General features: G+C 42.0%; 3 protein-coding genes across 5 annotated transcripts in view; 2 read left to right on the top strand and 1 right to left on the bottom strand.

Moving 5' to 3' along the window:
* Positions 1–15216: 15216 nt before the first annotated feature.
* Positions 15217–73002, bottom strand: LOC117506952 (RNA-binding protein 5-like). Of its 2 annotated transcripts, XM_034166626.1 has the most exons (25): positions 72912–73002; positions 64018–64070; positions 63169–63361; positions 62903–63064; positions 51635–51704; positions 51211–51284; positions 50331–50414; positions 50180–50240; positions 46799–46867; positions 46530–46690; positions 36680–36777; positions 33943–34030; positions 29940–29993; positions 29783–29840; positions 29594–29697; positions 29242–29362; positions 20082–20173; positions 19807–19983; positions 19546–19695; positions 16724–16798; positions 16445–16621; positions 16185–16274; positions 16002–16102; positions 15749–15878; positions 15217–15602 (listed from the first exon to the last, which is right to left on the bottom strand). In XM_034166626.1, the coding sequence occupies exons 2-25, from the start codon at positions 64035–64037 to the stop codon at positions 15477–15479; spliced, it is 2535 nt and encodes an 844-aa protein (XP_034022517.1). In that variant the 5' UTR covers positions 64038–64070; positions 72912–73002; the 3' UTR covers positions 15217–15476. The 2 variants fall into 2 exon arrangements, with proteins under 2 accessions (XP_034022517.1, XP_034022518.1); XM_034166627.1 differs by lacking the exons at positions 62903–63064; positions 63169–63361 and having other exon boundaries at positions 15461–15602; positions 72912–72984.
* A 1001-nt stretch (positions 73003–74003) lies between these two features.
* Positions 74004–98787, top strand: ruvbl1 (RuvB-like AAA ATPase 1). Its single transcript, XM_034166625.1, has 11 exons — positions 74004–74262; positions 89585–89671; positions 89796–89928; positions 92472–92623; positions 94332–94421; positions 94909–95058; positions 95139–95202; positions 95308–95506; positions 95608–95710; positions 95780–95871; positions 98440–98787. The coding sequence occupies exons 1-11, from the start codon at positions 74122–74124 to the stop codon at positions 98597–98599; spliced, it is 1371 nt and encodes a 456-aa protein (XP_034022516.1). The 5' UTR covers positions 74004–74121; the 3' UTR covers positions 98600–98787.
* A 15108-nt stretch (positions 98788–113895) lies between these two features.
* emc3 (ER membrane protein complex subunit 3) overlaps positions 113896–121896 on the top strand; it is an 11292-nt gene continuing 3291 nt past the window's right edge. The window contains exons 1-7 of one of the 2 annotated variants that reach the window (XM_034166623.1): positions 113896–114083; positions 114227–114399; positions 114503–114560; positions 116368–116461; positions 120833–120937; positions 121078–121159; positions 121307–121386. In XM_034166623.1, the coding sequence (XP_034022514.1) occupies positions 114245–114399; positions 114503–114560; positions 116368–116461; positions 120833–120937; positions 121078–121159; positions 121307–121386 (574 nt within the window). In that variant the 5' untranslated portion in view covers positions 113896–114083; positions 114227–114244. Of the gene's footprint in view, positions 114084–114219; positions 114400–114502; positions 114561–116367; positions 116462–120832; positions 120938–121077; positions 121160–121306; positions 121387–121896 lie in introns of those variants that run through there. The other variant, XM_034166624.1, reaches the window with a different exon arrangement.

Raw genomic sequence — 121896 nt, 5'->3', positions numbered from 1 at the left:
GGACTTGCACAGACCTGGTAAGCCCAAACGGATAGTGTGGGTGAACTGGGAATGTCTGGAGGAGCCCACTGTCCGACAGATCTTCAACTCACACCTCTGGCGGAGCTTTTCTGGGATCCCTGTGGAGGTTGGGGGCATTGAACCAGAATGGGCAATGTTCAAAGCTTCCATTGCTGAAGCTGCAGCGGGGAGCTGGGGTCTGAAGGTCTTTGGTGCCTCAAGGGGCGGTGACCCTCGAACACCGTGGTGGACAACGGTGATCAAGAAAGCCGTCCGACTGAAGTAGCACTCCTTCTTCAGTCACTACTCAGCCTCCCTGCTAAAGTCTTTTCCAGTGTGCTGGAAAGGAGGGTTCTGCCGATAGTCGAACCTCTGATTGAAGAGGAACAATGTGGGTTCCATCCTGGTCGTGGAACAACTGACCTGCTCTTCACTACCACAAGGATCCTGGAGGGGGCCTGGGAGTATGCCCATCCAGTCTACATGTGTTTTGTGGACTTGGAGAGCGCATATGATCAAGTAGCCCAGAACATACTGTAGGAGGTGTTGTGGGAGTATGGAGTGAGGGGGCCCCTTCTCAGGGCCATCAAATCTCTGTACTCACAAAGCGAGAGCTGTGTTCGGGTGCTCAGCAGTAAGTTGGACTCGTTTCCGGTGGGGATGGCCTCCGCCAGGGCTACTCCGGGTAGAGAATGCTGTTTTCCCCAAGTGAAGGAGTTCAAGTACCTCGGGGTCTTGTTCACAAGTGAGGGGACAATGGAGCATGAGATTGGCCGGAGAATTGGTGCAGCAGGGGCGGTATTGCATTTGCTCTACCGTACTGTTGTGACGAAAAGCGAGCTGAGCCAAAAGGTGAAGATCTTGATCTGCTGGTCAGTCTTTGTTCCGACTCTCACCTATGGTCATGAGGGTTGGGTCATGACCGAAAGAACAAGATCGCGGGTACAAGTGGCCGAAATGGGCTTCCTTAGGAGAGTAGCTGGTGTCTCCCTTAGAGATAAGGTGAGAAGCTCGGTCATCCGTGGGGAGCTTGGAGTAGAGCCGCTGCTCCTTGGTGTTGAAAGGAGCCAGCTGAGGTGGTTCGGGCATCTGGTAAGGATGACCCCCGGGTGCCTCCCTAGGGAGGTGTTCCTGGGAGGAGACCCCGGGGAAGACCCAGGACTAGGTGGAGAGATTATAGCTCCACACTGGTCTGGGAACGCCTCAGGATCCGCCATTCCGAGGTGGTCAATGTGGCCCAGGAAAGGTAAATCTGGGGTCCCCTGCTGGAGCTGTTGCTCCTGCGACCCGATCCCGGATAAACGGTTGAAGGTGAGTGATGAGTGAGTAATTTCTTATTATATTTACCATCTTATGTGTTATAGTGACAGGCAGTATGGGGCTCCTCAGTGTGATGAAATAAAAGTACTCATTACCTCAGAGATGGCTCCAAACAAGCCTGTTGCTACCACATGAAGTAATTACAGAGCAGAAATTACGCAGAGCCTGATGGCGTGAATGGTGGCCAAGTGGTCAATTCAAGATCACTCATGCCTATTTACAATGTGATGTTATTTCAGGAAGGGCATCCGGTGTAAAATGTGCCAAATCAGCGTTGCAGAGCCATAGTGGATCTGCTGTGGCGACCCTGAGCAAAAAGTAAAAAGCCAAAAGAGCTTAATCACGTGTTCTACTGACCTTTGATTTTCTGTCGATAGACGATGCCTCTGGATGGGTTACATGTCACACCTTTCGTGAACCCAGTTTAAATGTGGTTCAATACACATGATTTGGACGAGTTTGTAACATAGGGACACGTGGTCATTGTTACATTAATTACACTCAACAAAAATATAAACACAACACTCTTGGTTTTGCTCCCATTTTGTATGATATGAACTCAAAGATGTAAAACTTTTTCCACATACACAATATCACCATTTCCCTCAAATATTGTTCACAAACCAGTCTAAATCTGTGATAGTGAGCACTTCTCCTTTGCTGAGATAATCCATCCCACCTCACAGGTGTGCCATATCAAGATGCTGATTAGACACCATGATTAGTGCACAGGTGTGCCTTAGACTGCCCACAATAAAAGGCCACTCAAAGGTGCAGTTTTATCACACAGCACAATGCCACAGATGTCGCAAGATTTGAGGGAGCATGCAATTGGCATGCTGACAGCAGGAATGTCAACCAGAGCTGTTGCTCGTGTATTGAATGTTCATTTCTCTACCATAAGCCGTCTCCAAAGGCGTTTCAGAGAATTTGGCAGTACATCCAACCAGCCTCACAACCGCAGACCACGTGTAACCACACCAGCTCAGGACCTCCACATCCAGCATGTTCACCTCCAAGATCGTCTGAGACCAGCCACTCGGACAGCTGCTGAAACAATCGGTTTGCATAACCAAAGAATTTCTGCACAAACTGTCAGAAACCATCTCAGGGAAGCTCATCTGCATGCTCGTCGTCCTCATCGGGGACTCAACCTGACTCCAGTTCGTCGTCGTAACCGACTTGAGTGGGCAAATGCTCACATTCGCTGGTGTTTGGCACGTTGGAGAGGTGTTCTCTTCACGGATGAAGCCCAGTTCATACTGTCCAGGGCAGATGACAGACAGCGTGTGTGGCATCGTGTGGGTGAGCGGTTTTCTGATGTCAATGTTGTGGATCGAGTGGCCCATGGTGGCGGTGGGGTTATGGTATGGGCAGGCATCTGTTATGGATGAAGAACACAGGTGCATTTTATTGATGGCATTTTGAATGCACAGAGATACCGTGACGAGATCCTGAGGCCCATTGTTGTGCCATACATCCAAGAACATCACCTCATGTTGCAGCAGGATAATGCACGGCCCCATGTTGCAAGGATCTGTACACAATTCTTGGAAGCTGAAAATGTCCCAGTTCTTGCATGGCCGGCATACTCACCGGACATGTCACCCATTGAGCATGTTTGGGATGCTCTGGACCGGCGTATATGACAGCGTGTACCAGTTCCTGCCAATATCCAGCAACTTCGCACAGCCATTGAAGAGGAGTGGACCAACATTCCACAGGCCACAATTGACAACCTGATCAACTCTATGCGAAGGAGATGTGTTGCACTGCATGAGACAAATGGTGGTCACACCAGATACTGACTGGTATCCCCCCCAATAAAACAAAACTGCACCTTTCAGAGTGGCCTTTTATTGTGGACAGTCTAAGGCACACCTGTGCACTAATCATGGTGTCTAATCAGCATCTTGGTATGGCACACCTGTGAGGTGGGATGGATTATCTCAGCAAAGGAGAAGTGCTCACTATCACAGATTTCGACTGGTTTGTGAACAATATTTGAGGGAAATGGTGATATCGTGTATGTGGAAAAAGTTTTAGATCTTTGAGTTCATCTCATACAAAATGGGAGCAACACCAAAAGTGTTGCGTTTATATTTTTGTTGAGTGTAATTAACCAAAGTAAAAACAATTAGCATATGATTAATTTGAATCTGATCAGAAGATGATACAAGATTTTTTTTTGTGTCAGGATAATGTTCAAGATTTGCTGAGAAGTGCACCACACTAATGTATCACCGAAGAACCTTTTCTATTAAAAATACAAATGTAAGACGTTTAAGCTCAACCCCAAACCAACTGTCTGAGGGCTCAATGGGAGAAATATCCAAAATAACTGGGATATAATAAAGGCCTCATTTATGAATTGTAAGACGCACTAATACATCTAAACTCTTTCTAAATTAATGTATTCTTCAGTTATTGAATTTGCTCTGTGATGTTTGGACAGCTGGCCCAGTGACTTGTTTGTGGGTTCTCACAAAGCATTTCATCTGCGTATATTCTTAGATGTTCCCACTGTTTGATCCCAGTGGAAAAGAAAAAAAACATTTCAAATATACACAAACACGACACTGTACACTTCAGGTCTTGGAACATGCGCTGATACCATGCATTGATGCATTCACCGCAAAACTGAACCACCTTGTATCATGGGCGGCAACCCCCCAGTTAGAAAACCACCCCACCACCACCTGTCAAAAGTAACCATCTGCTGTAGTCAGGTAATCATGGGCCATCGTACCAAAGACATTCTGTTGTCACTTTAGGTCAGTATCCAAGTCCAAACCAGTCTCATTCGCTTTTATTCGTGCACCTGTCACAAAAAGTGCCCCATTTTCGTGATGCGTTTTTTTTTTTTTTTTTACTACGTATATGAGGTCTGTTAGAAAAGTATCCGACCTTTTTATTTTTTTCAAAAACCTGATGGATTTGAATCACGTGTGCTTGCATGAGCCAACCTTGAACCTTCGTCCGCATGCGTGAATTTTTTCACGCCTGTCGATTGCGTCATTTGCTTGTAAGCAGCCTTTGTGTGAGGATGGGTGGAGTCTCTCGTCATTTTTTCTTTGCAAGGAAATGGCAGAATGACTGGAGCAGTGCAACTGCATCAAATTTTGCCAGAAACTGGGCAGCAGCCAGGTGGAAACCATTCGGATGATTCAGACGGCTTTCGGTGACGACCCTATGGGGATCACACAGATTAAGGAGTGGTACAACCGGTTTAAAGACGGCCACACAACGGTGGAGAGTGAGCCACGCTCCGGGCGGCCATCAACATGCTGAAATGACCAGATAATTTCCAAAGTGAATGCTGTGGTGATGTGAGACCGTCGTGTGACTATCCGAGAAATTGTGGAAGAGGTGGACATCAGCACTTTTTCGGCACATTCCACTGTGACAGAAGATTTTGCCATGAAAAGAGTTGCAGCGAAATTCATGCCGATGGCTTCGGCACGAAGCTGATGGCGGAACAAAAGCGCCACCGTGTTGAAGCCTCACAGGACATGTTGTGACATGCTCACCTCTTCCACCATTCGGAAGATTCAGACGGCTTTCGGTGGCTTTTCAGTCGTGTGACTATCCGTATCACATTGGCACGCAAGATTGCATGTCAGTGTGGGGATCAAATTTGTGTCAAGGTGGCTTATCTCTGCTGCTGCCTTCCCTCAGAAGTTGGCACACATTTTGAAAGGGCTGAGGGAAAGCAGTTTGGATCCTCATCTTTGGAAAAGAAAACAAGAATCTTGTCTGGTGATGAGGGGTCATCCACTGCACAGTGGCACCCGGTTCCAAATCTGATACCTTTGCAGAAGAACAAAGGTGTAAAAAGAGTGACCTAAGGCAACAACCGGATGTCTTAAGTACAATGTCTCCCTGGAAAATCCTTGGGTACCGCTGGAAGTACTACATACAAAATTAACTATTACATTGGGAGTCTCCAATGATGTCTACTACTTTCATTGTGGGGGAGCGTCATGTGGTGGACATGTGGTGCTTCTTCAGGCATGACCCAGTGGGCAGGTGCCTTGATGCTGAGGACACCCACACATCGCTTAGCTGCAGATATACCTTCTGGAGGTCTGCCAGGGTGGTTGCCAATCAGGACCCCAGGGCATTTCATAAGTGCTGTGAATGCAGAGACACACAATACCAGCTTATGCTCCTTGACCTCACCTTCACAGAAATATTTCACATTTCGTTCCTTTGTTGGTTCTTTCTGTGTCCTCTAAGTGTACAAGTCCAACATTGACTTGTTTAGATATAGATAATTCATTGTCAAGTGCTTTCATTAGTGTAAATACACACCATAAAACCACAAAACAAGTCTGCTTTAAATGTTATGCTTTTAATAATCTGTCATATTAAGATGTTGATTTGGGTTCTTTGCCAGCAAAGAAGAAAGCAAAAACAAAAGGACTTTTTGTTTGTACCTATTCTAATTGGAGACAGCAAAACATATTTCAAAGCAGAGGTCTGTTCAAGCTGAAAGCTGCACGTTTATCTGCACTGCTTGACTGTCACTCAAGAAGAATTCTGAGAAGATCTGGCATCCTTCCTCTCAGTGCCGCCTTGTGTAAACTGGAAGAGCATTCATTTGAAAGCTGCATCCATAAATGGTCAGTTTGCACAATAACGTCATGTTAAATGAATGAAAGATATCTGCAATTAATCACTCACAAAATGCACCCCTATATGTTTAGGCATGCAGATTTGTCTGTACTCAGCAGCTCATGATGTCCATAGATATCCAAATAGAGGCAAAAACATGACCTTCTTGGTAGAGTTAATGAGTCATACTAAATCCTAGCCTCAGTCATAACTGAATTATGTCGTAACAACATGTATCTGACGTCAACTCCACCCTGTGTCCAGACGCTGGCAGGACATCAGCCGTGTCATTGAGGGACAGGCAGTAACAGCCGAGGACAAATGTCACAAAAGATATCAATGTACTCATGCCAGTAGCATTTAAATGATCTTACAGATTTCTGTTAATACTGACACTAATTTTGTAAGATCAAGTTCTGGTGCGTATTTGGATTGAAAAAGCACTGTATAGAATCAATACAAAATCTAAATGAATTAATTAATATTTTGATAATGTAATTATTGGGGGGTTCAATAATTTTGCAAATTAATTAGCTCTGGCACTAATCAAATCCTGAAGTCATGACACGGTCAAGTTACAGTCACTATTTTTAACCCTCACCATAACACCACAATTAAGTGCAATTAAGTTATAAGAAGTTTACTTATTAAGAAACAATAAGAGCAAGAGTTTCATGTTTTAAAACAACACTAAAACACTAAAATTTCTTGTCATTCTAAATAACTATGTCCAGTGATCTGCCACTACAGATGACAGCAATTCTTCTATAATCACCAGTGTGATGGTTTTTCTACCATCAACATGTGAGTCCAACATAAAGGTATGTTTTTGCAAGCAAATGGGTTCACTCAGTGTGTCTGCTTTTCAAAAGATCTGCTAGTTTTCTGCCAGGAAGCAAAAGAATAATTTTCCTTTGTCCTGGTTGTCCCCATTCCTGTAGCCCACATATGCTCAGAGACATACAGTATTGTTCAGAATAATAGTAGTGCTATGTGACTAAAAAGATTAATCCAGGTTTTGAGTATATTTCTTATTGTTACATGGGAAACAAGGTACCAGTAGATTCAGTAGATTATCACAATTCCAACAAGACCAAGCATTCATGATATGCACACTCTTAAGGCTATGAAATTGGGCTATTAGTAAAAAAAAAAAAAAAAAAAAAAGTAGAAAAGGGGGTGTTCACAATAATAGTAGCATCTGCTGTTGACGCTACAAACTCAAAACTATTATGTTCAAACTGCTTTTTTAGCAATCCTGTGAATCACTATACACAATAATAGTAGTGTGGCATTCTGTCAGTGAGCTCATCAATTTTGTGGAACAAACAGGTGTGAATCAGGTGTCCCCTATTTAAGGATGAAGCCAGCACCTGTTGAACATGCTTTTTGAAAGCCTGAGGAAAATGGGACGTTCAAGACATTGTTCAGAAGAACAGCGTAGTTTGATTAAAAAGTTGATTGGAGAGGGGAAAACTTATATACGCAGGTGCAAAAAATTATAGGCTGTTCATCTACAATGATCTCCAATGCTTTAAAATGGACAAAAAAACCAGAGACGCGTGGACGAAAACAGAAAACAACCATCAAAATAGATAGAAGAATAACCAGAATGGCAAAGGCTCACCCACTGATCAGCTCCAGGATGATCAAAGACAGTCTGGAGTTACCTGTAAGTGCTGTGACAGAAGACGCCTGTGTGAAACTAATTTATTTGCAAGAATCCCCCGCAGAGTCCCGCTGTTACATAAAAGACATGTGCAGAAGAGGTTACAATTTGCCAAAGAACACATAAGCTGGCCTAAAGAGAAATGGAGGAATATTTTGTGGACTGATGAGAGTAAAATTGTTCTTTTTGGGTCCAAGAGCCGCAGCCAGTTTGTGAGACGACCCCCAAACTCTGAATTCAAGGCACAGTTCACAGTGAAGACAGTGAAGCATGGTGGTGCAAGCATCATAATATGGGCATGTTTCTCCTACTATGGTGTTGGGCCTATATATCGCATACCAGGTATCATGGATCAGTTTGGATATGTCAAAATACTTGAAGAGGTCATGTTGCCTTATGCTGAAGAGGACATGCCCTTGAAATGGTTGTTTCAACAAGACAATGACCCCAAGCACACTAGTAAATGAGCAAAATCTTGGTTCCAAACCAACAAAAGTAATGCCTCGCCGGTGTGAAGAAATCATGAAAAACTGTGGTTATACAACTAAATACTAGTTTAGTGATTCAGAGGATTGCTAAAAAAGCAATTTGAACATAATTTGAGTTTGTAGCGTCAACAGCAGATGCTACTATTATTGTAAACACCCCCTTTTCTACTTTTTTTTTTTTTACTAATAGCCCAATTTCATAGCCTTAAGAGTGTACATATCATGAATGCTTGGTCTTGTTGGATTTGTGAGAATCAAGTGAATCTACTGGTACCTTGTTTCCCATGTAACAATAAGGAATATACTCAAAACCTGGATTAATCTTTTTAGTCACACAGCACTACTATTATTCTGAACACTACTGTACATATTCAACCACATGGAAGTACAGAAAAATTAAATAAAGAATCATAGCTTTCGATATGGGCAGCACGGTGGCTTAGTGGTTAGCAATGTTGCCTCACAGCAATTTGGTCATCAATTCTCACTTGTGACCTTTCTGTGTGGAGTTTACATGTTTGCATGGGTTAATTCCTTCCGTGTGATGCGGCTTCCTCCCACAGCCAAAGACATGCAGGTTAGGTGGAATGGAAACTTTAAAAATTGTCCATAGGTGTGCGTTCCTGTTACAGACTGGCATCCTATCTAGGGTGTACCCTGCCTCATGTCCTATGACTGCTAGGATAGATGCCAGGCCTCCATGACCTTTAACCACTAGACCATCACCTCCCCTACTCTACTAATCACAATGCTGCCCCCTGGTGACAACAGTGACATCCAATATTTTCATTCAAGTAAGCATCTACATTATATAGCTGTATGATCAACTTTTATCACTGAAACCTGATGTAATTGGACATTTTCAATCAATCAATAAATCAATCAATTTTTTTATATAGCGCCAAATCACAACAAACAGTTGCCCCAAGGCGCTTTATATTGTAAGGCAAGGCCATACAATAATTATGTAAAACCCCAACGGTCAAAACGACCCCCTGTGAGCAAGCACTTGGCTACAGTGGGAAGGAAAAACTCCCTTTTAACAGGAAGAAACCTCCAGCAGAACCAGGCTCAGGGAGGGGCAGTCTTCTGCTGGGACTGGTTGGGGCTGAGGGAGAGAACCAGGAAAAAGACATGCTGTGGAGGGGAGCAGAGATCGATCACTAATGATTAAATGCAGAGTGGTGCATACAGAGCAAAAAGAGAAAGAAACAGTGCATCATGGGAACCCCCCAGCAGTCTACGTCTATAGCAGCATAACTAAGGGATGGTTCAGGGTCACCTGATCCAGCCCTAACTATAAGCTTTAGCAAAAAGGAAAGTTTTAAGCCTAATCTTAAAAGTAGAGAGGGTGTCTGTCTCCCTGATCTGAATTGGGAGCTGGTTCCACAGGAGAGGAGCCTGAAAGCTGAAGGCTCTGCCTCCCATTCTACTCTTACAAACCCTAGGAACTACAAGTAAGCCTGCAGTCTGAGAGCGAAGCGCTCTATTGGGGTGATATGGTACTACGTGGTCCCTAAGATAAGATGGGACCTGATTATTCAAAACCTTATACGATACGATACACTTTATTGTCCCCTCAGGGAAATTTGTCTTGGACTCATGCTAGGTGCCTTACAAGAAAAGCGAAAACAAACAATACAGATAAAAACACAACCACATCCATAACAAATTAACATGACAGGAGTCAGGAGAAACACCATAAATATTGCATAATTCCAATTTTAAACATTATTGTTTAAATTCTATTCTAGAATTAACAGGAAGCCAATGAAGAGAGGCCAATATGGGTGAGATATGCTCTCTCCTTCTAGTCCCCGTCAGTACTCTAGCTGCAGCATTTTGAATTAACTGAAGGCTTTTTAGGGAACTTTTAGGACAACCTGATAATAATGAATTACAATAGTCCAGCCTAGAGGAAATAAATGCATGAATTAGTTTTTCAGCATCACTCTGAGACAAGACCTTTCTGATTTTAGAGATATTGCGTAAATGCAAAAAAGCAGTCCTACATATTTGTTTAATATGCGCTTTGAATGACATATCCTGATCAAAAATGACTCCAAGATTTCTCACAGTATTACTAGAGGTCAGGGTAATGCCATCCAGAGTAAGGATCTGGTTAGACACCATGTTTCTAAGATTTGTGAGGCCAAGTACAATAACTTCAGTTTTATCTGAGTTTAAAAGCAGGAAATTAGAGGTCATCCATGTCTTTATGTCTGTAAGACAATCCTGCAGTTTAGCTAATTGGTGTGTGTCCTCTGGCTTCATGGATAGATAAAGCTGGGTATCATCTGCGTAACAATGAAAATTTAAGCAATACCGTCTAATAATACTGCCTAAGGGAAGCATGTATAAAGTGAATAAAATTGGTCCTAGCACAGAACCTTGTGGAACTCCATAATTAACTTTAGTCTGTGAAGAAGATTCCCCATTTACATGAACAAATTGTAATCTATTAGACAAATATGATTCAAACCACCGCAGCGCAGTGCCTTTAATACCTATGGCATGCTCTAATCTCTGTAATAAAATTTTATTGTCAACAGTATCAAAAGCAGCACTGAGGTCTAACAGAACAAGCACAGAGATGAGTCCACTGTCCGAGGCCATAAGAAGATCATTTGTAACCTTCACTAATGCTGTTTCTGTACTATGATGAATTCTAAAACCTGACTGAAACTCTTCAAATAGACCATTCCTCTGCAGATGATCAGTTAGCTGTTTTACAACTACCCTTTCAAGAATTTTTGAGAGAAAAGGAAGGTTGGAGATTGGCCTATAATTAGCTAAGATAGCTGGGTCAAGTAATGGCTTTTTAAGTAATGGTTTAATTACTGCCACCTTAAAAGCCTGTGGTACATAGCCAACTAACAAAGATAGATTGATCATATTTAAGATCGAAGCATTAAATAATGGTAGGGCTTCCTTGAGCAGCCTGGTAGGAATGGGGTCTAATAAACATGTTGATGGTTTGGATGAAGTAACTAATGAAAATAACTCAGACAGAACAATCGGAGAGAAAGAGTCTAACCAAATACCGGCATCACTGAAAGCAGCCAAAGATAACGATACGTCTTTGGGATGGTTATGAGTAATTTTTTCTCTAATAGTTAAAATTTTGTTAGCAAAGAAAGTCATGAAGTCATTACTAGTTAAAGTTAATGGAATACTCAGCTCAATAGAACTCTGACTCTTTGTCAGCCTGGCTACAGTGCTGAAAAGAAACCTGGGGTTGTTCTTATTTTCTTCAATTAGTGATGAGTAGAAAGATGTCCTAGCTTTACGGAGGGCTTTTTTATAGAGCAACAGACTCTTTTTCCAGGCTAAGTGAAGATCTTCTAAATTAGTGAGACGCCATTTCCTCTCCAACTTACGGGTTATCTGCTTTAAGCTACGAGTTTGTGAGTTATACCACGGAGTCAGACACTTCTGATTTAAAGCTCTCTTTTTCAGAGGAGCTACAGCATCCAAAGTTGTCTTCAATGAGGATGTAAAACTATTGACGAGATACTCTATCTCCCTTACAGAGTTTAGGTAGCTACTCTGCACTGTGTTGGTATATGGCATTAGAGAACATAAAGAAGGAATCATATCCTTAAACCTAGTTACAGCGCTTTCTGAAAGACTTCTAGTGTAATGAAACTTATTCCCCACTGCTGGGTAGTCCATCAGAGTAAATGTAAATGTTATTAAGAAATGATCAGACAGAAGTGAGTTTTCAGGGAATACTGTTAAGTCTTCTATTTCCATACCATAAGTCAGAACAAGATCTAAGATATGATTAAAGTGGTGGGTGGACTCATTTACTTTTTGAGCAAAGCCAATAGAGTCTAATAATAGATTAAATGCAGTGTTGAGGCTGTCATTCTCAGCATCTGTGTGGATGTTATCTGAGCTAAGCACTAAGTCAGACAAAAGGTCTGAAAATTCACAGAGAAACTCACAGTAACGACCAGGTGGACGATAGATAATAACAAATAAAACTGGTTTTTGGGACTTCCAATTTGGATGGACAAGACTAAGAGACAAGCTTTCAAATGAATTAAAGCTCTGTCTGGGTTTTGGATTAATTAATAAGATGGAATGGAAGATTGCTGCTAATCCTCCGCCCCGGCCCGTGCTACGAGCATTCTGACAGTTAGTGTGACTCGGGGGTGTTGACTCATTTAAACTAACGTGCAAATGTAATGTGTTTCAGCCAAAATGTGAAAGTGAATAAGTAAGGTAGTTTCCCTTGGTGTACAGACCAGCAAATAAGATATGACACATCTACTCTACACTTTTCATTAAAGTGCAAGACACAGACATAATCATGGAATGACCCATCCTACAGTCTTCTCTTGGATTGTCTAAGTAATCAATAATTCAAAGAACTGAGCAGTTTCTTTGGGGTGTTTATTTTGGCACTGGAGCAAACGTAGGCATCCAAACGTTGGTAACTCTCAGCACTCTTGTTTTATTGTTCAGGCAGTGGGTAAACATCGTGTCTTAACAGGTTTAACAGGCTCCCAGTGTGCAAAGAACAAGAGTAGTAGATTGCACCGCAGAGTACAAGCACTGTGCACTGGGATTATATTACACGAGCAAAGCAACGGTGGCAAAGGCGTCGACGCATGCTTGCTCTATGATACAGCAATGCTTAAACCGGAAATGCTGAATTGTAAGTCTACATTGAAACCGGAAATGTCAAATGTTGAACACTTCCTGGATCAACAGTAGAGGAAACCTCACGGGAATTCAGTGTAAAGTCAACACCGAAACCATAAATGACAAAGGTTGAGTCGACACTGAAACCAGAAATGCCAAATACTAAACACTTCCTGGAGCAACACGTCCTGGATCGACAATAGAGATCTTATAGGAATTCAGTGGGAGATGGAGGACGGGAAGGAGAGGAACAGTAGTATCCAGTAAACCAGTATGTCTGATATTTACGAGGTCTGTTAGAAAAGTATCGTACCTTTTTTATTTTTTGCAATAACCTTATGGATTTGAATCACGTGTGACTGCATCAGCCAAGCTTGAACCTTCGTGCGCATGCGTGAGATTTTTCACGCCTGTCAGTTGCGTCATTCGCCTGTGAGCACGCTTTGAGTGAGCACTGGTCCTCCCCCCTCGTCGGATTTTTATTGCGAGGAAAATGACCGAACACTTGGAGCAACGCTATTGCATCAAATTCTGCCAGAAACGTGGCGACAGCCAGGTGGAAACGATTCGGAAAATTCAGACGGCTTTCGGAGATGAAGCTATGAACATCACACGGATTAAGGAGTGGTACAACCGGTTTAAAGATGGCCGCGTAACGGTGGAGAGTGCGCGCCGCACTCCGGTCGGCCTTCAACATGCCGAAATGACGAGATCATTTCCAAAGTGAACACTGTGGTTATGCGGGACCGTCGTGTGACTGTCCGAGAAATTGCGGAAGAGGTGGACATTAGTACTTTTTCGGCACATTCCGTCGTGACAGAAGATTTGGGCATGAAATGAGTGGCGGCAAAATTTCTGCCAAAGTTGCTGACGGCGGAGCAAAAGCAACGTCGTGTTGAAGTCTCACAGGGCATGCTGGACTCCACACAAACTGATCCCAGCTTTATGGACACCATAATCACCGGTGATGAGTCCTGGGTGTACGGGTACGACCCGGAAACCAAATTCCAGTCGTCACAATGGAAGCATTCCACGTCGCCACGGCCGAAGAAGGCGCGCCAAGTGCGCAGCAACATCAAGGTAATGCTGACTGTTTTCTTTGACTCCCGTGGTGTATGCACCACAGGGTCAAACAATAACGAAGGAGTATTACAGGGATGTCCTCCATCGTCTACGTGATGGTGTGCGGCGCAAGAGACCGGAGTTGTGGGCCACAGGAAATTGGCGCATCCATCACGACAATGCTCCAGCTCATTCCTCTCACTTAATTCACTTATTTGACGAAAAACCAGACTCCGGTGGTTCAACAGGTGCCTTACACTCCTGACATGGCCCCTTGCGACTTCTGGCTGTTCCCAAAACTTAAAAGACCATTAAAATGAACGCGATTTCAGACAAGAGAGGACATTATGGCTGCAACGACAGCGGAGCTGCACTCCATTCCAAAAGAGGCTTTCTTGGAATGCTTCCAACAGTGGCAACACCGCTGGGAGAAGTGTGTGGAGTCCCAAGGAGACTACTTTGAGGGTGATTAGGTTTCCAACGCTCCAGGTAAGCCAGTTTTTTTTCCCAGCCAAAGGTCCGTTACTTTTATAACAGACCTCGTACATTTGTTTATTTATATTTACAAACTTTTTTTTTATATAGTGTGTGTGCTTCTTATCCTGTGTGCTGCTACACAATGCTGCCGGAACCTCTATTTCCCTGAGGAAGTCTTCCCAAGGAATCAAAGTTCTATCTAATCTATTTTTGTCTTTCCTGTACGACTGTAAATGCTATCCTGTAAACTATGAGTCAATCCAGATTCATTTTTCCCATCACACCCACCAAAAACTATAACTGACTGAGGTGTCTGGGTTTCTTGGTACATTCCTCAATAAGTTATTTTGCATGGTCATTTTGTGAGAAACATACTTTATATTTCTTAATTGATGGAAATGAAGTCCAAGACATATCCAGTCATTTGGAACTGGGTATCCATCTCTTCATTTGTCAAAGGACAACTGGCTGTAAAAGCGACTTGTTAAAAAAATGGAGATACTCTGTATACAAATGACTAATTCCTAAAGTTAAAGTGAATTTTTTTATTTTATTCTTTTATTTTTTGATCTTTTGTGCTTTTTAAATTTGTTTTTAATTTATTTTAAATTGTTCTTGAACTGTTTTGTGTGAAGTACCTTGAGGTTGACACGACAAGCACATCTTGATTCATTTTAGCTCCACTGTAATTGTGTAGTAGCAAAATCAGAAAAAAAGTGTACCCCCCCCCCACCCACCCACAATTTTCTTTTTGGGGTATATTAAAAATACAATGGTAAGTTGTCAAGACTTGTCTGACAATTTATTAGCTGTCTTAAAGATCACAGTGAGTAAGTGCACGTGTGAGTATTGCGGAGAAGTTGTAGAAAGATGCTGGTCATTAATATATTTAAACTGTATTAAATACTCACAGAACAGAAACACCCAGCAGATCCACTTCATTTTATACACTGTACAAAGTATACAAAATGTACTGTACAAGTTCATTCGACTAGTAATATCTACTTAAGGATATTTTGCAATATTAAACAAAAAGCAATTATATACATTTACAAACAAATTGAACAGAAGCTATTTACACATGTACAAACAAAAGCAAAAATCCCAATGCTGTCAGCTGTTCTTCCGACTGCACAATCAACATGCCATAAAATGAAGATTTCACAGTTTAATAGTTTCCTCAATGCTTTTCACTCGATCTCTGTGAAACGTGCAAACATTGCTTTCCGGACAGCGTCTTTGTAGGTGTCAGATGCTGACAGCTCATAGGAGCTTCCCTTAATCCCTAAACCTGTGCCTTTGGCCCTCAGTGAAGCCTATGGGAAGAAGCACAGACACACATACATATGTATCCTTCAGGCAACAGTGGGGGAAAAAAGAGGTTATGGTCACATGAATTTGCTATTTGCTGGGATTTTCCATCTGCATAAAGTCAAAAGAACTGAAAGTGTTGGCTGCTCACAGAGATTGGTGTTGTGATGCCCTGCTGGTGGCACCCTAGACCTTTGCCCTCCTGCCAGCCCATCCCTTGCAGCATTTTGTTCCCAATGTTATCACTTGTTAGACCATCTTTAGTGGGCTGTTCGTAGTTTCTGTTTGACGTGAATGAGAAGAGGCAAATATATATAAAAAAAAAAACATTAAGAGGAAAAAAAAAATCATTTACATGTTACAGATTTGGAATAAGCACTGTTTGCAATGTGGTCTGTACTTACACGGCTAGGGCTGGGGGTTGGTAGAATTTCTTCTTAGGCACAGGATGTTCAGGGATACCGTACTTCTCCCTTCTCTCTGCAGCTCTGTCTCTGTACATCAGCTGTCAGAGTGAAATATCAAATGTGCTCACTTCAAACGATTACCAAAACAGAGAAGCAGGTATGACATATTCAGGGAAATACCTCTCTTTCCACTCGTTCTGTCTCAGCCCTCTCCAGCTCCTCCAGCTCAAATTCTGACAGCTTGGATCTCCTCTGTATTTCCAAGTTTTGCTGAAACAAACACCAATGTGAGTTGAGTAATCGCAAGCATACATTAAAATCCAGTATATGCACAAGTCATTATGGGGTATTTGAAGGTCTTATTTTCTATGTGAAGCAGTGAACAGATGGCAGTGTTCAGAATATTCAGTGTTCAGAATATTCAGTGCTACTGTCCTAACCTTGTGCAGGTCAGAGAGCTGCTGGTGACGCAGTAAACCCTCTTTGTTGGCAAACTGCCTTCGACACAGGAGGCAAACCATCTTCTTCCAGTCAGTGATTCCTTCCTCATCTGCCATTCTGTCTGAGCTTCCCTCCTCTGGGTCACTGTCCTCGTTGTAAACTGGTACCAGTCCACTCTGCAATATAAAAATGGATAAAGGTGGAATTTTATGGGATTTGCTTCCATGAAATGAGTAAGAAAGAGTTGTGTGTCTTCCATGAAGTGTGTACACACAAACCTTTGCAGCAGCTTCTTGTTCTAGGATTCTAAAATGTTCAACCATAAGGGCATGCATGTCGAAGCCTCCGAGTTGCTGAAAGGAAATGAAAAATCTTGTTCAACATAATTAGACTGCTGCTGTACATATCGTTACTCTCACTACACAAACGCAGTCTCAGTCTTTTGGAGTTGTGATGCTACAGCTGTTTTTTTCTGTTAAATACACATGTATCTGTTGAGGCTCGTAACTGATAGCGACTCAGACATAAGCTTACTAAATGTGTACTATTTTACTAAAACAAAATACAAGTAAGGAGTTTCTCACACACACACACACACACAGAGTCAGGGGTTTCACTACATAAGGACGTAGACCAGAGGTCTCAAACTCGTTCCACAAAGGGCCGAGACGGTGCAGATTTTCTTTGCAACCACCCACTTATTCCACCACCTGATTTTGCTGACGAACTGATTCCACCACCTGATTTTGCCACCTGATTTCACTGATGAACTGATTCCATCACTTGATTTCACTGATTCCACCACCTGATTTCGCTGATGAACTGATTCCACCACTTGATTTTACTGATTCCACCAGCTGATTTTGCTGATGAACTGATTCCATCTGCTCAAAGTGATGTTAATCATTGAAATCACCTGGTGCAGTGGGTGGTTGCAAAAAAAACGTGCACCCTCTTGGCCCTTTCTGGAATGAGTTTGAGACCTCTGACGTACACGGAATGAAAAAGTAACAGCTGCACACATTTGAATTGCTGTAGTATGTGGTGTAGCTTTCAACATGATTGGAGCATTTTTAAATTTTGACCCCTGTGTAATTCTTCAATTGACCCCTACCTGGCTGCCTATTGAAAATTTAGGTGGCTAATGTGCTTTAAAAAAAAAAAGAGTAATGTCTAAGGTGTATGTGTTCCAATTTTGGTGCTTGTTTCCAGAAATGAACAATTGTTACAGTTATCTGCTTCACTAAAAATGAATGTTGCTGCATTTCATTTACAAATTACAATAATACTGTATTGTTTTTATTATTACCAAGAATCAAGGGTTTTACTTGCCTCCTCCACTTCAATCAAACTTTTCTAGTCCCTTTCCTGGACACCTGCATTCAGATTATAACTATTTCTGAAGGTGAACTAAATGGTTTTAAAAAATATTTATGGACAGCTTGAATGTAAAACATTTAATTATGACCACTCTCCATGCAATGTGGAGTTGCGTCAGGAAGGGCATCCGGTGTAAAACTTGTGCCAAATAAACATTTAAATCCATATCGGACCTGCTGTCACGACCCCGAGTCAAACAAAGAGAAGCCAAAAGAACTTACTGTTAAGTAACAATCAGAATCATGATATAATCAGTATTTTTACAATGTTTTTGAATCATGAGACTGACTGTCAAAGAATTATGGCACAACAGCTTTACTCCCCTGTGGCCCAATGTCCTTATTCTATGTTTGCCATGTACAGACAAGATAAAACAATAATATAAATCTTTCTTTTGTTACTGTATCCCCAAAATATCCATTTTTCCACATGCAAAACATCTGTCAGGGGGGGGCAAGAATTGAATGGAATTTTCTTATGATTCGAGCACATAAAAAATTTTCAGGTTATTGGGAAAAAGTATTAATTATGGATAACACTCTATTTGATAATTAAATTACACTGTTTTAAATCTGCATTTTTGCCCAGAATCTCCTTCTGATGTCCCTTTTATAGTTTCCTCTATATGTGATTTCTTGCAGAGGTGCTGTGGGAAGCAGGGTTCTAGCTAGGACCACTTTAGTGCCGGGTAAATTATGTGATTGCGGGTCAGAGTTTCAGGGGGCCGCAGGCCCCTGGATCCGTGGCCCCCCGAAGCTATATGGTTTTATACCACTAAAACATTCTTGGCAAGCCTTATTTTAACTCATTTTCGGTCATTTTAGACACACTGAATGTAAGAATAATAAACAAAAAATTATACTTATGTTGTAATATTTGTAAGATCAAAGTTATTTTTTGCATGTTTCAAAGTGTAAGTTAATAAATTAAACAACATTGAAAATGTTAAAAATACATTAATATTTAATGGACATAGCATTTAGTCTCTTCTTCAAAAATGGACACACAGTTTTTAATCCAGTGAAGCAGGCAGTTTTTCTGTCATCCTGACAGTTTTCAACAATTTGAGTGGGATTACATTACTTTTTCTTTTTAAACAATATAACACCTAACTGCCTTGTTTGAACAAGAGCTGAAACTGGACTGATTTGTCAAACCTGTAAATAAGTTTCGCTTTTTTTTTTGGCGCTGTGCCCCCAGATCTCCTCGTCCGCCCACTCTCTCTCTGTTGCGCACGTCTGCTGGTTTTCAAACTCAGAGCTTTTTGGAACCATGAAGCCTTTCAGCTGTAAAATAAACCAAATTTCTGAATATATCTTCAAATACGGATACAGAGGACCCCTGGATTAATGTCGGTTTTTCATGGTGGCTTTTTTTTTTCTTCCGCTCAGCACGCAGCAGAGACGCTGTTTCCAGTGGCTCCCATTCACAGCTCTGTTGTCACAGAAAGCACTGACTCTCTGCTGTTTGCGATTTGATATGAAGAAAATGAGAAATATATTTCTTATTACTTTAATTATTGGTTTAAAATGGCAAAACTATGACTCTATAAGCTTGAAATACGATCGAATTGGTACATTTTCAGCAAGGACCCTGGTGAGAAGGCTGCATTTTTGTAAATCAAACCTGATAATGAAGACGGCCGACGGTAGCTACTGAAACCACTAAAGGTGTGGAAAATGTACATTATTCTGTGACATTAATGGAGGAGAATGAGTACCTTTTTCTCAAAAAGGAAGAAACCTGCATCGGCAGCTGCAGACTCCTTCTTGTCCTCCTCCTTGGATGGTCCCAAACCCTGGAAGCTGTTCTTTAAACTTTCCTTTTGTTTATTTAAGCTTTTTGCCCAACGCTCCATGTCCTTTGCAATCTGCAAATAAATATTGGAATAATAATATAACAATATAACAATACAGATACCATTTAAAAACAACCCCCATGCATGCTAAAATAAAGTGTGTTTTTTAAAGATAATATGTACCTGCTGTGCAGACTTGCTCTTCGGTTTTTCTTTTTTCTCTTTTGTAGTTGTTGTGGCTGGGGGAGTAGCTGCAGAGGCATGACCTGTGCTCGTTTCTGATGCTGCTGGTGCGGGTATATATGCCTGCTTCTCACTGTCCCAGTACAAGTACTGTTGCGTGGTGGCATTATAGAAGTACTATTAATGACAAGCATAAAGTTTGTGATAAAATGAGTGTCATGTACAATATATGTACAGGGTTTGGAAATGTATGAAGTGAGGCATGAAGTACATACCTGGCTGTTAGCATCATAGTACAGGCCAGTCTGTGGATCATAATAGTAACCTGAAGACTTATCATATTGGTATCTGGAGGTGTCAGGGACAGCTACAAATGAAAGAACATTTAAAAACAGTGAGGAAAGTGAAGTTAAAGAAAAAAGATACTGGATGGGGACCACTTCCCGAACCTCTGCAAGGACAATGTGACTCATGCAGCTGCAAGATGTGGGCCTAACTCAAGAGATTCAGCTCGAGCCAGTGAACGCATCCATATAAAGCAATTAAATGTACCATATACGGTTTGGGAGTTATAGGCCAAAAAGCAAATGGCTGCTATAATGCCCCCTATAGGTGCATTTGTTTCAATTTTTGTGTCTGAGTTATGTGCTGTATTTTTTTTTTTTTTCTTTTTCTTAAACCAGACCTGAAAATATCACCACCACAGCTGTGGGGGAGACAACTACACCTTACAGCAGGTATACACAGGGTCCAAACAACCTACGCGAACCGCCTCCCAAGCACACAAGGATCATGTGACAAGTAATGATGCAGCCGCAAGACGTGGGCCTGACTCGTAGAGCCACATGGGTGATGGCACCGTCATGCCAACTTTTCCTTCAAGAGGATTAAATTTAACTAAGGCGTCCATACTTTTCCAGTATGTGCAATTTGCTCCCACCAAGTGTGTGAAGTGTTGTGCATCCAGGTAACTACACTGTAACAGTCTGTCTATATTTATCAATATTCAAAATCTACCGTAACATCTGTTCAACCAAAGAGCAACAACACTGATAGAAATATTCTCTTTGTGGTACACATGAAGGTCAGAGGTGATTGAGCAATGGATTGAGTTGAATATTTTTTAAATATAACAATCCAAAATAACATTCACTTAAAGGTGCTTCTTCTGAATAAGGTTTAATCTGACCCATACCCTGAGCAAACACATAATGTTCAGAAAAAGACTCCCGCAGGAATTCTGATTATAGCAAGGAACCTCAAGCACACCAGACTCAGTGTGGTGACTGTCCTTACACATATCCTGCACCTCCGTCATATGTCTCTGCCACACAAGGCTTCCTCATATATGTGAGGAAGCTGTAAACTCCCACCTTTTCTCTTGGCACTCTCTCATATGCTTTATTTAAGTCCACAAACAAACAACGCAACTCCTTCTGGCCTTCTCTACACTTCTCCATGAGCACTCTCGGAGCAAATATTGCATCTGCAGCGCTCAATCTGTGTAATTTAAAGCTATTCATACTGAAAATTATGAAAAATTCTTCTTTGAACATTGTTGGTCTTTGATGGATATGTTGCTGCGATTTGAATTTCATGCTTTTCTATGCGTCTAATTTCAGATTATTACTTCCCCACTTGGCACCAACTATTACAAAATTTGGCAGGCATCTTTTTGTTCATTTTTCTTTATCATTGGACCATGTTTCATGTTTAATGGACTTAATCATCTTAATAACAAACACATATGTCTACTGAATGTATGTGCAGGTTGTGGTAGCTATGTGGACCATCTCCCAAGGTCCGGCATAGCCCATGCCACTCCCTACATTTCAAATGTTGGGATGTGGGCCTGACCCACAGAACCATATGGGCGATGGCATTGTCATGAACCAACTTTAACTGTTTCTGAATGGGTTATATAGTCCCTTAGTAAAGCTAAATTGAGAAAAATTTAAAAAACAACAAAAAAACAAAAACAGATATAATTCTGAGAACATTTATTGTGCAGATCTCAAAAATTAAAACTCAGCACGCTATGGTGCAAAATAGTGCAAACAAACAATTTTTATAATTTAGAATGCAAATTGCAAATTTCAAAAACATGAACAAATGGGCAGAAATCGAGAGACTGATCTTGAACAAGTGAACGAATCCATATAAGGGACTTGAATGGGCAATGTACGGTTTGGGAGCTAAAGGCCAAAATGCAAACACGGTGCTATAGCGGCCCCTATAAGTGGATTTGTTTAATTTTTTTGTGTTACAGTTACTTACAGGGTTTTTGCTTTGCAACCACTGTACCCAGCCCCGCTGGGGCTTGGACCCCTAAGCCTATTTTGTGGTGAGTAAGCAATGACTACAAAAGCGCAAAGCCAGAGCCCCCTTTCATCACTCTAGCAGTCAAATCCAGTCTGGTTTCTGATCAATAGAATGAAAAGTGATAAATATGAAACATTAGCTTGAGATTGTTAGATTCAATGGAATGGGATCTGCATTGCAGTGTCACTGAACACACTGACATGACAAAACTTGCATCATCATATGAAGACAAAGTGCAATAATTGGGAAATATAATCTATCAATTTCAATTTATTTTCATTTATATAGCACCAAATCACAACAGAGTTGCCTCAAGGCGCTTCACACAAGTAAGGTCTAACCTTACTAACCCCCAGAGCAACAGTGGTAAGGAAAAACTCCCTCTGAGGAAGAAACCTCAAGCAGACCAGACTCAAAGGGGTGACCCTCTGCTTGGGCCATGCTACAGACATAAATTACAGAACAATTCACAGAAACAATTCACAAAACGAATATAAAGGAAATGCTGTTGGTGCACAGGACAGGAGGGTCTCCAGCACAAATACAACTCCCATCTCTGGATGGAGCTGCACCTTAAACAAAGAGAAAAACAAAAAACAGAATTGGGCATCAGAAAGAGAAGAAATACAATATAATTTGTCAGCATTAAACAACGGGAAAAACAGAAAATACTAAGGTGATCGCCGGCCACAAGCCCTAAGCTTTACAAAAAAAGACCCAGAATTTAGGTAAAGTTGAGGCCACAGCACGCTCTGTTTCCTAATAAAATTAATTAAAAGAGTAAAAAGCATAAAACAAAACTATACCAGTACGCTAGCCATACGAAAGGGAAAATAAGTGCATCTTAAGTCTGGACTTGAAAGTCTCCACAGAATCTGATTTACTGATGCTTGCATGGATTGCTTGCAGTGACACTCTTTGGTCCACCACGTGAGGTTGTATGAGACCTTCTTATGCTGATCACTTCATTCATATGTGCAACGCTGCGCTTTTACACATGGAGCCAGCAGCCAGAGGGCTGTTCAAACAGCATTCACATCCCAAAGAGTAACATATTGCTGCTCCTAACAATCTTTGGGATACCATGCGAGACTGCTCTGCCCTACGATTGGATATTGGAAAACCATGTGACCAATTCCGATTGGACACTCACATTGCGCATCTCACAGCTTCTGTGAGGAGACGGCTGGTGGACGGCTGGCTCGAAAGTCCGCGAAGTTCACTTTTCAGCAAAAAAAAAAAGTATGTTTCTACAGTATACAGTGTTCAGAATAATAGTAGTGCTATGTGACTAAAAAGATTAATCCAGGTTTTGAGTATATTTCTTATTGTTACATGGGAAACAAGGTACCAGTAGATTCAGTAGATTTTCCCAAATCCAACAAGACCATTCATGATATGTATACTCTTAAGGCTATGAAATTGGGCTATTAGTAAAAAAGTAGAAAAGGGGGTGTCGTATATGACGGCGTCGGCCCCAGAGGGTTAATGCTGACAAATTATACTGTATTTGTTGTCTTTCTGATGCCCAATTCTGTTTCTTTTTCCTCTCTGTTTGAGGCGCGGCTCCATCCAGAGATGGGTGTGATGTGTTTCTGAAACCCTCCTGTCCTGTGCACCAGCAATATTTCCTGCATTTTCGTTTTGTGAATTGTTTTGTAAACTGTCGGTAGCATGGCCCGAGCAGAGGGTCACCCCTTGAGTCTGGTCTGCTTGAGTTTTCTTACTCAAATCATCAGAGGGAGTTTTTCCTTACCACTGTCACCTGTGTGCTTGCTCTGGGGGTTGGTAAGGTTAGACCTTACTTGGGTGAAGCGCCTTGAGGCAACTTTGTTGTGATTTGGCGCTATATAAATGAAAATAAATTGAAATTGAAGGATTATGTCAAAACTCCTTCACAGATTCTCACCAAATTTGCAACTCAGATGGATATTAGGGCATTGAAGACTCCACTGAATTTTGGAGGTGATCCGGACGCAGACTCTGGATCAAGATTCACTTTATATAGGCTTTGAAAGATTACGTCAAAACTATTTCATGGATTCTCACCAAATTTTCACCACTGATACGTATTATGCCATGAAAGACTCCATTACATTTTGGAGGTGACCTGAATCCGGATTCTGGATTAAGATTTCACTTTATATAGGCTTTGAAGGATTTCTTCAAAACTACTTCACGGATTCTCATTAACTTTGCACCACACGCACATATTAGGGCATGGAAGACTCCACTGATTTTTGTAGGTGATCTGGATCCGGATTGGCGGACGTCATAAATCTCTGATTACTCTTGTTGATTTCTGCTCTCGCTCTCTTTTTCAAGGTGCTGTTGAGCTTCAATGACGGCTGAATTACCAGGCTGTACCCTGCCTGATCACAATGCTTCTGGACCTAATTTGCTAGACACAATTAGTTGTGATGAACTGTGGGTCACGCATCTGGGCCCAGTTTCATAAAGCAGTCTAATCTTCTTTCGTCGAATAAACTCAGTTGACTAATTTTTTTATGTCAGTCTTTGCACAAAGCGCTTAGTCGGCTAAAGTTTCACATTACCCGACTAAAATTTTTAGCCTGGTACAGAGGAGGCTAATCTTATTTTAGTCGACAAAACGTAAGTGTCTTATCTCCAAAAATGGCAGCTATCATGTACCACCACTTCATGGAACACTCAAGCACCCCTACAATGCTTATACTCTTCCAAATGGAGATCTTCCTTTGCTTTTGGCCATGGTTGTAGCAGACGACTGTCATGATGTGTTTGTGACAACTCTCACATTAGCCACCGGGCATCGCTGTTACGCTGAGCAGTGCATCAACATCATCATCATCATCAACATCATCTTCAACCACTTTTCAAGGTTCGGGTCGCGAGGGCAACAGCTCCAGCAGGGGACCCGAGACTTCACTTTCCCATGCCACATTGACCACCTCTGACTGGGGGATCCCAAAGCGTTCCCAGGCCAGTGTGGAGATATAATCTCTCCACCTAGTCCTGGATATTCCCCGAGGTCTCCTCCCAGATGGATGTGCCTGGAACACCTCCCTTGGGAGGCGCCCAGGAGGCATCCTTACCAGATGCCCAAACCACCTCAGCTGGCTCCTTTCAACGCAAAGGAGCAGCGACTCTACTCCGAACTCCCAGCAGATGACCGAACGTCTCACTCTATCTCTAAGGGAGACACCAGCCACCCTCCTGAGGAAGCCTATTTGTACCCGCGATCTAGTTCTTTTGGTCATGACCCAACTCTCAGGACCATAGGTGAGAGCAGGAACAGAGACTGACCAGTAGATTGAGAGCTTCGCCTTTTGGGTCAGCTCCCTTTTCGTCACAACAGTACAGTAGAGCACTGTGTGCACAAAAAGACTTGACGGAAGTGCTGTAAGTATGTAGAAGAAGAACTGCTAGACTAAGAGCTAAGCACATTGTTCTGCAGTTCATATGTGTCCGCAAATGTCAATAAAGCCAGTTAACAAAACAAAAGCTGGACAGTTCATGACAACGACCAACCTGGAAGTCAACAAAACTCTTGCGCATTGGAGCCCGTTATGCCCCTGAAACTCATCGACTAACATAAGACGGCTAATCTACAAGTTAGCTGGTGATGTGAAATGGTGATTAGATGGATAATACTGGGTGCCTAACTAAAGTCGACTAAGTATGTTTAACAGACTAAAAGATTAGACTGCTTTATGAAACTGGGCCCTTATCTTTGTTGGAATGCCCTAAGCAGTGGGTCAGCCCTATGAGTCTGGATTGCTTGAGGTTTCTTCCTCAAAAGTGCCAGAGGGAGTTTTTTTCATAAAACTGTTGCCTATGTACTTGCTCAGCGGGGTAGGTAAGGTTAGACCTTACCCTTCTGAAGCGCCTGGGGGGGTGGCTTGTGTTGTGATTTGGTGCTATATGAATGAATTGAATTGTTACTTCAAATTATATTCTCACAATGCCCTGATGTGGAATGTAGCAGCTAAAGGATTATCTTAGCCAGCACAAGACAATGAGTCAGGGACTTATACATGCCCAAAACTCCATGATTGAATACAAGTGACCTGATATACAGTCAGGAAGACTTATTCCACAGACACATACTGAACAGTACAGTCCCTGTTGAATTTGATAAATTTCATGTTGAGTTGTCCGTCGCTCACTAAAACGAGCCAAGAGAAACTACAAAAATGGACGCATATACAGTGAGGAAAATAAGTATTTGAACACCCTGTGGTTTTGTAAGTTCTCCCACTTAGAAATCATGGCGGGGTCTGAAATTTTCATCTTAGGTGCATGTCCACTGTGAGAGACATAATCTAAAAAAAAATCCAGAAATCACAATGTATGATTTTTTAATAATTTATTTGTATGTTATGCTGCAAATAAGTATTTAAACACCTGTGAAAATCAATGTTAATATTTGGTACAGTAGCCTTTGTTTGCAATTAGAGGTCAGACGTTTCCTGTAGTTCTTGACCAGGTTTTCACATACTGCAGCAGGGATTTTGGTCCACTCCTCCATACAGATCTTCTCTAGATCTTTCAGGTTTGGAGTTTCAGCTCCCTCCAAAGATTTTCTATTGAGTTCAGGTCTGGAGACTGGCCAGGCCACTCCAGGACCTTGAAATGCTTCTTACAGAGCCCCTCCTTAGTTGCCCTGGCTGTGTGTTTGGGGTCACTGTCATGTTGGAAGACCCAGCCATGACCCATCTTCAATGCTCTTACTGAGAGAAGGAGGTTGTTTGCCAAAATCTCGCAATACATGACCCCATCCATCCTCCCTTCAATACGGTGCAGTCGTCCTGTCCCCTTTGCAGAGGAGCACCCCCAGAGTATGATGTTTCCACCCCCACGAATCACGGTTGGGATGGTTTTCTTGGGGTTGTTCTCATCCTCTAAACATGGTAAGTGGAGTTGATTCCAAAAAGTTCTATTCTGGTCTCATCTGACCACATGACCTTCTCCCATGCCTCCTCTGGATCATCCAGATGGTCACTGGTGAACTTCAAACAAGCCTGGACATGTGCTGGCTTGAGCCGGGGGACCTTGCTGCCCTGCAGGATTTTAAACCATGACAGCATCATGTGTTACTAATGTAATCTTTGTGACTGTGGTCCCAGCTCTCTTCAGGTCATTGACCAGGTCCTCCTGTGTAGTTCTGAGCCTTCTCAGAATCATCCTTACCCCACAAAGTGAGATCTTGCATTGAATCCCACACCGAGGGAGATTGACAGTCATCTTGTGTTTCTTCAACTTTCTAATAAATAATCATAACAGTTGTCTTCTACCAAGCTGCTTGCCTGTTGTCCTGTAGTCCATCCCAGCCTTGTGCAGGTCTACAGTTTTGTCCCTGGTGTCTTTAGACCAGTGATTCTCAACCGGGGTGCCGCGGCACCCTAGGGTGCCGTGATAGATCGTCAGGGGTGCCGTGGGTATTTTTCATATTCGCGATTATTTTTCATATTCGCGATTACCGTGAATTATTTATTTTATCCACAAAGCATAAAACGACTCAGAATCTGATGTCAAACGTGCTGTAGCCTCGCTCTCGTCTTAAGGCGGGACAATAACAAGGAGGCTGACGGCCAATTAAAACAGTGCCGTCTTCTTCAAAAGCCTTCTAAAATGCGGAGCTGTCGGTGTGTGTGTCTGTGCCTGTGTGTGTGCGCGCGCGTGGAGTTAACAGGCTGCAGACTGCGAGGGAGGGGGTGGGTGAGGGAGATTCCTGAATGCAGGCGCGACACATTCAGTGCGCAGCGAGCGCGGAGCAGAGAGAGGATTTTAACCCGAGTGAACATTAACAAAACAGAAACGTGAAGCTGCCTTTACTTCTCTCTGAACTTTCTCTAAAGGTGTGATTCTGCCGTTACCATCCTGTTCACACCATGTGCGCGTCGTATGCTGAATTTATGAGATCATGAGATGAAATAAACGGTCAAATATCTTTAAAAACATATTTAAAAAATGAGAATATATGAATGAACTGAGCCACAAAAAAAAAAACAATGTTCAGACGCAGAGATCACAAAAAGCAGGTGAGAACTCTAACAGCTGTTATTTTCCAAAGGTATTTATTTGTTCAAGCTTGAGCTTAATGCAGTGTTTAAGCACAAAACGTGACTGATGAGGAGAAACAATTTCAGAAATGCAACAGAAACAACCACAAATCAGAAAAAGTTGGGACTATATGTAAAATGAAGATAAAAATAAAAATGGTGCACGTTCCCAGTTTCTCCACTCACAGAAGCCAAACGTTCTTCCAGAGTTGTGTAATTATACTACAATAGTAGAATATAAAGAAGGGGAAAAAAAGAAAAAAAATAGACAATATATTCGTCAATCGCAATTATTTGTCTGACAATTAATCGTCTCCAGAAATTCCTAATCGTGACAGCCCTACTTGAGATCAGAGCGCAAAATGCTTGAGGATTTTCGAAATGCGGTGTTTTCTGTATCGATTTTCTATTGTGATAATTGGGTTTTGTGCAAAACCAGAGGTAATAGCATTATAATATTATTTTGGTTGGTGGTGTGCTGCAGGATTTTGTAAATAGAAAAAGGGTGCCGCGGCTCAAAAAAGGTTGAAAATCACTGCCTTAGACAGCTCTTTGGTCTTGGCTATGGTGAACAGGTTGGAGTGTGATTGATTGAGTGTGTGAACAGATGTCTTTTATACAGGTAACAAGTTCAAACAGGTGCAATTCATTCAGGAAAAGAGTGCAGAATAAGAGGGCTTCTTAAAGAAAAATTAACAGGTCTGTGTGAACCAGAATTCTTGCTGGTTGGTAGGTGTTCAAATACTTATTTGCAGCAGTAACATACAAATCATACATTGTGATTTCCGGATTTTTTTTTTTTTTTTTTTTTTTTTAGATTATGTCTCTCACAGTGGACATGCACCTAAGATGAAAATTTCAGACCCCTCCATTATTTCTAAGTGGGAGAACTTGCAAAACCGCAGGGTGTTCAAATATTTATTTTCCTCACTGTACATTTACCGGAATACTATCATTTTGAACAAAAAACTGGATAAGCAGAAATAACGGAAACTTTCTGAAAAACAGGTGTAAGGTTCTCCTGTTTATGCACATGTTGAGGCAGTTCTGTGCTGCTGACTTTACTTACCTGATGGAGTGGAAGTGGGTGCAGCACAGACAGTCGTCACAGCAGTGGAAGCTGCTGGCATCACGAGGGAAGTGGTACAAACATTAGCGGCCTGTTGTTCTGCATCAACTGGTTTCACTAACTGATTTAACAGATGGAAGTGAAAAATTTCACTACAAATGTTTGAATACATTATACAAGGTTACAACAGTACTTATACATACACACACACACACACACATATATATACATATATATATATATATATATATATATATATATATATATATATATATATATACACATACACACACACACACACACACACACACACATTTTGTTATAGTGCAGATTTCTGCATTAGGTATGTTACCTGTATGGCGGGTTGGCTGATAATGACAGGCTGGTAAATTTGAGGGGCCTGGGTTATAACAACACCCGCGGCTGTAGGGATCAATGTCTTCATACCTGGAGCAGCTGCAGACATTCAAGATCTTTATTTCATGCCAATTAGTAATGTTAGCTGCTAAAGTGTAAAATGGAGACAAACACTTCTTCCTACCTCCAAGTAATCCATCTCCAACAGCATGTGCCAATCCTTCTGGCTGCTGCTGCCATAACTGGGAATTCATTCCACACACAGAAAGAAAAAGCATGATGTCACTCATTTGTTTTTCTGTTTAAAGTTGTTGTCAAGGTAACATATGTAAATAACTGACCTGTGATGGCTCCTGTAGAGTAATGTCCGTGGCAGCAATTTGTCTTTGCTGTAACTAATATATTTCATATTAGAAAATGACTGAAATGTGAAGTACTTGGTGCAAAAATGGTCATACACGATATTCTGCAATTCATTTCTACTCAATTATTCAAATGCCCATATGTGAGCCCCTCGAGGACTCACTTGCCTTCAATATCTCACCATGTTCAGTGTGGGTTTTTAATTGCTTCTATGTTGGTGATTCTATTGTAGAGTTTTATTTATGGTTATTTCAGTGTGTAACTGTTGATGTAAAAGCACTCTGGAATGTAAAACTTCCACCACAAAATCTTGTACAAATAATTATTACTTGTCCAGTGTAAAATGAGTGGGATCTAAAGTATTAAAATGAGGAAGTTACAAGAAACCAAATACGAGGTCTGTTAGAAGAGTATCGGACCTTTTTATTTTTTTCAAAAACTTGATGGATTTGAATCACGTGTGCTTACATCAGCCAACCTTGAACCTTCGTGCGCATGCGTGAATTTTTTCACGCCTGTCGATTGCGTCATTTGCTGGTAAGCAGCTCGTCCGATTTTCATTGCAAGGATAAAGACGGAACGACTGGAGCAACGCCGCATCAAATTTTGCCAGAAACTGGGCGACAGCCAGGTGGAAACCATTTGGATGATTTAGACGGCTTTCGGTGACGATGCTATGGGCATCACACAGATTAAGGAGTGATACAACCGGTTTAAAGACATCCACAAAATGGTGGAGAGTGAGCCACGCTCCGGTCGGCCATCAACATGCTGAAATGACCAAATCATTTCCAAAGTGAACGCTGTGGTGATGCGGGACCGTCGTGTGACTATCCGAGAAATTGCGGAAGAGGTAGACATCAGCATTTTTTTGGTACATTCCACTGTGAAAGAAGATTTGGCCATGAAAAGAGTGGTGGTGAAATACATGCTGCTGCTGACGGCGGCACAAAAGCACCTCCGTGTTGAAGTCTCACAGGACATGCTGTGACATGCCCACCTCTTCCACAATTTCTCGGATAGTCACACAACTGAAAAGTAACCGAAAGCCGTCTGAATCATCTGAATGGTTTCCACCTGGCTGTCGCCCAGTTTCTGGCAAAATTTGATGCAGCGCTGCTCCAGTCGTTCCGTCTTTTTCCTTGCAATGAAAATCTGCCGAGCACACTACACGTCCTCACACAAAGGCTGCTTACCAGCACATGACGCAATCGACAGGCGTGAAAAAATTCACGCATGCGCACCAAGGTTCAAGGTTGGCTGATGCAAGCACATGTGATTCAAATCCATCAGGTTTTTGCAAAAAATAAAAAGGTCTGATACTTTTCTAACAGACCTCGTACAACAGAATTTCGTGCAAATAAATCACAGTGAATACAGAAGTACTGGTCATGTTCCTCTGTATCGTTCACATCAGTGTATACAACCCCTGGCAAAAATTATGGAATCACCGGCCTCGGAGGATGTTCATTCAGTTGTTTAATTTTGTAGAAAAAAAAGCAGATCACAGACATGACACAAAACTAAAGTCATTTCAAATGGCAACTTTCAACTTTCAAATGGCAAGAAACACTATAAGGCAGTCAGTAATGGTTACTTTTTTAGACCAAGCAGAGGGAAAAAAAAATATGGAATCACTCAATTCTAAGGAAAAAATTATGGAATCATGAAAAACAAAAGAACGCTCTAACACATCACTAGTATTTTGTTGCACCACCTCTGGCTTTTATAACAGCTTGCAGTCTCTGAGGCATGGACTTAATGAGTGACAAACAGTACTCTTCATCAATCTGGCTCCGACTTTCTCTGATTGCTGTTGCCAGATCAGCTTTGCAGGTTGGAGCCTTGTCATGGACCATTTTCTTCAACTTCCACCAAAGATTTTCAATTGGATTAAGATCCGGACTATTTGCAGGCCATGACATTGACCCTATGTGTCTTTTTGCAAGGAATGTTTTCACAGTTTTTGCTCTATGGCAAGATGCATTATCATCTTGAAAAATGATTTCATCATCCCCAAACATCCTTTCAATTGATGGGATAAGAAAAGTGTCCAAAATATCAACGTAAACTTGTGCATTTATTGATGATGTAATGACAGCCATCTCCCCAGTGCCTTTACGTGACATGCAGCTCCATATCATCAATGACTGTGGAAATTTACAGGTGAGTCTTAGACTACGGGCGCTTATGTCCTTTGATCATATTGTATGTAAAAAGGGGAAATTTCACACTTTTACAGTTATCTTTACAATGAAAGTGTGTTAAGAAATTTGTTCTAGTAGTCTATGATGACTTTGTCACCTTTTTTCAGCATCATTATATGCAAATATTGCCGTTTTGTGCTTGTCCCACACCCTGACTTTTGATCTTCAATGATAAAAATGAATAGTAAAGAAACGTTTTTTCTAATGTTTTAAAATATCTCTGAGTAAAATATCAGTAAAATAATCAAAACATAATTGGGGTATTCAATGTCATACAACTGTTGTGATTTTTTTTAAACAAAATGTAGTTGTCCCACACTATTGCCGTAATTTCCACCACAACATTGTAATGTCCCTTTAAACAGTTTGTATGAAAGATTATTTGGGTAGTTTCTATGGAGATAAACAGTGACATCAGAGCACATGTATATAGTGCCAAATCACAACAAACAGTTGCCCCAAGGCGCTTTATATTGTAAGGCAATGGTGTGGTGGAAATTACATTTACAAGGCCAATAGTGCCCGTAGTTAAAGAATCACCCTTACATGTTCTCTTCAGGCAGTCATCTTTATGAATCTCATTGGAACGGCACCAAACAAAAGTTCCAGCATCATCACCTTGCCCAATGCAGATTCGAGATTCATCACTGAATATGACTTTCATCCAGTCATCCACAGTCCATGATTGCTTTTCCTTAGTCCATTGTAACCTTGTTTTTTTTCTGTTTAGGTGTTAATGATAGCTTTCATTTAGCTTTTCGGTATGTAAATCCCATTTCCTTTAGGCGGTTTCTTACAGTTTGGTCACAGACGTTGACTCCAGTTTCCTCCCATTCGTTCCTCATTTGTTTTGTTGTGCATTTTCGATTTTTGAGACATACTGCTTTAAGTTTTCTGTCTTGACGCTTTGATGTCTTCCTTGGTCTACCAGTATGTTTGCCTTTAACAACCTTCCCATGTTGTTTGTATTTGGTCCAGAGTTTAGATACAGCTGACTGAACAACCAACATCTTTTGCAACATTGCATGATGATTTACCCTCTTTAAGAGTTTGATAATCCTCTCCTTTGTTTCAATTGACATCTCTCGTGTTGGAGCCATGATTCATGTCAGTCCACTTGGTGCAACAGCTCTCCAAGGTGTGATCACTCCTTTTTTGATGCAGACTAACGAGCAGATCTGATTTGATGCAGGTGTTAGTTTTGGGGATGAAAATTTACAGGGTGATTCCATAATTTATTCCTCAGAATTGAGTGAGTCCATATTTTTTTCCCTCTGCTTGGTCTAAAAAAGTAACCGTTACTGACTGCCACAAATTTTTTTTTTCTTGATTTCTTATAGTGTTTCTTAAAGCCAGAAAGTTGCCATTTGAAATGACTTTAGTTTTGTGTCATGTCTGTGATCTGCTTTTTTTCTACAAAATTAAACAACTGAATGAACATCCTCCGAGGCCGGCGATTCCATAATTATTGCCAGGGGTTGTATATTATTTGTACATCTGTGGAGCACATGAAGACTCATCTCAGTTTATTCTCTGCATGTCATAATAAATATTTTATTTTGCAGGGAGCCATTGCCCTTTCTCACAAATCATCAAAAATGTTTTTTATCCATGGGAATAGCTATGCACCCATTTCCCCCCCCCCCCCCCCCCTTTATTCAACCTTTGAGCAAAACATGGCACAAACGTTCTTTGACAGAATGTAATGTCAAACCACTTACTTGAGGGCACAGTTTGTAAAACTACAAAATGGCATAAGTAAAATGGTTAATACCTGGCTGGATGACCACTGAGCAGCAGCTATGGCTGTGCTGGCAACAGAGAGCGCATTGGCTCTGACTCCATCGGGGGGTGCCAAGTCTCTGAAAAATACACGGTGTCATTAACTCTGCAGCACATGAATCATCCAAGGCAGTCTTTCTACCTTTAGCTGTGCTAATTATTGGACACAGAGTTAATCATGCTGTAAAATGTTTTGATTTAATTGCAGTTGTCAAAATAACACTTTAAAGCCTCGCAAGTTCATCCAATTTTGCAAAGTTTTTTCAAAGTGTGACTATGAAGGCTTAGAGAAGAAGCGACTTTGGGTAAGCAATCCCAATGGAACAGCTGTGGTGTGAACACCCGACTTTTAAGCAGCTGGTGCTGCTAGCAATGTCTATGCTTACCAGCTTACTGACTGTGGCTGGACAAATAAGAATCAAAAACAGAAATGTGACAATGGATGTCGGATGTTTAATGACCGTCACATCGAGCAGTGTTGGACAGCAGCACGATATTCTGCATGGATGCTGTGGGCCACTTAAGGGGAATTAAAATGAGAGGGATGCTGTTATATGGGTTACATATATTGGATGTACAGCAAAACTCACCTAAACAGTCATCGTATAAACCGGATACTCACACTCACCGGTCAAAAGCAAAAGTCTCAATGCTTTTGTATGGTTTTCCTTGTAATAAACACCGTATACACTGGATTTTGTATAACAGATTTTCGCTCACATCAGACAAAATGTCCTGTCCCATCACAATGTATTCCCATTAAAAACCCCTCGTATGTACCGGACAGGGCAGTCTGAACGTGCCCAGCCACAACAGAAGTATGAAATTAAGTTCAGCACTGACACTCACCAATTCGAGGAAAGTGGGTACCGTATTTCCTTTGTGCATATGGCCCAGGGCCTGTATGCACGAAGCAATCCAAGGCTAAAAATAGCTCCTAGTTACATTATTCTAAGAAAAATCTTGGAATTTCTCGAATTCTTAGACATTTCTTTGAATTTTCCCTTGGTAAGATGAAAGTTGCCGCAAAGCACCTTAGGCTTTAAGAGAGCCCCTACGGTGCCAAACTGGTAAGAGTAGTGAGGACTTTAAAGAAGCCTAAGAGTGTCTTAAACAGACAAGCTGGTGGAAAAGAGATGTTCTCCCTATGTAGGATGACAGTGAGTCATTAACACGCTACCAGCTTGATCTACGTAATTATTTTATGTTAATTTACTGTCTTAATGTTTTTATAAATCGTTTCGGTGGTTATCATATTCACACATTATCATTATTTTTATTATTATTAGTATTATTGATACTTTAATTTATTATTACTTCTATTTTATCATTTGATTTTTAAATGGACAACAATGGAAATAAGTGTTTTCACTTTCTTATGTCATGCATGTATTTTTAACATATTTACAATTATATTATGTACTTACACTGAACTTATTAATAAACTCACGCACCCACGCACACTTTTAATATGTAAATAACTGGCATGTGAATATGTTCAAACATCTTCAAGCTATGTAACAGCTCATTTTGTGGAGAGCTGCGTGATATAATGAAAGACGTGAGAGCTTTTGTCTGTTGTGTGGGCCGCCAGAAGAGGAGGTACTGCGGGCCCACCACCAGAGGGTGCCCTGTCTGGAGTGCGGGCTCCAGGCACCAGAGGGCGCAGCCGCCTCACAGGAGCAGCCAGGGTGACAGCTGTCACACATCACCTGCAACAGCTGTTACCAATCACCTGATCAGCAGGGGTACATCAGCAGGACAACGTCTCCACCTCTTTGCCGAGATATCGTTCTACCTGGAAGGTAACGTACCTCAGCTGACTGTTTTGACAGTATCCTTTGTGATTTTGTGCATTATATTGTGGACTGCTTTTCCAACGAGAGGTGGAGGTAGCTTTCCTGCCGTACTGATTCCTGGGTGCAAACGCATCCTCAGTTAATCGCTTTTTTGTTCCTCGCCAGCAGTACCAGGTCCGACACGCGGAGGCAGTGGCCACCTGGGAATTCGGGACTTGGCGGCTCCAGTATTCCCGGGGTCTGGTGACGGAGGAAATCGTGTGGTTCCGGTTCTGCTTTGGACAGGCGTCTCCTATCTTCGAGCCTGCCCACACGACACCTTTGTGAATTGACTCTTGTCTATTGTTGCAATCTGTTGTATTTGTTGTGCACATTCACAACAGTAAAGTGTTGTTATTTGACCTACTCCATTGTCCGTTCATTTGCGCCCCCTGTTGTGGGTCCGTGTACCTACACTTTCCCAACATTGTCGTCTTTTTGGCACTCTGCCACAAGGAGGTGCTCTTATTTTCAGACCAAACAACACAGGGACGGCATCAAACACGATATACTTTTTACTTGTGGTGACAACATGGTGACACTTAACTTAAACCGTACACCATTTATCCGTGTGAAGTTAGGCTGTATATATATTAAATGCAGGTCCCTGTAAGTGGTCAAATCCCACGATATCACAGAGGGTTCAAACAAGACTATGGTCTCCTATAAATCACAAATCTTGTAATTAATTAGAGTCTTTTAGATGCCCATCAGAACGAGAATAAATGTTTAATGAAAATCAAGCATAAATCAGTACACAGCAAAAAAAAAAAAACACTGAATAAAATTTAAATTGTGAATTTTACAGCCTATACAACACACAGTTTAAATATGTTTTATTCAGAAGAATCACAGCATAATGTAAATAGCGTGCATGTGATGTTGACTCACTTCCTGGAACTCTTGGCATAATCAACACCTATTGTCTTTCCATCCAGTTTCAGAGGGGGCTGAAGGCACTGGAGAAACGTGAGCAGCTGCGAAGCCTCCTATACAACAGGGATTGAAGACAAATGATCATCTTGCTATCCCCAAAAAACAAAATAAAAAGTGACATTAGCACAAGTCTATAAATGATTTGCACAGAATATTTTTTAAGATGTGTTGGCGATACAGTGGAGGTCAAACCAAATAATAATTACTCGAGGAAGTGATTCTTCTGTCTTCCTTTAATTTGGCAACACAGTATGTTTTTACAGTGCCTAATGTACTGGCACTGGCAGTGAAAGCTCTTTGCACTTCTTGCTGAAATTTAACAACAACAGATTCCAAATGCAAAAGAAAGTGTGAAATCAACTTTAGATTTACCTGCTCTAATCACTTTGGATGCAAGTTATACATTTTCAATCAACTTGTTTTGGTACCCAAAATATTTACATGTATTTTATTTGCAAACAACTTATTTGGTTTTCATGTAGATCAAGGTTTTAAAATAATAATGAGGAAGGATGAAAAATAATCATAAGTGGTTTGCATAGCTTCAAACCAGTGATGCAGACCGAATGGGCCCCCTAAAAATCGGTCTGCCCTGCCTTCACTGCGCATAGTTTCTGCTTCAAACTGCACTCCAGTTATCTATCTCAGCAACAGATATCTGAAGCTTTTGTACAACAATCTTTTCCACATAAATTCAGCAATATTTCATAATAAAAGACAAGAGAGCAATCAGAGCACCGCAGCTACATGAGTTGCTAGTTGATATGGTCACAGTGCGTCTGTCATTTCAAAGCATCATGAGTTTCGCAGAGTTTCTGCTTAAAACAGCCTCGTTTCTGCTTAAAACTGACTTTAGAATGATTTAAGAGGTTTTACCTTTATCATCTAATGGTTAATAGTCACATTATTCCCTTTGATTGCTTGGGTGAAGAAACTCTGTCTCAGACGTGCTGCTGTAGCCCGAAATGACGCATGCGCAGTGAAGGCAGGTGGACCGATTTTTAGGGGGGACCGTTCGGCGCAGACTGAATGGTCTGCGCAGACCATATGCAGACTGAACGGTCTGCGCAGACCCAAAGCAATCAAAGGGAATAACGTGACTATTAACCAACAGATCACAAGGTAAAACTTCTTAAATCATTCTTTAAGCAGAAATGAGGCAATAATCGCCTCATTTCACTACTGATGCACCAAAATAACGTAGGCGCAGCTGCATGTCAGATGTCTGTTGTGCTGCTGCTGCGCTCTAATCGGTCCATCGTCTTTTATTATGAAATAATGCTGAATTTATGTGGAAATGATTGTTGTACAAAAGCTTCAGATATCTGTTGCTGAGACAGTTGATGACTGGAGTGCAGTTTTAAGCAGAAACGAGGTGATAATCGGTGGATCGCAGCTGACGCTGAGAAACGATGATGCCGACACCCTGCCTTCCCTGATGTGCTGTGAAGGCAGGGTGGACCAATTTTTAGGGGGGACCGTTTGATCGGTGACACCAGTTTGTGGAACACAGACGAAAACCTGAAACCATTGGTATTTTGGTAGGAATGAAAATGAAACCAGAAACTTTATATTTTTTTTTACGTTCCAGAACATAAATTTAAAATAATACAGTTACGGTTAATATGGTTATTTTTTCAATTCTTGAAAAGATTTCCATTTACAATGACCCAGTGAGGACTCCATTAATGCTCCACACCCAAACAGTTGGTGGCGGTAATGCACCATGTCAGGTTGCAAACCGCCAATAAACTTGACAGAAGTTGAGGACAACTCTTGAGGTTCACTTCCACCTGTCACTTACTTTGGATACTGCTGGCAGGACACACAACTGTTTCAGGCTAAGAAATGCACCCAGAGCAAACAAACATCGACGGACTTCTTTAAAAACTTCTTTATTCGGGTCATTATGATGCTTTTTTGTTGTTGTTGTCTTGGTGGATCAAATGGAATTTATTTTCATCACGAGCAGAACGCCAAAGATACGCCAGACAGCTGAACACTAGGATTGGGTATTGAGAACTGGTTCTTTTCGAGAATCGTTAAGAAATGATTTGATCCACCGACATCAATAGTGTTTTTGCTTGACAATTCCCTTATTGGTCCTTCAGAGCAGCCTTTGTTTTTGAGGGTGTTTGTCGGAAAAATGATCATTTCTCTACGTTGATTACAGACCCTGCAGCGGGTCTATAATCAACCGCTTCTGCAGCACGGCTCTGCTTTGAAGATTGAAGCAATGAAGCAGTGCTCCAACCCGCTGCTTCCTTGGTTCTTTGCTTCGCTGCTTTTCAGAAGCGGCAAATCCACTTCTTAACCCCTCTAAAAGCCATTAAAATATGTCAATCGTGAGTCACTTTTGTGCGGATTAAAGTCACTAACAGGGACTCTTGTCTTGTTGCAGGCAAGAAACGGGAATCGTCCTCTGTTCCATTGGCACAGCTCCAAATGCTGCGTGGCTCTCTGCCAAGTCAAGTTAGAAAGATAGAATCTGGTTGGAATTAATAACTTCAAAGCAAATCGCCATTTAAATCAAATGACACCTCTTTCCAAACGATGTAATACAATCAAACTGCAATCGATCAAAACATTTTTTCCTCCCAAAATTAGACGTCCTGCGCTGATGTGCAGCAGCCGGCTGGGTTCAGCTCAGAGGTATGGAAAGACATTAATGCCAAAATGTCTGAAAGGAAATGCTTTTGTTTATTTCTATTTATATGTCCAGAGATCAAGGATCCAGTGACAATTTCATATTTATTCACTTTAAGACTCAATAAAATGTTGTTGACATAGAAAACCTGTAAAGCCTACATTTACAACCCCTGGCATAAATTATGGAATCACCGGCCTCGGAGGATGTTCATTCAGTTGTTTAATTTTGTAGAAAAAAAGCAGATCACAGACATGACACAAAACTAAAGTCATTTCAAATGGCAACTTTCTGGCTTTAAGAAACACTATAAGAAATCAGGAAAAAAATTGTGGCAGTCAGTAACAGTTACTTTTTTAGACCAAGCAGAGGGAAAAAAAAATATGGAATCATCCAATTCTGAGGAAAAAATTATGGAATCATGAAAAACAAAAGAACGCTCCAACACATCACTACTAATTTGTTGTACCACCTCTGGTTTTTACAACAGCTTGCAATCTCTGAGGCATGGACTTAATGAGTGACAAACAGTACTCTTCATCAATCTGGCTCCAACTTTCTCTGATTGCTGTTGCCAGATCAGCTTTGCAGGTTGGAGCCTTGTCATGGACCATTTTCTTCAACTTCCACCAAAGATTTTCAATTGGATTAAGATCCGGACTATTTGCAGGCCATGACATTGACCCTATGTGTCTTTTTGCAAGGAATGTTTTCACAGTTTTTGCTCTATGGCAAGATGCATTATCATCTTGAAAAATGATGTCATCATCCCCAAACATCCTTTCAATTGATGGGATAAGAAAAGTATCCAAAATATCAACGTAGACTTGTGCATTTATTGATGATGTAATGACAGCCATCTCCCCAGTGCCTTTACCTGACATGCAGCCCCATATCATCAATGACTGTGGAAATTTACATGTTCTCTTCAGGCAGTCATCTTTATAAATCTCACTGGAACGGCACCAAACAAAAGTTCCAGCATCATCACCTTGCCCAATGCAGATTTGAGATTCATCACTGAATATGACTTTCATCCAGTCATCCACAGTCCATGATTGCTTTTCCTTAGCCCATTGTAACCTTGTTTTTTTCTGTTTCTGTTAATGATGGGTTTCGTTTAGCTTTTCTGTATGTAAATCCCATTTCCTTTAGGCGGTTTCTTACAGTTCGGTCACAGACGTTGACTCCAGTTTCCTCACATTCGTTCCTCATTTTTGTTGTGCATTTTCAATTTTTGAGACATATTGCTTTAACTTTTCTGTCTTGATGCTTTGATGTCTTCCTTGGTCTACCAGTATGTTTGCCTTTAACAACCTTCTCATGTTGTTTGTATTTGGTCCAGAGTTTAGACACAGCTGACTGTGAACAACCAACATCTTTTGCAACATTGCGTGATGACTTACCCTCTTTTAAGAGTTTGATAATCCTCTCCTTTGTTTCAATTAACATCTCTCATGTTGGAGCCATGATTCATGTCAGTCCACTTGGTGCAACAGCTCTCCAAGGTGTGATCACTCCTTTTTAGATGCAGACTAATGAGCAGATCTGATTTGATGCAGGTGTTAGTTTTGGGGATGAAAATTTACAGGGTGATTCCATAATTTATTCCTCAGAATTGAGTGAGTCCATATTTTTATCCCTCTGCTTGGTCTACAATAGTAACTGTTACTGACTGCCACAATTTTTTTTCTTGATTTCTTATAGTGTTTCTTACAGCCAGAAAGTTGCCATTTGAAATGACTTTAGTTTTGTGCCATGTCTGTGATCTGCATTTTTCTACAAAATTAAACAACTGAATGAACATCCTCCGAGGCCGGTGATTCCATCATTTTTGCCAGGGGTTGTAGTACACAGACAATTTGCAAGAGGTATCGATAAGGGGAATTGATAAGGAATCGGATCGATAAGAGGAATTGATATCAATAAAATCTTATCAATACACATCCCTGCTAAACAATGGCAGGAATACATTTCAAATTTTAAAATAACTTATTTTTGTTGTTGTTAACAGGACAAAGCAATGGAGTTCTCTGGTTCAGAGAAACACACTCAGAGCAGACAAAAACTGAGGGCCTTCTTTAAAAACAGTGCATTTCTTCAGTAATTTCCACGATAAGGAATTAAAGTATTTCCCAGACGTCGTCTTCCAAAACAAGAATGTCTCATCATCAGGCTTTGATGATGAATCAGACTGAAACGATGTAACGGGTCAGATGAAGACTTTATATTTATTCCGTGTGTGAATGGTTTTAGGAAGTGGCTGTTTGTACATATCGTACTGATAACATTCATATGTAGTGCAGCCTTGTTATGGTTAGTGGTTATTGTTATGGTTGTGTGAGGACTGCAGTTTTTGCTGATGAGCCAATCCATGAGTTTGCACAGGATTCTCTGCGAAACGGGGAGCAACACAGCGCCATGTCTTTTAAAAGCACATAAAACGCACTGCTTCACTTTAAATACACAATAAGTCTATTTCTTGTGATCAGTGCAGGCCCTCTTTCTCTTTAAAGTCTATTTTATTCAGTGTCCCATTTTGAAAAGTTCTAGATTCTGTTGCCTGATACAGTGTGCTCTATTATCTTCTCCATTATTCGTGGGAGCGTTATAGTGCCACATGCTGTACACGTCAGGCATATACAGTGTATCTGGAAATACTCAACGTGCTTCACTTTTTCCACATTATGTTATGTTACAGCCTTATTCCAAAATGGATGAAATTAGTTGTTTTTCAAAATTAAACACAATGCCTGATAATGACAATGTGAAAAAAAGATTTTTTGTTTGTTTGTTTAGATATTTACAAATTTATTAAAGTTTACCTGTATAAAAGACACCTGTTCACACACACAATCAATCACACTCCAACCTGTCCACCATAGCCAAGCCCAAAGAGCTGTCTAAGGACACCAGGGACAAAACTGTAGACCTACACAAGGCTTGGATGGACTACAGGACTACAGGCAAGCAGCTTGGTAGAAGACAACAACTGTTATGATTATTTATTAGAAAGTGGAAGAAACACAAGATGACTGTCAATCTTCCTTGGTCTGGGATTCCATGCAAAATCTCATTTTGTGGGGTAAGGATGATTCTGAGACAGCTCAGAACTACACAGGAGGACCTGGTCAATGACCTGAAGAGAGCTGGGACCACAGTCACAAAGATTACATTAGTAACACATGATGCTGTCATGGTTTAAATTCCTGCAGGGCAGCAAGGTCCCCCGGCTCAAGCCAGCACATGTCCAGGCTCGTTTGAAGTTCACCAGTGACTATCTGGATGATCCAGAGGAGGCATGGGAGAAGGTCATGTGGTCAGATGAGACCAGAATAGAGCTTTTTGGAATCAACTCCACTTACCATGTTTAGAGGATAAGAACAACCCCAAGAAAACCATCCCAACTGTGAAGCATGGGGGTGGAAACATCATACTCTGGGGGTGCTCTTCTGCAAAGGGGACAGGACGACTGCACCATATTGAAGGGAGGATGGATGGGGTCATGTATTGCGAGATTTTGGCAAACAACCTCCTTCCCTCAGTAAGAGCATTGAAGATGGGTCATGGCTGGGTCTTCCAGCATGACAATGACCCCAAACACACAGCCAGGGCAACTAAGGAGGAGCTCCGTAAGAAGCATTTCAAGGTCTTGGAGTGGCCTGGCCAGTCTCCAGACCTGAACTCAATAGAAAATCTTTGGAGGGAGCTGAAACTCCAACCCTGAAAGATTTAGAGAAGATCTGTATGGAGGAGTGGACCAAAATCCCTGCTGCAGTGTGTGCAAACCTGGTGAAAAACTACAGGAAATGTTTGACCTCTGTAATTGCAAGCAAAGACTGCTGTACCAAATATTAACATTGATTTTCACAGGTGTTCAAATACTTATTTGCAGCAGTAACATACAAATAAATTATATAAAAAAAAATACATTGTGATTTCCGGATTTTTTTTTTTTTTAGATTATGTCTCTCACAGTGGACATGCACCTAAGATGAAAATTTCAGACCCCTCCATGATTTCTAAGTGGGAGAACGTGCAAAATCGCAGGGTGTTCAAATACTTATTTTCCTCACTGTATCTTAAGCCTGCTGCAACTGTGGATCACTTCAAAAAATATATATTTCTTTATTTCTTCCATGGCTTACAGTCACCGTGATTCAACTTTTAACTTTGTGTTATGCCTGCAAAATTGCTCTTTTGCACACTAGCGTTGTGCCTAAATGCTCATTTTGCTACCTCAAGTCATTACGTCAGTGTGCACAGACAGCGGAGCTCATCTGATCATTAACAAGATATTAAATCTATCATACACATACTTTTACAGTTAGGAATGAACATGCAACTGTTTTACCAAGCTAGAAAAACATTAAAATTAGTTACCTTTAGCTGTTCCAAAATGCGTTCCTCATTGAGCAGGAGAGAGTAGGAAAAAAAGCGTCCAGATGAAACAGTCTTGTGACTCCAGAAGCGATGAGAGGTGTTTTCAACATCCAAGGTTTGACAGAAAATGATTAATCCGCTACAAGATAATTATTTTATATACAGCATCCGGCGCACAAAGCAGGCGGAATTGTGTGCACAAGAGGGCTGAGCCTGTCCAGAAAAACCTCCCCGGTCCCGCGTAGCTGCCAGGCACTCAGATAATGGGCTTTTAGCAGCCTCGTCCACACCACACACATGCCTCTATAATCCTCGTTAGTCCTTGTAGTAACTCATACACAAACTGCTCCATGCTGTTGATGCTAAATTTTGAACATCTTGAAATTAGCGCCACACTCAGAGATGAACCTTGTTAACCAAAGATACTGCTTCTAAGAGCCTCTCAGTCAACATTCTCCCACGATAGTTGAATAAGTCCTCTCGTAGCCAAAAAAAAAAATGCTGCATGGCTCATTATTCATCTTCATTATTTGGTGGGACCAGGGCTTTAGCTGTGTGCTTAGTGTCATTGTCTTTCTGAAAGATGAACCACTGCCCCAGTCTGAGGTCAATAGCGCTCTGGAGCAGGTTTTTATCCAGGATGTCTCTGTACATTGCTGCATTCATCTTTCCTTCAACCCTGACTAGTCTCTCAGTTCCTGACGCTGAAAAAAAATCCCCACAGCATGATGCTGCCACCACCATGCTTCACTGTAGTGATGGTGCCTGACTTCCTCCAAACATGACACCTGGCATCCACACCAAAGAGAGCTATCTTTGACCCATCAGACCAGAGAATTCTGTTTCTCACGGTCAGACTCTTTCAGGTTCCTTTTGGCAAACTCCAGGGGGGTTGCCATATGCCTTTTATTAAGGAGTGGCTTCCGTCTGGCCACTCTACCATACAAGCCTGATTGGTGGATTCCTGCAGAGATGGTTGTCGTTCTGGAAGGTTCTCCTCTCTCCACAGAGGAATGCTTGAGCTCTGACAGAGTTACCATCAGGTTCTTGGTCACCTCCCTGACTAAGGCCCTCCTCCCCCGATCACTCAGTTTAGATGGGTGGCCAGCTCTAGGAAGAGTCCTGGTGGATCTCACTTCTCCCATTTATGGATGATCGAGGCCACTCTGCTCATTGGGACCTTCAAAGCAGTAGAAAAGTTTCTGTACCCTTCCCCAGATTTGTGCCTCAAGACAATCCTGTCTCAGAGGTCTACAGACAATTCCTTTGACTTCATGCTTGGTTTGTGCTCTGACATACACTGTCAACTGTGGGACCTTGTAGACAGGTGTGTGTCTTTCCAAATCATGTCCAATCAACTGGTGGATTCCGATTAAGTTGCAGAAACACCTCAAAGATGATCAGTGTAAACAGGATGCACCTGAGCTCAATTTAGAGTTTCATGGAAAAGGCTGTGAATACTTATGTATTGTGATTTCTTAGTTTTTTTATTTTTGATATTGTGTGTAGAATTTTGAGGAAAAATGAATTTCATCCATTTTGGAATAATGCTGTAACATAAAATGTGAAAAAAGTGAAGCGCTGTGAATAGTTTCTGGATGCACTGTACAGTGTTTTCAGTACCCCACACCTGACACAGAACATTATTAACCGGTTTGGCAACAATTTTTTTTTTTTTTTTTGTTCTAACCACTTCGGGAACATCAATTTCAGTGTGGAACCCAAAACCGGAAACGTTAAATACTGTTTCTGGTCTGAACAAACCAGTTGGGAAACTGGTTCAAAGCCATGGTGGTTTGGTATAAATTTGAAAATAAATTCATTATGTTAGCCACCCCCCCAATTCCACAGGGCACCATTCTATTATGATCCAGATCCATGATCCAGAAAAAGTGCAAAAACGGGATGAAACGACTTTCCTTCCGTCAGGCTGGCTTATAAAGTGCAAACCTGGCAACTTGCTCAAAAACAAAAGTAAAGCTGCACCCGGCTGCATCCTCGGCCAGAACCGCAACAAACGCTGCTTCGGCTTCAAATTTTTACCCCGATGGAGCACAATCAAATAGGTTTCAAGCTTTACTTACTAGGACTACCCTGTTTAAAGATGTTTGAACATGACTGAAGCTGCTAAGACTTCAAAAACCCGGAAGTGATCGTCTAATGATGCTGATATGGTTAATCGGAATGAAATTTTTGAACAGCTTGAAAATTTCAACCCAATTTCAAGACTGATGATGACCATAACTACTGTGGATACCAAATTTGTTCAAGATTGACAAAAGATGGATCAAGAAGTTACTATGATGCTTCAAAACGCACACCAATTTGCCATCTGGAATGAAACAGGAAGGAATGGCACTCTGTGGACTAGCCCTATTAGTAAATGTATATAGAGGTATTTGCACAACAGCACACAATAATGAAATTTAAATAATGGATGAAAAAAAACACATTTTGGGATTATTGAAAATAAATTGAGATGGAAGTCAACATGCAGCTTCAGCCTGCACCTTTATGGTTGTGTGTAAATAATTTGCTTTAAGCGCTTATGTTGTTTTGTGCTATATTGTTTGAGTTGGAATACTTTTGGTGAATTTATCCCATTCAGTGACCAAAATAAAGTTGACAGTCTGACGCTTAATCTAATATTCTTTACTTATTTTAGCCACAATAACGTTTGATAAACAGCGACAATAACAACGTTAATAACAATATTCAAATATTTACAGATATGACTGTATTTTCAGGTAGTTTTTGAGCATAGAAACAGCTTACCAAGTTAGATGAGAGCTGAACAAAGGCAAAACCTCTATTCTGCCCTGTTTGCTTGTCTTTGATGAGGCGAATGTTGGCTGCAGACAAGTTGGCATATGGTGCTAATATATTCAAAATTCCTTCAATACTTGAAGTTGGGGCAATGTTCCTCAAAATTAATGCTGTAAATAAAATGAACATGTAGACATTAATCAACACAGTGTCAGAATACTGTGTGAGGGTAATGACTGGAAATAAATTCAATACATAATGTAGTAGAAAACACTCACTGTCTACACGATATTCTCCCGGTTGATGAGGCTCCCCACTTGATGAGTTTCCTGCAGGAGAATCCCCTTCTATATTCAGCAATGGCAAAATAAAGCAACACACACAGGTTAGAAATCAGTATACAAATTGAAAACTATTCATGAAAAAATTATATTATGAATTTATATTTATTAAAAAAAAAACTTTTTTTCTTTAACTTATGATGGACTATATTGTCAGTACACGTCTGTTCTAAAGTGCTGGACATCCATGGGTTTAGTGACACTCGCCCCCCCCCCAAAAAAACAGAAAAACTACATAATAAATAAATAACTGTGATATTGACAAAATAAGCATGTCTCAACAACTACTTGATCACATCACTGACTTGAGAAGTGTTGGGGTAGAAAAGCCTCGGTACTCAGGAATAGGGAATACAAGGCAATGGTCATCAACAATGATAATATCATGGCAACATTTAAACCTACAGTATACCTAAATCTTCAACCACAGGACTGGGTTGCAGGAGTAACAGCTCCAGTAGGGGACACTAAACTTCACTTTCCCGCGTCACATTAACTACCTCTGACTGGTGGATCCCGAGGCGTTCCTAGGTCAGTGTAGAGATGTAATCTCTCCACCTAGTCCTGGGTCTTCCTTAGGGTCTCCTCCCAGCTCGATGTGCCTGGAACACCTCCCTAGGCAGGTACCCAGGAGGCATTACCCGAACCACCTCAGCTGACTCCTTTCAATGCAAAGGAGCAGCGGCTCTACTCCGAGCTCCTTACAAATGACTGAGCTTATCACCCTATCTCTAAGGGAAACACCAGCTTCCCTTCTGAGGAAACCCATTTCAGCCACTTGTACTCTTTCCTTTTTGCTAAAGCTTATACTTAGGGCTGGATCAGGTGACCCTGAACTATCCCTTAGTTATGCTGCTATAGACTTAAGACTGCTGAGGGGTTCCTATGATGCACTGAGTGTTTCTTTCTCTTTTTGCTCTGTATGCACCACTCTGCATTTAATCATTAGTGATTGATCTCTGCTCTCTTCCACAGCATGTCTTTTTTCCTGATTCTCTCCCTCAGCCCCAACCAGTCCCAGCAGAAGACTGCCCCTCCCTGAGCCTGGTTCTGCTGGAGGTTTCTTCCTGTTAAATGGGAGTTTTTCCTTCCCACTGTCGCCAAGTGCTTGCTCACAGGGGGGTCGTTTTGACTGTTAGGGTTTTTCTGTAATTATTGTATGGCTTTTGCCTTACAATATAAAGCGCCTTGGGGCAACTGTTTGTTGTGATTTGGCGCTATATAAATAAAATTGATTTGATCCTCATCCCAGCCACTCCACACTCAGCTGCAAACTGGCCCAGTGAGTACTGGAGGTCACAGGTTGATGAAGTCAACAGCACCACGCATCTGCAAAATGCAGTGATGAGACCCTCAGCCCACCAAACTGAAGACCCTCCTCCCCAACTACGCCTCAATATCCTGTCCACGAATATCACAAACAGGATTGGTGAAAAAGTGCAGCCCTGGCGGAGGTAATCTTCCACTGTAAACAAGTCAGACTTAATGCCGAGGACCCGATCACAGCTCTCTTTGTGAATACAGAGATTGGAAGGGACCCCCTCACTCCATACTACTCCCACAGCACCTTTCACAGTATTTCCCAGAATACCCGATCATACACCTTCCCCAAGTCTGCAAAACACACGTAGACTGGATGGGCATACTCCCAGGCACCCTCCAAGATCCTTGTGAGAGTGGAGATCTGGTTGGTTGTTCCATGACCAGGACGGAATCCCCATAGTTCCTCTTTAATCTGAGATTTGACTATCGGCCGAACCATCCTTTCCAGCACCCTGGAGTAGACTTTACCAGGGAGGCTGAGTAGTGTGATGCCCCTGTAGTTGGCACACACTCTCTGCTCTTCTTTTTAAAATATGGAGACCACCACCTCAGCTTGCTACTCCTTTGGCACCATCCCAGACCTCCACGCAATGTTGAAGAAGCATCTCATCCAAAATGCCACAACAAAGCGCCTTGAGGTAGCTTTGTTTTGGTAGCTTTGAATTGAAGACAGCCCCACCATATCCAGTCATACAAATCCAAGAGCACGAAAATGGAGTGCTAATGCCGCGTTCACACCGGACGCCACATGACGCCACAAATTCGCGTCCCTCACCTGGTGATGGATGCGCCACCATCGCCTGGTGTGTTGCTCTGCTTGGGCGTAAACCTTCGCTGCGAAAATTCACCCCAATGCGTCATCAAATAGGAGGAGCTTCCATTCCGCTCCCCAACAAGTCAACATGGCGGACCTTGATCACACGGAGCAAGTTGCTGTGCTCTATTTGTTGTGGAAAGCTGGCAAATGTCACCAGCAGCGCCGTCCCTGGGTTCACAACATCCTCATGAGACGTTCCCAATTCGGGGAGTTTCATCATTTGCTGCAGGAGCTGCGTCTGGATGACGTCCGCTTTCAGCGGTACTTCCGCCTTTCCGGGACCCAGTTTGAGGACCTCATGTCCCGCATTGGAGCCACCATCCGCCTCCAGGACACAAATTACAGACGGTCTATCCCTGCCGCAGAGCGCCTTTCCATCTGTCTTCGGTTAGTAAAAACAACCTGTCTACTATACAAATATACACCAATATATCCAAAATGTCTTATCTAAATATTCTGTGCTTAAATCACTAATCAAAGTCCAACAAAATAGTTCAGATTTTTCAACTTGGGGAAGAGGGCGATGCAACATGATATTGCACCACAAACGCGCCAATCGTTCAAAATCGCTTTATTCGCATCCATCGCGTCGCATCGCGTGGCTTGGACTTTTGTGGCGCCACAACATGTCCTTCCATAGGGATTACATGGCAACCTCTTGCCGCCGTCGCTCGCGTGGTGTCCTGTGTGAACGCGGGATTCAGCATCTCTGGACGGCTCTTATCAACCCACAGGGTTTTGCCACTGCGTAGTTGACTACCTCAGTGACTTCCACCAGGGAAAAAGACAATGATCCCCCATCCGCAGTGGTGGGCACAGCTAACCAAAACGTTAGCTCCGCTTGTACTACAGAGGGTGCTCCAATCTGATGCAGGAGGTCCTCAAAGTGTTCCTTCCAGCACTCGATTACCTCCTCAGTTGAGGTCAACAGGGTCCCATCCTTACTGTATGCAGCATGGATGGCTCCTCATTTTCTTCTCCTAAGGTGCCTCACGGTTCTCCAGAAGCACCGTGGTGCCAAAAGAAAGTCCTTCTCCATGGTTGCTCCCCTCCCACACCTACTACTTTGCCCCACTACAGGGGAAGCTGCCACCCTTCAGGCCTGTAAATATATGCTCAAAAAAAAAAAAAAAAAACAGCACATGAGGTCTTATATTAAAGTCAGAGGGTCAACTCACCAACTCTGGTAGCACCACATCTCAAACACTTCAGTCTCTTTCGAAAATTGTACAGGCAGCACTGTAACAAAACCATTGATATTTTGTTTTTGTCAGAAAATGTAAAAGATGAATTTCCATGAACCCAATTTTTTTCCAGACTTGTACTCACTGCACTGCAAAGCCAATTTGCAATCTTCTGCTTCTTGTTGCTGTAGACCACGACAATGGATTTCCCGTGGATTACCAACTTGTTCTGTGAAGCCAAAAGCCTTTGATTATTTCTAACTTCAAAATGTTTAATCCAAAAGGGCAGGTGAGGTGCTGCCACTACCCCACCACATGAGTGAGGAGAGGTGGAACAGGAAAGAGTGGCTAAGCTTACACTCGCTTAGGTAGCGTGTCTCAAAGGGACCAGAGCTAGAAAAAGAGCTTCAGAAAAAGAGAGAGCTGTTGTTTCATGACAGAGGGAATGAGTTCTCAAAAAAAAAAAGTGTCTAAGGTGTTTCGGACCGGACTGCTGCCAGCTCATCTCTGTCTCACTCCAATCTTCGGATATATAATGGAGATGAGAGAATATTCCTGTGACTGAGCTGGAGCAGAATGTGCTTTGTAACCACAGGGCAGTCATGTATGCACAATATCACTCAGGCTACTGTGATAACAGAAGACACAGATGGCTTCTTGTTTTTTTGGGGCGTTTTTTACTGAAAGTTGCAATCTTTTCTGTATAATCCCAACTCAGAATAAAGCAAGCAAACTTAAGCATTTCCAAAAGCGAAACAAAGAAATCAGGACACTCCTACACTAAAAACAGTTATTAGACAGTATGTTTTAGCTGTGACTTTAATTGTAGATTTGGAACGTTAAACTATGTGACATCAAAACTATCTACCCGATATCACAGTTTGGCATGGTACAACTCTCCAGATAAACACAATCAGATTTCAGCTCCATAAACTGAAAAACTCTATGATCAATCACTTATGTATCAATTACTGGGGGCTCCAATTTTAAAGAATAATTCTAGACTTGGTGATTGTTGAGGCAACCTGATTGGTCTCCATCCATCGGGTAGAATCTTGCAAGTGATAAAACTCCACGAAGGCGAAACCTCGGCTTATACCTAGAGACAGCATTCAAATATAGACGGGAGGTGTGTTAGTGAGAATGCTATGGTGCAACATTCAAACTCACAATCGGCGTGTACAGTCCAATTCAGAATATATTGGACAGGAGTGTTTATAATGTATAAAGAGGATGTTGGTGGGTTTTGCATACCATAGCATGACATGTCTGCACAAAATTGGTGAGCATACATTTACCTCCTTACCTGGCCAACTCAAACTATTATGTGACAGAAAGGTGTTGTTTGACAAGATATATGGGAGGATTCTCAGAGATGGTGATAAAGGAAGCGAAGTGTCAGACACATATTTGAGTTGGAAGGGAGACACTCATCTGAACAACACTCACCTGTTCTTTTCTTCATCAAGCGGACATCCACAGGCTGGGGCCCTTCCAGCTCCTCAAGCGCTGAGCGGATCTGGAAAACAGAATAGACAGATGAAACCTTGACAACATGTTAATATCCTGCATATGGCATGTATAGTGATAGGACATTTAAACCAATGTCCATGTGCCTCTTTTCTCCACACCCTATAAACTTGTTCATCTAGAGCATGACAGAACAGAAGAGAGAAGCAACATATTAATGTTAAACAACACACACCGGCTAGACTAAATTCGACTGTGTCTGTGGAGATTCTTAAATGTATTTTTTTTTAAAAAGAAGAAAAAAGAACTGTGATAACTGACCAAACTGCATTTGTTATGGCGTATTTCTGCTGATACGTGACTGAAAGTGGTGTATTTGTCACACTGTTTGCTTGTCATTTGGTCCTGCGGCGTGCCACTCACAGTACACGCGTGTCCTGTCAGACAGACAGTAATGAGTCTTTTCTGGAGTTGAATATGTCAAAAACTAAAGATATTATTATCAATTTTAGGAAGTCTACCTCTTTTCCATCACCAACTGTTATCAAAGGTGCTGATGTTGAGATGGTGGAGAGCTACAAATATCTGGGTGTGGTCCTTGAAAATAAAATTTGCTTTGAACCACATGTTGATGTTACCTCCAAGAAGGTTCAACAAAGATTGTTCTTTTTGAGGAAGATGAGAACCTTCCATGTTTCTTCCGCGATGATGACTCTCTTTTATAGAAGTTTTACTGAATCTGTTTGATATGAAATTAGTCTGTTATTTTTGTCAGTCTTTGAGGAATCATTGGATCAGGGTTCTCTACCCGCAATGCTTAGACAGGCCTCCATTTCATTATTGCTCAAGGAAGGAAAAGATTCGACTTCCTGTGTTTCTTATAGACCTATTAGCCTCCTTAATGTAGATGTAAAAATTTTGGCATATAGACGGAATCCTCCCTTCTATTATATCAATCAATCAATCAATTTTTTTATATAGCGCCAAATCACAACAAACAGTTGCCCCAAGGCGCTTTATATTGTAAGGCAAGGCCATACAATAATTATGTAAAACCCCAACGGTCAAAACGACCCCCTGTGAGCAAGCACTTGGCTACAGTGGGAAGGAAAAACTCCCTTTTAACAGGAAGAAACCTCCAGCAGAACCAGGCTTAGGGAGGGGCAGTCTTCTGTTGGGACTGGTTGGGGCTGAGGGAGAGAACCAGGAAAAAGACATGCTGTGGAGGGGAGCAGAGATCGATCACTAATGATTAAATGCAGAGTGGTGCATACAGAGCAAAAAGAGAAAGAAACAGTGCATCATGGGAACCCCCCCAGCAGTCTACGTCTATAGCAGCATAACTAAGGGATGGTTCAGGGTCACCTGATCCAGCCCTAACTATAAGCTTTAGCAAAAAGGAAAGTTTTAAGCCTAATCTTAAAAGTAGAGAGGGTGTCTGTCTCCCTGATCTGAATTGGGAGCTGGTTCCACAGGAGAGGAGCCTGAAAGCTGAAGGCTCTGCCTCCCATTCTACTCTTACAAACCCTAGGAACTACAAGTAAGCCTGCAGTCTGAGAGCGAAGCGCTCTATTGGGGTGATATGGTACTACGAGGTCCCTAAGATAAGATGGGACCTGATTATTCAAAACCTTATAAGTAAGAAGAAGAATTTTAAATTCTATTCTAGAATTAACAGGAAGCCAATGAAGAGAGGCCAATATGGGTGAGATATGCTCTCTCCTTCTAGTCCCCGTCAGTACTCTAGCTGCAGCATTTGAATTAACTGAAGGCTTTTTAGGGAACTTTTAGGACAACCTGATAATAATGAATTACAATAGTCCAGCCTAGAGGAAATAAATGCAATGAATTAGTTTTTCAGCATCACTCTGAGACAAGACCTTTCTGATTTTAGAGATATTGCGTAAATGCAAAAAAGCAGTCCTACATATTTGTTTAATATGCGCTTTGAATGACATATCCTGATCAAAATGACTCCAAGATTTCTCACAGTATTACTAGAGGTCAGGGTAATGCCATCCAGAGTAAGGATCTGGTTAGACACCATGTTTCTAAGATTTGTGGGGCCAAGTACAATAACTTCAGTTTTATCTGAGTTTAAAAGTAGGAAATTAGAGGTCATCCATGTCTTTATGTCTGTAAGACAATCCTGCAGTTTAGCTAATTGGTGTGTGTCCTCTGGCTTCATGGATAGATAAAGCTGGGTATCATCTGCGTAACAATGAAAATTTAAGCAATACCGTCTAATAATACTGCCTAAGGGAAGCATGTATAAAGTGAATAAAATTGGTCCTAGCACAGAACCTTGTGGAACTCCATAATTAACTTTGTATAAAGTGAATAAAATTGGTCCTAGCACAGAACCTTGTGGAACTCCATAATTAACTTTAGTCTGTGAAGAAGATTCCCCATTTACATGAACAAATTGTAATCTATTAGACAAATATGATTCAAACCACCGCAGCGCAGTGCCTTTAATACCTATGGCATGCTCTAATCTCTGTAATTAAAATTTTATGGTCAACAGTATCAAAAGCAGCACTGAGGTCTAACAGAACAAGCACAGAGATGAGTCCACTGTCCGAGGCCATAAGAAGATCATTTGTAACCTTCACTAATGCTGTTTCTGTACTATGATGAATTCTAAAACCTGACTGAAACTCTTCAAATAGACCATTCCTCTGCAGATGATCAGTTAGCTGTTTTACAACTACCCTTTCAAGAATTTTTGAGAGAAAAGGAAGGTTGGAGATTGACCTATAATTAGCTAAGATAGCTGGGTCAAGTGATGGCTTTTTAAGTAATGGTTTAATTACTGCCACCTTAAAAGCCTGTGGTACATAGCCAACTAACAAAGATAGATTGATCATATTTAAGATCGAAGCATTAAATAATGGTAGGGCTTCCTTGAGCAGCCTGGTAGGAATGGGGTCTAATAAACATGTTGATGGTTTGGATGAAGTAACTAATGAAAATAACTCAGACAGAACAATCGGAGAGAAAGAGTCTAACCAAATACCAGCATCACTGAAAGCAGCCAAAGATAACGATACGTCTTTTGGATGGTTATGAGTAATTTTTTCTCTAATAGTTAAAATTTTGTTAGCAAAGAAAGTCATGACGTTTACTAGTTAAAGTTAATGGAATACTCAGCTCAATAGAGCTCTGACTCTTTGTCAGCCTGGCTACAGTGCTGAAAAGAAACCTGGGGTTCTTATTTTCTTCAATTAGTGATGAGTAGAAAGATGTCCTAGCTTTACGGAGGGCTTTTTTATAGAGCAACAGACTCTTTTTCCAGGCTAAGTGAAGATCTTCTAAATTAGTGAGACGCCATTTCCTCTCCAACTTACGGGTTATCTGCTTTAAGCTAGAGTTTGTGAGTTATACCACGGAGTCAGACACTTCTGATTTAAAGCTCTCTTTTTCAGAGGAGCTACAGCATCCAAAGTTGTCTTCAATGAGGATGTAAAACTATTGACAAGATACTCTATCTCCCTTACAGAGTTTAGGTAGCTACTCTGCACTGTGTTGGTATATGGCATTAGAGAACATAAAGAAGGAATCATATCCTTAAACCTAGTTACAGCGCTTTCTGAAAGACTTCTAGTGTAATGAAACTTATTCCCCACTGCTGGGTAGTCCATCAGAGTAAATGTAAATGTTATTAAGAAATGATCAGACAGAAGGGAGTTTTCAGGGAATACTGTTAAGTCTTCTATTTCCATACCATAAGTCAGAACAAGATCTAAGATATGATTAAAGTGGTGGGTGGACTCATTTACTTTTTGAGCAAAGCCAATAGAGTCTAATAATAGATTAAATGCAGTGTTGAGGCTGTCATTCTCAGCATTTGTGTGGATGTTAAAATCGCCCACTATAATTATCTTATCTGAGCTAAGCACTAAGTCAGACAAAAGGTCTGAAAATTCACAGAGAAACTCACAGTAACGACCAGGTGGACGATAGATAATAACAAATAAAACTGGTTTTTGGGACTTCCAATTTGGATGGACAAGACTAAGAGACAAGCTTTCAAATGAATTAAAGCTCTGTCTGGGTTTTTGATTAATTAATAAGCTGGAATGGAAGATTGCTGCTAATCCTCCGCCCCGGCCCGTGCTACGAGCATTCTGACAGTTAGTGTGACTCAGGGGTGTTGACTCATTTAAACTAACATACTCACCCTGCTGTAACCAGGTTTCTGTTAGGCAGAATAAATCAATATGTTGATCAATTATTATATCATTTACCAACAGGGACTTAGAAGAGAGAGACCTAATGTTTAATGTTTAATATCAAATAAAAGTCTGGTTTTATCAAAGGAAGGCATTCCATTTTTAATACATACTCACCCTTTTCAATATACTGTACTTCAAACACCATAGTTATCTCTCTGAGGTGGTAATTTCATTGGATGTTGAAAAAGCATTTGATAGAGTGAAATGGGAGTACCTTTTCACATTTCTGAAGAAATTTGTTTTTGGTGATAGATGTATTTATAGGATTTGTATCTTGTATACTTCCCCCTAGCTTCGGTCTATACTAATAATGTAAAATTTGACTATCTGCCATTGTTGGATGCATCAGGGATGACAGAGAGGAGGAGTACATAAGCCTAGCAAAGGGCTTTGCTGCCTGGTGCCACACAAACCATCTACAGCTCAACACCTCAAAGACAAAGGAGCTGGTCATTGACTTTGGGAAGTACAGACCACGTCCGCGACCAGTTCTGATTCAGGGAGCTGAGGTTGAGGCTGTGGATTCTTACAAGTACCTAGGGCTCTGGCTGGGCAGAAAACTGGACAACCCACACCAACCACGTGTACAGGAAGGGACAGAGCAGGCTGTACTTTGTGAGGAGGGTGTGGTCATTTAACATCTGCAGGAAACTCCTGTGGATGTTCTACCAGTCCGTAGTAGCCAGCGTCCTCTTTTACACCATGGTGTGCTGGGGGTGGGGTGGGGGGGTGCACATCCAGGCTGGACAAACTGGCAGAGAACACTGGACAAACTGCCGGACATTATGGACGAAGCCAGTCACCCGCTGCACACCGTCATCAGCACCCAGAGGAGCCTCTTCAGCCACAGACTGCTCCTTCCCAAGTGCAGGACCAACAGACTGAAAACACCTTTATCCCTCAGGTCATCACACTGTACAACTCATCACTCGGGGGGAGGAGGAGTAACAGGAAGACAGAGGTCGGGAATAAAAATGAGAGGGACAGTAGTAGCCAGTAAACCAGTATTGATCAGTATGTCTGGTATTCATATTGTGCATTTGTATTTATATTTGCAAACTGTTTTTCACTTCTGATAGTTTGTGTGCTTCTAACCCTGTGTGCTGCTATACAATGCTGCCGGAACCCCAATTTCCATGAGGGAGTCTTCCCAAGGGATCAATAAAGTTCTATCTAATCTATTTTACACTGTCATGTGGTACACATCAATGTTGCCCCCTCTCCACTTTACTTTTTGCTTTAGCAATAGAGCCACTATCAATAAGCCTCAGAATCTTTGTTGCAGGGTGTGACTCATGGGAGTACAGAACATAGGGTTGCTCTGTATGCATATGATTTACTTTCATATATCACAAATCCAACTAGTCATTTAACATCTATTATAGCAGTACAACAAAGTTTTGGCTCTTTTACTGGATATAAACTTAACATACAAAAAAGTGAATGCTTGCCTATGAATTTAGCTGCACAGCGACTCAGACAAACTTATCTTCCTTTCCATCTGACTCATTCTGGTTTTAAGTATTTGGGAGTGAATGTATCTGGTTCACTTCAGACTCTGCAGGCTGCAAATTTTACTCCTTTATTGTCAAACATAAGGTCAGCTTTTCACTCATCGTCATTCATCTTCAACCACTTTTCCGGGTTCAGGTCGCGGGGACAACAGCTCCAGCAGGGGACCCCAGACTTCCCTTTCCCGGGCTACATTGACCACCTCTGACTGGGGGATCCTGAGGCGTTCCCAGGCCAGTGTGGAGATATAATCTCTCCACCTAGTCCTGGATATTCCCCGAGGTCTCCTCCAAGCTCGATGTGTGTGGATGTGCCTGGAACACCTCCCTTGGGAGGCGCTCAGGAGGCATCCTTACCAGATGCCCGAACCACCTCAACTGGCTCCTTCCAACGCGAAGGAGCAGCGACTCTACTCCGAGCTCCCCACGGATGACCAAACTTCTCACCCTGTCTCTAAGGGAGACACCAGCCACCCTCCAAAGGAAGCCCATTTCGGCCACTTGTACCCGCAATCTAGTTCTTTCGGCATAACCCAACACTCATGACCATAGGTGAGAGTAGGAACGAATACTGACCAGTAGATCGAGAGCGTCGCCTTTTGGGTCAGCTCCCTTTTCATCACAACAGTATGGTAGAGCAAACGCAATACCGCCCCTACTGTGCCGATTCTCCAGCCAATCTCACGCTCCATCGTCCCCTTACTCGTCAACAAGACCCTGAGGTACTTGAACTCCTTCACTTGGAGCAAGGCTGTATTCCCTACCCGCAGTAGACAATCCTTCGGTTTCCTGCTGAGAACCATGGCCTCAGATTTAGAAGTGCTGATCCTCATCCCAGCCGCTTCACACTTGGCTGTGAACTGATCCAATGAGTGTTGGAGGTCACCGGCTGATGAAGCCAACAGGATCACATCATCTGCAAAAAGCAGTGATGAGACCCTGAGCACACCAAACTGGAAACCCTCCTTCCCCCGACTACACCTCGATATCATTTTTCATTTATTTTTAATTTTTTTATTTAAAAGGGACAACACATATTAATGAACATAAAGTGTAAATATGTCAGATTATAGCAATGGGCTAACTTCCATCTGTAGTCCCTGAAAGACTATAAGAATTAAACAATTTACAGTAAAAACACACAAACATCACAGGAGCTTATAATACAACAGACTACATTACATAGGGGTCACCAACTACTACAACAAGACACTGACTAGACAAAAAACAGGAAACATATTGTGATATTCATGGACAAATGCTGTCCATGAATATCACAAACAGGACTGGTGACAGGGCGCAGCCCTGGCGGAGGCCAACCTCCACCTGAAACAAGTCCGATTTATTGCTGAGCACCCGAACACAGCTCTCACTTTGCGATACAGAGATTGGATGGCCCTGAGAAGGGACCCCCCTCACTCTATACTCCCACAGCACCTCCCACAGTATCTCCCGGAGCACCCGAGCATAAGCCTTCTCCAAGTCCACAAAACACATGTAGACTGGGTGGGCATACTCCCAGGCACCATCCAGGATCCTTGTGAGAGTAAAGAGCTGGTCGGTTGTTCCACGACCAGGATGGAACCCGCATCATTCCTCTTCAATTAGAGGTTCGACTATCGGCCGAACCCTCCTTTCCAGCACCCTGGAGTAGACTTTACCAGGGAGGCTGAGTAGTGTGATGCCCCTGTAGTTGGCACACACTCTCTGGTCCCCTTTTTAAATATGGGGACCACCACCCCAGTTTGCCACTCCTTAGGCACTGTCCCAGACCTTAACGCAATGTTGAAGAGACATCTCATCCAAGACAATCCCTCCACAGCCAGAACCTTCAGCATTTCTGAAGGATCTCATCAACCCGGCGCCTTGCCATTGCGGAGTTGTCTGACTACCTCAGTGGCTTCACCAGGGAAATTGATGAAATCCTCCATCAGCTTCCAGCTCTGCCCCTACTATAGAGAGCACTCTGGTCTGATGCTTGAGTTCCCCAAGTGTTCCTTCCAGCGCCAGATTACATCCTCAGTTGAGGTCAGCAGAGTCCATCCTTACGTAGATAGCTTGGATGGTTCCCCATTTTCCCCTCCTGAGGTGCCTCACAGTCCGCCAGAAGCACCTTGGTGCCGACCGAAAGTCCTTCTCCATGATTCTCTTAAAATATGGTATCAATTACAACTTCACTTCAAATGTGTTTCTGCTTCTGCTCTTGGCCCATTATGTAATGATCACCTCTTCCCTCCTTCCTTCTCAGGCACTGCATTTCATCTATGGGGTAAGAAGGGCATTAAATGCTTCTGTGATCTTTTTAAGGCTAATACCTTTTTTAATTTTACTGATATGTTTTCCTTATATGGCCTGCTTCACCTTTTATTTTATTTTTTAAATTAGACATCCATATTTTTAGAGTTCCCCCTCAGCCCACCAAACATCTTTGGGAGGACTCCTTTGAACTTATGCCCCATAACAATTATACTTATATTGCAGTATATAAATTTGTTCTCTCAATAAACAATCATCCAGTCAATAAAACTATATTAAATAGGAAACAAGAGTTGAGTTTGGAATTTGGGGAAGATTTTCTTGGATTAAAGCAATTGACAGAATTCACACATCATGATCATATGCAAAACTAACACACAAGCTGCATTTGTTAAAGTCCAAATTATTCAAAATTTCCAATGTTTCTGATCTGTGTGATAGCTGTAACTCCTCTCCGTAATTTAAGTCATATGTTTTTTATTTTCCCCAATCTTCAGCCATATTAAATTTCGTACTTTGATGTCATCTCTCATGTTATCTCTCTTGGCATCAGGCTGGAGCCTTGTCCGTTTGATCTCGTTTTTGGAGCTTCCTAGCATCCCCCCTGTGTCCCTTACTAACTCGCAGGTGGATACAGTTGCCTTACCTCATTGCTAGCACGCTGCAGAATATTATCTGGAAAGTTTCACGTCCTCACCTATTTCTTCTGGTGAAAGATCTGGTTTTTCTTAAAACTTGGGGGAAAAAAAAAAAATCAAGTTTAGTCTTAGAGGAAGGGCTGATGGGTTTTTGAAGGTGTGGCAACCATATACGAGGTCTGTTAGAAAAGTATCGGACCTTTTTTTTTTAAAAAGAAAAAAAACCTGATGGATTTGTATCATGTGTGCTTGAATGTGCCAACCTTGAACCTTCGTGCGCATGCGTGAATTTTTTCACGCCTGTCGTTTGCGTCATTTGCTGGCAAGCAGCCTTTGTGTGAGGACGTGTGTTGTGCTCTCGTCAGATTTTCACTGCAAGGAAAAAGACGGAACGACTGGAGCAGCGCTACGGCATCAAATTTTGCCAGAAACTGGGCGACAGCCAGGTGGAAACCATTCGGAAGATTCAGATGGCTTTCGGTGACTTTTCAGTCGTGTGACTATCCAAGAAATTGTGGAAGAGGTGGGCATGTCACAGCATGTCCTGTGCGACATCAACACAAAGGTGTTTTTGCTCCGCCGTCAGCAGCTTCGGCACGAATTTCACCACCACTCTTTTCATGGCCAAATCTTCTGTCACAGTGGAATGTGCCGAAAAAGTGCTGATGTCCACCTCTTCCGCAATTTCTCGGATAGTCACACGACAGTCCCGCATCACCACAGCGTTCACTTTTGAATGACCTGGTCATTTCAGCATGTTGATGGCTGACCGGAGCGTGGCTCACTCTCCACCACTGTGCGGACATCTTTAAACCGGTTGTACCACTCCATCTGTGTGATGCCCATAGGATCGTCACCGAAAGCCATCTGAATCATCCGAATAGTTTCCACCTGGCTGTCGCCCAGTTTCTGGCAAAATTTGATGCAATAGCACTGCTCCAGTCATTCTACCATTTCCTTGCAAAGAAAAAATGACGAGAGACTACACCCATGCTCACACAAAGGCTGCTTACAAGCAAATGACGCAATCGACAGGCGTGAAAAAATTCACGCATGCGCACGAAGGTTCAAGGTTGGCTCATGCAAGTACACGTGATTCAAATCCATCAGGTTTTTGCAAAAAAAAAAAAAAAAAAAAGGTCCAATACTTTTCTAACAGACCTCGTATTTCTTATTTTAGATCCTTGAAAAATACTGGACCTGACTGAAATGATTGTCATGGGAGTGTGTCTTTTATTATTATTTATTTGTTTAATTGTTGTGGAGGGCCTATGATTGGTATATTGGCATTGGGCATTTGTGAAGGTTCGGGCTGTGGCACATTTATGTATTTTGATTGCAATTTCATTATGTTTGCACTTTTCTAACTGATGTGGAGGTGTTTTGTCTTTTGATGAAAAATGCTAAATAAATTAATTAAAAAAGAAAAAAGAGGAAATACAAACAGTATGGTACACAGACAATTCTCCAAAAAACTGAGAGACCATGCTGGAGTGAGATTTGTGAGGGAAGCCATCAAGACACAACAACAACTCTAAATTAGTTACAGGCTTCTGTGGCTCTGACTGAAGAAACAACCCACAGCGCAACTTGTGTCTGTTGGACCAGTCACAGCTTCATGATAGAGTGCCACAGAGAAGGGTTTTAATACATGAAAACCAATCAAACTGAAGCACAAGTGTCCTATGTACATTGAAGTAAACTGCAGCTGAGATAGCACATGTTTTTAAGAAAATATGTGCCACTCCACCATAAAGGTGTATAGCAGGTAATGCAGCACCTACACTACTGGAAGTGAGATAATCTCCTCTACTTAACTGAATGTTGAAGTTTAGGTTCCCCAATTAAATGGATTTGAGTTGAAGCACCTGTTCTACTTAACAGTAAACTGCAAAAGCTAGGATACAATGAACACTGTTTTAAATACAAAGAATCTCAGGTAACATTGCTCAGTATACAGTGGGGTAAAAAAGTAGTCAGTCCCTGATTGTGCAAGTTCTCCTACTTAGAAAGATGAGAGAGGTCTTGTAATTTTCATCATAGGTACACTTCAACTATGAGAGACAAAATGAGGGAAAAAAAAAAATCCAGGAAATCACATTGTAGGATTTTTAAAGAATTTATTTGTAAATTATGGTGAAAAATAAGTATTTGGTCACCCACAAAAAAGCAAGATTTCTGGCTCTCACAGACCTCTAACTTCTTCTTTGAGAAGCTCTTCTGTCCTCTACCTGTTACCTGTATTAACGGCATCTGTTGGAACTCATCTGTATAAAAGACACCTGTCCACAGCCTCAAACAGTCAGACTCCAAACTCAACTATGGCCAAGAGTCAAGACCAAAGAGCTGTCAAAGGACTTGCACAATGAAGGACTGACTAAATACTTTTTTTTACCCCACTGTAACCCCTGCCAGGTCTCTGATTAGACCATTGCCCTTTGTTCTTGCTGTTTGCCGCTCTCAGACTGCATTATCTCTTTACACACCAATTACAATCACTGGTTATTGACTGAAAACAAACAGAAAGCTAACATTTCAAGCTCACAATATTTGGTGTGGCTTTATTATTAAAAAACACACAAAAGAGCAAAATTGAAAACCTACATCCTCCTCTGTCACATGAGGAGCGAGACCCCTGAGCATAATGGTCTTGCTCTCCTCCTCATCCTCCTCCTCATCTTCTTTCTCCATTTTGTAGTCCTGGTCTGGATAATCCCCATTGTATTCATCATCAGATCTGCCAGTGTTGCGCCGTTTTCGACCCCTCTGCAAAAAAGGTCCAGTTATCAAATTCAAAAGTAAGATTGCTTCAACCAGATCTGTGAATGTAACATGCAGTAAGTTTGCAAAGGGATTCCCCATTTACATACATCTGGACTGCCTCTGTCTCTGTGATTATGAAAGCGTTCTCTGCGTCTCCCATCACCACGACACCGACGCTCATCATCCGCCCATCGCCGATCATATTCTCTATCTTCATCTCTACTTCGTCTTTTATGCCCGTCACGATCATCTCTTCTTCCATCCAACCCATATCTTCCACTGCGTTCCCCTCGACTGAGTCTGGAACAGAGGTCCATGCATCATAATAGCAACAGGATTCTCACCAGGATTTTTTTTCTTAGCAGAGTAATGGGATGAAAAAAATCACTTTAAAAAGCCAGGGGTTTGGGGGCCACTTGGGTGACACCCCAGCGGGGCACCCAGGGGGGTGAATCCCCTTGAAGATTTTGCATTTTGGGCTTATAAAAGGGGCTTTTTTGTCAGTCTAAATGTACCAAATAGCTCTGGAATTAACTTAATTAGACCATATTTTTACCTTTTACATACCATGCTTCTAAAATATTGGACAGTCGGGTACTTAATCTCACAATAACACCCAAATCATGACTTCACAACAACATTTACTGAAACTAAAACAGTTACGTCTACATTTCTATCATAGATTTGATTAAAGAATGCTCAGGCAGTGACATCATCTCTTCTTTTATTCATTCTGGCCCAGTTGTTGCAAGCTAAATCAAAGCTGAATGTTTCACACGTGTGTTCACGTGGTTAGGGAGTTAGCAAATTTCAACAGAAATTGCCCTGATGGTATAAAATAAAGATGCTCTATGAATATGGCTCCTGAAGCCTATTCCATGCATGCTGAAAAATAAGGCAGGACAGAAAATATTTGTTAATAACTGAACATATGTCAGTATTAGAATACAGCTTACCTTTTATCAGCTCCCATCATTCAATATAGAAGACACGTGTTTGTTTAAGGAAACCTATGGGAATATTCAGAAGGAGGGGGAAAAAACCTCTTAGCTATTGAAGTATTATAATGAAAAAAAGGTGGCTGTTTGATGTCAGCAAGTACAAACAGGATCGCAAAACATATTTGAATATTATATCTATGAAATAGGAAATACAGAAGTCATCTCTACATTATTATTATTATGCATTTTCCTTTTTGTTACTGCTGAATAGTGATATTTGAGTGGATTGTGATAAATTGCGCAATGTAGGGTGCACAAGTATGGATGTGTATGTGTGTGTGTGAAATGTACTGTTCTTCTTGTGTATTGACATGTTCATATTGTCAATTATTCATATTGTTATATCTTTGCAAGAAAATTTAATAAAAATACTGGAAAAAAAAAAAAAAAAAAAAAAAGGTAAACTTTTCCACAAACTTCAAAGCAATATTAAATCATTACCAACTATGATGCCAACCCCAACTGGCAACACATGGTTACAGCATAGGCGACATCATGGTTTACTAATACTTTTATTATGCAACAATACTAAATGCAATTCTTGCGCACTATTTTTTAGATATGTTTTACTGTGCCTTTTTTTGTTTTGTTTTTACATGTATCGCCACAGGCAGAGCAAGTCTAGGAACTGCATGAGTCCATGTGTGTAGTCAATATCTTGAAAAAGAAGAAGTAGAAGAAGTCTGAAAAGTTGCATGCAAGATATTTTCAGAAAATCTTTGTGTATCAATGTGAAAGTTGATATAGAAGGTCACCTCACGAAGACAAGTTCAACGTTGGGCATACGAGGGCTGTCAAAGTATAGGTCCTTTTTATTTTTTTCAAAAACTATATGGATTTCATTCATATGTTTTTACGTCAGACATGCTTGAACCCTCGTGCGCATGCGTGAGTTTTTCCAAGCCTGTCGGTGACGTCATTCGCCTGTGAGCACTCCTTGTGGGAGGAGTCGTCCAGCCCCTCGTCGGAATTCCTTTGTCTGAGAAGTTGCTGAGAGACTGGCGCTTTGTTTGATCAAAATTTTTTCTAAACCTGTGAGGTACATCGAAGTGGACACGGTTCGAAAAATTAAGCTGGTTTTCGGTGAAAATTTGAACGGCTGATGAGAGATTTTGAGGTGATACTGTCGCTTTAAGGACTTCCCACGGTGCAGGACGTCGCGCAGCGGTCCCAGGCGCCGTCGTCAGCCTGTTTCAAGCTGAAAACCTCCACATTTCAGGCTCTATTGATCCAGGACGTCGTGAGAGAACAGAGAAGTTTCAGAAGAAGTTGGTTTCAGCATTTTATCCGGATATTCCACTGTTAAAAGGAGATTTTTTTAATGAAAGACGTGCGGGTGGATTGCAGCGTCAGCTCGCAGCCGCCGCAACGCCCCACAGGAAAAACACCTCTGTTGGAAGCCTTAAGGACAAGTTGGAACATGTCCAGCTGTTAAACAATTTCTCATATACTTACTCCACTGAAAGCCATCAAAAGCCGCCTGGATTTTACAAATGGTTATCAACACGGAGGTGTTTTTCCTGTGCCGCCGCACCGCGCCGGCTGCGTCCCGACGCGCGGACCTGTCCGCACGTCTTTCATTAAAAAAATCTCCTTTAACAGTGGAATATCCAGTTAAAATGCTGAAACGGACTTCTTCTGAAACTTCTGTTCTCTCACGACGTCCTGGATCAATAGAGCCTGAAATGTGGAGGTTTTCAGCTTGAAACAGGCTGACGACGGCGCCTGGGACCGCTGCACGACGTCTCACTCCGTGGGAAGTCCTTAAAGCGACAGTATCACCTCAAAATCTCTCATCAGCCGTTAAAATTTTCACCGAAAACCAGCTTAATTTTTCGAACCGTGTCCACTTCGATGTGCCTCACAGGTTTAGAAAAAATTTTGATCAAAAAAAGCGCCAGTCTCTCAGCAACTTCTCAGAGAAAGGAATTCCGACGAGGGGCTGGACGATTCCTCCCACAAGGAGTGCTCACAGGCGAATGACGTCACCGACAGGCGTGGAAAAACTCACGCATGCGCACGAGGGTTCAAGCATGTCTGACGTAAAAACATATGAATGAAATCCATATAGTTTTTGAAAAAAATAAAAAAGACCTATACTTTATTGACAGACCTCGTATTTCAGTTCTGTGATCGCAAAGTGGCACTCTCTGAAACAGCACATAGCACACAGCAGCACCACATCTTCATTGGGTGTTGATAAAACTTGCTGCCATAGATTTTATATATATATATATATATATATATATATATATATATACACACACACCCTGCTACAGCGTTCCACAAGTTGGAGTTTAGAGTCAGTATCATCCTTGCTTTACATACATATACACATTATATATATATATATATATATATACCATGGGTTAAAGCAATAAACTTTCATCTGACTGAAATTTTTTCTTGGCAAAAATCAGTGCCAGCAATTCCCTAAAATGTGGCGTAGTGGGGGCACACACTGTTTTTTTCCTCAATAAATACAATAAACACATTATACAGCATACAAATCAATTCTAAATAGCCTCTAAGGAGAGACTGAGAAAGCATAAAAAGAATGCAAAACCTGAACATAAAAGGTACCTAAAAGGGTGGTGTGGGTGGGGTGTAGTCTTGATTCTGGGGGGTCTGGGGTGCTCCCCCAGAACATTTTTTTAAAAACCAAGTCAAATTTTGTGTATTCTGGTGAATTTTAATGGGTATGAAGCCCTGTAAATCAAATAAAACTCACTTCAATCTGTGAAGTAAAAACACAGTATTGATTATGGGGGGTCTGGGGGATCTCCCCCAGCATTTTTTTTAAAAAAGCAAGTCAAATTTCGTATATTCTGGTGAATTTTAATGAGTATGAAGCCCACTGAAACAAAGAAAAGTCACTTCAATCTGTGAAGTAAAAACACACTATTGATTATGGGGGGTCTGGGGGTCCCCAGAAATTTTTTAAAAGAGCAAGTCAAATTTTGTATATTCTGGTGAATTTTAATGGGTATGAATTCTTATGAAACAAAGAAAACGCACTTCAAACTGTTAAGTAAAAATTCTTTGTCTTCTGTAGTATTTCGATTTGTTCTAATCCGGTGAATGCACCAAATGGGTGCTGTGTCGCTGTACAGTCAATAAAATACAAAATTAGGGCCTAAAGCAACTGACAACATTGTTCTGCTGTGCACAAACTAACACCGTCACCAGTTTTGAAAACGCATGCGCACTGAGAAACTTAAAACTGGCTTATTCACACTTAATCTGTAAAATGCTCTCATTCCTAAAACAAACTGGGGCTGCAACTAACGATTATTTTAGTAATCGATAATCATTTTTTTTTTGGTTGGTTTTTTTTTTTTACTTACATGTGAGTTTTGCCATTATTTCTTGAAGTGAGTTTGTTGTGTGGGCCGCTGAAGAGGAGGTACTGCTGGCCCACCACCACCAGTCGGCGCCCTGCTTGGAGTGCGGGCTTCAAGCATGGGAGGGCGCCGAGACAGAGTGACAGCTGTCACTCATTTACACCAGCTGTCAACAATCACCGTCATCTCTATAAAAGCCGGATCATTACTCCACCTCCTCGCCGAGAAATCTACTACCGTCAAAGGTAATCTTCTCTGCTGTATCCAACGATATTATTATCATTATTATTCTGCTTTGCAGCCGTGTTCCTGCGTCTCAGTCCCTGCTGGAGTGGTATACAGTGAGAGTCAGCGACGTCCTCGCCTCTCACTCCTCCTAAGGAAGCGACTGACAGGAGCTGCACGTTTGTTCTTTATTGGAGGTGGAGGTTCTCCCTCCCGAAGGAACTAGTTCCAAGGATACTGGGTGTGTGGATACACACTCACCTTAACTGTTTTGTCATCTTCTGCCAGTAGTACCGGGTCTGCAACAGAAGACGGTGACCACCTGGGGACTCAGGACTTGGCGGGCTCCGGTGTCTTCAGGCGTTGGTGGTGGAAGCTGTGTGGGTCCGGCTCTCAGATCGCCAGAGGTCTCCTATCTTCGAGCCTGCCGCACGTCACCTTGTGTACAATTGGCACTATCTGTATCTGTATTTAGTTGTGCGATTCACAACATTAAATTGTTACTCTTTGTCTTCATCCATTGTCCGTCTTTTGCGCCCCCTGTTGCGGGTTCGTGTTACGACCCTTTCCCAACATGAGTTATTATTAAAAGGCCTTATCACGTAACATCAACGTTGACCTTGTAATAAATTTATGATGTTATATTCTCATCAAAACATACCTCGAATAATGTTTTTGTTTTTTATTGTTTTTTTTTGAGAGATTTCCATCAGGTTTCATCGATTATGAGCATTTTTAGACGCCTACAGAAACTCTCTCAACCATGGACACATATTACAGCAAGAGTTCACAAAAGTATTTTAAAGGCCTGACTAAAGTGTAATATGTGATCTTTAATAAGTTATTTTCATGAAAAAGACACAAATGTGCAATTTACTGCATTTTATTTTTTTGTGTAAAAATACAGCTTAGATGTGGTTTGACCGAAACAAATTGTCATTAAACTTAACCAGTTGTATATAATTCTCGTTTTACATTACTTAGTCCACATTTCATTTTATTTTATTTTACCTTATATTTATATTGGTTGTGCATATACTCTGAATAATTTACCGTTAAATTTCACGATCTTTCATTTGGCTAAAAATTACTCGCACCACAGAAAGCACCTTTATGGAATTGCACTCAAATCTTGTTGTAATGGAAATTACAATGACAATAAAGGAGATTCTGATTCTTCTGATTATTATTATTAATATGTAAATAAAAAATAAATAAATTATAAATCGTATCATACATTTGACTCTTTTACGACAACAAACACTAAGCCATTATTTATTATACAGAAAACATGCACCCAAACTGTGCTGAGATGCGAACTGCTTAATGCTAACTTTATCATTGAAAACGCCATAGACATGCTAACGCGTTAGCATCGGTCCCATTTTTAAGTTATAAAATACATCTATCAACTGTTTTAGAAGACCATGACAGGTCGGTTTAATATAAAAAAGATAAATATTACTCACAGACATATGTTCTTTAAAGTTTTAGAGGGGGAAAATTAAGATAAAGCGACAAACCATCGAAGCAGAGTCGGATCATTGCTTCATTGGTTCAAAGCAAAGCCACGCCTCGCTCTACTTGGGGAGTGTCTGCCAATGTTCCCACAAAGACAAAAAGGAGAAGGACTGTGGCTCATAGCAAGCAGTAAACAGAGCGGGGAGGAGTGAAAATTCACACAGTCCCTTCCTCCGCAGTCCACGCTGCTGTTTTGATTAGCGCAGAATGGGATGTTGCTTTGACAGTGCAGTATCACTATTTCGGCCCCCAAAACACGCATGACACCACGTGCGCACGCGCATGTGTGGTTAAATTTTCCAAAGGACGGAAATCCGTCATGGTGACGGAGAACTTTAACCCATGATATATATACACACACACACACACACACACACACACATATATATATACACTCAACAGAAATATAAACGCAACACTTTTGGTTTGCTCCCATTTTGTATGAGATGAGCTCAAAGATCTAAAACTTTTTTCCACATACACAATGTCACCATTTCCCTCAAATATTGTTCACAAACCAGTCTAATCTGTGATAGTGAGCACTTCTCCTTTGCTGAGATAATCCATCCCACCTCACAGGTGTGCCATATCAAGATGCTGATTAGACACCATGATTAGTGCACAGGTGTGCCTAGGTGTGCCTTAGACTGTCCACAATAAAAGGCCACTCTGAAAGGTGCAGTTTTATCACACAGCACAATGCCACAGATGTCGCAAGATTTGAGGGAGCGTGCAATTGGCATGCTGACAGCAGGAATGTCAACCAGAGCTGTTGCTCGTGTATTGAAGTTCATTTCTCTACCATAAGCCGTCTCCAAAGGCGTTTCAGAGAATTTGGCGGTACATCCAACCAGCATCACTACCGCAGACCACGTGTAATCACACCAGCCCAGGACCTCCACATCCAGCATGTTCACCTCCAAGATCGTCTGAGACCAGCCACTCGGACAGCTGCTGAAACAATCGGTTTGCATAACCAAAGAATTTCTGCACAAAATGTCAGAAACCGTCTCAGGGAAGCTCATCTGCATGCTCGTCGTCCTCATCGGGGTCTCGACCTGACTCCAGTTCGTCGTCGTAACCGACTTGAGTGGGCAAATGCTCACATTCGCTGGCGTTTGGCACGTTGGAGAGGTGTTCATGGATGAATCCCGGTTCACACTGTTTAGGGCAGATGACAGACAGCGTGTGTGGCGTCGTGTGGGTGAGCGGCTTTCTGACGTCAGTGTTGTGGATCGAGTGGCCCATGGTGGAGGTGGGGTTATGGTATGGGCAGGCGTCTGTTATGGACGAAGAACACAGGTGCATTTTATTGATGGCATTTTGAATGCACAGAGATACCGTGACGGGATCCTGAGGCCCATGTGCCAACATCCAAGAACATCACCTCATGTTGCAGTAGGATAATGCACGGCCCCATGTTGCAACGATCTGTACACAATTCTTGGAAGCTGAAAATGTCCCAGTTCTTGCATAGCCGGCATACTCACCGGACATGTCACCCGTTGAGCATGTTTGGGATGCTCTGGAACGGCGTATACGACAGCGTGTACCAGTTCCTGCCAATATCCAGCAACTTCGGACAGCCATTGAAGAGGAGTGGACCAACATTCCACAGGCCACAATTGACAACCTGATCAACTCTATGCGAAGGAGATGTGTTGCACTGCATGAGGCAAATGGTGGTCACACCAGATACTGACTGGTATCCCTCCCCCCAATAAAACAAAACTGCACCTTTCAGAGTGGCCTTTTATTGTGGGCAGTCTAAGGCACACCTGTGCACTAATCATGGTGTCTAATCAGCATCTTGGTATGGCACACCTGTGAGGTGGGATGGATTATCTCAGCAAGGAGAAGTGCTCACTATTACAGATTTAGACTGGTTTGTGAACAATATTTGAGGGAAATGGTGATATTGTGTATGTGGAAAATGTTTTAGATCTTTGAGTTCATCTCATACAAAATGGGAGCAAAACCAAAAGTGTTGCGTTTATATTTTTGTTGAGTGTATATATAGAAAATGATTAAGAAGCCTCCCCCCCACCCCTATTTCTTAAATCTGAACCTGAACTGTCCCCTCCTCTAATGTAGTAAAGGTCCATGTCAATATAGTAAAGTAAATGTCCTTTACAATTTGCTTCCCTATGTGACCGTAGGAGCTTTGTGGCCCGGGACGGCGGTGGGATCAATCCCTGGACTGCTCGCACTAAAGACCAGAACTCTACCAGGTCAGCCAAAGGGAAATTCCCCGTTAGCCAAGCCAGCGGGAACATCTTTTCAATCCAGACTTCACCTTGCTACATATCTCCCCACCATTTTTGACTTTGTCCCGAAGTCACAGGTGCATTTAAGCATATTCTGTGACTACCCACAACCTGCCGACAATGCCAGTTGTGACCGTAGGGCCTTTGTGGCCGGGACGGCGGTGGGATCAAACCCCGGCTCGCACTAGCCGGTCTTTAGTGCGAGCAGTCCGGGGTTCGATCCAACCGCCGTTGGAAAGGTCCCACGGTCGCACCTATCTCATTAATTTAGACAAGAGTCCAGAAGGACGGGGAACAAAAGCCAAAGAAAAAGAAAAATCAAATAATGTACAGTGGTATTAGCCCAACTGAGCCTTCATGATTCACAAATTTATGTCTTGATAACCAGACATGGGGTCAAATACTTTGCATTGTATTTAAATACAAATACTTTAGATTTTCGAATTCCAAATACAAATACTTTGTACTATTTCAAATACAAATACCTTATATTTTGAGTATTTCAAATACAAATACTTTATACTATTTCAAATACAAATACCTTATATTTTGAGTATTTCAAATACAAATACTTTATATGAACTATAAACAACAAATCAAAACAAAAACTGATAAACCGGTGACAATTTATTGTGAAAATAGCATGGCCAAATACTATTGATAAGTAAAGGATTGAATGTTTTATCACAAATTCACTATTATAATATCACAGGCAATAATCAAACTATCACAATATATATTCTGTTTCCATCAATACTGCATCCTTTTGTATCCACCATATCACAAAACAATGATAAAATGTCGTATCTTCTCGTCTCAGCATATTGTATTGTTGTATCTCAATCACAATAACACGGAGCTTATAGTTTTCTGGTGTGTCTCAACATGGTGTCACAGAGATTCCCAAGTTTGAAAAGTATTTGTAATACTATTTGGAAATACATGGGATCGGTGATGTATTTGAAATACAAAAACAAATACTTTGAATTCAAAATCAGAAAATACAAATACTGCGAAAAATCTATTTAAGTATTTTCAAATACAAATACTTTTGTATTTGGCCCCATGTCTGTTGATAACCATTTCATTGCAAACTTGACAAGAAAATAAGGTGGAACTTAACATTGCTCCCGGTGTGTAGTGAGCGCCTTGTATGGCAGCACCCTGACATCGGGGTGAATGTGAGGCATTATTTGTAAAGCGCGTTGAACGTCTGATGCAGATGGAAAAGCGTTATATAAATGCAGTCCAATTACCATTTAACAAAACTACACGACAAAACTATGCTCGTCAGTCAACACTGTTTTTTTTTTTTAGCAGTTCTACCAGAGGACATTAGCCTTTATTAGCTAGCTGAAGCGGGCCTCTTCTGTTATGACGCTAGCTTTAATGTTACGAAAACTGCGCCCACACACGTTAACTAATCATAATTTTCAAAACTTCATGTATATTACTTCCATAAATTGTAGTGCTGGTGTACTCAGGGTTACATACCGTTTGTTAGATCTCATAAAATAGATTTTCAGGCCCTAAAATCCCAGTCGTACATTGAGAAGTCATGATACCAAGGTGTCGAAGCAGCGCTTCGAACCATTTATTAAAGGCGGTGAGAATGAATCATGGAGTTGAATAGAGAAGGCAGAGTTATAGTATAACTTTATGGTTTTATTATTGTCTGTTGGTCATAAATTGAAAACAAATTATATACAGATATTGGTTTACTCTTACTTTTTATATAAGAAGAAAACCAACAATCAATCATACAATCAACCAACAATCAATCCTACCAGAGCAGTTTCCACCTTCTAGACTTCGATACTCTAAAAATATGTAGCAAAACTTTAAGCTTAAGTGGGAAACGGGAAATAGAGGAGATATTTGCATGTAGTCAATAAAGTCATTATACACACACACACGTGTGTGTGTGTGTATAATGACTGTAAATCGTCTTTGCGTTTGATTTTATTTTATTATTTTATTTTATTTATTTTTTTAATTCGAAAATAATTTTAATATTAAACTTTCTCCCACCCGTTCACATGTACCCATTAGAACAGTTTATTCTGTGCACAAGTTTGAATCAGATAAACATTTTTCATTTAGCACAGAATATTTAAGAAAACCAAAGTGTTGTCAAACAATGCATATAACACATAACATTATGACTAATTATTTGAGAACATGACAGACTTGCTGAATGAAAACAATTTGTGAAGTTTTGCACTAACAGTTTTTTTTTTTTCCTTGTTAAAGCTGCATACATTTGACCACTAGATGTCACCGTTCTGGGGTGTTTCAAACGGTACAAAACAGTGAATCGTTTTCTGGAACAATTGATTCAGTTCATTCAAAGCACTTGTCAACCAGTGACCCCGGATAGACACGTCGCATACTTTGGCGGTTCACGATCCTATAGGTCATTGTGTATGACTGGCATATGTTTTAACCAATGAATGAATAATATTAGCAAACAAGAGCCAATCGCTTTACTAGTAGCCAAGATAGGAGGCATTTGGAAACATCACTACCGGTATCTCTCCCTGGTAACCCACATGGAAACATAGCGACAACGGTCTTCTATGTTTTGTCTTTCAGTGAAGATTGTGGCAGGAGACCCTAAAAAGAGTTATACGAAACATTTTTTTTTTGCATTCCTGCCTTGCAGGCTTTCAACTACGTTGATTAATCTACGAAACACGACAATGAAGATTGAGGAGGTAAAAAGTACCACGAAAACCCAGCGGATCGCTTGCCACAGTCACGTCAAAGGACTGGGGTTGGACGAAGCCGGGAACGCTAAGCAAACATCGTGTGGTTTAGTCGGACAGGAGGCAGCGAGAGAGGTAATGTTAACATTACATTTCGTCTTTTCTTGTATTACTTGCGTCTAGGACTTTGAGTCAGTTTGTGCAGTCTGCACTTGGAGCAGCTAGCTATTTCCGTTAGCCCTGTGGTGCTGCTGTCTCGGGTCTATGTTTTACATTCTTGTTTATGTACACGTTGGTCGGCAGAGGTAAGTGGCATAGATATCAAGCATACAACTTTAAAATTAATTTATATGAATCTAAAATAAGGTCAAACTCAAAACAACATAAATAAGGCAAAAAGCAGGATAAAATCCATCCATCCATTTTTTTAATCTGTTTATTTCAGTCAAGGGTCACTAGGGTGGGCTGGAGCCCAAACCTACGATCATTGTGTCAGAGGTTTGGTACACCCGTACACCTTGGGGAGGCCGCAGTCAATAAGCCATCTTAAGCCTGGTTCACACGACAGGATTTTAAAATTATCTTTAGGTTTCCAAAACCTGAGAGACCACACACGTGAAGATAAAAAAAAAAATCATAGATCTGAGAGGTTTGGTCATACAGTGTGTGGTCATACAGAACAGCTGTTTTTATTTTATTTTCTGCTCCGTACGTCCGTCACATCGCTTTCTGATTGGCTGCACATTACATTCAGCAGGCTGTGAGCTTGTTTTGGTCAGAGGATACAACATGCTGCGATATTGGGCCAAAGAAATCCAACATGTTGAATATCCCCGATTTGCGATCGGAGCACTCCTGACGCCCTTCCGAGCAGATCAGAGCGCTCTTAACATACCACACACGGCAGGAATATCTGATAAGATTATCTTTAGCGTCATCACGATTGTCGGGGCGTCCTTAAGATTGTCGGAAGGGGAAGATCGGGTCCGATATCGGCCTAATTATCCTGCCGTGTGAACCCGGCCTCATGACCCCGTCACACGGCACACGACGATTCCTGAATGAAGGGAAAAAGTAAAAAAAAAAAAAAGTCACAATTCGTTGAGAAAAGGTGGACGAAAAAGCTTTATCACCAAACCGCCTGCGACGCAAGAGCGCAAAAGGGATGAAAGAGGAACTTAACAAAACCGAAGCTCACGATCTCGACGTTTTAACCAGGGCTGTGAAAACTCTGCGGATCCGCCGGATTCCGCAGATTTCATCATGGGGGGGGGGGGGGGTAGTGATGTACTCTTTAATCGCGAACATCACAGAGTTTTTAAAGCGTTCTCTTTTTTTACGACGTCGTGTAAGTTTTATAAGTCCGTGGACACTGTGTTACAGATACAAATCAGTTTCCTCGGATCCGCGGAGTTTCACGGAGGAAAAATGCCACTCAAAGTGTAGCTGTTACGACAGTTGTCATAAAGCAGGACTGGTTGGTTGCTGCGGTGACGCTGTGTGGCTCCTGTGTGGCGCTTAAGCTAAATGTAGCATGTGGACATCGCAAACTTTTAGAGCTTTCAAGTTTTTAAAAGAAGAATTGTGCAGCATGTGTGTGTCACGGAGCGACGTCGCACAGAGAGAAGATGGCACGAAAGACTGTTTGTTTGAAAAAGTCTTATAAGGACAAGAATCCATGGAATTGTCGCTGGCTTCATCAACACACCTGAAAGATAAAAGAAACGGGAAAAGTGAACTGTGATATCAGGAACCACGGTAAGAATTTTTCTCTCCCTGGAAAATAAACATTCTGCTGTTCAAACAGGATTTTAGACAAGATTATGTGACTTTTTCCACTAATCTAGACTTTCTTTCATTGTAAAAAAGACTGTGGCTTTGAATGGATTTAGGCTGCATGAATTTACACAAGAATATGCGACTTTTTACTATAAGGTATGTTATTGATATTTTACCATGATTTTCCAAATATTCTATAAATTTTCCTCGGATTTCACAATTTTCGTTTCACAGCCCTGTTTAACGAAATGTGCCTGGAGCGACAGTTGGAGCAGTGTGTGTCTGCATCTCTGAGTTCCAGGACTCGGCGCTGGGACGGAGCTCATTACGCCTGAGTCCTGGAGAAACTACAAACAGAAGCTGTGGAGATCTGTGTGCACGTCAGTGGACCACCTGTTCTGGTTCCTCGTCCAGAACAAAAGAGGGATCATCTCCATCATCATCAGAATCCACACTGTCTGACGACACGCTGCGCGCTCCATCTTGCTCCAATTTAAAAAAAAAAAGAAAAAAAGTGCGCCGTGGTCACTGCTGTATCACTGTATTATGTTTTACGCCATATATATTGATTTATAACAGAAAACTGTCAAAAGGGAGAATAAATATAAGTGTAAAGATGATTGAATATATCAGTGCAGTAAATTAATCAGTGCGTGTGAACGCGCGCATTAACTCGCGTGCGGTTATTCCACCAGCTGATCACTGATCCACAACATGAATTCTGTCTTCCAGAACAGCTCTTTATGTAATCATTTTGATTCATCTACCCGTTGCCACATGTACAGAAGGGCTGGATTGTCATTTCTACACTCATATTGTTATATTTAATAAAAAATAATAAGCGCACGCAGCAGCAGCTCCTGCTGCTAATGCTGCATTCAAGTACCGTCGGAAATTACAACTTTTGTATTGTTTCAAATTCAACAGTTACTTGTGGCAAAATAATTAATTATATCCACACAAAAGATTAATTCTGGCCTATGTAAGGTGCCTGAGCCCACTGAAGCTGCCCCCCACAGAGATTAAAAAAAAAAATCCAAGCAAGCAGGCTGAGTTTGCCCTGTAATTTCCAATGGTACATGAAGCAGCAGCCTCAGAGCTCACAAACCGGCTTCTGCACTGTGTGAAAACACTCAGCTGCTCCAACGAAGTCAAATTAAACAATAACGTTACAATAACTAAACAAACGATTAACAAAACGTCAAGAACGACAGCAAAAACAAAACACAGACAAATTGAGGTTTTCGTTGCCCTTTGTTCAAAATTTTCATCCATCCATCCATCCATCCATTTTCTTCCGCTTTAAACGGACTTGGGTCGCGGGGGCAGCAGCTCAAGCAAAGCCGCCCAGACCTCCCGATCCACACACACCTCCCCCAGCTCCTCCAGAGGAACCCCAAGGCGTTCCCAAGCCAGCCGAGAGATGTAGTCCCTCCAGCGTGTCCTGGGTCTTCCCCGGCACCTCCTCCCAGTGGGACGTGCCCGGAACACCTCTCCAGTGAGGCGTCCAGGGGGCATTCGGAAAAGATGCCCGAGCCACCTCAACTGACTCCTTTCGACGTGGAGGAGCAGCGGCTCGACTCCGAGCTCCTCACCCTATCTCTAAGAGAGCGCCCAGCCACCCTGCGGAGGAAACTCATCTCGGCCGCTTGTACTCGCGATCTTGTTCTTTCGGTCATGAGCCAAATCTCATGACCATAGGTGAGGATTGGAACGTAGATCGATCGGTAAATCGAGAGCTCTGCCCCCCTACTCAGCTCTCTCTTCACCACGACGGTCCGATACAGCGACCGCATCACTGCAGATGCTGCACCGATCTGTCTATCGATCTCACGCTCCATCCGTCCCTCACTCGTGAACAAGACCCCGAGATACTTAAACTCCTCCACTTGAGGCAAAGACACTCCACCGACCTGAAGAGGGCAAAGCACCTTTTTCCGGTCGAGAACCCTGGCCTCGGATTTGGAGGTGCTGATTATCATCCCGGACGCTTCACACTCGGCTGCAAACTGCCCCAGTGCATGCTGAAGGTCCTGATTTGACGAAGCCAACAGAACCACATCGTCCGCAAACAGCAGAGACGAGATTCTGTGGTTCCCAAACCAGACCCCCTCTACACCCTGGCTGCGCCTAGAAATTCTGTCCATAAAAATAATGAACAGAACCGGTGACAAAGGGCAGCCCTGGCAGAGGCCAACGTGCACTGGAAACAGGTTTGACTTACTACCGGCAATGTGAACCAAGCTCCTGCTGCGGTCGTACAGGGACCGGATAGCCCTTAGCGAAGGACCCCGTACTCCCGGAGCACTCCCCACAGGGTGCCCCGAGGGACACGGTCGAACGCCTTCTCCAGAGCCACAAAACACATGTGGACTGGTTGGGCAAACTCCCATGAACCCTCGAGCACAACAGAGGGACCACCACCCCGGTCTGCCAATCCAGAGGCACTGTCCCCGATCGCCACGCGATGTTGCAGAGGCGTGTCAGCCAAGACAGCCCCACAACATCCAGAGCCTTAAGGTACTCAGGACGGATTTCATCCACACCAGGAGCCTTGCCACCGAGGAGCTTTCTAACCACCTTGGTGACTTCAGCCTGGGTAATGGATGAGTCCGCCTCTAAGTCCCCAGTCCCTGCTTCCTCTTCAGAAGACGTGCCGATGGGATTGAGGAGATCCTCGAAGTACTCCTTCCACCGCCCGACAACATCCCCAGTCAGGGTCAACAGCTCCCCACCCGCACCGTAAACAGTGCTGGTGGAGAGCTGCTTCCGCCTCCTGAGGCGTTGGATGGTTTGCCAGAATCTCTTCGAGGCCGACCGATAGTCCTCCTCCATAGCCTCCCCGAACTCCTCCCAGAACCGAGTTTTTGCCTCTGCGACTGCACGGGCTGCAGCACGCTTGGCCTGCCGGTACCTGTCAGCTGCCTCTGGGGTCCCACCTACCAACAAAGATAAGTAGGACTCCTTCTTCAGCTTGACGGCATCCCTTACTTCCAGTGTCCACCACCGGGTTCGGGGATTGCCGCTGCGACAGGCACCAGAGACCTTGCGACCACAGCTATGAGCAGCCGCATCAACAATGGAGGTGGAGAACGTGGTCCATTCGGACTCCATGTCTCCAACCTCCCCCGGGATCTGGGAGAAGCTCTCCCGGAGGTGGGAGTTGAAGACCCTGCTGACAGATGGTTCCGCCAGTCATTCCCAGCAGACCCTCACGATACGTTTGGGCCTGCCAGGTCTGACCGGCTTCCTACCCTCCCAGCGGATCCAACTCACCACCAGGTGGTGATCAGTCGACAGCTCTGCCCCTCTCTTCACTCGAGTGTCCGAGACATGTGGCTGAAGGTCAGATGATATGACTACAAAGTCGATCATCGACCTCCGGCTCAGGGTGTCCTGGTGCCACGTGCACTTATGGACACCCCTGTGCTCGAACATGGTGTTCATGATGGACAAACTGTGACTAGCACAGAAGTCCAACAACTGAACACCACTCGGGTTCAGATCAGGGAGGCCGTGCTTCCCGATCACCCCCCTCCAGGTCTCACTGTCGCCGCCCACGTGGGCATTGAAATCCCCCAGGAGAACAATGGAGTCCCCAGTCAGAGCGCTATCTAGTACCCCTCCCAGGGACTCCAGGAAGGTCGGGTACTCTGCACTGCTGCTCGGCCCGTAGGCCGAGACAACGGTGAGAGACCTGTCCCCGACCGACGAAGGCGTAGGGACGCGACCCTCTCATTCACCATGGGCTAAGGCCCGACCACCAAGCGCTCGCGCGTGAGCCCCAACCCCAGGCCTGGCTCCAGGGTGGGACCCCGGCTCCGCCATACCGGGCGATGGCTCGGTCCTTGATCTCTTACTGGTCATGGAGGTTCTGAACTGCCCTTAGTCTGACCCGTCACCTAGGACCTGTTTGCCTTGGGAGACCCTACAGAGAGCACAAAGCCCCTGACAACATAGCTCCTAGGATCATCCGGGTACGCAAACTCCCCCACCACAATAAGGTGGCAGCTAGAGGGGGAGTAATCAATGTAGTCAAAATTTTCAACAGTTTAAAAATCCTGATGAAGGGCCAGCTGCAGGAACGAAGCTGCGCAAAGGTTAAACGATGCCAACGAAAGTCCAGATTTCTTGTTTCGTCAGGGCTTCGTTGCCCTTAGTTAAGTGCCGTGTGACTGGGCCATTACAGTTACAAGTGTGCATGCATAGGAGAGCCTATAGCACTTTTGGGTCAACAGTCACTGGACCCAAGCATCAGTTTGTTGCTGGAGTTTGCATGTCTGCTTTCTTCACTACTGTCACAATTACCCATGTTTTTGCTCAATTTCGTGTGGCTGAGCTCCACTTGTCCCTCTAAGAAGCCAAAGCCAACCACACAGGAGTGCGTAACTATAGCATGCCAGAGTCTCTTTTCGTTATTGGAATTAACCAGACAAATCGTTCCACCAACTAAGAACAGTGAGAATAAATGCCCACCTGAGCCGGTGGGAGCAAAAGAGCGATCAGTCTGTTCATCCTTTCCGGGCCGGGTGAGATTTCCCGTGTTGAGTCAAATTAATCCGCATGCTCCTGGCGGTGCCCTTCTGTCTCCACCCGTCTTCCCGGTACACCGGACGCTGCCCTGCAGGTCATGGGAATAACGCTGCAGGATTGCTTGTTGTCATCACTTCTGGTCGGAACTAAGACGGTATGTGATCGTCTTCAAACCTCCGACTTTCGTTCCTGATTAATGAAAACATTCTTGGTCCAATAATTTCACCTCTAGCCTCCAGCCGTCCCTTTTAATCACCGCCCCAGTTAAGAGAAGAAAACCCACAAAATAGAACCACAGTCCTATTCCATTTATAATTAACTTAATTAGACCATGATATTTTAGCTTTTACATTTGCTGTTAGTTGTGAATCTGAAATCATGTCGCGGTCCGTGACTCAAGCGAGAGGTCAGTTTCAGCAGACTTCCGGTTCAGGGCACAATATAAACATACCTTGTTAAGTATGGACATCAAGACAACATCGGGGCACGGCAGAAGTCCATCACAGGTGCTACACCTCCTCTACGTAACCCTCTTAACTTGAGAGAATGTGTCATCATCATGATTGCCCGTGAACTCACTGGATCATCGCCATCTACATCCCCACTAGCCATTGTTTAGGGCACCTTCACACATTGTACAAATAAGTACAAATCAGAGAGAATCACGGCGGAACAGCTCGTATGAGCAAACCACAAAAACATCGAGCCGATGGGCAGGCGTAAACGATCCCACTGCAACGGTTTTGTGTAAATGACTGTTGTGCACGAAACCGTCACAGCGGAAACACCATGCGAGCAGCTGCTGTGGGGAAAAAAAAAAGAAACAAAAAAATGCATGCCACCCACAGGATTAAAACCTGCAATTTACAAAAGTTCTGATTGCCAGCCAGAAACGTAACCACTGCGCTTCCATCGCTGGCCTGTAAAAGGTGTGCGAAGATACCTGAAATCAACAAGGAGATGGACGTATTTTTAAAAAACAAATTAAATAAAACCACACACACCATAAAAAACACAGCATTTTATTGGATTCCTCTTATCAAGCAAACAATACAAGTATGATCCGTCTGTTCCTCTGTAGATGACCCATAGTCACAGACTGTACCTGAAATGACATAAATGAGAAGCAGGGCGCTCTTCATGTTCACATCTGCTGAACCCGGCGTGTCCAGCCGGCCTGCGCATATCGGGCCAGATGCGTGTCTTGCGAACGGCACACCGCAGGACAGACACCGCGTCATGTGAAACAGAGTTAACTTGGATGACGTGACATTCAGATTGCCCACTGCGTGTTATGATCTGACTGTCCGTATCACCTGGGGCAGTCTGTCAATATGCACGCTTTCCAGCCCGTTGCAAAAGCGATTTATGTTTTTCCACATGATGACAGCAAGCACACACACGCGTGTCCATCAAAACATGGTACATGTTCTCCAACTGTGATGTCCAGGACCACAGATGTCAACAGCCACGCCCCCTGTCCATTCAGCGCACAGACCAAGGTGTCACTCTGTGATAAGATGAGAGGCTCCTCGTGAGCCACATGCACGCCATGTGTTGGGAGCGCGTGTGAAACACATGCACATGTTGTGGAGAGAGCCGACACTCTGGCATGCCACATGTGTACTTGGCAATTTCACAGTCTTGGGGGTACTTAGACAAATTTCACATCCAGCTGGAAAGTGATCATCTGCTGACTGTTTTTGTGATAACGGCGTGAATGGCCACACATTTTCTAAGTCAATCAATCAACTTCAACTTTTTTCTTATATAGCGCCAAATCACAACAAACAGTTGTCCCAAGGCGCTCCATATTGTAAGGCAAGGCCATACAATAATTATGAAAAACCCCAACGGTCAAAACGACCCCCTATGAGCAAGCACTTGGCCACAGTGGGAAGGAAAAACTCCCTTTTAACAGAAAGAAACCTCCAGCAGAACCAGGCTCAGGGAGGGGCAGTCTTCTGCTGAGACTGGTTGGGGCTGAGGGAAAGAACCAGGAAAAAGACATGCCGAGAAGGGGGGCAGAGATCGATCACTAATGATTAAATGCAGAGTGATGCATACGGAGCAAAAAGAGAAAGAAACAGTGCATCATGGGAACCCCCCCACAGTCTATGTCTAAAGCAACATAACCAAGGGATGGTCCAGGGTCACCCGATCCAGCCCTAACTATAAGCCTTAGCGAAAAGGAAAGTTTTAAGCTTAATCTTAAAAGTAGAGAGGGTATCTGTCTCCCTGATTTGAATTGGGACCTGGTTCCACAGGAGAGGAGCCTGAAAGCTGAAGGCTCTGCCTCCCATTCTACTCTTACAAACCCTAGGAACCACAAGTAAGCCCGCAGTCTGAGAGCGAAGCGCTCTAATGGGGTAATATGGTACTACGAGGTCCCTAAGATAAGATGGGACCTGATTATTCAAAACCTTATAAGTAAGAAGAAGAATTTTAAATTCTATTCTAGAATTAACAGGAAGCCAATGAAGAGAGGCCAACACGGGTGAGATATGCTCTCTCCTGCTAGTCCCCGTCAGTACTCTAGCTGCAGCATTCTGAACCAACTGAAGGCTTTTTAGGGAACTTTTAGGACAACCTGATAATAATGAATTACAATAGTCCAGCCTAGAGTAAATAAATGCATGAATTAGTTTTCAGCATCACTCTGAGACAAGACCTTTCTGATTTTAGAGATATTGCGTAAATGCAAAAAGGCAGTCCTACATATTTGTTTAATATGTGCTTTGAATGACATATCCTGATCAAAAATGACTCCAAGATTTCTCACAGTATTACTAGAGATCAGGGAAATGCCATCCAGAGTAACGGTCTGGTTAGACACCATGCTTCTAAGATTTGTGGGGCCAAGTACAATAACTTCAGTTTTATCTGAGTTTAAAAGCAGGAAATTAGAGGTCATCCATGTCTTTATGTCTGTAAGACAATCCTGCAGTTTAGCTAATTGGTGTGTATCCTCTGGCTTCATGGATAGATAAAGCTGGGTATCATCTGCGTAACAATGAAAATTTAAGCAATACCGTCTAATAATACTGCCTAAGGGAAGCATGTATAAAGTGAATAAAATTGGTCCTAGCACAGAACCTTGTGGAACTCCATAATTAACTTTAGTCTGTGAAGAAGATTCCCCATTTACATGAACAAACTGTAATCTATTAGACAAATATGATTCAAACCACCACAGCGCAGTGCCCTTAATACCTATGACATGCTCTAATCTCTGTAATAAAATTTTATGGTCAACAGTATCAAAAGCAGCACTGAGGTCCAACAGAACAAGCACAGAGATAAGTCCACTGTCCGAAGCCATAAGAAGATCATTTGTAACCTTCACTAATGCTGTTTCTGTACTATGATGAATTCTAAAACCTGACTGAAACTCTTCAAATAGACCATTCCTCTGCAGGTGATCAGTTAGCTGTTTTACAACTACCCTCTCAAGAATCTTTGAGAGAAAAGGAAGGTTGGAGATTGGCCTATAATTAGCTAAGATAGCTGGGTCAAGTGATGGCTTTTTAAGTAATGGTTTAATTACTGCCACCTTAAAGGCCTGTGGTACATAACCAACTAACAAAGATAGATTGATCATATTTAAAATTGAAGCATTAAATAATGGTAGGACTTCCTTGAGCAGCCTGGCAGGAATGGGGTCTAATAAACATGTTGATGGTTTGGATGAAGTAACTAATGAAAATAACTCAGACAGAACAATCGGAGAGAAAGAGTCTAACCAAATACCGGCATCACTGAAAGCAGCCAAAGGTAACGATACATCTTTGGGATGGTTATGAGTAATTTTTTCTCTAATAGTCAAAATTTTGTTAGCAAAGAAAGTCATGAAGTCATTACTAGTTAAAGTTAATGGAATACTCAGCTCAATAGAGCTCTGACTCTTTGTCAGCCTGGCTACAGTGCTGAAAAGAAACCTGGGTTGTTCTTATTTTCTTCAATTAGTGATGAGTAGAAAGATGTCCTAGCTTTACGGAGGGCTTTTTTATAGAGCAACAAACTCTTTTTCCAGGCTAAGTGAAGATCTTCTAAATTAGTGAGACGCCATTTCCTCTCCAACTTACGGGTTATCTGCTTTAAGCTACGAGTTTGTGAGTTATACCACGGAGTCAGACACTTCTGATTTAAAGCTCTCTTTTTCAGAGGAGCTACAGCATCCAAAGTTGTCTTCAATGAGGATGTAAAACTATTGACGAGATACTCTAACTCCCTTACAGAGTTTAGGTAGCTACTCTGCTCTGTGTTGGTATATGACATTAGAGAACATAAAGAAGGAATCATATCCTTAAACCTAGTTACAGCGCTTTCTGAAAGACTTCTAGTGTAATGAAACTTATTCCCCACTGCAGGGTAGTCCAACAGGGTAAATGTAAATGTTATTAAAAAATGATCAGACAGAAGGGAGTTTTCAGGGAATACTGTTAAGTCTTCTATTTCCATACCATAAGTCAGAACAAGATCTAAAATATGATTACAGTGGTGGGTGGACTCATTTACTTTTTGAGCAAAGCCGATAGAGTCTAATAATAGATTAAATGCAGTGTTGAGGCTGTCATTCTCAGCATCTGTGTGGATGTTAAAATCGCCCACTATAATTATCTTATCTGAGCTAAGCACTAAGTCAGACAAAAGGTCTGAAAATTCACAGAGAAACTCACAGTAACGACCAGGTGGACGATAGATAATAACAAATAAAACTGGTTTTTGGGACTTCCAATTTGGATGGACAAGACTAAGAGACAAGCTTTCAAATGAATTAAAGCTCTGTCTAGGTTTTTGATTAATTAATAGGCTGGAATGGAAGATTGCTGCTAATCCTCCACCCCGGCCCGTGCTACGAGCATTCTGACAGTTAGTGTGACTCGGGGGTGTTGACTCATTTAAACTAACATATTCATCCTGCTGTAACCAGGTTTCTGTTAGGCAGAATAAATCAATACGTTGATCAATTATTATATCATTTACCAACAGGGACTTAGAAGAGAGAGACCTAATGTTTAATAGACCACATTTAACTGTTTTAGTCTGTGGTGCAATTGAAGGTGCTATATTATTTTTTCTTTTTGAATTTTTATGCTTAAATAGATTTTTGCTGGTTATTGGTGGTCTGGGAGCAGGCACCGTCTCTACGGGGATGGGGTAATGAGGGGATGGCAGGGGGAGAGAAGCTGCAGAGAGGTGTATAAGACCACAGCTCTGCCTCCTGGTCCCAACGCTAGACAGTCACAGTTTGGAGGATCCAAAAAAAATTGGCCAGATTTCTAGAAATGAGAGCTGCTCCCTCTAAAGTGGGATGGATGCCGTCTCTCCTAACAAGACCAGGTTTTCCCCAGAAGCTTTGCCAATTATCAATGAAGCCCACCTCATTTTTTGGACACCACTCACAGCCAGCAATTCAAGGAGAACATGCGGCTAAACATGTCACTCCCGGTCTGATTGGGGAGGGGCCCAGAGAAAACAACAGAGTCCGACATTGTTTTTGCAAAGTTACATACCGATTTAATGTTAATTTTAGTGACCTCCGATTGGCGTAACCGAGTGTCATTACTGCCGACGTGAATTACAATCTTACCAAATTTACGCTTAGCCTTAGCCAGCAATTTCAAATGTCCTTCGATGTCGCCTGCTCTGGCCCCCGGAAGACAATTGACAATGGTTGCTGGTGTCGCTAACTTCACATTTCTCAAAACAAAGTCGCCAATAACCAGAGTTTGATCCTCGGCGAGTGTATCGTCGAGTGGGGAAAAACGGTTAGAGATGTGAACGGGTTGACGGTGTACACAGGGCTTCTGTTTAGGGCTACGCTTCCTCCTCACAGTCACCCAGTCAGCCTGCTTTCCCGACTGCACGGGATCTGCCAGGGGGGAACTAACGGCGGCTAAGCTACCTTGGTCCGCACCGACTACAGGGGCCTGGCTAGCTGTAGAATTTTCCACGGTGCGGAGCCGAGCCTCCAATTCACCCAGCCTGGCCTCCAAAGCTACGAATAAGCTGCACTTATTACAAGTACCGTTGCTGCTAAAGGAGGCCGAGGAATAACAACATTTCACACCCAGAGCAGAAAAGTACGGGAGAGACAGGAGAAGCCGCCATGCTAAATCGGCTAAGAGCTAGTAGCTGCACTAAGCTAGCGGATTCCCAAAAACACACAAAGTGAATAATGTGCAAATAATCCAGAGGTGATTCAGCAAAAGGAGTGCCCCAATCAAGGCACCAAACAGGCCATGAAGCAGCACAGGCAACGCACGACAACAGCGAACGCACGACAACGGTGCTAAAATAAAATAAAAATAAAAAAATTAAAACGAAAGCGTTAGCAAGCTAGTTAGCTTGCCAACGCTAATGAAAGTTAGCTGATAAAAGTGCTCCGTCGCGATGTTTCGACCGTTAGAGGTCTTCCTTAGGCGTTGGAGCACAGTAAAAAAGTAAAAAAAAAAGTAAAAAGGTAAAGTAAAAAAGTCTTGAAAAAGACTTAGTTCAAGTCCAAAGCAGCAGGTAGCAGTCTCTGTGTAAACAGTCCCAACAGAGAGCCAAAATTCTGATGCAATGGGTGCTCTCAAGGGGAGGCGAGTGGTGCCAAGTGAGTGGTGTTAGATGTTTGTGTGTGTCACCTGGAATTTGGCCAACACCTGCCACGAGAGGGATAGAATGGGCTCTCACAGGGCACACTCTGTATTTCAGCCGCTGGTGTGCGCAAATAGTTGTAGCAACAGGTGTACGAGGCGTTGGAGGCAGCAGCGACTAAGGATGCACCGATCCACAATTTTTCACTTCTGATCCAATCTGATACCTGAATTAGGATATCTGCAGATACAGATACTTTTCCAATCCGATACTAGAGCTCTGTTGATTTTATATGAGGATTTTCTTCAAAAAGGAGGCCTGAAAGTTGAGATACAATTTGCCAGCAGGTGTATCTAAGATGAAAGCCGAGATTTGATGTTTTGGTGAAAGAATTAAGTACTTTTATTTTTATAGACTTTTATAGCCTTATTTTTATAGACTTAAAGAGAAAAGACAGCACTCTCTCTCCCTGGCTGTCTCTGTTTCTCTCCCTTTCTTTCTCTCTGCCTGTCTCTCTCCCTTTCTCTCTCTGTCTCTCCCTCTCTGTCTGTCTCTCGCTCGCTCTCTCTTTCTCTCTCCCTCTGTTTCTCACTTTTTCTTCCTCTCTCACTGTTTAAGTGCTGCGCAAACTTTGAACTTTTGGGAAACATGAAAGCCTTTCAACTATAAAATAAATATCATCAGCAACGCTCATGCGCAGGATTTTAATGGAGACTTTTTCCCTTTCAGGGACAGAATCTCTGTTCGGCTTCTCCTTGGCTGCACGCTGAGACAGTGAAGCAACTAACTTTTTAGCACACATTTTCAGCAACAATTCAGTTAATTTTTCAGAAAATCTGTGCTCGACGAACAGACAATTTGAAGCTGAGAGCTGATCAGAAATTTGCCACCAACCACAGCAAGAACACTGTGGAAGAGAGCTCTCTCAAACTGCCCAGCTTCAAAAAAGGCCTCCGTGTTTTTCGCATGGACCTCGCTGACGCTTGGGCTGTACTGACAACACGTCGGTCTGATATTTCCCTGTACAGACCTCACAGTCTGTTAATAAACCTTAATATTTGAAACAGTCTGAACTGTTCGCATGAGGACTGCAGCTTTCAGTTGTTGAGCCAGTCAGTGGACGTATTTTGACTTATGAGTAACTTCTAAGTAATGTGTGTCAACAATCGCATAACTTATCTATGGCTTACTTACAACTTATGGTCCACATATGTGGAAGGTATGAGCCATACACTAGCATGTATCGAAAATATTCTGCATGCACAAAATGTTTCGATGAACTCGCCATACTACGACATATACCAGCATGCCTCAACGTGCTGTTAACTTATACAAGACTTACCCATAACTTATTAGACATACACCAGTGTATTTGGCGTATTTTTATACGTCGGCATACGCAGAATAAATCATCAAGGTGTGACAGGGTCTTGAGTGGTTAAGTTTTATTAAATTTGTACTTTTAAGATTTTCATCTAATTTCAGTAAATACTGTCATGAAAATATGATAATGAAATAATAGTACCAAACCTAATTTGAACTTTGAATTTTGCGAAATTTAAAGCTGATTTTTTGTTAATTTATTATGTTTACATCCCCAGGATAGATGGTGCTCCTAAAGCACAATACAAAGAATGAATGTTTGAGTGCAATGTTTCATTCACCAAATTAAATATTCTTTTCATTGAATGAATGAAAAACATTATTTGTTTTATATAATACATAAACTATATCCTTGTCATTTGATATTTTATTAATTAATAAACAAGAGAAAGGGGACGTACATTTTGGCGTGTGTCACTGGCCAAGAGGTTCCAAACAGTCCAACATGAATATCAATCCAATCCAAAATTGTTCTCAGGCAACTTGCAAAAACAGATAGTTCAAAAACAATCAAATCCAAAATTGTTTGTTTACAGACTGCCGTGTGCTTTCAGTCCAGCGAAAAATCACAACAGAAATTTGTCGAGCTCTTCATCCGACAGTGATACTTAAGCTAGAGGTGTCTCAGCGAAAACTACAAATGCCTCCAGACAGCTTATGGTGTACTGGATTTGTTGTGTGTGTGTGTGTGTGTGTCTGTGTGTGTTACAAGAATGAGCACCGTCAATAAGCTTTTTCAAATCATCTGTCACCAAAACAAACCCAGACATGTTTGTGTTTAACAGCGCTGTCGCCAGTAGTGTGAGTGCACACACGTTGGTGCAATGGTACAAAATGTATAGAACCAAAATTGCATGGCAAATGGGATGAATGATCAAAATCACATGACATACAAATCATCAATCAAATGACAAGGATCTATTTAGACATATAAAACAAAATAGACACCACCACCATAGTGTCTCTGACTGTGCCGGGTGCTCGTGTTTGTTTGCTAATATTCCAGCAGATGTTTTAAATTGAAAACTATTATTATTATGCAAGTTTCAAAGTTGTTCAACGATAAGTAGTCCTATATTGCACCCAGTTTCTTATCATCTATTAGCTTTACATTGGAGCCGTACTGGTGTTACTGTATTTGATGTTGGCTTGATACATATTATTTTTCACTATGTAGGCATGTGGCATCATAATTGAGCTGATTCGCTCAAAGAAGATGGCAGGGAGAGCAGTTTTACTGGCTGGGCCCCCTGGTACAGGAAAGGTAATGCACATTGTTTATGACCCAGCAGTCATATGTTATCTTAACTGTGGAATCAGCTGGTGTTTTATCAGTGTTGTTGCTGTAGATGTGACTTCAATTTATTTTTCTCCTCGTCTTCTGTCAGACTGCCTTAGCTTTAGCTATGGCACAGGAACTGGGCAACAAGGTTCCGTTCTGCCCCATGGTGGGCAGTGAGGTCTATTCATCCGAGATCAAAAAAACAGAAGTACTGATGGAGAATTTCAGGAGGGCTATTGGTGAGCATTACAACACACACATGCGTAATAACAATTGGTAAATATTCTTCTGTTCGCTTCTGTCTGGAAAAGAAATGCAAATATGTGATTCAAATTATAATTTGTCATTTTCTGCCAAAGAACCCAGTGAAATTCCTTCAAGGGCTCAACAGCTTTCCACTACTTTCCAAGAATCTTACTTTGATGTTGGGTTTGGACTACAATTCCCATCCTGCAAAAAGCTCCAGTGACATGGGGTTGGAGTTGGGAGGTGTGTCTCCTGTTAGAGTAGTGCGGGTAGCTCAGTGGTTAAGGAGCCTGCCAGTATGTGGGAATTTTACTTACACAAGTAAATCTTAGAAATAACTGTAAGCAGATGGTTTGAAAACAACACTGAGAGAAAGAAAATGTTGATTTGAGGGAAAACAGTTTGTGTTTCATTCAAACAGATTTTATGTCATTTGTATACTTTATACTAAAGAAAAAAGTATCAAAGGAAGTACATGTCAGGGATGCGTGTCAGCTGTTCTATGTTTTACGCCCTGTGACTGACTGTAAAAGCATCAAACACCAAACGTGTCTGCATGGCTGGATGCATATGCAGGTGTGTTAAAATGCACACAGTAAACTCAAATATAATGGATTCAGGTGGACCAACGAATTTTGTCTGTTAAAATTGAAATCCGCTATATGTATAAAACAGACAAAATCCATTACATATATGTAACTGATTATGAAGTTACATACATGAGGTGCAGAATGATCTACGGGGAATCCCCAGCACCATTTAGGCTTGTGTATTTCCTTGATTAAATGCCTGACCTTGAAATGGCCAGGTCAAAATTTTGTTTGAAAAAAATTAACGCCTGCCTTAAATAAGCACCAGGCATTAAGTGCATTAAAAGGATTGCATTTTGTCAAGTTACTCTTTTTTCTAAGTCTGCTGCGGAGTGGTACCTCAAAATCTTAAAGCCCGATTTATGCTTCTACAACTCCGTAACTCTGTGACCATGCAATGACGTTGACGTGTGCTTGACCCTGTTAAAGTTCTCTGCTGTGTTGGTGGGTGTCTTAATGTACAACAAGCTCCACTTCTTTATACAATCATCAACCTCCAAACCAATGTTACTGGTACATGCAATTTCCTTCCATGAATTGCAGGTCATTTGAGTGCTTTTGTAGTTTTTAGACTCCGTGTTGTAAAGTTGGTCATATGTGTGGACTTTTCTGCCAAAATCATGGACGTTTCCATGATCGAAATGTAATCGGCTTGCACACTGCAAAAACTTTAAAATATGATGGGACAGGAAGGAGTGAAAATGTAAAAGTGACCAATCACAGCCCTTGCGGTCTCTCTCGTTTAGCAGGTGCACGTCAGGCTACTGGGAGGATCCACAGCCACGTAGAGGGCTCTGATCTATAGCGGTTGTTTTTGGTTCACCACACCCAGGGATATTTGTGTGAAACTTAACACCATATTACAGTGCAGGCAGAAAGCAGCATTTTGTTAATAATTGCTGGCCTTGAATTATGGCCTGCCTCATTTAGATGCTGTGTCTGAGCATGGTTTGAAAAAATAAATGACTGGGTTTTTAATCAAGTTAATACAGTGCCCACTTTCCTCAAATGTCAGTGCTGAACTTCATTTTGTACCTCTGATGTGACTGGGCACGTCCACACTGCTCTGTCCGGTGCATGTGAGGGGTTTTTAATGGAAATACATTGGGATGGGATGGGACGTTATGTCCGATGTGAGCGAAAAGCCGTTATACAAAATCCGGTTTCTACCATGTTTACTAGATGGAGAACCATACAAAAATATCGGGACTTTTGCTTTAGCCCAGTGAGTGTGAGTGTCCAGTTTATACGATGTCGGTTTAGGCGAGTTTTACTGTGTTCGTTTGCGGTGACAGAGTGTGGATCTTGTAGTGGAAAAAGGAGATTGCACATTGGAGTTCTTCAGCAGGAAGATGGTGCCCTGCTTTCACTGCTGAAAGACAAATTTCTAGAGTATTTATGAGAGTGATGCTAAGAATAAATAAAGATTCTACAGGGGAAGTTTTTGTCTGACTACCAGCTGTCACAGAAATGAGTTCAGGTAGAGAGGTAGTCTTCAGCACCATCACTCTTTCCTCAAATCTGCAGGAGAACAGGGCTTGCTTTCTGATGTTCTCATCGCCCCTTTGATAGACAGTCCTGTTTAAAGCAACACTCTCTGAACCTCATCACAACCACCTGTGTGCTGCTCATCACTGGGCCATAGGCTGAATGAGAGCTGCACAACATGGTCATCGTGTAATGTAGAATGATGCTCAGACCTTATCCAGCATATGTGTTCCATCTCTGAGAACAGTCATTGTTCAGGACACTGGTGATCAGAATTATACAGAGCAGATTCTCACTGTGTGTGTGTGTGTGTGTGTGTGTGTGTGTGTGTGTGTGTGTGTGTGTGTGTGTGTGTGTGTGTGTGTGTGTGTGTGTGTGTGTGTGTGTGTGTGTGTGTGTGTGTGTGTGTGTGTGTGTGTGTGTGTGTGTGTGTGTGTGTGTGTGTGTGTGTGTCTCAGGGCTGCGTATCAAAGAGACAAAGGAGGTGTATGAAGGGGAGGTGACAGAGCTTACCCCCTGTGAGACTGAGAATCCAATGGGTGGCTACGGAAAAACCATCAGCCACGTCATCATCGGGTTGAAGACAGGCAAAGGCACCAAACAACTCAAGGTCAGCTGCTAAAAATTAGGGCTGGGACAATACATTTATCTCCCAATACAGTACGTATCATGACACTTGGGTACAGATTAACTATGTATCACAAAACCTGAGACATGCAATACTAGAAGTATTGTGGTTTGCCATTACAATATATTGTGATTTTTGTTTGGTTTTTGTAAAACTAGACCATGAAGAAATGAGAAATAATACACTTCATATCATAAATCAATAAGTAATAATAAAAAAGCACAACACGTGTGTGTGCGCACGCTTAAAAAGTGTCTACTTCATTGGTATATCTTATAGTGCACCACAGCACATCCATCTAGGGAACCTTTTCTACCTTGGATTAATATTGCCTGTGTCTAAATGAAAATTGGATGGAGATTTGCGTGTCTGCTACAATGAGCTGTTCTGACAAAAGCAGCCGTGTCAGGTAGCTCTACGACGCTTGCTGGCCTGGCCTCTGCCCACCACACTTTTGGCTTGCGAATGGTCGATGCATCTCAACCTTAACATCCAAGTATAGGCTCGTCCCCATCCTTAATTTTTGCTAGCAAAAAAGTTGCGACGGGAAAGTTGATGAATGCTCAAAGAACACCTAATTACTAATAAGCTAAACCTAGATTTATAAATAAGAGCATCACCCCCGCCTTGTTTTACATCACAAGGGACGTGACGAAATATATATGTTGGTGGGCAGGCCTCATTTAAGGCCAGGACAGCTGTAGGTTTAAGCCAGGTTTCACATAACCCAATCATATCTCAGTGATTATCAATAATTAGATCATTAATCAACAATGATTTTGAGGATAGTGATTTCATGTTTGAGACCCAGACTAAGGACCCCCTTGGGGTTGACAGTTGAACTGTTTGGGTTTAGGGGTGGTTCCAGAGTAGCATATATAAGATGCCTCGAAGTAGGTTTAGGATTGAGACATTCCATGCGCGTTGTAGGTTGCAGACACGAAACCTTTGATATTGCTGGAACAACCACTGGGCCATCCTCAATTTCAACATCATCCAATGTAGTAATGGATATTAAGTTTGCAAAGCATATCCCGCTATGATTTTTATGGACATGTCTACGGAAGCAGGCCACAGTCTCAACTTGTTGAATTTCCCTCCCTGGCAGATAAACTGCACTATCACCATAGTGGATTTTCTGCACTAATTTCCCCACTAAGATAATGAATTCCACACCCACATTTGTCATAAGCCTTGCAGGGTCTCTAATCATAATATATGTCATTTAGGGGAGGTGAACATCTCATGGTTAAGCTTTGGACTTTAGACCAGAGGATCCACGGTTCAAATCCCAGCCTGACTGGAAAATCACTAAGGGCCCTTAGGCAAGGTCCTTAATCCCCTCGTTGCTGACATTGGGGTGAATGTAAGGCACTGAAAAGCACTTTGAGCATCTGATGCAGATGAAAAAGCGCTATATAAATGCAGTCCATTTACCATTTGGTGTGACTGATGCAGTTTTTGACCACTTTGTGAAGAAGGCTGGTGTTAGTCAGAGGATAAGCCAACTCAACCCCTGGTGCGTGTGTGATTCTAGAACCAGCCACACAACCATTGCTTCAAAGAAGTGGGGAAATGAAATCTTTGCTTTTTTTCTGCTTTGACTTTAGTAATCATACTGAGTTTTCTTGGAATATTTCTGCCAAAATTAAAATATTTTCTATCTGAAAACTTTTTTTTTTCTCTTCAGCTCGATCCTAGTATTTATGAGAGTCTTCAGAAGGAGCGGGTAGAAGTTGGAGACGTCATCTACATTGAAGCGAACAGCGGTGCGGTCAAGGTATGACCATGAAATATGTTAAAGCCCAAGGTTGCATTGCTTCGTCTCTGCTCTCTTGCTTCTCTCGTGTAGTCTGGAATAAAGCTCTCTTATTCCTATAGCTCTTTTATTTTATGGATTCTTCTCATTCATTGCCTCATTTGTGTTGACAGGCCACGTTGAAGTTTCCTTTAATCAATGCAGGTGGGTGGAGAGCTGAGAGAGGAAAGCTGTGTTTTACATTTGTTGCTGTTGACAGCCTCCTCGTGGCTCGCTGTCTTGAGCTTTCGTCCTTCAGCCCTACACCTTCCTCTCTGACACGGTGGTTCAGTCATACACCTGCTGTTCTCCCACCTCACATATGCTCTTTTCTTTCACTGTCACCCACAATAATGTAAGATGTGCTTGTTCAGCTACAGGTTGTTATTGTTCATTCGGTTGCTCCCGTTTTGTGACAGGTGAGCTCTTAAAATTAATATCAGTCCCTTTTCTTCCTTTGTGTTTGCAGCGACAGGGACGATGTGACACTTTTGCAACGGAGTTTGACTTAGAGGCAGAGGAATATGTGCCACTTCCCAAAGGTGACGTTCACAAGAAAAAGGAGATTGTCCAAGACGTCACGTTGCATGACCTGGATGTTGCAAATGCCAGACCTCAGGTACAAACCACAGTCGTTCTGTAACAACAAACACAGCTTAATGTAGTTGTTGACAACTTGCAGAAGTTATTTCTTCTTAGGGAGGACAGGACATTTTGTCCATGATGGGACAACTGATGAAGCCAAAAAAGACAGAGATCACAGGTAAAGAAAAAAAATTCAAACTGTCATGACCCAAATCTCACCAGCCTGTTCCGTCATTTGTTTTTGCTGTTTACACGTGGTCTTTTGCTCTCTTTTTGATGCTAGACAAACTGCGTGTTGAGATCAACAAGGTGGTCAATCGCTACATCGACCAAGGTGTTGCTGAGCTTGTCCCTGGTGTGCTGTTTGTGGATGAGGTGCACATGTTGGACATCGAATGCTTCACCTACCTCCACCGAGCATTGGAGAGCACCATCGCCCCCATTGTCGTATTTGCCTCTAATAGGGGAAACTGTTTAATCAGGTGGCGTTTTAAAGTTAATTTCTGTGTGAAGATATGAGAGGCTTTTAAACTTCAACACTACAGAGATTTGTCATTGTAACAACTGTTTTGTTGCTCACCAGAGGAACAGAGGACATTAGCTCTCCACACGGGGTTCCATTAGACCTGCTGGACAGAGTCATGATAATTCGTACAATGTTGTACACACCTCAGGAGATGAAGCAGGTGGGTCTCAGTGTCGCAACTTGTGCACAACTGATCTGTTTGTATCACTGACAGCTGTGTCATTTGTAGATCATCAAGATTCGGGCTCAGACTGAGGGGATTAATATTAGTGAAGAAGCTCTGACGCACCTGGCAGAAATTGGTGCAAAGACCACCCTCAGGTAAAGACACATGAACAGAGTGGAGACTTTTTATTCTCTTTATTTTTATTGCAATAAAAGTGCAGTACATGTACATAAAATACAAGTTCAAGTGAGTTCAAGAAGACTCTTGACTACCAACACTTCTTTACTCAAAAGTCTCCCACCGAAGTGAGGCAAGGATGTTCTAAAGAACTTGCTGCTGAAGTGACAAATTAACCCCAGTGAGTGGAACCACCTACTTTAACTCACTCGATGCCATTGACTCTAAAATGCGTCTTTTCCGATAGTAATGCCCCGCGCCAAAGACGCGTCATCGAGCCAATTTCTTCTCTTTCTTTTCTTGTGGTATGTTTCTTGTTGACATGGACATAGAACTCAATTTTCTATGGGTCTTGAAAAAACACTCAAATGCTGAAGAAATCCTGGCACTGGGATGTTCTGAACTTTGAAAATGGCTGGCACTCAATGAGTTAAACAAGAGAAAAGACACTTACATTTTGGTGTGCGTCACTGGTGCTCTGAGGTCAAGAGGCTCCAAACAATACAACACGAACTTTAAAATAGCAATCCAGTCCAAAATTGTTCTCGGTCAACTTGCAAAAACAGTCAGTTCAAAAACCATCCTAACAATGTAGTCCATAGCTGATGCCGTGCATTGACTTCTTCGTGTACAGACTGCCGTCCGCTTTCCTCAGTCCAGCAAAAGAAATTTGTCACGCACTTCATCCAACAGCCCTTGTATTTCAGCTGGAGATGTCCCAGTGAATACTGCAAATGCCTCCAGACGGCTTACGAGGTACTGGACTGTCAATAAGTTCATTTAAATCATCGTCTGTCACCAAAACAAACCCCGTCATGTTTGTTTTTAAGCTAAGCGCTGTTGCCACTAATGTGAGTGTGCCGTGGTCATGGGATGCAGTGGTACAAAAAGTATAGCACCAAAATTGCACAGTAAATGGAACACAATGGCACATGGCACAAATAATCCGTATCACATGACAAGATCTATTTAGGCGTTATATAACAGTAGATAATTAGTTGTGACGAGGCATGATTTAGACAGGTGTTCGACAGTTTGAAACCACTCAACTTGTGGAAGCTGTGCGCAATGTATGAAGGAAGACCGCTGCTGCTTAAAGCTTAAAAGCTCTGCAGCTCGGGCTGCATCCCTGTTCTGATACATTCATCTATTGTACACGCTTATATGTAGCCACAATGCATAAAATGCACAAAACTTCCATTGCCAAGGATAATACAACAGAGAAGTTGAGCCCAAGTGATACAGCTTTAATGATACGAGTATTAATTGTGAAACGCGCATATAAAAATGTCAATGATAATGATAAACACTTATGATAAACAAATGCAAATGAGGCTTTACATTTTAAACATGAACTTTATTATAAATAACAGTAAATATATACGGATCTTTAGTTGTCCTCAATTAGAGGATGATGGAAATTCCACTACCTCTGACTGTTTGTGTGACGGCTACACACAGCGACGGCACTTGCCAAAAAAGTTTTAAATTTTCAACTTTTTCCACTTGCCCCAATGACAGACACAAACATGTAGAGCTGCTTTTCAAAAAAGTTAAAAAAATAAAAAATTTGAAATAGCCCAAGTAGAGGCTTAGAACTGTTCACAGCAACAACTCAGGATGCTTCAAAGTATGAGATCAATATTATTTGGGAAAATAAATTAGATTGTTTGTCCAAAATGATATCCACAGTGCAACATGGCTGCTGATGCTGGTGTCGTTTTTTCACAGTGAGAGAGGAAATGCAGGATGTCTAGTTTTAGTTTTCTGATGTGCTTTAACGCTCTTGCAGGTCCAAATTTCTGTACCCAGAGCTGAACAAAACACAACACCTGTGAACTGGACATGCAGACATTAAAGTTAGAATTATGAGCCATGATGCATCACTAATTAAAAAGAAATGAGGAATAAAAAACAGCAAGAGGCCCAACATCACTGATTATAGCACATTCCTTATTTAACTCAACTGTATCAAATGTTGTTGACAAAGAACAAGTGATCATATATGAAGAAGCCATTGATAAAGCTAAATGTTGCCAGAATACCACACACTTATTTTCTTTCAGTTCTTTCTGTGAACTCGCTCATATCAGATTCTAGCTGGAGATGGTGCAGGCAAGAGGCAGAGAAAAAAACCTAGATAAATGAATTAAATCCATTGTTTTCTTTGTGATATGTTTTCAACATTTGACAAAACTGATGATCTGTGTGAGAGGCTTTAATCAATAAACTTGTTTCCTTCAACAGTTTTTCCTACACAAATGCCTCACAGTAGTGTTTGTTTAATGGAACCCCTGGAAGAAATATATAAAAATACACATGAATCTCCTTAGGAGTAAGTGCACAGTGAATAGATCATTTTATGCAAGCAGTGATCTTGATTTCTCTGCAGTGCTATATTTTTTTTTTTTTTTTTTTTTTTTTTTTTTTTTTTTTTTTTTGTCTTCATGTTCTGGTACCTTGTGGATTTGGTCTCCAGAACAGAGAGGACCTGTGAAGATTTCTCCTATCTATGCAGACTCAGTGTAAATTCCATTTCCGTGCAGGTACGCTGTACAGTTGCTGACGCCGGGCCGCCTGCTAGGCCATGTTCAGGGCAAAGAATGTGTGGAGAGGGAGCAGATAGAAGAAATAAACGAGCTGTTTTACGACGCCAAGTCATCCGCCAAAATCCTCCAAGATCAGCATGAAAAGTTTATGAAATGAACCAGAATTCTTCACTTAAGATTCACAGGGCTGTATGTTATCTACCAGTTGTTACATGGTTCACTTTATTTCTCCATCCCTATTTCCCATACTTCCCCACCATGACTCATCCTAGTGTTGCTGGCTGTGTCTGATTTACTGTTTTGTTGTAATAAATTTTAAGGGTTTTGTTTTCCCCTACATTCTGTTTGCTGATGAAAATGACTTTTGAATAAAACAAAGGGAAAAATAGTTTCTCTGATTTTTAGTGGTTTGTATCATCAAGATGGTTGTGGGATGGTTAAAGCAGGCTCATGTTGAGCTTTTGGAATGGCCCTCCCAAAGTCTTGACCTTCACCCTATCCAAAATATTTAGTGTGTTTAAAAGTCAGGTCCATGACACAGGTGGTAGTACAAGTAGTGATGTAGTTTGTCCTATTAGTGCTTTCTGTAGTAACAGACCAAGTCAAGGATCATATCTGAAAAATGCACACAAAGTTCATCTTTGAATTTATGACTAGTAGTGGTGTGATAACCTTGTCAAAGATGTAATTTTATGTAGTCGTAACAGTTTTATTTAAAAAAAAAAAAACTGAACAGACAGAAAAGAGTATTGCCGTACACCATGAATTCTGATATGAGACAAACTGCAGTACACTTAAATTAGAAAAGAAATAAATATAAGCTTGTCAGTTTATAGAAGATCAATTATTCCTGTAAGAAAAGGTTATACTGCAGAAACATGCATGTGAACTTTGCAAAAATATGAACCCACCAAAAATGACTTCAGACAAAAATTTACTGTTTGAAATGGGCTGGAATTCAGTCAAACTCTAAGCATGCTAAACCTAAAAGGATTATATTATCCACCGTTTCAATAAACTAAAGGTGTCTTTAAAAAAAATACTACTTAGACCCTGAGGTGATGCATCATGAAATAATAATAACAACCTGTTTCTGTGCTGCTGATTTAAATTGAAAAAAGCTGTTCCACACACCCTATATCCAACTATGGACTTTTGTTACATATGTCCACAGATGCCTTAAAATGAGCTGTTTCAACCCTAATTCTGCTTATAACAGGAGAATTTCTACAGAGTCAGAATGGTGGGTTTCTGGGTATGAATGATTAATGTAAAACCCAAAACATGCAACAGTAAAAAGTAGAAAAGGAAAAATTTTGTACAATATGACCTATTTATCCTGAAGCAGCTGTAGAAACGCAGTGGTGGTTGTCTCCTACTATTTCCTGATTGGCATGTGTGTAGTCTGTTGTGATCATTTTTCCTGTAAGATACGAGGTCTATTACAAAAGTATCCGACCTTATTTTTTTTCCAAAAACCATATGGATTTGAATCACGTGTGATTGCGTCAGACAAGCTTGAACCCTCGTGCGCATGCGTGAGTTTTTCCACGCCTGTCGGTTGCGTCATTCACCTGTGAGCAGTTTTGAGTGGAGTGGTCCACCCCCTCGGCGGATTTCATTGTCAGGAAATGGCGGAATGATTTGGGCTTTTTTCCATCAGAATTTTTTCAGAAAGAGACTGGCAGCTGGAAACCATTCGAAAAATTTATCTGGCTTTCGGTGAAAATTTTACGGGCTTCACAGAGAATAAGGACTGTTACTTTCACTTTAAGGACGCTCGGCGCGCCGCGCTCCATGCCGCCATCGAGAGCCACAAACCACCGGATCATTTCTAAACAGATGGCTCTGTGGAGCCGGGACCGTTGTGTGCACTTTCTCTGGTTATCACAAGAGCTGGACATCAACCATTTTCCGGCAGATTTCACTTTTAACAAGAGATTTTGTCATGGAAAGCCGAGCGGAGGCTTCACGCGTCACGATGGATTCGCTACTGGAGCGAGACAAAACCACCTCCGTTTTGGTCTCACAGGACGGCTTTGAGATGGCGTGCAGACAGCTGTCGGTGGTTTTTCCATCGAGTGATTATCAGAGAAATTGTGGATGTGCCTGGACATGCCAGAACATGTCCCGTGAGGCTTCATCACGGCGTTGGTTTGCGCCATGTGGCACCGCCGTGACGCGCGGAATTCCTCCGCACGTCTGTCTCAATGTGCCGAAAAAGTGCTGATGTCCACGTCTTTTCACAATTCCTGTGCTAGTCAGACGACGTCCCGGATAAAACACAGCATCCAGTTTGGAAATGAACGGCACATTCCACTGTTACAGGAGTTTTTGTCATGGGAAGAGGAGCGGAGGCTTCGCGTGTCGCGGCAGTGCCGCATGGCGCAAAGCAACGCCGTGATGAAGCCTCACGGGACATGTTCTGGCATGTCCAGGCACATCCACAATTTCTCGGATAATCACTCGATGGAAAAACCACCGACAGCTGTCTGCACGCCATCTCAAAGCTGTCCTGTGAGACCAAAACGGAGGTGGTTTTGTCTCGCTCGGCTTTCCATGACAAAATCTCTTGTTAAAAGTGAAATCTGACGGAAAATGGTTGATGTCCAGCTCTTGTGATAAACAGAGAAATGGCACATGATGGTCACGGATCCACAGAGCCATCCGTTTAGAAATGAAATGGTCGTTCAGCCTGTCGATGGCGGCTTCAGAGCGCGGCGCGCCCCACAGCCGCTGGCCGTTGGAAAAACTCATGCATGCGCACGAGGGTTCAAGCTTGTCTGACGCAATCACACGTGATTCAAATCCATATGGTTTTTGAAAAAAATAATAAGGTCGGATACTTTTCTAATAGACCTCGTAGAGGAATTCATAATATGAATACTCTGTTAATGAGACAGTAAACGTGTAAAATTTGTTTACATTTTACTTGTATTTACATACTGGGCAGTTTTTCATGTAGTCATGCTTCACTGTGATTGCGTGAGTGATCACACCTTTCTGATGGACTGGTTACATTATTACACAATACAGTACATTTAACATGCCTAAATCTTTATCAATAATAAAAGCTAGCAAATATATTTATGAATAAATATCAATTTGTAAAATCTATGATAGCATCATCTTTAAAAATACATTATTTTGTTTTTATGACAAAAACTGCTTATTTATTTTAAGTAAGAAAATTTAATTAGATTTAATCATATTTTGGCAATCATTTTATGATTAAACAATCATTAATAACTGCCTTTTTAGTCATGTAGTTCTGTAAATGGCTGTGTGATGCGACTAGTGTGTAGGCGTAGTGTTAGTGTGCCAGTACATAGCCTCTCCACAGCAAGTCCTATCCAGTGCCTCCTCGTGGCTACAGATGATAACTGGGCACTGTAAGGCCCCAGGCTAAACTGCAGGGAGCTCGGAGGAGGTCTGGCCCCCAGACATGCTGCATGCATGGCTCACCGGCGTTTGGACACACCCTGATGCCCATGAACCAGACCCACAGCTATGGGTAAATAGCACGGGCAGACAGCTCGTCAGCCTCAGATGGCAGTCCATCTAGGGGAAGGACAACCCTGACTTCAAACCCGGGTAGATGGAGCTCGTTAGCTCTGAAAGGCTGTCCATCTTGGAGAAGTTAAACCCTGATTTCAAACTCCCAACTATGGGTGAACTAGTCTCACTGCCTTGTGGGTGCTAGGGCTAGTGCAAAGGCTAAGTGAAACAACCTTGACAGAAAACTCGGAGTGGAGCCCCGTAGGCGGTTAGGCATAGCTGTTAGCTAGTCTCTCCCCGGCAACTCCTGCAACCAAGCCAGTGCCAGATGTACTGCCTAGCTTTCCTCTGGACCACACCGGTGCAGTCGAGAGGGGGGTCCTGTCGCTTGGGCAACCCAGGACCTCCTTCAACTCACCCAGGCTCTCGCACCACCATGGAGAGGTCACTCCATCTTTGAGAAGTACAGTACCAAAGTCACAACACGGGAGTCAGCAGACACGGGTTATAAGTCTAATCTCAATTGGAGTAGAAACGGACACCACGGTCTGGGAGGAGTCTTTGTACGCCACTGATCACCTACCGCCAGCCTTAAGCTGGGCAGCCCCCAGCCAATTACGTGTCAATCTGCCACGGCCTGCTACTTCTTAGGGTGTAAGGAGCTTAAAGTGCACCACCCGCACTTGAAAAGCGGACTGTTAAAAGGCACACCGGACAACACACCCGACAACACAAGCAAAAAAACAAAGAAGTATCCAGCACTTAGCACTGCAAGCTGGAATGTTAGGACCCTGTTGACTGGTTTAGTCGATGACCGACAACAGATTGATGACAAATGTAAAACAGCTGTCATTGATGCTGAACTTGCAAGACTTAATGTTGATATTGCTGCTCTCCAAGAGACCAGACTTGCAGAAAGACTTATAGTAAGCTAGAGGAGCTTATCAGTCAAATACCTCAAACAAAAGGTGTATACCTTCATGGAGTAGGCAAAATAAATGAAAACAGCCAGAGACTCCTAGAACTTTGTTGTGCAAGGAACCTATGCCTATGTATTACCAATACCTTCTCAAATAAGGAAAAGCATAGAGTTTCTTGGATGCACCCCAGGTCACACAAATGGCATCAACTCCACCTAGTCTTAACCAAAAGAAAATGCCTCCAAACTGTGCACAACACACATAGCTACCATAGTGCTGACTGTGACTCTGATCACTCACTTGTCATCAACAAGATAGTGCTCCAAGGAAGGAAGATATTCCATCATGCGAGGCCAAGGGGTCTCCCAAGGATAAACACTGCCCGTACGACAGACCCAGCTTGCACAAGCAAGTTTATTTCCCTTACTGGAAACCTTCTGCCTGGAGGAGATGGTGTCTCTGTAGAATCACACTGGCCACAACTTAGCACTGCCATCCATATGGCAGCAATCACCGCTTATGGGAGAAAGGAAAGGTGAAATGTAGACTGGTTTGAAGCCAACTTCCAGCTCATGGAGCCTGTAACCCAGTCTAAAAGAGAAGCACTCATCAGGTGGAAGGACGATCCGACCCAGCAAAACCTGCTCTCTCTTAGGACGAGCAGGGCTAAATGCCAGGAGGTATAGCCAGGAAATGTGCAAACAACTTCTGGTTACAACTGAGTTCTTCAATTGAATATGCATCTCTGACCGGAAATGTCAGAGCAATTTATGAAGGCATCAAGCAGGACACTGGCCCAAACATAAAGAAACAGCCCCACTGAAATCAAAAAGTGGTACAACCATTACTGACCCCCCAAAACAAATGGACAGATGGGTTGAGCACTATCCAGAACTGTATTCTACAGAGAACACAGTGTCCAACAAGGCCATAAACAGCATCCCAACACTGTCAGTCCTGGAGGAGTTAGACAGAGCGCCTACTGTAGCAGAGCTAGAGAAGGTTATTGATGCCCTCACCTGTGGAAAAGCTCCAGGAAACGATGCCATTCCACCAGAGGGAATCAAACAAGGGAAACCAGCACTCCTCCCACATCTCCAAGACCTCCTCTGCCTGTGTTGGAAAGAGGGCTTGGTACCTCAGGACATGAGAGACGCCAAGATCGTAACACTCTTCAAAAACAAGGGCGATAGGAGCGTATGCGACAACTATCGCAGCATCTCCCTCCTCAGCATTGTTGGCAAGGTTTTTGCCCACGTGGTTCTGTCCAGACTGCAGGTGTTAGCCAATTGTGTATATCCAGAGACTCAATGTGGTTTCAGAGCTGGGTGTTCTACCATCGATATGGTTTTCTCAGTGAGGCAATTGCAGGAAAAGTGCAGGGAGCAGAATCAACCCCTCTTACTGGCTTTTGTTGATCTCACTAAAGCCTTTGATCTGGTCAGTCGCAGTGGTCTGTTTCAGCTTCTCAAAAGGATTAGGTGCCTGCCAAAGCTTATGGGTATAATCAGGTCATTTCATGACAACATGAGAAGTACGGTCAGCTTTGAGGGAAACATGTCAGTGCTGTTCCCAATCCTCAGCGGAGTCAAACAGGGCTGTGTGCTCGCTCCAACGCTCTTTGGTATCTTCTTTTCTCTACTTTTGAGCTATGCCTTTCGGTCCTCTACTGATGGTGTCTACATCCATACTCGTCACGATGGCAAGCTATTCAACCTGGCTCGCCTATGTGCAAAAACCAAGACACTCTGTGTCCTCCTCAGGGAGCTTCTCTTCCCTGATGAAGCAGCTCTGGCTAGCCACTCAGAGCAAGGCCCTCAGCGTCTCCTGAACTGCTTTTCAAGTGCATGCCATGAGTTCTCACTAACCATTAGTATAAAGAAAACTGTGGTTATGGCCCAGAATGCTCCATGTCCCCCTCTCATAACAGTCAACGGCTCCAGGCTTGTTGTAGTCAACAGGTTTACCTACCTTGGATCGATAGTCACCCACAACCTGTCTCTTGACATAAAAATCAACACCAGAATTGGCAGGGCGGCCTCTGTAACGTCCAAACTCAAATTTAGAGTATGGGAAAACAAAACTCTGTTCATACAAACAAAGCTAAGGGTGTACGAGGCTGGCGTCCTTGGCACTCTTCTTTACGGAAGCGAGAGTTGGACAACTTACAAGTAGCCAATCTCAACGCTTTCCACATGAGATGCCTATAAAGGATCCTGGGCATTACCTGGATGGACAGGATCACAAACTCGGAGGTCCTCAGGAGGTCAGGATCTTGGACTATGTACGCAATTCTCATTTAGCGCCATCTGTGATGGCTAGACCATGTCTGCCGCATGGACCGAGACCACATACCAAAGAACTTACTGTATGGCCAACCTGAGCACGGAACCCGGCAAAAAGGCCGCCCACATCTATGATACAAGGATGTCTGTAAGAGGAACCTCAGGGCAGCACATATTGACATTGAGTCTTGGGAGAACATCACCCTAAACCACACCTTGTGGAGGTCCACCATCAAAACCCGGGTGAGAAGGGTGGAGGACGATCGCGACAGACTGCGAAAGGAAAAGAGAAAAACAAAAAACACAAACCGCTCAGCATACTCAGACGTGTATCTGAGAGGGCTGCAGCAAGGATTGCCACTCGAGAATTGGACTGTACAATCGTCGGAGAACCTGCCGCAGGAGGGGGCGCATGCCATCCTCTGTTCAGATGGAGGGAGGCCGATGATGATGAGTCATATAGCAAGCAGTACACAGACACAGAGATCAAGTTTTGTGTGTTTGTTTGCAATTGAGAAATGTAACCTTAAAACTTTCGTTTAAATTAAATTTTTTTAATCAGTTTTATTTAAATAAAATGTCTGAACCTTTCAAATCCAATTTTCTGCTTTCATTTGAAAACTCTAAAATATTTGTTTTATGGCAATAACTGATCTATTTTCATAGGATATCTCAAAAACATGGATTTTGGTGAAATTATATATACTGACATGTATAGTCAAGGGGGAAAAGTGATTACATTTCGTTTGCTGTTGTTAAACAATGATGAATGGGGATATTTTCCATGACACCTCCTTTCCTTATGACGTGACAAAGCTATACAGCTGTTGCGCTGAAAATGGTTGTTGGGCCTAGCTTCCATTCCAAGATTTGTGAATCGTTCTCTGCCTTATTTTTGTACCTCAGTGCAGCCCCAGCGTCTGCTGAAGGTCTTCTGTGAGGAGGTTCTGTTTCTTCAGTTCCAAAAGCACTGACTTCAATATACTCTTAGACCGCCTTTCCCGATCCTTAGCATTGCGTAACTGCCGTTCCAGTTCTTCCACTCTTGCTTCCACTGTGGCTAGTTTTTCCTTCAGGCTGTTAGGTGATGGTGACAGAGCATAGAGATGGTCCTGCTGACAGGCCGGGGTATGTGGAGTATCACACTCCATTGTCTCAGGTGTGGTCGCAGCTTGCCTTGAAGCTACCTTTGTTTGTGCTGTCTCAAGCTGCTGCAAGAAAAAAAAATGCAAAGCTTTGAATGATGTAGGTTTATTTCAACATTTTACTCTTCATATTGAATCAGCATGTGCTCATGCATGTACAGACCCTGTCCTGACGGTGTTAAAATATGAAGTTTGTACATATTGGTGAAGCACCTACCAGTTGCCAGTATTCATCATGTCTTCCTTTTGATACAGACTCCAGACCAAAGTTACAAAACAGGTTTTGTAACATTTGGGTTTGTGTCACTAATTTGTAGTACTGACACAAACTAGTAGTATTGTCCCCAGCCACACATTCTATCCGTTCTTTGATAAGCAAAATACACATATCTGCCCGCACTAATCATTATGGGACTAAAAAATTTTGGCTACTAACCCAAACCAGGTGGCAAACAAACATGTAAAATCAATCAAGTTGCTTTCTCCGTTGATTTGGTGCATCAAAGTTCAACACTTTATCACTTCATTCTCTTTATGTGCACTTTAATATGGTGAGTCACAAGATCATAGGACTTACTGTTTTTGAGTTATTGTCTACATTTACACCACCCACCCATCTGTTCATTCATTCACTTTCTATACCTGCTTACTGTAATCGAGGGTCATTGAGGAGGGTGGAACCCATCCATGCAGCCATAGGGCACAATGCAAGGTGCACCTTGGACAGTTCCAGTTCTTCTATCGCAGGGCTACCATTAGACAAGCAAACACATTCACGCCCACACATACGGACAATTTAAAGTTCCCAATCCACCTATAGCCTGTGCATCTTTGGTGGTGGGAGGAAGGTAGAGCATCCGGAGGAAACCCATGCGAACATGAGGAGGGCATGCAATCTCCCCACAGAGGGGCCCAGGTGGGAAGCAATCCCACGACCTTCTTGCTGTGAGGCATCAGTGCAAACCACTGTGCCGCCCCTCACCCATCGACATGGAGGGAATATACAAATCATATTACAGCTGCTTGATTTTTTTTTTTTTATATATTTTTTTTTTTTTATAAATACTCACCCTTAGCAAGTGAGCTGGGAAGTTGAACACAGAAGGCACCACATCATCTCTGAGACGCACCGTCTGTCCTGTTCTGTCAAAGTCTTCTGGTGTGAAGTGATGGCTACACAGGACACTGTACTTGGTGGCTTGGAAGTTTTCCCTCATCAAGGCCTCTTCCCATGCTTTCTTGGCTGCTGGGCTTGTGGGAAATCTATAAAAATGAGTCGCATTTCATAGTCAGTTGACAGCGGTTGAATTGGTTAACAGATTTCAGAGGTCTCCAACAATGTACTAGGGAGGTACCTGCCCTGAAATCAGGTAAATACTCAATGAAAAACTGGTTCAAACAAGATTAGCTCATCGTGTGTGAATGAGTGGGAAGACGCGGGACTTGAATTTTCCTGAAGTAGTGTTGGAGACTGGATTAACTGCTCAGAGTTTTGAGATGGGTTTATTTTGGGGTAAACTCTGCACAGAGATTAATGGAACTCTGTCACCAATGTTGCCAGGTTTCATCATATAAAAACGAACTGGCATGGAGGGTGGGAAAAAAACAACTCCACTCTTTGAAAGATATTAGGAAAAATATCAATCCCTAAAATAAACCAAATCAGAAATGATATACGAGGTCTGTTAGAAAAGTATCCGACCTTTTTATTTTTTGCAAAAACCTGATGGATTTGAATCACGTGTGCTTGCATGAGCCAACCTTGAACCTTCGTGCTCATGCGTGAATTTTTTCACGCCTATCGATTGCGTAATTTGCTGGTAAGCAGCCTTTGTGTGAGGATGGGTGTAGTCTCTCGTTGGATTTTCTTTGCAAGGAAAATGGCAGAACGACTGGAGCAGCGTGACTGCATCAAATTTTGCCAGAAACTGGGTGACAGCCAGGTGGAAACCATTCAGATTATTAAGACGGCTTTCGGTGACTATCCTATGGGCATCACACAGATTAAGGAGCGGTACAACCGGTTTAAAGACGTCCGCACAATGGTGGAGAGCGAGCCACGCTCCGGTCGGACATCAACATGCTGAAATGACCAGGTCATTTCCAAAGTGAACGCTGTGGTGATGCGGGACCGTCGTGTGACTATCCGAGAAATTGCGGAAGAGGTGGACATCAGCACTTTTTCGGCACATTCCACTGTGACAGAAGATTTGGCCATGAAAAGAGTGGCGGCTGACGGCGGAGCAAAAGCAAGTTGAAGTCTTACAGGACATGCTGGACTCCGAAAAATGATGCCCACCTCTTCCACCATTCGGAAGATTCAGACAGCTTTCGGTGGCTTTTCAGTTGTGTGACTATCCGAGAAATTGTGGAAGAGGTGAGCATGTCACAGCATGTCCTGTGAGACTTCAACACGAAGGCGCTTTTGCTCCGCCATCAGCTTCATGCCAAAGCCATCGGCATGAATTTCGCTGCAGCTCTTTTCTTTAGCTCTTTTCTGCAGCTCTACGTTGTCAAAGGCAGCAGTCAAGTCAAGCAAGACAAGAACAACATAGTTGCCACTATCATTTGCCATTAAAATGTCATTAAAATTTTTTAAAGGGCAATTTCAATGTTGCAACGTTTTAAAACCAGACTAAAAAACCTGTTGTGTTGTCTCTGTTGTGTTCATCAAGGAAAGTTTTTTTAGTTGTGTATAAGACAATTTTCTCCAGAATTTTAGAGACAAATGGCATACTGGAGATTGGCCTGAAATGCGCTAAAACTGTGCTATCAAGGCCAGACTTCTTCAGCAGAGGTTGTATTACAGCATGTTTGAAGCTTACAGGGACACCACCACAGGCTGCTACTTATAATACTCAGAGCCGACTGCCCTAAGAGAAAACTTCTTTAAAGACGTGAGGATGGTCCATATCACGAGGGGAACCTGATGGTTTTATGTGGGCCACCACATCCTTCAACAGTGACAGAGTCACAGGTTCAAATCCATTTAAGACCCCTGGGCAAGAAACAGGGACAGAGGGGTCAAAGGTGGGTGGAGAAATGACAGCTCTTGCAGAAGCAACTTTCTCAATGAAAAAGTCCAGAAAACTATTACACACATCAATGGATGTTTCCAAACACACAGGCTGTGAGACGTTCAGGACAGAGTCAATTGTTCTGAACAGTACAGGAGGGTTCTTGTAGTTTTCTGTAATAATGCTTCAAAGATACTCTCTTTTGCATTTCTTAACAATGTTTTGATACACACACCCAACAAAAAATAAGTAAAAATTGTCACACCATGAACTCAACTTAATACACTGCAGCTGCAACAGCCTCTCGAAAGAGAACTTCTGCTGTTTTGTTTCTGGAAACAAAAAAGCGCCAAATTCGCTTACAAGAAGCGGACCTGGCAACGCTACGTTTGCGCGCTTACTTGTGGAAAGTGATTCCCTGTGACCTCGTCTCCAGCGTTCTTTTATTTGAGCAGCCATATGCTGCACAAAACTGAGGCATATTGGGCAAAAGATAAACGACCGTCAGAGATTTGTTCTATTGACCAGAACCTTCTCAAGATGGCCGCGCTCCACACGCATCCGGGACACGACGCTTCAAATGACACTAATCACGTGATCATATACGCAAGCACACTAGACAAAAATAATTTTACAGTATCAAAAAAAAAAAAAATGCTAGTCTGAATAGATGTTGAGGATATTCGTAATTCAACGCTTCCTCATGAAAAATAATATTTCAGATACCCAAAATGTCATTTATCCTATCTGCAACTATGACATCCACAACTATATTTTCGATATCCAAACATTCTGAATATCAATAATAGAATTCTAACCTTGAAAAACTCTCATTTTAAGTAACTAACTGTCACAAGTCATAATTTTTATTTCCGATATCAAAAAAGTAAACCCATTCCACATATCCATAATGCAATTTTAAATATTCAAAAATACATTGTGATTTGTAGAAATATCATTACGGATATCCACAAACTGTACTTTGCCAAGCAAAAAAAAAAAAAAAAAAAAAATCACATATCTACAACTGGAATTATGATTAGAAACAATGTTAAATCATATTACTGCTGCTACAACCACCACTACTACTAATAATAATAATAGCAATATTCTTCATCGGTAGTCCATTGAGTCGATGATGACTGTCATGTTTGAAGTTTTCACTGTAGGCAGGCCCTTCTGTAAGCTAAAAGGCCTGCTCTACACCTGTAACATTGATGGCATTTTCTGCAGAACAAGTTGTTTCAGGAGGTGGAAAAGTGGCATCTTTCATGTGCTTGCTTGTACTCTTTCTGGTGTTTCTCTTCGATTGCTGCAGTGGCTTGTTTGAATTTACACTTCCATGTATTATGCTGCCTTGCTTTTTCGTCCCGTTTGTCAGGTGAGATGCCAGCATTCTTGATGAGGGCCTCAATACTGACAGAGTCAGCACAACGTAGAATCTCCACATATACGGTCTTGCCACCTGATATACAGGATGTAACATAGATGATGAAGTTGTACTCTGGTCAGGGCTTTGATGTGACTGCAGTACAGGTGTAGCGGCTGCACTCTGCGTTGTGTTGTGACTCCACCCATTCACTCCCCTCACGATCCTTGGCATGGAAGTTGGACTCTCTAACCAGAAGGATAAAACCCAAGGCAGAGTTAGTACTGGTTGCTGTACTACCAAGATAGGTAGAGACCTCAGTTGTTTTCAGGCGCTCTCCGTGTGCTGTCACTAATTGCGACTCACCTGTCCTTGTTGAAGAACTGTAGGTGGTTGATAGAGCAGTTCTGTCTTTGATATGTTAAATTTTCGGCCAAAGATGTCTGTTGCATAGGTGAACCAATCCACAGTGTGTTGTATATTCTCAACATTGTTTGCAACACGTGCCGAATCATCAGCATAAAGGAGCTACCAAGAAGATGCTTTATTGTCATTGTACATATATACATAATATACATACAAAAAAAATTTGTCCTCTGCATTTAACCCATCCTATTGTGACCGGAGGACCTATCTTTGTGGCTGGGACGGCGGTGGGATTCGAACACCAGACTGCTCGAACTGAAGACAAAAACTCTACCAGGTTAACGAAAGGGGAATTCCCTGCTAGCCAAGCTAGCAGGAACATCATTTCAATCTGGACTTCACCTTGCTACATATTTCCCCACCATTTTTGACTTTGTCCTGAAATCACAGGTGCATTTAAGCATGTTCTATGGCTACCCACATCCTGCCAACAACGCCAGTTTGTGACCAGAGGACCTATCTTTGTGGCCGGGACGGCGGTGGGATTTGAACTCGAACTGAAGACCAAAACTCTGCCAGGTCAGCCAAAGTGGAATCCCCCACTACCTAAGCTAGCAGGAACATCTTTTCAATCCGGACTACACCTTGCTACACTAACTACAGTTAGACACAATCCAACCACTATAGGTGCAGTGGGCTACTACAGTCTTGCACCTGGGGACCAACTCCAGATGTAGAGTCGCTGTCTTGGTCAAGGGGAGAGAAAGGAGCAGATGCTAAATAATACACAAATCCTTGATTTTGGTGGAAGCACAAAGACGGGCAAGGTTGAAGAGTTTACTACGTTCTTTTATGGATATAGACCCCTTTGCATAAATTGATGTTCATGGTGTCCAAGACAGCCGCAAGAAAAAGCGAGAACAGTGTAGGAGCAAGCATGCACCCATGCTTGACACCATGAATGACTTTTAAGGGTTCACTCGGATCTCCATCAACTAGAACTTGTGCCTTCCTTCCTATGTGGAACTGCTGAATAACATTCACAAGCTTCTCAGGATAGAACTCACAGAACTCCAGTACTTTCCAGAGAGTTTCCCTGTATACACTATCAAATGCCTTTGAAAAGTCTATGACTACTACAGTGCATCTGAAAAGTATTCACAGTCCATCTCTTTTTCCACATTTTATGTTACAGCCTTATTCCAAAATTCATTTTCCCTTAAAAATTCTACTCACAGCACCCCAACAATACTTTGCTGATGCACCATTAGCAGCAATTACAGCCTCAAGTCTTCTTGAATATGATGCCACAAACTTGGCTACCACCCCCATGCTTCACTGTAGAGATGGTGCCTACTTTCCTCCAAACATAATGCCTGGGAGTCATGCCAAATAGTTCAATGTTTGTCTTATCAGACCAGAGAATTTTGTTTCTCATGGTCTGAGAGTCCTTCAGGTGCCTTTTGGCAAACTCCAGGCGGGCTTCCATGTGCCTTTTACTAAGGAGTGTCTTCTGTCTGGCCACTCTACCATACAGGCCTGATTGATGGATTGCTGCAGAGATGGTTGTCCTTCTGGAAGATTCTCCTCTCTCCACAGAGGAATGCTTGAGCTCTGACAGTGACCATCGGCTTCTTAGTCACCACCCTGATTAAGGCCCTTCTCCCCCGATTGGTCAGTTTAGACGGGCGGCCAGCTCTAGGAAGAGTCCTGGTGGATCTGAAATTCTTCCATTTATGGATAAAGGAGGCCACTGTGCTCATTGGGACCTTCAAAGCAGCAGAAATGTTTCTGTACCCTTCCCCAGATTTGTGTCTCGAGACAATCCTGTCTCGGAGGTATTCAGACAATTCCTTTGACTTCATGCTTGGTTTGTACTCTGACATGCACTGTCAACTGTGGGACCTTATATGTAGACAGGTGTGTATCTTTCCAAATCATGGCCTATCAACTGAATTTACCCCAGGTGGACTCCAATTAAGCTGTAGAAACATCTCAAGGATGATCAGTTGAAAGAAGATACACCTGAGCTTAATTTTGAGCTTCATGGCAAAGGTTGTGAATACTTATGTACATGTGATTTCTTAGTTTATTATTATTATTATTATTATTATGAACAATAATAATAATAATAATAATAATAATAATAATAATAATAATAAATTTGCAAAAATAAAAAAACAACAACAAAAAAAACCCAACCTTTTTTTTCCACAATGTCATTATGGTGTGTAGAACTTTGAGGAAAAAATAATTTAATCCATTTTGGAATAAGGCTGTAACATAACAACATGTAGAAAAAGTGAAGTGCTGTGTATACTTTCCTGGTGCACTGTATAAACAGTTGGTATCTGTGGTGGAGGTCCAGAGAGGTAGTCTGGTGGGGGCAAGACACCAACGACCTTAATCACCATGCAAAACGAAATAATAATAATAATAACACACTTTCAACACAAGAGTTACAAAGTGCTGTGCAATTTAAGTAAACTTAAAAAGAATTAACAAATATTTGAACAAATTAAAAACCGAAACCAAACCAAACCATACATACATCATACACAACAACTAATTATTTATTTCGTATAAATTAAAAGAAAACAATACTTACAAGTGTTTGCATTGGTGTATGGGTGTTTCACCTCAACTTGCAAATAGATTAATGTTGTAGCAGTGTTGTTTTTCTTACTTAAAACATATGTAATTGTTTATATTCTGTAGTGAATCTCTGTAATCCAGTTTTAATTAATCTGCTGTCCTGGCTCGAAGTAAAGCAGTGCAGCGCGATTCACTGTCCATACCAGGTGGTGGCGGTAATGAACTATAATGCAAATGAAACTGTTTGGCGAGAAGAAGGATGATTTCGCTCTTGCTAATTGTGTTGCTAAGATAACGGCGCTAAATAATTTTGTTTGTTTTTTATAATTATTTCGTGAAGAAAATGATTTCTGAGTCTTCCACCTGATTAAAGCTACAAGCCGTGGTCCGTGTGCTAACAAATCTATCAGCTCACCGCCACTGTGATCCAGTCGTTTTTTGGAAAGGTAACTAGCTAGCTAATGATAACGTTAGCATATCGTACAACTAGCGGATATGATTTCTGTGACAAAATCATCCAACGATTTTTTTGCTGAATGAGTTAATAATAGGTGTTTTCTCTCATGTTCCTTTTGATATGGTTTTTTAGTGGAAAAAATCGGGCTCTATGGCCGAACCGGAGCTTCTTTTGGACTCAAATATTCGCCTGTGGGTGGTTCTACCCATCGTCTTCATCACCTTCCTCGTCGGCGTGATTAGACATTATGTTTCTATTCTTCTTCAGAGTGACAAGAAGTTGACATTAGAACAGGTTTCTGACAGGTGCGTACATAATTACGGAGCTACATCTCGATCTCGATAATGTGGTTCATGATGTGTTTGACATTTCTATTTGATAAGGATGTTTTCTTATCTTCATATCCAGCCAGGTTCTCATTCGGAGCAGAATTCTAAGAGAGAATGGAAAATACATTCCCAAACAGGTTGGAAATTCTACATGTGTTCCATCATCTGAATATATTACTAAAAGTCCTACTTGCCATTTCTTCTAGATGTTTGTGTGTGCGTGTTCCGAACAGTATGTGAATCGGTATATGCTGGGAATTCTTTCTACTTCTGGAAGGACAGTGTGTGCTTCCAGTGTTTGAGCAAGGTTCTAAATAAGGGGTGGGCAACACTGTTCTGTGAAGTCCTGAGATGGTGCAGGTTTTCCTTGCCAACACCATCAGGTTATTCCACAGATGATTAGGACTTTAAGACCAATTACCCTCACTTTGCCCCTTCCCTTAATTTTGTACATTCACAGAGTAACAGTCATTGCTCACATACACCATACATTCTTTACTTTGGCACGGATGTGAAATAAAATGTCCACTCAAGGCCTCTGCAGACTATCTTGAAAGTTTGTAATGTCATCAGACATGGCAATACTTGTCAAAGCTGTAATATTGTTTCCACAAAGTCGTGGTGTAACCATACCTCATCCTTTCAGATAGCCCTGTATGGTCTGGCAAGCTTATGATTGGTAATTGTGTAGTTTGCGTAATGGTGTGAAATAGTGTTTATTGTCATGGTGAATTGTTTTTGAAGTAGGAAGTGGTTACTGCAGCTGTTAACACATAGGACTAAAGGCCCCCTGGTCACATGGCAACAAAGCCCAAATGAAACAAGAAATCTGGATTTTCGTTGGCCCCTAAGTCTTTGTGCTATGCATATAGCATTTGCTGTAATTGATGTTCTGTGCTCATTGCTAACTCCTTGTTAGTATAGTGGTAAGTGTCCTCGTCCTGTCATATCAGAGACGTTGGGTTCTCTGATGGGGATAATAAAACTTTTTTTTTCCTTCCACTCCGATCATATCAACCAACATTTCTTGTTTCGGTTATTCTCTCTTGGTTAATGTATTTCCGGAAGATATGAGTTATTTGCCTTATAATAACCTACCAACATCCACGGCCTTTTATGAAATAACTGCATAAATCTCAATGCATTGTTGCAGTGAAAATCAAAGTGCAAGTTGAGGGAAGCAGCTGTGTTCATTCTTTTTGATTTTAACATGCATGCAAAAAGATTGCCACTCATATATATATGTGTGTGTGTATATATATATATATATATATATATATATATATATATGTATGTCTTGTGATACTACTCAAATCTCTTGTCCTTGACAGAAAACATTAAAATATGGACAAAATGAATAGAGAATGTGAACAGAAGGCTATATCTATTTGTGTAAGCATTGAGCATAAATGAACCTTAATTCTGATGTCTCAGCTTCCTAGCAATCTTGCAGATAACTTTTATTTTGAATGGTTTGGGGTTAAATTTTGGTCTTAAATTTGCTTGAAATACATAAAAAGTATGGAAACTTGAACAGTACTTCCCCATCTGGATGACAGCTTTGCACACTTCCGAATGTCATCTGCTGTAGTATAATTCCTTTATGGTCCAGGACCTATTCTGGAATATTTCAGTTTCACATACTGTGTGGAACATGTGTACAAGTTTTCTGAAAGAGATTCTCAGCCTTGGTGTTTGTGTACCCATACCCTGGATGTTTTCCATTTACCTGTGCCCTACTTGCATATGAGAAGCTGAATTGGGTTTCTTCAGGCAGTACTCCTTTAGGTAGGCAGCAACTAGCTGGGAAAGGTGTGAGCAGAGCAGGGACAAGTGTAAAGCATGCAGTTGGGAACTGTTGCTTAAATTGATAATTATTTATTATAACTTAAAGTGTTTGTTTCTAAATTATGTCGAGTGCTCAAAGTTTGTCTTTTGTTTTAGTCTTTTTTGATGAGGAAGTTCTACTTCAATAATCAAGAAGATGGCTTTTTTAAGAAGACCAAAAGAAAAGTTGTTCCGCCTTCCCCAATGACAGGTAAATATTTTAATCTAGGAATATACAAGGTGTGCAACATGTTTGATGCATTTTTGTTGTTTTTTAATTCTCATGTTTGTCCCCATTGTATTTGGGGTTAATTTGCCTGATTAGTCTTTGCTATACAAAATTGTTCTTCACCTCCATCCCACTTCTCCATGTTTCCTTCATCGTCTTTCTCTGTTAATCCACAAGGTCTTACTAACTTAACTGTCATCTTGATTCTTCACTGTTTTATTTCAGGGTAAATATTTATGACATAACACATCATGCTGAAACATGGTATGCCCAATAGTTCAGTCAGTCCCATAAACAAAAAATGCCATGAACTCAACATTGTCTAGTGGTTTCTTCTGCTTTTAACACACACACACACACACATACATACTGCATAGAATTTCTGAAAAGCAGACTCGCTACAGTTTACAGTTAGATAGATAGATACTTTTAATGTCCCCATGGGGAAATTTGTCTTGGACTTCTCAAAAATCATGACCCATACAAAGATACAGAACAAGACATAAACAGTTCATAACAATAAATAAATAAATACATAAATGGAGAATAAAAATACATAAAAAAAACATACAAGTACTAAAACCTCCTATTGTGCCTGATTGTTAGCGGTGTTTATTATGATATTTGTTAAGGGCTATGATTGATATAGGAACAAAAGAGTTCCTATATCTATTCAGTCTGCAATGGGGGACTCTGAAACGCCGGCCCGATGGTAGCAACTTGTATTGCGTGTGCAGAACATGGGAGGAGTCAGAAAGAATTCTGTCCGCTTGCTTCATCACGCACTGATCAAAAATTGACTGAGGATTGTTATACTGTTTCAAACCAATGATTTTCATTGCTGTGAGAACAAGGTAGTTTAATTTTGATCTTAGGGACACAGGAAGGTTCCCAAACCAAGTGGTTATGCCATATCTTAGAATGCTTTCAAGAACTGCCTGATAAAACAGTAACATAATTTTTTGGTTGACTCCATGAAAATGCAAACGCCGTAGAAAATAGAGTCATTGATTCAAGCGGGAACATAACCAGTCAACATGAGTGTTCCATGTAAGGGAACTGTCTATACAGACACCAAGATATTTGTACGATTGCACCTGTGTGATTGGTTGCTGGTGCTTAATTACAGGGTTGTGATTGCCAACTAACTTTGGATCAAAAATGACTTCCTCTGTCTTTTTAACATTTAAAGTAAGGTAACTGGAATCACACCACTCAACAAACTGCCTCACCTCTGAATGATAGATATTCAAATCATCATTCTGTTGAAGTAAGCACAGAAGTGCTGAGTCGTCTGAATATTTAAAAATATAGTTCCCAGGGTGCTTGGCTGAACACTCATTAGTATATAAAGTAAAAAGGACAGGTGAGCTCACACATCCCTGTGGTGCTCCAGTACTGATGTCTTTGATTTGGGACAGGCTAGAATTTACCTTAACCTGCTGTGTTCTGTTTGTCAAAAAAGAGTGAAACCACCGTATAAGTGACGGGTTGACATCCAACGCTTTAAGTTTCTGAATTAGTAAGTATGGCTGAAGCGTATTAAAGGCGGAGCTGAAGTCAATAAAAAGTAATCGGGCATATGATGACTTGTCATCAAGATGTTTTAAAACAAGATGCATGATGGTGGAAATCGCATCATCTGTGCATCGCCCTCGCCTATAAGCAAACTGAAATGGATCTAATTTGCCATCTACATCTATTTTCAGCCTGCTCACAATGTATTTCTCAAAACATTTCATCACAACTGATGTCAATGCTATAGGCCTAAAATCATTGTCTTCGCTGGGGTTTGCCTTCTTGGGCACCGGGATGATCATAGAACGTTACCACAGGGCAGGGACTGTATGGGTGTCTATAGACTGTTGAAAAACAGGACACCAAGCTGCAGTAAGCTCCTGTGCAAATGTTTTTAACAAAAATGATGAAATCCCATCTGGCCCTGCAGCCTTTTTTAACGGAGCATGCTGAAAGAGACGTTCGACCTGTTGTGGATCAATCCACAGTCTTTTTTAACGGAGCATGCTGAAAGAGACTTTCGACCTGTTGTGGATCAATCCACAGTTATGTGACGCATTATCAGAGGGGGGTAGGGAGTCCAGCTCCTTGTTACACTTTTCAGAGAAATCATGTGTCTCAAATCTCAAATAAAAATCATTTAACTCATTGGCCATTTTGGAGTCATCAAGTGATATAAAATGCTTTTTATAAGGGTTCATGTTTGTGATAGCCTTCATAGAATCCCAGATTCTCTTGGTGTCTGAAATATTAAGTTCTAAAAGCTCTTTCTGTTTTCTCCTTGCTACACACAATTGCTGATTAAGTTCTTTTTGTGCTGATATCAGTGCAGCCTTATCATGAGTTTTAAAAGCAATTTTCTTTCTGTTAATACAGTCTTTGATTTGCTTAGTAATGAAGGGTTTGTTATTTGGATATATAACAACATCCTTTTTTATGACAACACTTTCAATACAGAAATGAATATAGTCTGTAATTGCCTCTGTAACAGAGTCAAGGTCCTGGCTGTGAAATATGTTCCAGTCTGTACTGAGAAAACAACCTTTTAGAGTCTCAATGCTGTCATTAGACCATAATGTTACCCGTTTTGTCTTTGGCTTAAAGCTCTTTAATACAGTCCTGTATGAAGATAATAAGTGAACAGTGCTATGGTCCGAGTTGGCTACAGGGGGCCTCAAGGTGGCAGTATAGGCATTTTTAACATTTCCGTAGCATTTGTCTAATATGCTGTTATTTCGTGTAGCACATCTCACATATTGTTCATAATCCGGTAGCAATAGTTCCAATTTACAGTGATTAAAGTCACCCAGAATAAAAACCGGAGCACCCGGTGTGCGTTGCAGTTGATCGTGTATACAGTCAGCTGTAAGACGCGCAGCCCTTGCTGCGTTCGCGCTGGGGGGGACGTATGCTGCACACAGGATAATATTCCCAAACTCCCTAGGTAAATACCAGGGTCTCAAAGATAAGCAAAGGAGTTCAGCGTCAGGAGTACATACCATTGCTCTTGCCGTAACCTGTCGACACCATTTGTCATTCACGTAGACCACAATGCCTCTGCCTCTGCTCTTTCCTGAGGCTGGTGTTCTGTCCGCCCGAAAAAGTGAAAATCCATCCACTTCAACCAGGGAATCCGCGATGTCCGAATGCAACCAGGTCTCAGTAAACACCATAACGCCTGCTTCACGGTACTCATAGTAGGCTTTGGCATTAATCCGAAGTTCGGTGATTTTGTGCTGCAGTGACCTTATGTTAGACAGGATCATTGACGGCAAGGGTGGTTTGTATCGACGCCGGCGAACCCGCTGTCTGACGCCTCCTCTGCGGCCTCTCCTCCTTTGGCGTCCGCCTGTGAACTGGGCTCTAATTTCATTAGGCAGGTCCGGAGCAGCAGAGATATTTGAGAACCGCAGGGACAAAAGGATATCTCTCGTGTATGTTAGCGGTGATACTGCAGTTGTGCCACATACTAACTGTTGACAAGAAGTTACCAGATATATCAGAAGCAAAGTGAGGAGGAAGAATACGGAACTGGGCGCCATGTCATGCCCTGTAGGTCGACACTGGCAACGCCAATTCCTGCGCAGAAAAACGCTGGCAGTTCCTGGAGAACCATTGCTTGGAGCACCAACAAGCCACTCAGTCCCAAAAACAACACAATATATGACAAAAAGGAACAAAAGACAATAAACGATAGACAAACAATTTTGTTTCGGTCACAACAGCGAGAGCCCGAGTCGCCAGCAGAGCAGCGCCAAACAGGAACTCTGGTCAACATTATTGCCATCCTTGATTTTTAAAGACAGATTTTAAAATGTGTTCAGAAATAATGCTGATTGTTACGTACAGTTTAAGTATTCTGATGATACAATACTACATTCATTTTCTATACCCGCTTACTCCTGTCAAGGGTCACAGAGGGCTGGAGCCTAGGACATGAGGCGGGGTACACCCTGGATGGGATACCAGTCTATCACAGAGCCAATACTGGTTCATTTTCATTCATTTCTAAACGTATTTTAAATTCAGTCCCTAAAAGTTCAGGGATGCCAATAATTCTGACAAGCACAGTAAATGCTATTTTAAGATGGCTTTATTCAGGCTGTATTACTGTGTAATGACCCAGTCTGAGCTGCTACACTGCCTTTTTAACAACCTGAAGTTCTTGTGTGAAATGAAATACTGTCTGAATGTGTTCAGCTGATGCATGTTAGTGCTTTGAACTGGTGGAAGGGTTGGGGGGGTGCTTTTATTGTGCTGCAAAGTCACCCTATATATAGTCCATACAGTTTACTGGTCATAAATTAGTCAGACTTGTGGTAATTGTCTTCACAGATCCCAGCATGCTCACAGACATGATGAAAGGCAACGTGACCAATGTGCTTCCCATGATCCTTATTGGAGGATGGATCAACTGGACCTTTTCGGGATTTGTAACAAGTATTAGCAGAACATGTTCACAAATCTTGTGCAGTAATATGTAGATTGTCTTTTAGATTTGTCTGTTATTTAGTGGGATATCTGTTAAATAAAAGCTCTCTTTGAGTCCTGAACCTCTTTCTGTATTCTGTCCCACGCAGCCAAGGTTCCTTTCCCTCTCACTCTGCGATTCAAGCCCATGTTGCAACAAGGAATAGAGCTGCTTTCACTGGATGCTTCTTGGTAAAATATGTCCCTCCTTCTCCCCTCTTTATTTATTTATTTATTTTGACACCAAGTAAACAATTAATATATGTGGCCTTTAATTCTTAAGTGTCTCTCCCCTCCACCACCTTTTTTTTTTTTTTTTTTTTGTGAATATTTTCTTAGGGTGAGCTCAGCATCATGGTACTTCCTGAATGTGTTTGGACTGCGAAGCATGTACTCGTTGATCTTGGGCCAAGATAATGGTAATTCTTGCAGAGTTTTTCAGTGCATTGGATTGTATAGTGTTGGATTACAACATTAATTGCCTGTATGTGTAATGGCCCGGTGACACAATGCGATGATTCCTGAAAGAGGGGGAAAAAGGTTAAAAAAAAAAAAGTCACAAATCGTTGAGAAAAGGTGGACTATGGAGTTTTTGACTTTTCCATTACCGATTAGCCTGGGAATCAAGAGTGCAAAAGGAACAAAAGAAGAACAAAAAGAAGCCAAAGCTAACGTTGATCGTCACGCTTTAAACAAAACACACCTGGAACCACTGCTGGAGCGTGTCTGCATCCTGCTCTGCGTTCCAGGACACTACGCTGGGATGGAGTTCTGTAGCGCCTGAGTTCCGGAGAAGCTGAAAACACAAGCGCGATCTGACCCACTGTGGAGCTCTGTGTGCACGTGGGTGGATCCACATGCTCTCGTTGCTTGTCCAGAACAACAGAGGGATCATCGCCTTCATCAGAATCCCCACTGTCTGGTTCAGA

Source organism: Thalassophryne amazonica, chromosome 3 (genome assembly GCF_902500255.1).
Source record: "Thalassophryne amazonica chromosome 3, fThaAma1.1, whole genome shotgun sequence".
NCBI lineage: Eukaryota > Metazoa > Chordata > Actinopteri > Batrachoidiformes > Batrachoididae > Thalassophryne > Thalassophryne amazonica.
The sequence above is the reverse complement of the archived record's forward strand: the minus strand, read 5'-3'. Positions and strand labels throughout refer to the sequence as shown.

Bases quoted from the DNA above. Each gene is read 5' to 3' on its own strand.
- LOC117506952 (XM_034166626.1), bottom strand. From the start codon at position 64,037: ATGATGGGAGCTGATAAAAG. The intron at 50,241-50,330 runs GTGAGTACAAGT...GTTTTGTTACAG, and splicing joins CAAATTGGCTTTGCAGTGCA to TGCTGCCTGTACAATTTTCG. The intron at 34,031-36,679 runs GTGAGTCAACAT...TGTATTTTTCAG, and splicing joins TATGCCAAGAGTTCCAGGAA to AGACTTGGCACCCCCCGATG.
- ruvbl1 (XM_034166625.1), top strand. From the start codon at position 74,122: ATGAAGATTGAGGAGGTAAAAAGTACCACGAAAACCCAGCGGATCGCT. The intron at 92,624-94,331 runs GTCAGCTGCTAA...TTTTCTCTTCAG, and splicing joins AAGGCACCAAACAACTCAAG to CTCGATCCTAGTATTTATGA. The intron at 95,059-95,138 runs GTACAAACCACA...ATTTCTTCTTAG, and splicing joins TTGCAAATGCCAGACCTCAG to GGAGGACAGGACATTTTGTC.